At 41.5% G+C, this 144,179-nt stretch overlaps 8 protein-coding genes across 9 annotated transcripts; all 8 read left to right on the top strand.

The window, feature by feature from the left end:
• Window positions 1-2,712: 2,712 nt before the first annotated feature.
• LOC123390774 (protocadherin alpha-7-like) lies at window positions 2,713-6,061 on the top strand. Its single transcript, XM_045075394.1, is given in 2 exon segments — window positions 2,713-5,941; window positions 5,943-6,061. Coding segments are annotated over 2 exon segments (2,352 nt in total). The 5' UTR covers window positions 2,713-3,667; the 3' UTR covers window positions 6,021-6,061.
• Window positions 6,062-9,713: 3,652 nt separating this feature from the next.
• LOC123390773 (protocadherin alpha-10-like) lies at window positions 9,714-12,507 on the top strand. Its single transcript, XM_045075393.1, has one exon. The coding sequence runs from the start codon at window positions 9,996-9,998 to the stop codon at window positions 12,495-12,497; it is 2,502 nt and encodes an 833-aa protein (XP_044931328.1). The 5' UTR covers window positions 9,714-9,995; the 3' UTR covers window positions 12,498-12,507.
• A 4,247-nt stretch (window positions 12,508-16,754) lies between these two features.
• On the top strand, window positions 16,755-20,484 carry LOC123390772 (protocadherin alpha-10-like). Its single transcript, XM_045075392.1, is given in 2 exon segments — window positions 16,755-19,288; window positions 19,291-20,484. Coding segments are annotated over 2 exon segments (2,424 nt in total). The 5' UTR covers window positions 16,755-17,572; the 3' UTR covers window positions 19,999-20,484.
• Window positions 20,485-25,261: 4,777 nt separating this feature from the next.
• On the top strand, window positions 25,262-29,170 carry LOC123390771 (protocadherin alpha-11-like). The gene is given in 3 exon segments (XM_045075390.1): window positions 25,262-27,378; window positions 27,381-27,506; window positions 27,508-29,170. Coding segments are annotated over 3 exon segments (2,448 nt in total). The 5' UTR covers window positions 25,262-25,608; the 3' UTR covers window positions 28,060-29,170.
• Window positions 29,171-31,275: 2,105 nt separating this feature from the next.
• Window positions 31,276-33,913, top strand: LOC123390770 (protocadherin alpha-12-like). Its single transcript, XM_045075389.1, is given in 3 exon segments — window positions 31,276-33,133; window positions 33,135-33,377; window positions 33,380-33,913. Coding segments are annotated over 3 exon segments (2,382 nt in total). The 5' UTR covers window positions 31,276-31,513; the 3' UTR covers window positions 33,899-33,913.
• Window positions 33,914-39,602: 5,689 nt separating this feature from the next.
• Window positions 39,603-142,267, top strand: LOC101678316 (protocadherin alpha-13). Its single transcript, XM_045075387.1, is given in 6 exon segments — window positions 39,603-41,618; window positions 41,621-41,806; window positions 41,809-42,297; window positions 107,082-107,140; window positions 110,319-110,407; window positions 139,545-142,267. Coding segments are annotated over 6 exon segments (2,856 nt in total). The 5' UTR covers window positions 39,603-39,896; the 3' UTR covers window positions 139,856-142,267.
• On the top strand, window positions 59,187-63,156 carry PCDHAC1 (protocadherin alpha subfamily C, 1). The gene has a single exon (XM_013052407.2). The coding sequence runs from the start codon at window positions 59,984-59,986 to the stop codon at window positions 62,489-62,491; it is 2,508 nt and encodes an 835-aa protein (XP_012907861.1). The 5' UTR covers window positions 59,187-59,983; the 3' UTR covers window positions 62,492-63,156.
• On the top strand, window positions 92,982-102,012 carry PCDHAC2 (protocadherin alpha subfamily C, 2). Of its 2 annotated transcripts, XM_013052405.2 has the most exons (2): window positions 92,982-96,234; window positions 100,532-102,012. In XM_013052405.2, the coding sequence occupies exons 1-2, from the start codon at window positions 93,673-93,675 to the stop codon at window positions 100,664-100,666; spliced, it is 2,697 nt and encodes an 898-aa protein (XP_012907859.1). In that variant the 5' UTR covers window positions 92,982-93,672; the 3' UTR covers window positions 100,667-102,012. The 2 variants fall into 2 exon arrangements, with proteins under 2 accessions (XP_012907859.1, XP_044931323.1); XM_045075388.1 differs by lacking the exon at window positions 100,532-102,012 and having other exon boundaries at window positions 92,984-96,243.
• Window positions 142,268-144,179: the final 1,912 nt, after the last annotated feature.

Raw genomic sequence — 144,179 nt, 5'->3', positions numbered from 1 at the left:
GTTTCTCCTGACTTTGGACTTCATTTGTTGTTCTTTTCTAGCTCTTTAAGGTATAAGTTTAGGCTATTTATTTGAGATTTTTCTTGCTTCTTGAGTAAGGCCTGTATTACTATATACTTGCCTCTTAAGACAGCTTTTGCTGCATCCCAAAGGTTTTGGACCATCATATTTTAATTTTCACTTGTTTCCATGTACTTTTAAAAAAAATATTTTCTTTGATTTCCTAGTTGAGTCATCCATTGTTTAGTAACATATTGTTTAACCTCCATGTATTTGTGGTCTTTCCAAATATTTTCTTATGGCTGACTTGTAGTTCCATAGCATTGTGGTTAGGAAAGGTACGTGGTATGATTTCAGTATTTCTGTGTTTGTTAGGGACTGGTTTGTGACCCACTATGTGACCTATTCTGGAGAATGTCAAGCCCCACATCAGGCTCCACGCTCAATGTGGAGTCTGCTTGAGATTTTCTTTCTCCCTAAATAAATAAATAAAATCTTTTTTTTTTTTTAATGGAGAAGTTTTCTCTGAGAGAATATGGAACATGATGGGCATTCCTGGGAACAGACAAACTTAAGTAAATATGTACACAGAAAATCCCAATGTGTCTAGAAACAGAATAGTCTGCTTTGGTCAAAACATATGGTTCTTACAGGAAAGAGTATGAGATAAGGCAGGAAAAGTAATATGTGAAAAAGGGTTTGGATAAGTTAGAGTACTAGACTAAGATTTTTTAAAAGATTTTATTTATTTATTTGACAGACAAGTGGGCATAGAGGCAGGCAGAGAGAGAGAGAGAGAGAGAGAGAGAGGAGGAAGCAGGCTCCCCGCTGAGCAGAGAGCCTGATGCGGGGCTTGATCCCAGGACCCCAGGATCATGACCTAAGCCAAACACAGAGGCTTTTAAGCTAACCCACTGAGCCACCCAGGCGCCCCTAGACTAAGAAATTTTGACCCACCTCTGAAGTCATCTGAAAACTAAAAGTGTGAAGCAACAGGAATAAAAGGTGTATTTCAGGAAGATTTAGTGATGGATAAATGGGGTTGTGGCAAAATAACACAATAAGAAGCTCTTGAAGTAATCCAGGGTAGCAGCAATATTTAGACCTCATTTAGGCAGAATCAGGAGGCAGAAGCACTATGGAGGGCCAAAAGGTTGTGGAGCCTCATGCTGGGCTCTGTTTGGTGGCCTCTAAGTAGTGCACCCTTTGAGAACGCCATCCCGCAACAAGGAAGTCTCAGATGTTCTTGTGGCTCTGGTGACTAGTACCACTTATTGCCACTGAACATAGTTGGAACAGAAAATTGGAACATGGCAACAAACCCTTCAGGACAAGATTTCAAAACAAAAACAGAGCTTCAATCTTGGCAGAAATGGGCAATGAAGAAAGAAAGTTACTAGTGTAACCAATCTTCAACCAGATCATCCTGGAGCTAGTAATGCCCTCTCTTAATAAGGACTTTCAGGGGCACCTAGGTGGCTCAGTCAGTTAAGCATCTGACTCTTGATTTCAGCTGAGGTCATGATCACAGGGTCATGAGATGGAGCCCAGTGTGGGGCTTGCTTAAGATTCCCTCTCTCCCTCTCCCTTTGTCCTTCTCCCACCCATGCTTGTGTGTGCACATGCTCTTCCTCTGGAAAAAAAAAAAAAGACTTCCAGGTCATGTGAGCAGTAGCATATAACATTCCAGCAAAAAGTGAGTTTGCAGCATGCATGCACACATTCATCTGGATGCTTCATAACTCAGGATTCTGCATTTGGGAATCATGTTCTTCCGCTTTTACCTCTCCCTGACCTAGAATTAAGGAAATATTTGTAATGAAAGTGATTTCAATATCAAATGCACAAACTACTGTCATCCAGATACTATCATTCAGAACTGAATTCAGTGACTTCCAGAATTTTATTGAACATTTATACTTTTTGCTTATTTAATAGAAGGGTATGTGTAAGTCAAAACAGAAAAGGAGGGTCGCCAGGATGATGTAAGCTTTGGAAGTGGTATTATCTGAGTGACTGATTATGTTACTTATGGCTATAAATTTTTTGTAATATAGCTTGATTTTTTTTTACTCTAAATCAGCGTCTGATTTGGATGGTCACATAATTCACTCCTGCACCCCCCAACTAGTTGGGCTAATATGTCCACAATAGACTTTCAAGAACCATTTATAGTACTTAAATCTAAACAAATGAGGATTTTTAAAAAATGTGAACCAGTAGGCTTAAGTAAGTTATATTCATATTTATTGTTTATAGAACAGGTATCAATGTACCTTTTGAGTTTATAGTCAACATGCCATCTTGAAATACTGTTTAACTCACAACTAGCTCCCCTCTACTCCATTTTAAAAGGAAATCTAAGTTAAGACTAAGACTACCAATCAGTCTTAAATATTTTTATAAAGCTACACCACTATAAGTTATATGACTAAATGGTATTAATGACAATTAGTTTTGAGAAATGTAGTTTTGAAAATTCGACATGCTTTTATTTAGTGTTACTACATAAATGGTATGCTTCTGTGTTTTTATTGTCAATTTTTTGCTAATTGAAAACATATACAAGTTAGATAAAACTCATTTAGGCAGGTATCAAAACTGGAAAACAATATGGGTGTAATTATTTAATTTGCACTTGGAAAGAAAAGAATGAAACATTCAAGAAAATTTGCTCTGTGAAGTAAAATTAAAAAGGATAAAACACCTCAAACTTGATTAAAGGACTGCTCTAAGTCTAACAAATGAGCACCAACATTTATCTAATGAAATAAATTTGTTATGAAATAAGGATCCAAGTTAAATTGGAGGTTGTAAAAACAGGTAGATATCCATAAAATGTGGAGCTTAGAAAGGATGGAAAGAATAAAGAGATAAGAATGACAAACTTTTGGAACAGAGTTTATAAATTCTGATGAAAAGAGAAATTCAGAATACTTCCTCCATGCAAAATTCATTTAATACAAATGATTCTTCTTCAAAGATTCCCTAAACCTTCTATTATTGTATTTTTTCAGAAGTATATGAATTAGTTGCTTATATCCCTTGATTCCTAAAAACAAACAAATAATGCTTCTAAGTTTTTCTTCCGCTAGTAAATACTTGAGATCTTGGATTCCTAAGAGGGACCAAGAGTTCTCTTAACAGAAACCTAAGAAAATGGAGTAACCTGAACTCTGAGCAAATATTTTAAAATATTTTAGTGTTCCTGCCGTGATTCACTTTATTGTCAGATTTTTATTTTAAAACTGTAAGAAAATGTGTTTTCAAGGCATAAGGAGACCACAGTAATGGTCACACTAAAGATTTAGAAGTTAAGTTTCTTACTGCTTTCAGTAAGCATGAGAATTGTGGTCCTGTGCTTTAACGAAACTGAAGGGAAAAAAATCAGAGGTTAAAATAAACAACACTTATTAATAGAAAGTTAGTATTTGTAGTCCGTACTTACTATTTGGCCACATGATGTCGCTCTTTACCGCGAAATTTTCTCATTCAAGACAAGACTAAGTCATCCGTTTTCATACTGGAAAGACGACTCATTCTGTTTCTCTAAGCCGACGAACAATGGCGAGCGCTTCAGGATAGTAAGGAAGAGATGAGAAGATTCCTCCAGATTTTGAGACACGTTACGATTTGAATGAAAAAAAAAAAAACCAATTAATTTGAAATGGTGTACTCGAATCGAGGCGACCGGGAGCACCGGCATCGACTGCTGTTTTTTATAATTCTCACAGTCTGGGAGACTGGAAGCAGCCAGGTCCACTACTCGGTCCTGGAGGAGGCTAAACACGGCACCTTCGTGGGTCGCATCGCCCAGGACTTGGGGCTGGAGCTGACGGAGCTCATACCACGCCTGTTCCGGGTGGCGTCCAAAGGCCACGGGGACCTTCTGGAGGTAAATCTGCAGAATGGCATTTTGTTTGTGAATTCTCGGATCGATCGGGAGGAGCTGTGCGGGCGGAGCGCGGAGTGTAGCATCCACCTGGAGGTGATCGTGGACAGGCCGCTGCAGGTCTTCCATGTGGAGGTGGAGGTGAAGGACATTAACGACAACGCGCCTGTGTTCCCCCAGACACAAAAGAATCTGTTTATAGCAGAATCCAGGATGCTAGACTCTCGGTTTCCACTAGAGGACGCTTCGGATGCAGATATCGAGGAGAACGCTCTGTTGACTTACAGACTGAGCCCGAACGAGTTTTTCTCTCTGGACGTACCAACAAATGACGCACAGGTAAAACCTCTTGGACTTGTATTACGGAAACCTTTAGACAGGGAACAATCTCCGGAACTTCATTTATTGCTCACGGCCACTGATAGAGGCAAACCTGAGCTGACTGGCTCCGTTCAGTTACTCATCAAAGTGCTGGACGCCAATGACAACGCCCCCGCTTTCGATAAAACACTCTATGCCGTGAAATTACCAGAAAATATTCCCAATGGAACTTTGGTAATTAAACTTAACGCCTCAGATTTGGATGAAGGCTCGAATGCTGATATTATTTACTCATTCTCTAGTGATGTTTCCCCAGATATAAAATCTAAGTTCTACATTGATGCCATAAACGGAGAAATTGTAGCAATAGGACATATCGATTTTGAAGAAAGTAAAACCTACAAACTTCGAATAGAAGCGATCGATAAAGGCTCCCTACCACTAGCTGGTCACTGTACAGTTCATGTGCAAGTTTTGGACGCTAATGATAATGCTCCTGAGTTGACTGTTACTTCCCTGTCTCTCCCTATCTCAGAGAATGCTCAGCCGGGCACAGTCATCACCTTGATTAATGTGTCTGACCGAGATTCTGGAGCTAATGGGGAGGTGACCTGCTCACTAACACCCCACGTCCCCTTCAAGCTGGTGTCCACCTTCAAGAACTACTATTCGCTGGTGCTGGACAGCGCCTTGGACCGCGAGAGCGTGTCCAACTATGAGCTGGTGGTGACAGCACGGGACGGAGGATCGCCTCAGCTCTCCGCCACCGCCAGCGTGTCCGTGGAAGTGGCGGACGTGAACGACAACGCGCCGGCGTTCGCGCAGCCCGAGTACACGGTGTTCGTGAAGGAGAACAACCCGCCCGGCTGCCACATCTTCACGGTGTCGGCGCGGGACGCGGACGCGCAGGAGAACGCGCGGGTGTCCTACTCGCTGGTGGAGCGGCGCGTGGGCGAGCGCGCGCTGTCGAGCTACGTGTCGGTGCACGCGGAGAGCGGCAAGGTGTACGCGCTGCAGCCGCTGGACCACGAGGAGCTGGAGCTGCTGCAGTTCCAAGTGAGCGCGCGCGACGCGGGCGTGCCTCCGCTGGGCAGCAACGTGACGCTGCAGGTGTTCGTGCTGGACGAGAACGACAACGCGCCGGCGCTGCTGCCGCGGCCCGGCGCGGGCGGCGGGGGCGGCGCGCTGAGCGAGCTGGTGTCGCGGTCGGTGGGCGCGGGCCACGTGGTGGCGAAGGTGCGCGCGGTGGACGCGGATTCCGGCTACAACGCGTGGCTGTCGTTCGAGCTGCAGCCGGCGGCGGGGGGCGCGCGCAGCCCGTTCCGCGTGGCGCTGTACACGGGCGAGATCAGCACGACGCGCCCCCTGGACGAGGCGGACCCGCCGCGCCAGCGCCTGCTGGTGCTGGTCAAGGACCACGGCGAGCCGGCGCTGACGGCCACGGCCACCGTGCTGCTGTCGCTGGTGGAGAGCGGCCAGGCGCCAAAGGCGTCGTCGCGGGTGTTGGCGGGCGCCGCTGGCGCCGAGACGGCGCTGGTGGACGTCAACGTGTACCTGATCGTCGCCATCTGCGCGGTGTCCAGCCTGCTGGTGCTCACGCTGCTGCTGTACACGGCGCTGCGGTGCTCGGCTCCGCCCAGGGAGGGCGCGTGCGGGCCTGGGAAGCCCACGCTCGTGTGCTCCAGCGCGGTGGGGAGCTGGTCGTACTCGCAGCAGAGGCGGCAGAGGGTGTGCTCTGGGGAGGGCGCTCCCAAGACCGACCTCATGGCCTTTAGTCCCAGTCTTCCTCCGTGTCCTGGGTCTCTAAATGCAACGGAAGATTCAGAAGCTTCTTTGGAGTCCTCTGGAAAGGTGGGTTACTCAAATATTTTATTCACTATATATTTATTTTCGAAGTGTGAAAAACATTCTTATTTGCAGACGGGTCTCTTGAATAGTTTTTACTCATTCTAGAGATCTGCGAATATTTTATTTATTATTCAGAAGTTGAATACTTTAAGTTTATACCTGCCTTTTGTATTTTGACTTCCAAATACGAATCATTAAAAACCATTCATTGATTACTATTTAGTGGGTGCTGGAATCAATTTCATTTAAAACCTGTCATGGGAATCATATTGAATTCCTAAAGCGGTGCTGCCACTGCACCTGAAAATTATTCGGTGAAAAGTAACTTAATTGCTACACATTAAGTATACTTCAACACCAGTCCATCATTTATTCATTTCTTTAAAAAGAAAATCTTATATGTTTATTTGAAAGAGACCGCGTGCGCGAACACGAGAGAGAGGAGGGCAGAGGGAGATGGAGGATTAGACTCTGTGCCGAGCTGGGATGTGGTGGCTGGATCCCAGGAATCTGGGATCCTGACTGGAGCAGAAGGCATAGCCTTAAATGCTTAACTGACAGAGTCATCCAGATGCCTCTCATTTCTAAAGTTTGCATGATACTTTAGTATATAATCTATTGTTTAAAAGAAACCCAAAGTGGCAATATATAACTGTACTTTTCTACCTTTCTCTGGATGGATACTAAAGGCATGGTTGGCCAGCACTACTCAGTGTTTATTATTTCAATGAATAAATTTCAGTATACCCTAGAAAACACTTACTTTACCTTAGGAATCTAATTCTGACAACAAATGCTAGAAATATAACTTTCATTTCAACTTTTGTAAAATATGTTTCTATATACTTGGTTGAGAATATTGTGGTATATTGATTGAGAATCTCGTTTACATTTAGAACATTTCTTGAAATTCATCTTTTATCTGATATTGGAGAAAATACTTCCTTGAGGTACTTTCTTTTTTCAAAAGACTTTTTACTTTTTACTGAAATTTTTGTTAGTATACATACATGTTTGTGCATTACAGATATATGTATATTCTAAACTTTGAATTCTCTTGAAATTTAGTCTATAACTTTAAAAAGTTACTCCTATCAGGGGAGATGATGATTTACTTTTTCTCTCAATATTCTGAAAGACAGAAATCTGGAGATGGTAAACTGCACCTTTAAACTCATTACATATTAAATTTATATTTCCTGAATTGTGGCATGTGACTTTCAGATTGGTGGTTCTTCATACTGTGTTTAGTCCAAGTTTTTGTTTTCTAATTTATATTTTAGAAACTTCATTTGTACTTATGTTGAGTTTTGTTACATGACTTATTTTTCTATTCCAGTATTTTTTTATTGTGTTAGATTTTTAACAAGATATTCCTAATTGAAAACTCAGGAGAGCAAAATCAGTAGCTTTGAGAATAGAGTTACAATAAAACCATGAAAGTGCAAGTAAAAATCACTTAAATAATATGTTTCAATATTTCTTTTCCCTTTTAGAGGACATGTTTGGCATATGTTACAAAGCAGTTTATTTTCTCTTCATTATACATATACATATATATGATTTATTTATTTGTTTATTTAAAAGATTTATTTATTTGTCAGAGAGAGAGCACACACACACACACAAGCAGGAGGAGCGGCAGGCAGAGGGAGAGGCAGACTCCCTATGAAGCAGGGAGCAGGATGCCGGACTCCATCCAAGGATCCTAGGATCATGACCTGAGCGGAAGGCAGAAGGCAGACACCTAACAACTGAGCCACCCAGGCGCCCCTTTTGCACTGTATTTCTTTCATAACTTGAGTATTCTCTGAGCTCCTGTAATCAATCCTGTCCATGTCTGTCAGCATAATTCACCTTAAATCAAATATATTTGTCCTTGTACTTTTCATGTGCAAGAGCAACTGAATCAGAATTTGAATGGACTTTAACTTAAGATCAGTCTAAAGAAGTAGAAAAGTATAAAAACAATTTATTAGAATAGATGAATCAATTAATTAAATGAATTGGGCCCAGGTATTTGATTATATGTTATGTGGATTATGTGGATTGAGGAGTGCTAGAAATTTAACCACCCTGCCCCACTCCTTTAGTCTCTTAGAGCTAGTATGATTTATTATTTACTATGTCTTCTATAATTATACATTTTATTCTTTATTATTGATGGCTGTATTGATATAATTGGTAATTTTGTCCTTAATATTTGTTTTCTCCTGATTATGGGCGATCGTCATATGCAAATTTTCAGAAGATCAGTGAACATCTAGCAAGGAATTTATTTACCTTTTACATCATCAGGAAGCATGAGCACACTGTAATCTCTTTTATAAGTCACAACATCATTAAAGTAAATAAATTAACCTTTGGATAAGACCAAAGTTCCTATTATTAAGTTTTCCCTTCTTGGGAAAAGAGAATTTTCTCTTTTTTTTCAGTAGTGTAGATATATTAAAAGAGAATTTCAGTTGCTGAATATTAGGTTCCAAGAACTTTGAGAAACAAAATATTTTTACTTCAGGTAGTGATGAAGAGCTTTATTGACACTGATAAAACTATTAGATAATTCCAAAATTGTAATGGGGTCCTTGAAAAGATTAAATATAACAAAGATGAAAGCACTTGTCTCTGCAAGTGGAAATCACACACTTTTGAATTATTTTATTTAGAATCACAATTAAGGTTATTTTTGCCCATGTAAGATGCATATCAGAAAGTGAAACTTCTCCCTGTGTAACTGATTTCTCACTAAAAGTACTTTTCTGTTTTCCTAAAGACCGGAACCACCAATCAGCCTGTGCAGTAGTAACTGTGAAGGCCTTGCACAGTTATAATATTCTACAGGTAATAATTTTTTTTTTAACCAAAAAGCTTATTGTGGTCTTAACACAATGTGAAAATAAATGTGGCTAAATTGAGGCCTGAGAATATTGCCATTTATGAACCACTCACTCCCCTTAAGGTACAATCCTAGGCATATAATATATCATAATTCATACAACCACCATATTATTATTGTATGAATGTTATAAAACTGAAAAGAGGCAGAGAGGTAAAATTATTTTCCCCAGGTCACACAACTAGTAAGTTTAAGAATAGGAATCAGAATGGAGGCATTTCTGATGTTAAAGCCAGTGATCTCTCAACGGACTAGTGATGACTGAAATTTAGGGGTTTTAAACAACTTAGAGAATTGATTCTTCAGATTAGTGTCTACTAAGTTTTATTTAATCTCAGATAATGACAAAGAGAAGTGAATTGAGTATCAAAACTTGAAAATATTTGGGGCTCCTGTCTTCAGCTCAGGTCATGATCTTAGTGTTCTGGGATCAAGTCCCTCATGAGGTTCCTGGCTCAATGGGGAGTCAGCTTCTCCCTCTCCCTCTGCTCCTCCCCGCCACTCGTTCTGTCTCTCAAATAAATCAGATCTTAAAAAAACTGGAATTGGTCTAAAATTGTCATCCAGTAAAATACTAATACACTCAGTATATACAAATATTAAGACTATTTTCCAAAATAGCTAATGATAATCATTGCTGGGGAAGAAATTGCTTCTCTGAGGTTCTCCACTCAGGAAACCCTGCATACTCAGGAGTATGCAGTAATTATTGTTATATACAAAGGAGACATCATGTGAACTTTTGGAGATCTGTAGAGATACAAATCCATCAAAATACAATGAAAAGCGATGACTGAAAGACAGGTTAAAAGCACGGAATTGTACTTACACATTCAGCCACCGGATGTCGCTGTCTTCCACGAAATGTTTTTTAGAACAAAGGCATAATCTTGTTTCTCAAGGATAGAAAGGAGCTACGTTCTCAGATCTCAGCCATTTATGATAAAATTAGATGTAAGAAGTCGAATAGGATAATTTAGAGAACATGTTTCTTCTAGACCGCTGGTTCATCAATTTGTAAATCGGCAGAGAGATAGGATGTTGGTCTACACACCCAGCAACCAAAGAGCTTTGCGCCTCCTCTTGCTTCTGCTTCCCGCAGCCTGGAAGGCGGGGAGCGGCCAGCTCCACTATTCCGTCCCGGAGGAGGCCAAACACGGCACCTTCGTGGGCCGCATCGCTCAGGATTTGGGGCTGGAGCTGACGGAGCTCGTACCGCGCCTTTTCCGCGTGGCGTCCACGGGTCACGGGGACCTTCTAGAGGTAAATCTGCAGAATGGCGTTTTGTTTGTGAATTCTCGGATTGACCGGGAGGAGCTGTGCGGGCGGAGCGCGGAGTGCAGCATCCACCTGGAGGTGATCGTGGACAGGCCGCTGCAGGTTTTCCATGTGGAGGTGGAGGTGAAGGACATTAACGACAATGCGCCGGTCTTCTCCGTCTCAGAACAAAAGCTTTTAATACCCGAATCTCGACTGCTTGACTCTCGATTTCCGCTAGAAGGCGCATCTGATGCGGATGTTGGAGAGAATGCAGTGCTTACCTATAGACTTAGTCCAAATGAGTTTTTCATTCTTGATATTATAAACAAAAAAGACAAAGGCAAATCCCCAGTGCTTGTTCTAGAAAAAATGCTGGATCGTGAAGAAAATCCTCAGCTTCAGTTGTTATTAACCGCAACGGATGGAGGTAAACCGGAGTATACTGGATCTGTTACTTTGCTGATCTTGGTGTTGGATGCCAATGATAATGCGCCTGTATTTGACCGATCCGTTTATGAAGTTAAGATGTATGAAAATTCAGCGAACCAAACGTTAGTAATATGGCTAAATGCGTCTGATGCAGATGAAGGAATAAACAAGGAAATGATATATTCATTTAGCACTTTGGTTCCACCCAGCGTAAGGAGGAAATTTCTAATGAACGAAAAAACGGGAGAAATAAGAGTAAATGATGCAATTGACTTTGAGGACAGTAACACTTATGAAATTCATGTAGATGTTACAGATAAAGGAAACCCACCTATGGTTGGTCACTGCACCGTACTAGTGGAAGTTCTGGATGAAAATGATAATTCACCTACGGTAATTATCACTTCTCTGTCACTCCCGGTGCGAGAAGATGCTCAGGTGGGAACTGTCATCGCCCTTATCAGCGTGTCCGATCGTGACTCTGGTGCCAATGGGCAGGTGACCTGCTCATTAACACCCCGTGTCCCCTTCAAGCTGGTGTCCACCTTCAAGAACTACTATTCGCTGGTGCTGGACAGCGCCTTGGACCGCGAGAGCGTGTCCAACTATGAGCTGGTGGTGACCGCAAGGGACGGAGGATCGCCTCCGCTCTCCGCCACCGCCAGCGTGTCCGTGGAAGTGGCGGACGTGAACGACAACGCGCCGGCGTTCGCGCAGCCCGAGTACACGGTGTTCGTGAAGGAGAACAACCCGCCCGGCTGCCACATCTTCACGGTGTCGGCGCGGGACGCGGACGCGCAGGAGAACGCGCGGGTGTCCTACTCGCTGGTGGAGCGGCGCGTGGGCGAGCGCGCGCTGTCGAGCTACGTGTCGGTGCACGCGGAGAGCGGCAAGGTGTACGCGCTGCAGCCGCTGGACCACGAGGAGCTGGAGCTGCTGCAGTTCCAAGTGAGCGCGCGCGACGCGGGGGTGCCGCCGCTGGGCAGCAACGTGACGCTGCAGGTGTTCGTGCTGGACGAGAACGACAACGCGCCGGCGCTGCTGCCGCGGCCCGGCGCGGGCGGCGGGGGCGGCGCGCTGAGCGAGCTGGTGTCGCGGTCGGTGGGCGCGGGCCACGTGGTGGCGAAGGTGCGCGCGGTGGACGCGGATTCCGGCTACAACGCGTGGCTGTCGTTCGAGCTGCAGCCGGCGGCGGGGGGCGCGCGCAGCCCGTTCCGCGTGGCGCTGTACACGGGCGAGATCAGCACGACGCGCCCCCTGGACGAGGCGGACCCGCCGCGCCAGCGCCTGCTGGTGCTGGTCAAGGACCACGGCGAGCCGGCGCTGACGGCCACGGCCACCGTGCTGCTGTCGCTGGTGGAGAGCGGCCAGGCGCCAAAGGCGTCGTCGCGGGTGTTGGCGGGCGCCGCGGGCGCCGAGACGGCGCTGGTGGACGTCAACGTGTACCTGATCGTCGCCATCTGCGCGGTGTCCAGCCTGCTGGTGCTCACGCTGCTGCTGTACACGGCGCTGCGGTGCTCGGCTCCGCCCAGGGAGGGCGCGTGCGGGCCTGGGAAGCCCACGCTCGTGTGCTCCAGCGCGGTGGGGAGCTGGTCGTACTCGCAGCAGAGGCGGCAGAGGGTGTGCTCTGGGGAGGGCGCTCCCAAGACCGACCTCATGGCCTTCAGCCCCAGCCTTCCTCCTTGTCCAGTACAAGACAGAGAAATGGAAGAGCAGTCTATTGAAGGGGACTATTCTAGGAAGGTGGGTTATTACTTTTTTATTTCAATATGTTGTTTTGTGAATAATATTTTACTAACCGCTTTCCACCCTCATATATGTCTCAGAATATCTCCATCCTTTCTGATATAGCATATTTCCGTAAACCTCAAATATTTCTAGTAATATCTAATCTAACATAATTTATTTTAAAAGCTCATTGGGGGGGGGCATCTGCTGGCTCAGTGGTAGAGCATGTGACTCTTAAACTCGGGTTGTGAGTTCAAGACCCACGTTGGGCATGCAGCTTACTGTAGAAAATAAAGAAAGAAAAGTGAATTTTGTAATTTGTCTAGTGTATCCTGTGCAGCAAGTTTTTCTTGATACTTCAATTTTTAATTATTCAGCTTATTTTTAAGTATTTATATTTCCAATACAAATATTTGATGTAGTTTGTAGCTTTGGGGTTTTTTTTTCATAAACTAGTGTCTTTTTTATTTTACAGGTATTTATGAGATTAGTACTTTATTTAACTAGTAATTTAATTTACTAGTAGCTTAACTTTCAAATCTGAATTTTGAATCACCCTCTTACCTTTAAGACTGCTCTGATTGTTTGTCTTTAGGGTGGATATGTACGTTTTCCCTCTTATTAAAGTCCCCTGCACTTATAAAGAGTGCAGGGAGTGGGGCTCAGGTCATGATCCCAGGATCCTGGGATGGAACCCCATGGGGGGTGTCCCTACTCAGCGGGGAGCTGACCTCTCCCTCTCCAGTTCCCACTATTTGTGCACACACACATACTCTCTCTCTCTCAAATACATAAGTAAGTAAAATCTTAAAAAAATATCTGAGGGTGTCTGGGTTGCTCAATTGGTTAAGTGTTGGACTCTCCATTAGGGTCAGGTCATGATCTTGGGGTCCTGGTATGGAGACTTGCTCAGACCTCCACACCTGTCAGGGGAGTCGGCTTGGGGACTTTCGTCCCTTTCTCTCTGCCTCTTCCCCCTTCTTGCTTGGGGTGTGCGCGAGAACACACAGGTGCTGTCTCAAATAAATCTTAAATATCTGTAGTGCAATATAGCTTATAATGCATACCATATCCTCAGTATTCAGTGTTCATATTTTATTTTTAATGGTACTCTATGTAGACTTGAAGTTCATTTATAAATATCCTAATCTATAAAATTTAGGGTTTTGAGCTTTTAAAATGTTTTTTCATTTTTATTTTGGTAGTGATGATATCTCTGCTGTGTGTACTATTCACTTCTTTGAGCGGAAGAAAATTTTTATAGTTCTGTTGTAAAATGAAAGAGTTTAATGAGCTGGTTATAATCTACACTCTTATCAGCATGAAATATTGCTTATTATGTTCAAGTCTAAGATTTTGCACTGTGACGAAAAAGTCATGATTATGTTTAATAATGGAGAACATTTGAAAATCCCTTCTAATTTTAAGGAGGTTGAAAATAATTACTTTAGTCCAAATTAATATGAGAAATTTGAAAAGAATGCTGAATTGTTCTATTAGAACGTTCTCTATTGATTTGAGATTGTAGGGTGCATTTAGTTTATAGTTTCTCTAGTCATCTTAAACAGAGTTGTGTTGGATGAGGTAGACTGTGAAATGCAAGACAATTAAAGTGCAGGGTGCCAACACTATCCTATTCAATATTCCTTTCTGAGACTAGTTGTTACCCGACACCTATGATTTCATTTTTGTTTATTTTACTAAATCATATTTTATGAAAAAATAGTAGTGCTAACTAGTTTATCATCTCAACTCTGGTCCTTAACAATACTTTTTCCTTTCTGTATGCAGGCTGAGTTTTTATTCTGTATGTGCTTCACAAATAGCTTCTAATAAAATGTGAAATCTCCTTTCAAGTTTAGGAACACCAAAAAGACAGTTGTGGCAGGAATTTAAGCACAGCATTGCCTATTTATGTTAATACTTCCCATGGCCAGTCTCCTATTCTCAGAGATTACAGATGGTAAATTAATGCAGAGTATTTCAACTTGCATATAGAATTCCTTTCCCTTGTATCTGCCTTCTCTTTCCTCCCCCTTTTAAAATTTTATTTATTTATTTATTTGACATTGAGATTGAGAGAGAGAGAGAGATCACAAATAGGCAGAGAGGCAGGCAGAGAGAGGTGGGGGAAGCAGACTCCCTGCTGACCAGAGAGCCGGATTCGGGCCTCCATTCCAGGACCCCAGGATCATGACCGGAGCCAAAGGCAGAGGCTTAACCCACTGAGCCACCCAGGTGCTTTTTCTGCCCTTTATAATGTCACTTTGTCCCTCTTGCAGAAAAGTCTTATCCAAAGGTATCTCTTCATCTGAGCAATTAATGAAACATAGAATTGTGTGTTTACCAATTTATTCCTATTTATTTTACTTCACTTTTTGGGGGGACATGTTTAAAATACAAGCATTCACTGAAAGTTTAACACAACCAGTTACCATTTTATCCAGCAACCTAATAATTTTAAAGTCTTTGGAGGAGGAAATGCAGATAGGGGAAGAAATGAGGTGAGATTTCAGGAGTAGTTGAGAGATAGCAAAGACACATTTTACTGTTTTTAGTTTGCCATTGTCTTCCTCTATCTGTTTTTATTTTTAAAGATTTTATTTATTTATTTGAGAGAGAGAGAGAGTACAAGCGGTGGGAGTGGCAGAGGAAGAGGGAGAAGCAGGCTTCCTGCTCATCCCAGGGACTCCATTCCAGGATCTTACAATCAAGACCGGAGTGGAAGGTGATGGGTAACTGACTGAGCCACCTAGGTGCCCTGTCTCTGTTTTATGATAAATATTTTTAAACAATTCATGGATAGTTTCGTTCATTTAACTCAGAATTATGGAAACTTCAGGATGAAATAAAAATATTTCAAGTTAAGGATTTAACATTCTTTCCAAAAAAGAAACTAGTCAATTTCTTTTAAAACGACGACATCTTGAGGTGCCTGGGTGGCTCAATGGTTAGCGCCTCTGCCTTCAGGTCAGGTCATGATTCTGGGGTCCTGGGATTGAGCCCCACATCAGGCTCCCTGCTCAGTCGAAGCCTGCTTCTCCCTCTCCCACTCCCCCTGCTTGTGTTCCCTCTCTCACTGTCTGTCTCTCTCTCTGTCAAGTAAATAAATAAAATATATATATTTTAAAAAACCTGTGACATCTTAGGAGTGCCTGGGTAGCACAGTTAGTTAAATGGCCTGCTCTTGGTTTTGGCTTGGGTTGTGATCTCAGGACTTCCTGAGATTTAGCGCCCCCATCAGGCTCTAGTCAGCATAGAGTTCGGTTGAGTTTCTCTGCCTCTGCCCCTCCTCCCAGTGCTTACACTCTCTCTCTCTGAAATAAATAAATAAATATTAAAAACCTCTAACATTTTAATTTTATAATCATGTTTAATATAATCTTTATTAAATGGCATTAAAATGAGGCTAATTCTGAGTACTCTATGGCTGTTGATGGCATAATATTTGTTATAGTCCATTTTAAGATGAGTAACCAACCCATTTGGCTTTATTGGTATACTACAATTATTGAGCTATATGATAGCCTTGGTATTCTGAGGGGTTTAAAAACTATCTTTGATGTGTACTTAACTAATGAAACAATTCCTTAAAGCAAAAATGGAATGGACCTCCAGCCTGGCATATTCCCAAAGGGACTAGATTATTTATATCAGCAAAAACAAGGAGTCATGTCTTAGTCATGTCTTTTTCTGAATTTAGTAACCCAAATGTCCTAAAATTTTTTTTGCTCCTCTTTATGCAATGTCTTCAGCTTATGGTTTCCACAATTTAAAAAGGAATTACAAGTAGTGAGAACTATAAATCTTTTGCATAGATTTATGATCATTGAATCCCTATTTTTAGATGTATTCCAAATGAAGACCGCAGCTCACTTTCTCAAAAAAACCTAAGATTGCCTTGGGTGTCCATTTACAATTTTTTTCAGTAGAGAAATTTGGAATTTTCCCAGTGGCTGCCATCTTATCAGAAGGATTTCAGATATTGGATAGTTGGGTTCTTAACAATCTTGAGAATGGTTAAAATATTTCTCTTTTACTATAAGACTGATCAGCTTTATTGTAATTGGTAGTTGTGATGCAAATTTCCACATGGTTTTTGCATTGGAGATAAGAACAGGAAAATAAAAATTGAGTAAATGAATTAGATTTAGAATGCTTTTGTACTCTAGACTCTGTAAATCAATTCTGGAATAAAATGGGTATAAACAAACAGAAAATATAACTTGAATTTCTGATTCAGTGGGTTTTCCTTGGGAGGGTTAGAAAGTATTTGGCAGATAGCAATGGATATAATGTAAATTTAAGTTGTCCATCAGGATGGAAACTACAACATTCATCCTGAGCAGATAAAATAATTGAAAAAGCTTTAAAATGAGCCAACATAAAAGTACTTTGTATTTCTTGGAGTCAGTACTTGGTAAATTCATTAATATCAAAGAAAATAAATCTTTGGATAAACTGGTAAGTAGCTTGAGTATCAATATTGATTTGAAACACCATTATGTTGAGGTGGTAACTTAAGAGAACTTGTATCTTGAGATATTCTCCTCACAGCTGAATGAAATGTTTAGAATAATTTAACATGGTATAAGGATTAAGCAATAGAAATTGTAGGAGTAGCAATGGAGTAAGCTCAACAAGAGGCCATTCCGAAATGACCACTTTCTAAAAATCTAAAAAACACACCATCTCTAGTAATCTTCAAATATGGACTTCTTTTAGTGTTTATATACATGATAATATAGTTCAGTAGTCGGTTCTCTTAGATGTCTATATCCAAGGTAAAACTGATAGGATTCTAATTTGTAAGGCAAAAACTACCTTTAAAGAACCAGTGTCCAGACACAAGGAATGTATAAAGAAAGAACTAAAGATCTACAAATTAAAAATGGACCAATATATGAAGGAATTATGAGAGAAGCAATAGAAGTGAAAGAAATAGTATAAACACGTACTTCCATTTTGAGCCACAGGATGTCGTTGTTCTCCAAGGAGCGTATTCTTTAAACAGAAGAAAATTACGGTAATTCACAGACCAGAAAGAATCTCCACGGTTCCGGTGTTTTAAAGACTGTACACACCCATATTGTTAAGATCAGTTGGGATCTCAGGAACAAGGACTCAAAAGAAAGATCTAAAAGGACTACATCTTTACTTTGATGAAATGTTGATTTACTAACAAGAAGCAAAGCAGGATGTTAGCTTCAGGACGAGGTGGCCAGGAAACCAAGCGCTTGCTGCTCTGCGTTTTGCTCTTTGCAGTCTGGGAGGCCGGCAGTGGCCAGGTCCACTACTCGGTCCTGGAGGAGACCAAACACGGCACCTTCGTGGGCCGCATCGCCCAGGACTTGGGACTGGAGCTGGCGGAGCTGGTGCCGCGCCTTTTCCGAGTGGCATCCAAGGGTCACGCAGACCTTCTGGAGGTAAATCTGCAGAATGGCATTTTGTTTGTGAATTCTCGGATCGACCGGGAGGAGCTGTGCGGGCGGAGTCTGGAGTGCAGCATCCACCTGGAGGTGATCGTGGACAAGCCGCTGCAGGTTTTCCATGTGGAGGTGGAGGTGAAGGACATTAACGACAATCCGCCTGTGTTCCCAGCAACACACAAAAAATTGTTTATTTCCGAAACCAGGGCTCTTGACTCGCATTTTTCACTAGAGGGCGCCTCTGATGCAGATATCGGGGCCAACGCTCTGCTGACTTACAAACTGAGCCCCAATGAGTATTTCTCTCTGGAAGTTCCCACCAACGACGATCAGGTAAAACCGCTCCAATTAGTACTAAAAAAACCCTTAGACAGAGAGGTCGCTTCAGAGCTTATGTTGGTGCTCCAAGCAACTGATAGGGGCAAACCGGAGCTGACAGGTAGCATAGAGTTGCACATCACAGTGCTGGATGCAAATGACAACGCCCCAGTGTTTGACAAAGCAGTCCATCGTGTAAAATTACTGGAGAATTCGAGAAACGGTACACTGGTTATTAGACTTAACGCCTCGGATTTGGATGAAGGTTCAAATAGCCACATTCTTTATTCCTTTGCAAATGATATCTCCTCTAATACAGACACCTTTTTCCTCATTGATTCAGCCAGTGGAGAAATAAAAGTAAACGGAAAAATAGATTTTGAAGAAACTAAATTATGGAAACTTCAAATAGAAGCAGTTGACAAAGGACATCCCCCGATGTTTGGTCACTGCACAATCTTGGTAGAAATCTTGGATATTAATGATAATGCTCCGGAGTTACTGGTGACGTCGCTGTTATTGTCTGTTCCAGAGGATGCTACAATGGGAACTGTCATCGCCCTTATCAGTGTAACTGACCGTGATGCTGGTGACAACGCGCAGGTGACCTGCTCACTAACACCCCACGTTCCCTTCAAGCTGGTGTCCACCTTCAAGAACTACTATTCGCTGGTGCTGGACAGCGCCTTGGATCGCGAGAGCGTGTCGAACTACGAGCTGGTGGTGACAGCACGGGACGGAGGATCGCCTCCGCTCTCCGCCACCGCCAGCGTGTCCGTGGAAGTGGCGGACGTGAACGACAACGCGCCGGCGTTCGCGCAGCCCGAGTACACGGTGTTCGTGAAGGAGAACAACCCGCCCGGCTGCCACATCTTCACGGTGTCGGCGCGGGACGCGGACGCGCAGGAGAACGCGCGGGTGTCCTACTCGCTGGTGGAGCGGCGCGTGGGCGAGCGCGCGCTGTCGAGCTACGTGTCGGTGCACGCGGAGAGCGGCAAGGTGTACGCGCTGCAGCCGCTGGACCACGAGGAGCTGGAGCTGCTGCAGTTCCAAGTGAGCGCGCGCGACGCGGGGGTGCCGCCGCTGGGCAGCAACGTGACGCTGCAGGTGTTCGTGCTGGACGAGAACGACAACGCGCCGGCGCTGCTGCCGCGGCCCGGCGCGGGCGGGCGGGGGGCGGCGCGCTGAGCGAGCTGGTGTCGCGGTCGGTGGGCGCGGGCCACGTGGTGGCGAAGGTGCGCGCGGTGGACGCGGATTCCGGCTACAACGCGTGGCTGTCGTTCGAGCTGCAGCCGGCGGCGGGGGGCGCGCGCAGCCCGTTCCGCGTGGCGCTGTACACGGGCGAGATCAGCACGACGCGCCCCCTGGACGAGGCGGACCCGCCGCGCCAGCGCCTGCTGGTGCTGGTCAAGGACCACGGCGAGCCGGCGCTGACGGCCACGGCCACCGTGCTGCTGTCGCTGGTGGAGAGCGGCCAGGCGCCAAAGGCGTCGTCGCGGGTGTTGGCGGGCGCCGCTGGCGCCGAGACGGCGCTGGTGGACGTCAACGTGTACCTGATCGTCGCCATCTGCGCGGTGTCCAGCCTGCTGGTGCTCACGCTGCTGCTGTACACGGCGCTGCGGTGCTCGGCTCCGCCCAGGGAGGGCGCGTGCGGGCCTGGGAAGCCCACGCTCGTGTGCTCCAGCGCGGTGGGGAGCTGGTCGTACTCGCAGCAGAGGCGGCAGAGGGTGTGCTCTGGGGAGGGCGCTCCCAAGACCGACCTCATGGCCTTCAGCCCTAGTGTTCCTCCTTGTTCAAATTCTGGAGATAGTGGAGATCAACAGATATTCGGGAATGATGTAAGTACAGTAATTCTGAATGTATTTAATGCCTGTTGATGTCAATCGCATAATATGTTTAGCGACATTTGTGTAAGTTTATTGCTTCATTTATTTGTTTTTATTTTCTTGGGATGGTTTATTTTTAAACACACTGGAAGTCTAGCCTTTTTTATTACTTTTCACCAAAGTCTTCATGAACACAGCAGAACATTATTTAGTTGTTGGAAATAATAATAGTGGTAGTAACAGCAGTAATGAAGTAGATGGCTAGAGCTGTCTGTAAATGAAGGAGGCTAAGTTATCCAGGCGAGAATCACTGATGGGGAATGGAGGATGTAGGCAAACCTTAAATATTCTAGTTCGCAATTTTGCAACAAGTTCACTCTTTCTGTTGAATTCCGTATTCTAATTGGTGTCCTCCATTCATTGTGTTCATGTATTAAAAATCACCATAATAATGCATAACTTCATAATTTAGTTGTTTTGAGTTTTAAATGTGTTTGAATTCTTACCTTCCTATAAACGATAAGTTTATTTATTTCTAATGAGCATGGGCTGTTGAGATGGCTTCCTTTAATAAATAATTTTGTTTCTTTATAATCAGGGGCATGCTTCTGAGATACTGAGTGAAGTTTCAGTCTTACCTTTGGGGAGGACTTTACTTTTTTGTCTTTAATCCTTTAATGACTTCCTGCCTATTTTCTTCATCATCTTTGGCTGCTTCAGATAAACTATACTTTTTCTTTATTTCCTAGTGTAATTTCAGTTTTGCTAATTGCCTACCTAATCTATTGCTGCTCTTCTCCAGATTAATTCATTGATTTCCTTTTTTATTTGGAAGATTTATTTGATATTTGATCATATTCATGTTTCTTCCATTCATGGTACCCATTGTAGATCTGTATGGAAACATTTTAGGGTAGGGTAGGAAAATTCACATTTCCTTGTGCTTTGAGTTTAAGGGAGTCTTCCCATATATGGGGAAAGGTGGTACTTCTGTCTGTGTCCACAGAGCCACTAGATCTTTGAAATGACATTGATTTAAGTAGCTTAAGCATAACAACAACCAGGATAAAGTCACTTGCATATGACAGTGATGGTGTTGGTCACATTTCACAATTTGATGTTGTATACTTTAGATACATTTGATTTAAACTCATGATGTGAATTGTCTTCTTTAAAGAGATCACAGAGAACTTGTATTTAGACCTATAAGCATCTAAATCAATTGATGTGAATTTTTATTTTGTTCTTTATCTTTTTTTTGCTCCAGTGTACAAGTTAGAAGACTTTATTTTTATTTTTTAAAGATTTTATTTATTTATTTGACAGACAGAGATCACAAGTAGGCAGAGAGGCAGGTGGTGGGGGGAGGGGAACAGGCTCCTCACTGAGCAGAGAGCCCTATATGGGGCTCAATCCCAGGACCCTGGTATCATGACCTGAGCTGAAGACAGATGCTTAACTGACTGAACCACCCAGGTGTCTCTCCCATGAAAATCTTTGAATGTGTGTGGGTATTTGAGAATTCAGTCTTCTTCAGTTTTATTGTTGTCTGTGAGATTTGTGCTGACTGAACAAATGATCTGTGATCATATAAGTGTGTATACTTCAATGAGCCATGAGAGCAAAGAGTGAACATCAATGAGTATATCCTATAATTTTGTTAATATGGTGTTGGGTAGTATTTTTAATCTATTGTTTTTGAAGACTCTCCTGAGTTTCCAAGAATGGTTTCAAGATTTGTTTCTCTGGGATGCCTGTGTGGCTCAGTTGGTTAAGCAGCTGCCTTCGGCTCAGGTCATGATCCCAGCGTCCTGGGATCGAGTCCCATATCGGGCTCCTTGCTTGGCAGCGAGCCTGCCTCTCCCTCTGCCTCTGCCTGCCATTCTGTCTGCCTGTGCTCGCTCGCTCTCCCTCTCTCTCTCTCTGATAAATAAATAAAATCTTTTAAAAAAAAGATTTGTTTCTCTGTTATGTTTTCAATAAAATATTACTAGACCTGTTATGCTGTATTAGTGAATGATGAGGACTAATAGAATATTAAACCATGTACTCTAATACATGACTAGCAGGAAATACAGTAGAAACTTAAGACTGGTGGAAGCTGGGTGCCACTCAGTCATTAAGCATCTGCCTTCAGCTCAGGTCATGATCCTAGGGTCCTGGGATCAAGCCCCATATAGGACTCCCACCTGGGTGAGAAGCCACTTCTCCCTCTTCCACTCACCCTGTTCATGTTCCCCATCCCGCTGTGTGTCTCTCTCTGTCAAATAATTAGACAAAATATTAAAAGAAAAATAAATTTAAGACTAAACAGATTGGGATGCCTGGGTGGCTGAGTCAGTTACGCATCTGACTCTTGGTTTCCTCTGGGATCGTTATCCCATGGGATTCAATCCCTCATGGTCCCCTCATGGAGACCCTGGTGTGGAGCCCCAGCTTGGGCTTCATGTTCATTGGGGAGTCTGCTTGAGATTGTCTGCCTCTGCCCCTCCCCCTATATGCTTTCTTTCTCTCTCTAAAATAAATAAATAAATCTTAAAGAAAGGTTTGGGTTAGTAAAACTCTGGCACAAAGTTCTTCAGTTTTTCAATCGATTTTACAAAATCAGTGTTAATAACAATATTGATGTGAACTTCTTGGCATTAGCTTATTATCAGATCTCAAGCTTATCCCTAAAGATGAGTTCAAAGATAGCATAATCTCTTTTGTATGAATTAGTTGAGATGGTGCTATCTGAAATATCACAGCTAAAATGCAAAAGATGGGTCATTGCTTCATACAATAATCAAACTCTATTATGACTTGGTGTTCATCCAGGGTCTTTTCATATACTAAAAAATACCATATTACTGGAAAGTAATTGCTAAATTAACATCTGGTTTTAGTTCAGACATGTAATATTATCTACTTGGGTATACTTTCTGTTGTTCATCTCTCTGTTTACCTTTGAGGATTCCATATTGTATGTACTATCTCAATCCCCAAAGTCCATAATGAAGAGGTTGGAGATCTCTTGCTTCCTTTTTCTCTAAGATAAATCTAACAGTCTTCTGATAGTATGTTAAGTCTACTGTTAATGTAGTCTGATGTTATATTTTGATTAGAGGCCCTTATAACTGATTGTTTCAGGGATGCATAAGATAATTTTGTGTTGTAAAATGTGACAAGTATGCTTGCTTTATTAGTTTTTTTAAGAAAGATTTTTCTATTTACTAAGAGTGCTAGCAGGATGACAATATGGGGAAAAGAATAAATTCGAGGGATGCCTGGGTGACTCAGTGGGTTAAGCCACTGCCTTTGGCTCGGGTCATGATTCAAGTGTCCTGGGATGGAGTCCCACATTGGGCTCCTTGCTATGCAGGGAGTCTGCTTCTCCCCCTGCCTCTGCCTGCTACTCTGTCTGCCTGTGCTCACTCTCTCTCTCTCTTTCTGACAAATAAATAAATAAAATCTTTTTTTAAAAAAGAATAAAGTTGAAAAAAGAAACAAAATCTGAAATTAGCAATAGTGTCTGTGTGCATTCAAGACAAGGAAAAATACTAAAATGCAAACAAATATACTAGTAATTTTTTCTTGTGCCATTTCAATATTTTTAAAGTGGGGAGGAATCATCAATCATACAACAAAATATTCAAACTAGAGTGATATTTACTCTAAATCACTTTCTACTTTTAACTTCCATTGGATTCTCTTTTGACACCATTAAATCCAATGCTACATAAAAAGACAAAGACACATAACTGAGTTACATCTTCAGGCAATGATAACTCATATCAACAATACTTATGTTCTACTTGGTATTTTATGAAACTGAATTTACACAAACATTAAAATCACTTGGAATTTGGTTGAATTGTTTGATCATTTTAAGTGTGTGTGTGTGTGTGTGTGTGTGTGTTTAGCACAGTAATACATATTTAGAGGAGGTCTAATTAAAAATCCTTTCCCTTGTTTTGGATGAACTTATGATCTCAAACCCAGAATTCCTTCGACAAGAAACAGGTCATTCAGCAATTTATTGAGTGCCCACTGTGTGCTGGGAACTTTGCTATGTGCTAGCCTACCTCATGTCACACCCACAATGCTACAACAGCTCCCTGCTGTTCTCCTGGGTTCTAGTCTTATTCCCTTCAGTCCACCTTGCATACCTCACCAGTCTCAGCTCTCTTAAGTCTTTTTTTTTTAAGACTTTATTTATTTATTTGACAGACAGAGATCACAAGTAGGCAGAGAGGCAGGCAGAGAGAGGGGGAAGCAGGTTCCCTGCTGAGCAGAGAGTTCCCTGGGATCATGACCTGAGCCCAAGACAGAGGCTTTAACCCACTAAGCCACCCAGGCACCCCAGCTCTCTTAAATCTTACCTTACTCTTTTGGTCCAGCACATCCATTGGCTCCCCAATACCCCCAAGGTCAAGTCCAGTTCTTTAATCTGATGGTTAAGTCTTCCATGCTCAGGCTATGCCCTCTCTAACAGAATTTCCCATCAACTGTATTGTCTCTTTGGTCCTCTCCTGTGCCTGGCACTCAGAGGTGCTATTTAATAAGCACTTGTTAAGAGATAGGGAAAAAAAGCCAGCTATTTTCATGAATATATCCTGACAGATAAACAAAAACCAATGTAAGTGACTTGGAAATACCAGTATGACCCACAGATTTTCATGGTGACTTTTATTTATTTCGCTGAATTACAAAAAAAATTATTTTATAATTGAAAGACATCTTCTTCCATATCATTGACACCATCACATAAAGTGTCACTTGATACCTCATGTTATACAGTTAGCAAAGTAACCTCCCTAATAAATCATGTATGTCAAATATAAATTTCATCTATATAAATAAATTTTTCCATTGTGAATTCTGTTTTATACACTAAATTTGAAAACATATTTTTGTTTTTCAATGGATATAAGATTGCTTGCAACAAAATGCAATTAAATGTAAATAACAAAAAAGAATTGCAACTAAAGAAAATAGGTATGAATAGAAGGCGCAAGTGCACAGAGATGAGAACACAACATACAGAAATTAAAGACTAAAGAGTTGTTACTAATACCTCAAGTTTGTCTTTGAGTTTCCTAGCAGCCAAAATAACAAAAAGAGATTAGAAGTAAAACGATTCAAATTTGATAATATTCTAATATGAGAAACAATATCTTTAGGAAATGTTTAACCATAGTTTTTCATAAGGCTACCTGTAGAACTAAACTTAGTGTGTATTATGTAGCTAAGTAAAACCACAATTATATAACTCTACTTTTTGTTAAGAAAAAAATATCATTTTCCACATACCATCACTTTCAATGGGACTTATACTACGAATGTTACCTCAATAGGCACTTTGGAAATATTATTTTGAGGATAAAGATGAAGCACATCAAGTGAATTATATTTTTCTCTTGAAAATTCTAGTGTACGATATAGTGCACAGTACTCACAATTCAGGCGCAAGGTGTCGCTCTTTACTTGGTTGAAATAGCTGTTTCAAGGGTTGTTCTGAACTGCTAGGAACGCCCCACACACACACAAAAAAACGACTCCATCATGCCGAACGCTACTGTTAAAGGATACTTTGAAACTTCTCAAAAATTCAGCTAGATTTTTAATCCCAAACCGGAGTCTCTGCTGCTGTAAGTTTAAAGAACCTTATTTTGGAAGTTAATGTCGTATGCGATGTTCGGCTCTCAAAGAAGGGGATTGGGCACTCAGCGTCTGCTGCTGTCGCTTCTCCTCCTTTCAGTCTGGGAGGCCGGCAGTGGCCAGGTCCACTACTCGGTCCTGGAGGAGGCCAAACACGGCACCTTCGTGGGCCGCATCGCTCAGGATTTGGGGCTGGAGCTGGCGGCGCTGGTGCCGCGCCTTTTCCGAGTGGCGTCCAAGGGTCACGGGGATCTTCTGGAGGTAAATCTACAGAATGGCATTTTGTTTGTGAATTCTCGGATCGACCGGGAGGAGCTGTGCGGGCGGAGCACAGAGTGTAGCATCCACCTGGAGGTGATCGTGGACAGGCCGCTGCAGGTTTTCCATGTGGAGGTGGAGGTGAAGGATATTAATGACAACCCACCGGTCTTCTCTCTCAAAGAACAAAAGCTGCTGATTTCTGAATCTAAGCAACCCGGCTCTCATTTTCCTCTAGAGGGAGCTTCCGATGCGGATATAGGAGAGAATGCTCTATTGACTTACAGACTAAGTCAAAATGAGTATTTTTCTTTAGAAGTACCAACACATAGTAAGCAGACTAAAAGACTGTCGCTTACATTAAAACAATATCTGGATCGAGAGAAAACTCCAGAACTTAATTTGCTATTGACAGCTGCAGACGGGGGGAAACCAGAGCTCACTGGCACCGTTCAGCTTTTCATCCAAGTCTTGGATATTAACGACAATGATCCGGAATTTGAGCAATCAGAATACAAGGTGAGATTGATGGAAAACGCTGCTAAAGAAACATTTGTGATAAAGCTAAACGCCACAGATCGAGACGAAGGAGTCAATGGGGAGATAGCCTACTCTTTGATGTCAGTGAAGCCCAAAGGAAAACTCTTGTTTATACTAGATGAAAATAACGGAGAATTGAGGGTCAATGGAACTTTAGATTATGAGGAAAACAAGTTTTATGAAATTGAAGTACAGGCCACAGATAAAGGGAATCCCCCAATGGCAGGTCACTGTACAGTCTGGGTAGAAATATTAGACGCCAATGATAATGCCCCTGAAGTCACCGTGACTTCCCTGTCTCTCCCAGTACGAGAGGACACTCACCCTAGTACTGTCATTGCGCTGATCAGTGTATCTGACCGTGACTCTGGTGCCAACGGGCAGGTGATCTGTTCTCTAACGCCAAACGTCCCTTTCAAGCTCATGTCCACGTTCAAAAATTACTATTCATTGGTGCTGGATGGCGCTTTGGACCGCGAGAGCGTGTCGAGCTATGCTCTAGTAGTGATCGCACGGGACGAGGGATCGCCTCCGCTCTCCGCCACCGCCAGCGTGCCCGTGGAAGTGGCGGACGTGAACGACAACGCGCCGGCGTTCGCGCAGCCCGAGTACACGGTGTTCGTGAAGGAGAACAACCCGCCCGGCTGCCACATCTTCACGGTGTCGGCGCGGGACGCGGACGCGCAGGAGAACGCGCGGGTGTCCTACTCGCTGGTGGAGCGGCGCGTGGGCGAGCGCGCGCTGTCGAGCTACGTGTCGGTGCACGCGGAGAGCGGCAAGGTGTACGCGCTGCAGCCGCTGGACCACGAGGAGCTGGAGCTGCTGCAGTTCCAAGTGAGCGCGCGCGACGCGGGGGTGCCGCCGCTGGGCAGCAACGTGACGCTGCAGGTGTTCGTGCTGGACGAGAACGACAACGCGCCGGCGCTGCTGCCGCGGCCCGGCGCGGGCGGCGGGGGCGGCGCGCTGAGCGAGCTGGTGTCGCGGTCGGTGGGCGCGCGGGCCACGTGGTGGCGAAGGTGCGCGCGGTGGACGCGGATTCCGGCTACAACGCGTGGCTGTCGTTCGAGCTGCAGCCGGCGGCGGGGGGCGCGCGCAGCCCGTTCCGCGTGGCGCTGTACACGGGGCGAGATCAGCACGACGCGCCCCCTGGACGAGGCGGACCCGCCGCGCCAGCGCCTGCTGGTGCTGGTCAAGGACCACGGCGAGCCGGCGCTGACGGCCACGGCCACCGTGCTGCTGTCGCTGGTGGAGAGCGGCCAGGCGCCAAAGGCGTCGTCGCGGGTGTTGGCGGGCGCCGCTGGCGCCGAGACGGCGCTGGTGGACGTCAACGTGTACCTGATCGTCGCCATCTGCGCGGTGTCCAGCCTGCTGGTGCTCACGCTGCTGCTGTACACGGCGCTGCGGTGCTCGGCTCCGCCCAGGGAGGGCGCGTGCGGGCCTGGGAAGCCCACGCTCGTGTGCTCCAGCGCGGTGGGGAGCTGGTCGTACTCGCAGCAGAGGCGGCAGAGGGTGTGCTCTGGGGAGGGCGCTCCCAAGACCGACCTCATGGCCTTCAGTCCCAGTCTTCCACCTGGTCTGGATAAAGAAGTTGGAGAGGAAAGGCAGGAGGCAGGATCAAATCACCTTGGGCAGGTGAGTTCTATAGATTTCCTCTTATTTTGTAGTCTGTGTTAAATTTTTAAAAATCCACTTCATTTCACAGAAAAACGTAATGAATATTCTGTATTTTGAGTATTAACGTTTTAGACGACTGTAAATGTTTTAGAAAACAATTTCTGTTAGTCAAATGCCAACTGATAAAAATCTACTTTTAATTATGCGATACCAGGTTTTTTAGCCAATAAATGCCCCATGTCTCCAAATGTTTTGGTAGAAAATGGTAAAGGAAGATGCAAAAATGACTCTCCTGTCAGCACTTTATTAGATATAATGTATAATTTTCAGTTATGTACTTGGACCACTTATTTCATCTCTAAACCTCGTTACTCTAGATAATTCCTGTGGCTATTTACATTTGCTTGTCCTCTTTGTCTTTTAACACTACCTTATGCTTTAACATTTTCACATTATTAGATAGCTTGACTTTTCTCACTTCCAGCTTGTATCAAAGATTGAACACTCTTTTCTTTAAGTCTGAAAACATTTACCTTTTTCTGTAGAGTTAAACATGGGTCATACATTTGTTTTCCATTAAATAATCTTTAGTTTTGCCTCAATTGATAAGATAAAACCTGTTTTCATATTATTTGCAGTTAAAAATTCAGTCTTGCAGTATTGTTTGGTGGTTTCATTGAAATAATGGAACTTAAAAGTTCTGCCGATTAATTTTATCGCATGTAATGGGTACAGATTTATCGACAACATAGTCAAACAGAGCTCCCAGATTTATGCTTACAAAGTTTACTAGGCAAATAAAGTTATTCATATCACTCCACCACATCTTGGAACTTTCTGAAGAGATGCATCTAGAAGATGCATTTAGAAGACATGCATTATAATATGTGCAATATATGCTGGTTGACAGTCTGACCCAAATTTTGTGGATTCATCTAGAAAGGAAAATGTTAAGTCTATTAAAGTGAAATGTAGGTTATCATTTTCGCTTATCTGGCAATTTAAATTTCCTGTCTTTAAATGCTTTATCTCCGATGTTTGTGAAATTTTCTTTTAATGTGCTATAATCTTTTCTGATGATTCTAACCAAAGATCATTTACCTTAGGTCATTCTTCTAATTCAGTGATCCCTAGCTATATGTAGAGTGGTAGAGTAACAGATTTCTTTGAGAATTTGTTTTTAAAAAATATTTTATTTTTTTATTTGACAGACAGAGATCACAAGTAGGCAGAGAGGAAGGCAGAGAGAGAGGGGGAAGCAGGCTCCCTCTGAGCAGACAACCCAATTCAGGGGCCGGATCCCAGGACCCTGGGATCATGACCTGAGCTGAAGGCAGAGGCTTCACCCAATGAGCCCCTCAGGCACCCTTTCTTTGAGAATTTGATGAAATTCATATGTGGCTATTGCTCCTCTTTAGCTTTAGGGGCTAAAATTTCTTTATTCTATAGTAGGCAACCAAATTAAAACACAAAATGTTTCCAAAAACTTCATCTGGAGATGGATAATAATGTGTGCCCTACCTAACATTCACATTTATACATTTACAGTTTCATAAGTGATAAAGATTAAAAGATTAAGCTATCATATCACTTATGAAACTGTAAATGTATAAATGTGAATGTTAGGTAGGGCACACATTATTATCCATCTCCAGATGAAGTTTTTGGAATGGCTCAATGTCATATAAATTAATAAAGATATTGGAATATTTTAAGTACATGCTAAATTTGTGCAAATTCTTATTTTTACAGTATACAAGTAGTCAATGTACAGTTTTAGATAATTCCAAATTATATGAGCTATTTTCTACAAATTTTGTGTCTTTCATACTTATTTTTAGTTTCAGGATTACAATTCAATGGTGTAAAATTATAATTTTAATATAATTTCCATCTTCTAGTTCAATAGTTTAAGTATTAAGCTAATTTTAGATGTTCTTTATCTCTTTAGTAATTTAATTATGTCTAACAGTGTGTGAGGACTACATAACTAACACACTACTTTTTCAATAAAGTTTCTAAACAATCATTGTACATTGACTTTTTTTGAAAATAGAAGATAGAAAATGAAGAATCAGGGTAGTGGTGTTAGACAATTTAAATAGCCCAAAAGCATAAAAATTCAAAATTTTTAGATTACTTTAGAACCAGTTTTATAGTTGATTTAAGTTATCTTTTACTTGTGGGATGATTATTATTACTTCCTGGTTTTATAAAGATTTCTTATCTCACTTCCCTTCATTATTATATGTAAAAGGATTGGTGACAAATTGTTGGCTTAAAGATTTTGACTTGAATTTTAATGAGCTTATAAACTCTGTATTTGTTTACAGTTAGCTGTGGAATCTTTTCTGTGTTTTGTTTTCCCTTAAAGCTGATCTTGAATTAATTAATAAAATTATGAAAAGTCCTTTGATTCTCTCTTGCATCATAGTCATCATTCTGATTTAGTTTTCTTTCTTTTTTTTTTTTTTTCCATTCTGATTTTCTGAAGAGAAGCAGATTTTGAGGGACTACTAACTGGCCTGAAGGGCACATTTAAAGGGAGACCAAAAGTTCATTTTGAAATTTATATTCATTAGTTAGAGAGACTGGGCTCCAAAGCATCTCACAGACGTTTTTCATATTAGGGATCCACAGCCACTTTAGAATACTGTGAAATCTGGAGGTTTTGATTCAACATTTTACATGAAAATGCTTTCCTCCTGCTAGAGTGAAACCTTACAGGATCTGTACCCAAGCTTCATTTTAATATGTTATGGGAATAAGAGCATTGTATGAAAAGTCATTGCATTTGAGCATCAAGGAACCAAAAACGACATATTCCACATTTATGATGAATTTTTATATCCAACGGAAGTATGAATAAAATAATTTATATGAATGAAATATTTAGTTAGTAGAAATACTTTAGTTTCTTTTGGGGGGGGGTTCTCCTAAAGTCCTACAGTGAAGTGCTTGTGAAGGATAAAAGTCGTTACAAGTGAGAATTGTAAGCAAAATAAGGCCAAGCGTGATGTATATTATTCTTTATTTTATTCTCCATGATAGGCAAAGAGTTGCTTCTGACATTCTGTATTTCAATGATTATGATAGACTTTGAAGCAGAATATTTTAAAAACTGCAGTATAATAGAAATGAATGTGCTTTGTTACTAATATTTTATACATTAAAAAAATAAGCATTTACAAAAAAATCCATGAAAACATCCAAAGGTCAAAAAATTTAATGTGTCCCGAGAAGTGGCTAAACTAGAAAGAACCTCACCATCCGTCTTGTACTTACATAATCAGTCACATGATGTCGCTGTACACTCAGAAGGTGAAAAGGAAAAATTTTGTCTGCGCGCCCAGATTCCAACCTTTGACAGAATAGGATCGACTCCATATTGACCGGAATGCTGGGTAAATTTTACTATATCTACACCTACAGGAAGGGAGACTGCTCACAAAGGTTCGCAGGTGAGTGATCCCTTAAAACCAACAGTCCCACCTCGGAGATCTTGTTAACTACAATGGTGTTTTCCTGGAGAGGAGGCCCAGGAGCCCCGCGATTGCTGCTGTCGCTTCTGCTCCTTGCAGCGGGGGAACCCGGGAGCTGCCAGGTCCACTACTCGGTCCCAGAAGAGGCCAAACACGGCACCTTCGTGGGCCGCATCGCGCAAGACCTAGGGCTGGAGCTGGCAGAGCTGGTCCCACGCCTGTTCCGGGTGGCGTCCAAAGGACGCCGGGACCTTCTGGAAGTAAATCTGCAGAATGGCATTTTGTTTGTGAATTCTCGGATCGACCGGGAGGAGCTGTGCGGGCGGAGCGCGGAGTGTAGCATTCACCTGGAGGTGATCGTGGACAGGCCGCTGCAGGTTTTCCATGTGGAGGTGGAGGTGAAGGACATTAACGATAACCCACCAGTGTTCAGAGAAGAAGAGCAAAAGGTACTGATTTCTGAATCTGCCCCGTTAGATTCTCATTTTCCTCTAGAGGGCGCTTCGGATGCGGATATCGGTGTAAACTCTCTTCTGACCTATAGGTTAGGTCTAAATGAGTATTTTACTCTTAAAATAATAACGAAAAACGACAAAAGTATATTGCCTGAACTAGTTCTACGGAAGTCTTTGGATAGAGAGGAAACTCCAGAACTTAATATATTGCTGACCTCCCAGGATGGAGGTAAGCCCGAGCTAACAGGATCTGTTCAGATTAAAATAAGCATTTTGGATGTGAATGATAACGCTCCAGAGTTTGATAAGCCTGGCTATAAAGTAGTGCTGTTTGAAAATGTCCCAAACGGCACGAGAGTGATTCACCTCAACGCTTCTGATCCAGACGAAGGGGTGAATAGAGAAATTTTCTATGGAATCAGACTGATTTTGCCAGTGAGTGAGAAATGCATGTTTTCAATAAATCCAGAAACAGGTGAAATCAGAATTTACGGGAAATTGGATTTCGAAGAGAATAATGAGTATGAAATTCAAGTTAACGCCATTGATAAAGGAATTCCTTCCATGTCAGGTCATTGTACAGTCCTAGTGGAAGTTCTGGATCTGAATGACAATACCCCTGAGGTAATGATAACTTCGCTGTCGCTCCCGGTGCTAGAGGATGCTCAGGTGGGCACCGTCATCGCCCTGATCAGCGTGTCTGACTGTGACTCTGGCGCCAACGGCCAAGTGACCTGCTCACTAACACCCCATGTCCCCTTCAAGCTGGTGTCCACCTTCAAGAACTACTATTCGCTGGTGCTGGACAGCGCCTTGGATCGCGAGAGCGTGTCCAACTACGAGCTGGTGGTGACAGCACGGGACGGAGGATCGCCTCCGCTCTCCGCCACCGCCAGCGTGTCCGTGGAAGTGGCGGACGTGAACGACAACGCGCCGGCGTTCGCGCAGCCCGAGTACACGGTGTTCGTGAAGGAGAACAACCCGCCCGGCTGCCACATCTTCACGGTGTCGGCGCGGGACGCGGACGCGCAGGAGAACGCGCGGGTGTCCTACTCGCTGGTGGAGCGGCGCGTGGGCGAGCGCGCGCTGTCGAGCTACGTGTCGGTGCACGCGGAGAGCGGCAAGGTGTACGCGCTGCAGCCGCTGGACCACGAGGAGCTGGAGCTGCTGCAGTTCCAAGTGAGCGCGCGCGACGCGGGGGGTGCCGCCGCTGGGCAGCAACGTGACGCTGCAGGTGTTCGTGCTGGACGAGAACGACAACGCGCCGGCGCTGCTGCCGCGGCCCGGCGCGGGCGGCGGGGGCGGCGCGCTGAGCGAGCTGGTGTCGCGGTCGGTGGGCGCGGGCCACGTGGTGGCGAAGGTGCGCGCGGTGGACGCGGATTCCGGCTACAACGCGTGGCTGTCGTTCGAGCTGCAGCCGGCGGCGGGGGGCGCGCGCGCAGCCCGTTCCGCGTGGCGCTGTACACGGGCGAGATCAGCACGACGCGCCCCCTGGACGAGGCGGACCCGCCGCGCCAGCGCCTGCTGGTGCTGGTCAAGGACCACGGCGAGCCGGCGCTGACGGCCACGGCCACCGTGCTGCTGTCGCTGGTGGAGAGCGGCCAGGCGCCAAAGGCGTCGTCGCGGGTGTTGGCGGGCGCCGCTGGCGCCGAGACGGCGCTGGTGGACGTCAACGTGTACCTGATCGTCGCCATCTGCGCGGTGTCCAGCCTGCTGGTGCTCACGCTGCTGCTGTACACGGCGCTGCGGTGCTCGGCTCCGCCCAGGGAGGGCGCGTGCGGGCCTGGGAAGCCCACGCTCGTGTGCTCCAGCGCGGTGGGGAGCTGGTCGTACTCGCAGCAGAGGCGGCAGAGGGTGTGCTCTGGGGAGGGCGCTCCCAAGACCGACCTAATGGCCTTCAGCCCCAACCTTCCACAGTCAGGAGAAGATTGTTTAAATCCTTCCAGTGAAGTAAGTCATTAATATAATTTAAGTATATTTGTTTCCTTTAATAATTCTTTGTTAGGATGTAAATACATCCTCTCTTTTTACTTCGTGTTATCTTTTAACCAGGGAACATCTTCCGTGGTATGATCATTCTCTCATTTTGAAATTTTTGTGTGTTTCATGTTCATTGGAAACTTGCATTTGAAAACTCACTTGAAGTTTCATGTATTAGTGAGATACATAGGTGAAATACTGGCTTTGGATCACCACATTTTAAACTTCCTAATTCTATCATTTTTCCTGTATTATTGGCCTTGAGAAACATTAGTACATAAGAGTAAAAACTGCATAGGTGTTTGAAAACTCAAGTTTATTTTTTATGATATTTTATAATTTCATGATCAGAGAATATTTGCAAGAGAAGTACAAATAATTTTCAGATACCATTAACTGGATTCTTTTGCCATTCCTTATATACATAAGCTTCTAAAATATCCTCCTGAATACCATTTTAATTTCAGCACAACGTCCTTCAGATATTATAATAATAATAATTTTGTTGTTAATTCTAAGGAATAATTTTGTTATTGTTCACACAGAGTGCCTTCTTTCTTTTAAGTGAGATTGGCTACTTACTGTACTATTCTTCTTTACATAAAATATAATAAAGTAATTGCATATTTAATATATTATAATATGCACCTGAATCAGGGTGCATCTTGTAATTGATGGTTTATAATAACTTTATTGACTGTTTTTCTTTCTTGGTAGCACATAAGTAACGGTGCATCTTAGAATTAATGACTACTTTTGAATTCAGTAAAATACAGTAATACTTACTGATCCCCTGTTATTTTGTAGAGCCTATGCTATGATCTCTAACTGTATCATTTCATCTAGTTCTCTAATCAGTCCTGGGGCACTTAACTGGCTCAGTGGGTGGAGTACTCGACTCTTGATCTCAGGATCCTGAGTTTGGAGCCCCACCTTGGTTGTAGAGATTACTTGATAATAAAACCTTTTAAAAAAGAAACCAGCCTTATGGTGCGAGTACATATTTATCATAGTCACTTTGCTGATGAGGAACCTGAAGCTTAAGCCACAAATAGAGAGTGAGAAGTAGCCCAAACTCAGTTTCAGAGGATCCCAAACCCATTATGGTGCACTACTGCTCTGAGACTATTATCAGTTAAATCTTTTTTTTTTTAAAGATTTTATTTATTTATTTTGTCAGAGAGAGAGCGAGCGAGAGCGAGCACAGGCAGACAGAGTGGAAGGCAGAGTCACAGGGAGAAGCAGGCTCCCTGCTGAGCAAGGAGCCCAGTGTGGGAATCGATCCCAGGACGCTGGGATCATGACCTGAGCCGAAGGCAGCTGCTTAACCAACTGAGCCACCCAGGCGTCCCTATCAGTTAAATCTTTTATTTATTTTTTGAGATTTATTTGAGTGAGAGAGGGAGAGTGCATGTGCACAAGTGTGGGGGAGGGGCAGCGGTAGAGAATCTCAAGGAGATTCTCCACTGAGTCCAGAGCCTGTGAGACCATGACTGGAGTCGAAACCAAGACTCAGACACTTAACTGGCTGAACCACCTTGGTACCCCCCAGTTGAGTCTTCTAAAATGTATTTAGCTTACTTCACATCTTGTAGTTTTTTCCACAAAAATATCCAGAGGCTTCTATGACTAGAGACTAAAGGCTTAAATCCTTCAAGCTAGTAGTGAAGGAATTAAACTTTCCTGCCTTTGCTTACTACTGTCTCAAATATCTTTAGTTTTTGAATATGAAATATAACATATGTTCAATCAGTAATTTTAAAAAGATTTTATTTATTTATTTATTTATTTGAGAGAGAGAGAGAGAGAGAGAGAGAGAAAGAACAAGCATGAGTGAGGGGGCAGACACAAATGGAGAGGGAGAAGCAGACTCTCCGCTGAGCAGGGAGCCCGATGCGGGGCTTGATCCCAGACTCTGAGATCATGACCTGAGCTGAAGGCATATGCTTAACTGACTGAGCCACCCAGGCACCCCCCAATCAATAATTTTTTAATACATATACAGTATTAAAATATACCACCTAGGTTATTCCCTGCAAGGTAGAAGTAGGGGTGGGTTCCAGAGATTAGGCATGTTTTATCGAAGAGTGCCTTGAAAGACAGATAACTTTTTCACTGGAAAGTTTTACTGATGGAGAGATTAGTATGAATAAATGAGCAGAGTTTGCTTTAGTGACTGTGTACTTGAAGTATGTAACAGGGGAGATTCTTCAGGTAAGAAATCTAGTAAGGAATTTTTCAGAATTTTCTAGTTATCAGGTAATGGAGACAAATCATGACAGTCAAAATAGATTGAAAGAAACATGTACAAAAGGCATTAGCATATTTAGAAGCAACCTAATAATGAATGATTCATTACAAATGATAAGAGAAAGACAGAAATTGGGATGACACCAACTTTTTTGTTTGGTCATTTAGGATGATGAGATTGCCATTAACCAATATGTAGAATACAGTTGAAGAAATACTTTGTGTATGTTTGTCCAGCTAGCAAATAGAAACATTTAAGAAAATGTTATTCTTTCGATGCTAAGAGAATGTCATTGTGATTAGAAATACAGGTCAGGAGCTCAGGGACAGATTATAGATCTAGATTTGGGAGTAAGTCCCTTATGGGAAAAAAATCTATGAAAGTATAAAATCAGAAAAGACAGATTAAAAAATGAGAACAACGTGTCCAAGTAAAGAATTAAAGTGAATATGTATGTTCATTCTTGCGATTGCTGTAGCAAAGTACTAAAACCTGGGTGGCTTAAGATAACAAAATTTGGTTCTCTCACAATTTTGGTGGATCAGAAATCCAAAATCTAAGTGTTGCCAGGGCTGTACCCTCTGAACCTCGAAGGGAAAATCTGTTGTCTCCTGCACCTTCTGATGGCTATCAGCAGTTCTTGGCTTGTGGCTACATCATTCCAATCTCTATCTCCCTGGTCATATTGCCTCCTTTTCTGCATATCTTCTTATCCATATGTTTTTTTAATAAGGATACATGTGATAGTACTTTAGGGCTCACCTGGGTAGTCCAGGCTAAACTCCTTCAATCAATAATTTTTTGAATACATATACAGGACCCTAAACTTAATCATGTCATTTGCCAAGAAAGTAATACTAATGGGTTCCAGGGATTAAGACTTGAGCATATCTTTTAGGGGAGTCACTATTCAATCTACTATAATAGGCTTAAAATCATAAGTAGGCTATACAACAGACAGCAGAAATAAAACTCCAAGTACAATATATCAAGTAACTGTTAGAAGTTTAAGGTAGAGAGAAGGGTTAAACAGAACTTGCTTTTCCCACAAGAAGTAGCAAATTTAAATGTGTATGTATACTGTGTGTACATATGTATGGGCATGTGTATATGTAAAATATATATGTGTGTATATACATACATATGGACACATGAGTGTGTTTGTAGTATGAGGAAAAGAAGCAAGTATAAAAAGATACTGAAGATGCAACAGGTAGATTAAGAACGAAGATGAAAAAAGGGGAAAAGAAGAAAGAATGAAGATGAAAATGAGGGGTGCCTGGGTGGCTTAGTCCTTAAGATGCTCCCTTCCGCTCAGGTCATGATCCCAGGGTCTTGGGATCAACTTTTGCGGTTGTTGTCATTGTCATTGTTGGGCTCCCTGCTCCGCTGGATGCCTGCTTCTTCTCCATCAGCCTCTCTTTCTGCTCGTGCTCTGTCAAATAAATCAATAAAATCTTTTGAAAAAGTATGCAGGTGAAGATGAAAAATATGGGGGCATCTGGATGGCTCAGTCAGTTAAACGTCTGACTGGATCTCAGTTTGGGTCTTGATCTCAGAGTCTTGATCTTAGGGTCGTGAGTTCTGGCATGGAGCCTACTTAAAAAGAAAACAGAAAAAAAGATGAAAAATATGGAAGAGGATAGAAGAGAGAATAATATTTTAAGAGCATAAGGTTGACTTTAAAAGTAAGGATAATTTTCCTTAATAGAGAAAGAAAAATGTTGATACAAAAAAAGAGACTCTGAATTCATATGTGATTACTTATCTCTTTGTGTAAGTTATCTGAGAATGACATGGTGGGAATGAGGTTGGGAATTTGAGAAGGAAATATGGAAGTATCTCTGTATGCAGGCGAAAAGAGTTAATTAGGAATTCATTTGCAAGCCCACATCAAATGTGAGAGTAAACTTGTAGAGAATATCGTGATCATGGTGAAGTAACATCCCTAAGTGGAGAAGCTAAGTAAGAGGAGAAAATGGTTAGGCTGTGTGTTGGAAGCTAAAGAAAATGTTAGAGGAGTAATAGAAGTAGGTGAGTGCTTTCGGGGTATCTGACATATTTCACATAGTAGACTCTGAAGTCTAGGTTAGGTGGAGTGGAAAGGAAAACAAGGTAGAGCTTGATAGACAAGAACAACTACAAATAATACAGGGACTGTTCGGGGATAGGAGTAAAGTGTTAATGAAAGTAATGTAACAGGAGAGAAGGATGGGGGTAAGAGAATATCAGATACTCTACTCAAATTTTCAGAGATGAGCAAAGACACAGAAATGAACTAAACTATTGTTTCATGGAGCATTGTGCACAGGACAAGCAAGATAATTATTGGAGCTGTACTCTATTTTGCCTGGAACTTTGTGGCTTGGTAAAGATAGTTGTAGCAATAGGTAGAAGTAATATTCCCTTCCTTTCTTTTTTGCTAAAGATATGTTAACATTTTTGCCTACCTGTTGATGTTTGGAAAATCAGAGTCAATTGAAATGATAGTAAAGTTTTTCCCAGGGATGGGGAAGAGAAGAGTGAAGCTTAACTATTGGTATTAATTAAAATTCCATCAGATTTGTAGGATGCTAGTTCTTGGCATCTTTTATGCAAAGAAAATTTTAAAATGTTGTTATATCTTAATGATCTAAATTATTGTGTTTATGCACATGCTCACATACAAACTCATACACATTGATAAGACACTTCGTTTAGATACAAATATTTTATCCACATTTCATAATTGGGAGAATTTATATGAATGGTTTATTTACACAGCTGGTATACCACTTAATATTTTCCACGATAATCCGTTTTATTCTTATAATTGATTATATTTCCATTTGGACTTAATGGCCATTGTGTGAACAGTTCTAAATAAATATTACAGGAGAAAGACATTCCCAACTGAAACCACCAAAGTTAGGCAGAACTGGAGACTTGTTTCCAAAAGTGAATACCAAATACTCCTCCTTCAAAATTCTGCATGGGAGATCCTGGCTGGCTCCTTCAGCAGAGCATGTGACTCTTGATCTCAGGGTTGTGAGTTCAAGCCCCACATTGGGTGGAGAGATTACTTAAAGATAAAGTCTTTTTAAAAAAATTCTACATAGGGGCACCTGGGTGGCTCAGTGGGTTAAGCCGCTGCCTTTGGCTCAGGTCATGATCTCAGGGTCATGGGATCGAGTCCCGCATCGGGCTCTCTGCTCAGCAGGGAGCCTGCTTCCCTTCCTCTCTCTCTGCCTGCCTCTCCATCTACTTGTGATTTCTCTCTGTCAAATAAATAAATAAAATCTTTTTAAAAAATTCTGCATGAAAGTTTTACACTTGCAAAATATATTTGTGGAAAAACTGAATTCAAACAATTCTCAACTAGCACCGTATACAGGGCAGAATATAGCGACTTACTATTTCTGGAAAGAAAGACATTTAATCTTCGATTACGTATTTGCAGTGAAAAATCTCATGAAATGAAAACAAAACAAAACAAAACAAAACCCTCTGCATCAATGGAAAATGTGAAGACCTAATCATTTCTACAGTTACACCTTCATGCACATGGTGTCGCTCTTTACTGAGAACATTTCCGAGAAGAACGTGCCTCTGCTTCCTCCTTCCTGCAGAAAATTGGGCAGATAGTGGAAAACCTCTGTTGAATCCTCCCCTTCAGAAGCCCGCGAGAGTCAGTTTGCGGTAAGGTATAACTTATACTTCAGATTACCTTTGAATCCTTTTGAGTGTACCATGCTGTTCTGGCGAGGAGGCCCAGGAATCCCGAGTCTGCTGCTGTTGCTTCTGCTCCTCGCAGCCTGGAAGACTGGGAGCGGCCAGGTCCACTACTCAGTCCTGGAAGAGGCCAAACACGGCACCTTTGTGGGCCGCATCGCCCAGGATTTGGGACTGGAGCTGGCGGAGCTGGTGCCACGCCTGTTCCGGGTGGCGTCCAAAGGCCCCGGGGACCTTCTGGAGGTAAATCTGCAGAATGGCATTTTGTTTGTGAATTCTCGGATCGATCGCGAGGAGCTGTGCGGGCGGAGCGCGGAGTGCAGCATCCACCTGGAGGTGATCGTGAACAAGCCATTGCAGGTTTTCCATGTGGAGGTGGAGGTGAAGGATATTAATGACAATCCGCCTGTGTTCCCTGAAAGTAAAAAAAGAATAATCATTGCAGAATCTAGACCCCCAGAAACTCGGTTTCCACTAGATGGCGCATCCGATGCAGATATTGGAGTAAACTCGGCCTTGACCTACCGAGTGGATCCCAACGAGTACTTCGCTTTGGACACACAGAACGATCGTGAACAGACGTCTTCGTTGTCACTTGTATTGAGGAAATCATTGGACAGAGAGCAAATTCAGGAGCATAACTTAGTATTGACAGCCACTGATGGGGGTAAACCGGAGCTGACCGGCACAGTTCAGTTGCTGATTACAATTCTGGATGTGAACGACAATGCCCCAGAATTTGAACAGTATATTTATAAAGTGACAGTATTAGAGAACGCATTTAATGGAACATTGGTGATCAAGCTGAATGCCACAGATCTTGATGATGGTACGAATGGAGACATAATCTACTCATTTAGAAGGCCTATATCGCCTGCGGTGTTATATGCATTTATCATAAACCCCAACAGTGGGGAAATTAGAACAAGAGGTAAACTAGATTTCGAAGAAAAGAAGTTGTATGAAATATCGGTGGAAGCAACAGACAAGGGGAATATTCCAATGGCAGGTCACTGTACCATTTTCGTGGAAATACTAGATATAAATGATAATGCCCCAGAAATTACCATAACTTCTCTGTCACTTCCGGTGCGAGAGGATGCTCAGGTGGGCACCGTCATCGCCCTGATCAGCGTGTCTGACCGTGACTCTGGTGCCAACGGGCAGGTGACCTGCTTACTAACACCCCACGTTCCCTTCAAGCTGGTGTCCACCTTCAAGAACTACTATTCGCTGGTGCTGGACAGCGCCTTGGATCGCGAGAGCGTGTCCAACTATGAGCTGGTGGTGACAGCACGGGACGGAGGATCGCCTCCGCTCTCCGCCACCGCCAGCGTGTCCGTGGAAGTGGCGGACGTAAACGACAATGCGCCGGCGTTCGCGCAGCCCGAGTACACGGTGTTCGTGAAGGAGAACAACCCGCCCGGCTGCCACATCTTCACGGTGTCGGCGCGGGACGCGGACGCGCAGGAGAACGCGCGGGTGTCCTACTCGCTGGTGGAGCGGCGCGTGGGCGAGCGCGCGCTGTCGAGCTACGTGTCGGTGCACGCGGAGAGCGGCAAGGTGTACGCGCTGCAGCCGCTGGACCACGAGGAGCTGGAGCTGCTGCAGTTCCAAGTGAGCGCGCGCGACGCGGGGGTGCCGCCGCTGGGCAGCAACGTGACGCTGCAGGTGTTCGTGCTGGACGAGAACGACAACGCGCCGGCGCTGCTGCCGCGGCCCGGCGCGGGCGGCGGGGGCGGGGCGCGCTGAGCGAGCTGGTGTCGCGGTCGGTGGGCGCGGGCCACGTGGTGGCGAAGGTGCGCGCGGTGGACGCGGATTCCGGCTACAACGCGTGGCTGTCGTTCGAGCTGCAGCCGGCGGCGGGGGGGGGCGCGCGCAGCCCGTTCCGCGTGGCGCTGTACACGGGCGAGATCAGCACGACGCGCCCCCCCTGGACGAGGCGGACCCGCCGCGCCAGCGCCTGCTGGTGCTGGTCAAGGACCACGGCGAGCCGGCGCTGACGGCCACGGCCACCGTGCTGCTGTCGCTGGTGGAGAGCGGCCAGGCGCCAAAGGCGTCGTCGCGGGTGTTGGCGGGCGCCGCTGGCGCCGAGACGGCGCTGGTGGACGTCAACGTGTACCTGATCGTCGCCATCTGCGCGGTGTCCAGCCTGCTGGTGCTCACGCTGCTGCTGTACACGGCGCTGCGGTGCTCGGCTCCGCCCAGGGAGGGCGCGTGCGGGCCTGGGAAGCCCACGCTCGTGTGCTCCAGCGCGGTGGGGAGCTGGTCGTACTCGCAGCAGAGGCGGCAGAGGGTGTGCTCTGGGGAGGGCGCTCCCAAGACCGACCTCATGGCCTTCAGTCCCAGTCTTCCGCCTGGTCTGAGTTCTACGGAGGGAACCGGTGAAAGAGAACCAGACATAGAACATTTGAAAGAGGTGAGTTCGTATTAAAAACTGCCTTACTCTTTTAGCCTAACTCACAGCTTTATTGTTTAAGGTTCTTCATTCTCAGTTGTAACATTATTCTTTAATTTTGCTTGTCGTCATGGTATTTAATAGTATTATTGACATTATGGATTGAGTTATTGTTCAGACTGGGGCTCCTGGGTGGCTCAGTTGGTTAAGCTTCGAACTCTATTTCCGCTCAGGTTCCGATCTCAGGGTCGGGAGATTGAGCCTCAGGTTTTTCATTTTCTTTCTTCCTTTTTAAAAAAATTTTTCATTTATTTACTTGAGAGAGAAAGAGAGAGAGCATGCATAAGCGGGGGAGGAGGGACAAAGGGAGAGGGAGAAGCAGACTCCCACTGGTCAGGTTGCCCAATGTGGGGGTCCATTCCAGAACCTTGGGGTCACAACCTGAGCGAAATACAGACACTTAACTGACTGAACTACCCAGGTGCCCCCTTTTATTTTTCTTTTTTAAGATTTATTTATTTTAGAGCAAGAGAAGGAGAGTAGGGGAGAGCTGGGGGGAAGGGCAGCAAGAATCTTAAACAGACTCTGCTTAGCACAGAGCCTTTTCCATCTCACGACCCTGAGATCATGACCTGAGTGGAAATCAAGAATCTGATACAACGGACTGTGTCACCAGGTGCCCCAAAATAATTTCTTTTAATGTAGTTATTTATTGCTGTAAATTTCCCTCTTAGCCCTGCTTTTGCAGCATCCTATAAGTTTTGGTACATTGTGCTTTCATTTTCATTTGTTTCAAAATATTATTTCCCTTCGATTTCATCTTTGGCCCACAGTTTTTTAGGAGTGTGTTATTTTATTTTTAAGGAGTGTGTTATTTAATTTCCACATATTTGTAAATTGTCTAGTTTTCCTCCAGTTATCAACTTCTAGTTTCATATGATTATGGTCAGAAAATCTACTCTATATGATTTGAGTCTTTTAAAGTTTGCTGAGACTTATTTTGTGACCTAGCACATGATATATCCTGGATAATGTTCCATATGTGCTTGAGAAGAATGTGTTTTCTGCTGAAGTTGGTGGGTATGTTCTGTACATGTCTGCTAGGTCCATTTGGTCTAAAGTAGAGATAAAGTTCAGTGTTTTCTTATTTATTATCTGTCTGGGTGATATATCCACTGATGAAACTGGGGTTTGAAGTCCCCTGTTATTCCTGTAATGTCTATTACTCCCTTCAGATACGCTATTATTTGCTTTATATATTTCTGTGTTCTGATGTTGGGTAGATGCATAAAAATTGTTACATCCTCTTGATGACTTTGACCTCTTTCTCACCATATGATGACCTTCTTTGTTTCCTGTTACAGTTTTTTACTTAAAGTCAGTTTTATCCAATACAAGTATAGCTATTCCCACTCTCTCTTTTTATTTCCATTTGCATGGAATATCTTTTTCCTTCTCTTCATTTTAAACCTGTGTATGTCCCTTGAAAGTGCTGGAGGCGGCATATAGTTGGATCTTGTTTTTAATCCATTCAGCTATGCCTTTGATTGGAGAATTTAATCCATTTTCATTTAAAATAATAATAGGTAAAGGGGCGCTTGGGTGGCTCAGTGGGTTAAAGCCTCTGCCTTGGGCTGAGGTCGTGATCCCAGTATGCTCAGCAGGGAGCTTGCTTCCCCCTCTCTCTCTGCCTGCCTCTCCGCCTACTTGTGATCTCTATCTGATAAATAAATAAAATCTTTAAAAAAAATTTCTAAAAAAATAATAATAGGTAAGAATTTACTATGTCCATTGTTTTCTGGCTGTTTTATAGTATCTCTGTTCCTTTTTTCCCCCGTCTTGCTATCTTCCTTTGCGAATTGATTTCCTTATCTTTATCTTGTGTGTATCTTTGATTTCCTTTTCTTTATTTTGTATCTACTATAGTTTTTTTTATGGTTACCTGTACTTTAATTGAAGCATTTTATAGACATAGGCCTATTTTAAGCTGACAACAACTAGGCTTTTTTATAAAGATTTTATTTACTTATTTGAGAGAAAGTGAGCATAAGCGGTGTGAGGGGCAGAGGGAGAGTGAGAAACAGATTCCTTGTCGAGCTGGGGGCCCGATATGGGACACGATCCCAGGACACTGAGATCATGACCTGAGCTGAACGCAGACACTTAACCAACTAAGCCACCTAGGCACCCCAGTAAGTTGGCTTTCATCACATGCAAAACTCTACTCTTTTACTCCTACCCATTTTATGTTTCTATTGTCATAATTTATGTCTTTTTATAGGGTGTATCCATTAACAAAATTATAACTATTTCTATTTTAAATATATTTGTTCTTTAACCCTGAGAGTATGGTGGTTATCACACCACTATATTACAGTATTGGGTATTGTTAATCTGACTCTATACTTACTTTTACCAGCATATGGTATGTTTTCATATGTTTTTATGTTACTAGTTATCATCGTTTGATTTCAGTTTGAAGAACTCCTTTCAGCATTTCTTGTAAGGCAGGTCTAATGGTGATGAACTCCCCAAGCTTTTGCTTATTTGGGAAAGTCTTTATCTCACTTTCATTTCTGAAGGATAACTTTGCTGCATAATGTTTTCTTGGTCAGTGGTTTATTTTTATTTCAGGACTTTGAATAACATCACCCCATTCTCTCCTGGTGTGCAGTGTTTCTGGTGATAGCCTACTGGGGGTTCACTTATAAGAGAGAAATTGTTCTCTCTTTTTGCTCTTAAAATTCTCTTTGCCTTTAATTTTATGTAGTTTTATTATAATTTGTCATAGAGAAGATTGTTTTGGAGTGACATTTTGGGGTGAACCTATTAGCTTCATGAACTTGGATTTCCAAATCTTTCCCCATGTCCGAGAAGTTCTCTCTCATTATTTCCTTAAATAAGCTTTCTACCCCTTTCTCTCTTCTTCTGAGATTCCAGTGATGATTTCTTTTAAAGGTGTCTCCAGGGCCCATGAGTGGTTCAGTAAGTTAAGCATCTGTCTTCAGCTCAGCTCATGATCCCAGGATCCTGGGATCAAGCCCCATATCAGGCTCCATGCTCAGTGGAGACCCTGCTTCTCCCTGCTTGTGCTCTCTCTCTCTGTCAAATAAACACGTAGAATTTTTTTAAAAAAATTTTAAAATAAAGTTGTCCCATAAGTCCTGTATACCCCATAGGTTTTCCTCATTACTTTTCACATATTTTTCTTTTAGCTCCTTGAAAAAAATTTTTAAAATTTAAATTCAGGGGCGCCTGGGTGGCTCAGTGGGTTAAACCTCTGCGTTTGGCTCAGGTGATGTTCTCAGTGTCCTGGGATCGAGCCCCGCATCCCCCTCATCGGGCTCTCTGCTCATCAGGGAGCCTGCTTTCCCCTCTCTCTCTGCCTGCCTCTCTGCCTACTTGTGATCCCTGTCTGTTAAATAAATAAATGAAATCTTTAAAAAATTCTAAATTCAATTTAGTTAACATATAGTGCATTATTACACGAATAGAATTTAGTGATTCCTCAGTTGCATAAAATACCCAGTACTCATTACATCACGTGTCCTCCTTAAGGCCCATTATCCAGTTACCCCATCCCCCCACCCTCTCCCCTCCAGCAACCCCCAGTTTCTTTCCTATAGCGCTCCTTTTGACTGGAGATTTTTATTTTATTTTATTTTATTTTGGAACCTGGTAATTTAAAATGCTCTTTGTTGCTCCCTCTAGTGTCTATCTGCAGCATTTTAATTTTCTATGTTCTATGGCAATAGTTGTCCCTTGTTTTCAGTGATCACTAGGCATCCAGGGTATGCTGGTTTCCTGTCAGCAACCCGAGTCAGATAAAACAGATACCAGTTTCTTAGGCAGCTTTCCAAAATCCCAAAAGTCTGGACACATCCTCACTTTTCTCCCTCCTTCGTCCCCTTGGTATTTTCTTTTGTTCTCCATAGCCTTCAGGCATCCAAACTATGCCAGTTCGATCAGTTCTCTGATTGGGGCAATATAGAAATTAGTCCTTTAAGGCAGCCTTCTGAGAAGTTGTTACATTGGACACATGCTGTGCTCTTTTCTTTCCTCTGGAAGGGCCAGTAGCAAGCCAGGGTATTCTTTCTTGGTGGGTCAACGTGGGTGCAGGGCTGATGTGAGCCAAGTAAAATTTATTCTTTGTACTTGTTTCAGCATAGCTATTTCAGCCTTGTGTTCACCTGGGAGTACTCCAGCTTTGTAACTGGACTCTGGAATCCTCATAAAGGAATTTTGGTCTGTATATTGTTGCTAATTGTATTTTTGTGGGAGAATAAGGGCTAGGAATTCTTACTCTGTTATTTTGCTGGCATCATTTTGATACACTCTGAGTTAATTTTTGTAGGTGGTGTGAGGTAGTGGTCTACCTTAACACTTTTGCAAGTGGATATACAGTTATCCTGGCACTGTTTATTGAAAAGAACTATTCTTTCCCTGTTGAAATGTTGGGGAACCGTTGTTGGAATTCAGTTGATCAAGGAATGAATTCCTGTCAGTAGGGCACAAGACTCTTGATCTCTAGGTTGTGAGTTCGAGCCCCATGTTGGGTGTAGAAATTACTTAAAAATGAAATCTTTAAAAAAAGAAAGAAAAGAAAATCAGTTGATCAATAAATGTGGGAGTTAATTTCTGGATTCCCATTTCTATTCCATTGATTTATATGTCTGTCCTTATCCCAGTACCACACTCTCTTCGTTATTATACTTTTGAGGCAAGTTTTAGAAATTGTTTTCCAACTTTGTTCTTTTTCTCAAGATTTTCTTGGCTCTTCTGGGTGACCTGCATTTCCATATGAATTTTAGGATCGGTTTGTCAGTTTCTGCAAGGAAACCAGCTTACTTTTGATAGGGAGTATGTTGTAGATCCATTTGGACAGTATTTCCATTTTAACAGTGTAAAGTTTTCTGATCCATGAACATGGGATTTTCCCCATTTAGATGTTTTTTAATTCCCTTCTTTTTAGTTTAATTAATTAATTACTTATTTTTAAAGATTTTACTTGTTTATTTGACCACAGAGAGAGAATAAGCAGGGAATGCAGCAGAGGGAGAGGGAATAGCAGACTTCTTACAGAGCAGGGAGCCCAAAGGGCTTGGATCCCAGGACCCTGGGATCATGATCTGAACTGAAGATAGATGCTTAACCAACTGAGCCACTCAGGTGCCCCTTCTTTAATTCCTTTCAACATTGTTTTGGAGTTTCCAGAGTACACATTTTATATTTCTTTTGCTAAATTTATTCCTTAATATTTTCTTTTTTTAAAAGATTTTATTTGTTTATTTGACGAGATCACAAGTAGGCTGAGAGTCAGGCAGAGTGAGAGGAAGGGAAGCAGGCTCCCAGCTGAGCAGAGAGCCCTACATGGGGCTCAATTCCAGGACCCTGGAATCATGACCTGAGCTGAAGGCAGAGACTTTAACCCACTGAGCCATCCAGGCGCCCCCTTTTTAAAAAACATTTTTAAATAGATTTTTCATTGCATTTTTTTATTGGTTCATTTTTACAATAGTTAGTCTATAAAATATAATTGATGGGTTTTTATATTAATCTTTTATCCTATAACCTTTCTGATGTCATTTATTTGTTTTACAGTTTTTAGTGGATTCTTTAGGATTTTCAATATACAAGGACTGGTCATCTCTAAATGGAGATAGTTTTAATCTTCCCATCCATTGCATCTGAATGTCTTTGATCTTGTATTCTTCCCTAATTGGGCTAGCTAGAGCCTCTAGCACAATGTCGAATAGAAGTGGTTAGAGAAAACTTTCCTGACTTGTCGCTGACCTTAGGCAAAAGCACACTGGTTTTTACCTGTAACTATAATATTACCTTTCAGTAGGTCTTTGAAAATGACCCCTCTTTCATTTCTGGTTTTACTAATTTTAGTCTTGTGGCTTTTTCTCTTCGTCAATATAGCTAAGGTTTTGTCAGTTTTCTTGATCTTTTCAAAGAACCAACTTTGGCTTCATTGTCTTCCTCTTCAGTTTTCCACTCTATCTCATGAATGCCCTTATCAGGATAAGGAAATTCCCTTCTCTTCCTAGTTTGATGGCTGATTTTATTATAAAATGGTGTTGGATTTTGCCAAATGATTTTTCTGCATGTATTCAGATGATCATATGGTGTTTGTATTTTAATCAATTGATATATCACTATGAGCTGAATTGTGTCCCCCCAAAATTCATGTGTTGATGCCTGAACTGAAGTACCTCAGAATATATTTGGAATTATATTTGAAGATACATATTTTTAAAATTTATTCCATTTTTTCAGTGTTCCAAGATTCATTGTTTTTGTACCACAGTGAGTGTTCCATGCAATACATGCCCTCCTTAATACCCACCACCAGGCTCACCTATCCCCCCATCTCCCTCCCCTCTAAAACCCTCAGTTTGTTTCTCAGAGTCCCAGTCTGTCATGGTTCGTCTTCCCCTCTAATTTCCCCCAATTCACTTTTCCTTTTCTTCTCCTAATGTCCTCCACGTTATTCTTTATGCTCCCCAAGTAAGTGAAACCCTATGATAACTGACTCTCTCTGCTTGACTTATTTCACTCGGCATAGTTTCTTCCAGTCCCGTCCATGTTGATAAAAAAGTTGGGTATTCATCCTTTCTGATGGAGTTATAATACTACATAGTATATATGGACCACATCTTCTTTATCCATTCATCTGTTGAAGGGCATCTTGGCTCTTTCCACAGTTCGGCAATTGTGGCCATTTTTAAAGAAGTAATTGATGTAGGCTTGCCTGGGTGGCTCAGTTGTTGGGCATCTGCCTTTGGCTCAAGTCACCATCCCAGGGTCCTGGGATCAAGCCCCACATCAGGTTCCCTGCTCAGCAGGAAGCCTGCTTCTGCCTCTCCCACTCCGTCTGCTTGTGTTCCCTCTCTTACTGTGTCTTCCTCTGTCAAATAAATAAATAAATAATTTTAAAAAGAAATAACTGAGTTAACATGAAGTCATTGAGGTGAATCTTAATGCAATATGACTGATGTCCTTTTAAGAAGAAGAAATTCGACCTCTGCCTCTGCTCACACCCTCTGTCTCTAAAATAAATAAATCTTTAAAAAGAAAAAGAAATTAGTTCATCAACACACACAGAGGGAAGACCATGTGAAGTCACAGTGAGGAGATGGCCATTTACAAGCCAAGGAGAGAAGCCTTAAAAGATATTAACACTGGTGATACATTGATCTTGGAATTCTAGCCTTCAGAATTACAAGAAAGTAAATTTCTGTTGTTTAGCTCACCCAGTCTGTGATACTTTGTTATGGCAACTTGTACAACCTAATATATATTACATTTATTGATTTTCAGATGTTAAACCAACTTGATGATGGTGTATAATTCCTTTTATATATTGCTGAATTTGGTTTTCTGGTATTCCATTGAGTATTTTTGTGTTTATATTCATAAAAGATAGTGGTCTGTAGTTTTCTTTTCTGGTCATGTCTTTTGTTTTGGATATCAGAGTAATACTGCCCTCAGAAGGGGCACCTGGATGGCTCAGTGGGTTAAGCCTCTGCCTTAGGCTCAGGTCATGATCTTGGGGTCCTGGGATTGAGCTCTGCATTGGGCTCTTTGCTCAGCAGGGAGCCTCCTTCCTCGTCTCTCTCTGCCTACCTCTCTGCCTACTTCTGTCTACTTGTGATTACTCTCTCTGTCAAATAAATAAAAAATCTTCTAAAAAAAAAAAGAGTGAGCCAGGAAGTATTTGTTCTTCTTTTTTAAGAAAAGATTTTATTTGTTTATTTATGAGAAAGCAGGGGAGAGGAGGAGCAGAGGGAGAGGGACAACAAGATTCCATGTTGAGCTCTGAGCCCTACGTGGGACTCAATCTCAGGACCCTAGGATCATGACCTGAGCCAAAACCAAGAGTAAGGTGCTTAACCAACTAGCCATCCAGGTGTCCCTTGCTCCTCTTCTATTCTTTGGAAGAGTTTGTAAAGAACTGCTATTAATATTTATGAGAATGTTTGGTAGAATTCATTCATGATGTCTTTTGTGTTTTTTTCCTGTGTAGTTCTAATTCAATCTATTTACTAATTCAATCTAGTTAGTAATTCAATCTATTTACTTTTCATATGTCCACTCAGATTTTCTATTTTTCTTTTTACCCAATTTTGGTATTTGTGTATTCTAAGAATTTTTTCATCTAAACTACTCATTTATTGGTACACAGCTGTTCATAATATTCTATTATCTTTTTTATTTCTTTAAGGTTTGTAGTAATGTCTTCTTTCATTGCTGGTTTTAGTAATCTTCATTTTCTTGACTTTTCTCTTGGTCAATCTAGGTAAAGTTTTGTCAATTATGTTGATCTTTTCAAAGAACCAACTTGTGCCTTTGTCATCTTTCTCTACTGTTTTTCCTCTTTTTATTTATTTTTTCTTTAATCCTTTAAATTTGGCTTGTTTTTATTTTTCCAGTATCTTAAAGTAGGAGGTTAGGTAATTGATTTGAGGTATATCTTCCTCTTCAGTGTCAACACTACAGCTATACATCTTCCTTTGAGCATTGTTTTAGTTGCATTCCATAAGTTTTCATATATTGTGTCTTTCATTTCATTTATCTCAGCATTTCATTTATCTCAGAGTGTTTCCTAATTTCCCTTGTTCTTCTTTGACCCATGGTTATTTTAGCACATGTGATTTAATTTCTACATATATCTGAATTCCCTAAATTTCAGTTTGTTATTGATTTCTAATTTTATTCCATTATGGTCAGATAACACATTTTGTATGGTATCAGTCCCTATAAACTTACTGAAGTTTATTTTATGGCATAGTGTTGGGAAGGGCATTCTAATGTGCAACATTTTTTTAAATGATTTTTTAAAGTTTTTTTTTTAAATTTATTTGACACAGAGATAGAGAGTACAAGTAGGCAGAGCAGCAGGCAGAGGGAGAGGGAGAATTAGGCTCTCCGTTGAGCAGAGAGCCTTATGTGGGGTTTGATCCGGAACCCTGGGATCATTTAACCGACTTGCCACCCAGGCAACCCTCATGCGCAGTCTTTCAGATTTCACTTAGTCATGTAAGAATGGGTCTTGGGCTTGGAACACTTCCTTACCAAGAAATGGAGTCTATACAGCCTGTGATAGTCTTATTATCTTGTGTGGGAATATCTTTCCCTCTTTCAGACTCACTGAAGCTCTAGTCTCTGCTTGGAGCATGTGAATCATGTGGTATCTGACCAAGCCCACTGTTACATCTGTCCTCTGTGAAGAAGAGAAAAGGTCTTTCTACTGTGGTACAGGAGGGGTGCACAGAGAAACCCACTGGCCATGGGATACTGATGCCCAGTACTGAAGCTGATCTTGGTCTGTCTTTTCTCTATGTAAATACAATGTTGTTCCATCCTGCTTGACTGTATTGTGTTCTTCTTGGCAACTCTGATGCCAAGATGCAATGGGCAGAAGTATTTAGAGTCCTCCCTTGGGGTTGATACCTGGTGCACAGTAATTTGCTTGACACTTAGCATGTGGTCTGTTATGGAGAATGTTCTTGTGCAGTTGAGAAGAATAGATATTGTGCTGTCAGTGGGTGAGTATTCTGTAAATGTCTTTTTTGGTCTAGTTGGTTTACAATGTTTTTAAAGCCTTCCATTTACTTACTGATCATCTGTCTAGGTGTTATCTATTGCCAGAAGTAAGGTATTAAAATCTCCAGCTTTTAGTATTGAATTGTCTATTTCTTCTTTCATTTCTGTTAGCTCTTGCTTTATGTATTTGGGGGCTCTTTTGTTAGCTGTCTATATTCTTATAATTGTTATACTTTCCTAATCAACTCTTGTCATGATGAAATATCTCTCTTTATTTCCAGTAATATTTTTGTCTGATATTAGCATAGCCACTGCAGCTCTCTTGTGGTTGCTATTTTTATAATATATGTTTTTCCATCCTTTACTTTCAATTTATCTGTATCTTTGAGTCTAAAGTTGCCTTCTGTTGATGACATATAGTTGGACCTTGTTATTTTAATATCTAGTCTGATAATTCTGCCCAAGAGTGAACCTGGTGATGTAATAGCGGATCTCACAGTGAAAGATCCCCTTGTGATTCTGGCAGTGAGCATATGTACATGTCTATTTTCTAATCTTTCTTGTAGTATTTATGGAGATCCCATTTTGGCTTAGTTTGGATTACTACTCATTATTGAAAGTAGTTCCTTTAAGACTAGCTGTCTGCAGGTGAAGAATGTAAATGGATGGGCCAGCAGAGCTCTGGACTAACATGAAGGTATCTTTATTAACGTTTGGTAGAGTAGTTTGTGTGTACCTTAGTTTCTGCATATCTCCAACTGGTGAGAATTGGCAGCTGCAGAGCAATTTGTTATCCAGAATTTTTTCTTCTCCTTACTACATACATCCTTAGCTTCACTCTTGAAATAATAGTGCTTCTGCTCTCTGTCACATTTAGTCCTGCTTTCTCTTATATTTTGTGCTGACAAATAGGATGAAAGGAGAATCCTGCCTGATTCAGCCTATGTACCTAGATCTTTTTGTTCAGTCTGGGGAGGTAAATTTTCCCTTCACCCTTCAGTCTTGTGGCTGCTCTAAGAATTAAATTAACATGAGACAGATTAACAGGAGAAAATAAAATTTAATTAAATACATGCAGGGGAATCCACATAAACGTTAGAGATTCCAAAGACAGTTAACAAAATGAAGTACATATATGACTTTCTGAACTAAAGAGAAAAGGGTAGGATCTAAGGCTTCAAAGGGGCAGAAGGCAATTCGTAGGAAGGTGGAAAGAGTAAATGTCTGGTAAACAAATGTGTGCTGGGTCATTAAAAAAAAATATGACATTGGGAAAACTTTGATCAAACAGGCCTTGCTAGCTTCTTCCCTGTCTACCATATCATATTATGCTGCAGTTATCTATGGTGATAGCTCCCTTCCTGGAACACATCCTGTAAATTATTTTAGGCAGAGAGAGGGGAGGTTTTTTTTTTTTTTTTTTTAAAGCCCTCTGTTTCTTAAAAATAACCAGCCTATGAGGAGCACCGGTTGTCGTATATAACTTTGAAGCATTTAATTTTACAACTGAAACTAATATTGGACTGTATGTTAATTAACTGGAATTTAAATGAAAACTTGGGAAAAAATAATCAGCCTAAAATAATACACCAGCCAAACAGACACATTTTGGGATGGCAAATTATGCATCCCTGTCATTCCAAACAAAGAATCATTTGTTTTGTTTTTCAGTATGAACCACTACTCTGGAAAACTCCAGTCTATCAGCTCTTCCCAAGTCTCCAGTGGGACGAATTCACTCTTAGCATTTTCTCACATCTTGGTCCAATTTTCATGGTACTTGGTAATTTCTCTTCATATATATTATGCTAGAAGTTCATTTGTTTTATAGAGTTTCATCAAAGATGAAAGCTGATCATGTCACTGAACCTCTTTAGTTTTAATTTTTTTTATTTGATTTTATGAGTAGAAAATTATATTGCCTATAAATTTATCATCTAACAACATATGTTATTCTCCTTTCTAACACATATACACATTTCTTTATTTTATATTGATTAGCCTAGCATATCCAAGTCAGTATTGAATAATAACTATGAGATGAAGTATCTGGTTATGCTCATGATTTTTCATGGAAATTATTCTGATGTTTTATTGTTTAAATTGAAGATTGGGGATGCCTGGGTGGCTCAGTCAGTTAAGCATCTGCCTTCGGCCCAGGTCATGATACCAGGGTCCTGGAATTGAGTCCTACATTGGGTTCCCTGCTCAGCAAGGAGCTTGCTTCTCCCTTTGCCTGCTGCTCCCCATGCTTGTACTCTCTCTCTCTGACAAATAAATGAATAATATCTTTAAAAATATATATATAAAATGAAGGTGGTCATTTTTTTGTGACAGCTGTCAAATTTTTATCAAATTGCTTTTAAGCATCTATCATAAGGATGCTCTAGTAATATTTTGTTTAGCATGTTTTGAAACTATAATGTGAGATTTGTGTAGAGTCTTTTTTAGAGAATGTTGATAGAATCTTTGTCAGATTTTTATTTCAGGTTAAGCACTATCTAATAAACTGATGTCAGTTGGGTTAGTTGGTAATGATTGCAGGCCTTCCTTTTAAGCTACACTTGATGAAAATTTTCATCCACAGCTCAGAGGAAGATCTAGTGTGACTGCTTACCAAATATGTGCAATACAAAATTTGAATGTAGATAAAATATATTATATAATTGAACAAGATAGGTTAGCTTTTAACCCAGTAATATTCAGCAAATTGGAGTAAAAAAGAAAAAGTACAAAAGTCTAGGACTTTTTGATCTGTGGCTTAAGACCATCTAGAAAAAAATAGGTATTAATTTTAGTTTTCAATCCATCATGAAAAAAAGTATTTGATTGTGTTTTAAAGAGATAGATGTAATTTTAGACTCTATTCCTTGATTTGTAATATTTAGAATGAAAGTAATGCAGCTGGCTGGGTCCAACGATGCAGAGGGATGTCCCACAGGACCAGCCAAGAGGGTCCTTTGGCTTCATGCAGGATGGAAATCAAATGTGAGCCCTGAGAAGTGAGAGCAGAATTTATTGAAGATATGTGGAGAGAGCCGATACAGACAGTCTGGGAGACTCAGAAAGAAACAGGGAGACTGTCTCATCTTTGCTTGGCATTTGGGGTTTAGATCGAAGACAGTGGTCTGGTGTATGTGTCCCCTCATACATTTCAGGAATTAGTCAAAACAAGGATGAATTCTTAGACATCTTCTGTAAGTTATTGAAGCTCTGGAGTCAGTGGTCTTGGAAAACATTCATGATAACCTCTCTTGGGTACTCCTTGGATGTTATCTGTTGTGCTGGAAGACTCTGAAGAAATCATTAACTCTTTGACTGTTACAAGGAGGACATTAGGCATGTGTAAGAATAGATCTAGACAGGGAGACTGAAGGGACTGCATGAAAAAAGTGCTTTTTTTTATTCCTTTTCCTTCTTCTATTCTTGCTAGGACCTATACCCTCACCTTACACATGCCTTAATGTATGTTCTCCTTATCAAGGAGAAAAGATCTCTTTTTGCTTCAGATGTGACCAACCTGGAGTATGACTTTAAGTTCTGAGGGCTACACTTTGAAGAGGAAATAGAAAAAGATTTTTAGAAAAAGGTAGGTAATTTTGGGGGGTACCTGGGTGGCTCAGTAGGTTAAGCCTCTGCCTTGAGCTTGGGTCATGACCTCAGGGTCCTGGAATTGAGCCCCACATCAGACTTTCTGCTCAGCTGGAAGCCTGCTTCCCCCTTTCTCTCTGCTTGCCTCTGCCTACTTGTGATCTCTTTCTGTCAAATAAATAAAATTTTAAAAAAATCTTTAAAAAAGATAATTTTTGGAAAATTGGCAAATAATTGTAAAAGGTAGTGCATAAACACAATATAGAGTCAGAGTGAAGATTCATGAAGAAAGGTTTGAGATACTTTATATGGTATTATGTCATGGAGAAAAACAAGTTACTTGGGATTAGAAATTTGAGAAAGAAATTCTGTAGTAATATGTTAGATGCAAGTAAAAAAAAAAAAAGTAACATAGGATGTTGTATATTGAGAGTGCGTTAGCCACTTAATTTGTGTGCCCAGAGCGTAGCTAGATACTTAAGAAACAAAATTTGAGTGATGTAGATCTCTACCCCCAAAGAACTATTCTGTGAGACTTGATTTGGGATAAAAACAAGAAAAAAAGACTTGATTTGGACACTTGATCAGCTTTTACAGGATGAAAATTTGCTTAATGTGACACTGATATCTTGTCTTTAAATTTACTTTAAGTATGTAATATGTTCCCAAGGAGTAATCTTAAGCACTAAGAAAATCTGGTTTAGGGACACTTGGGTGGCTCAGTTGGTTCTCTCTCGCAAATAAATAAAACCTTTAAAAAATAAAATGTGTTTTAAAATCTTAATTTTGCAGATATCTGTGTGGTTCTGCCTGTTAAGTGTCTGCCTTCAGCTCAGGTCATAATTCTGGGGTCCTGGCTTCAAGTTCTGCATTGGGCTTCTTGCTCAGCAAGGAGCCTGCTTCTTCCTTTGCCTGCCTTTGTCCCTGCTTGTGCTCTCTCTCTGATAAATAAATAAATCTTAATTTTGTTTTAAAAGCAATATCCTTTTGTTGCAGGTCATTGAGCACAATGGCCAAGAAATTCTTAAGACACAATATGGTGTAACTTAGTAATTTATTTAAGTAAAACAGGACCCATGGGCAGAAAGAGTTGCACTTTTTGCTATATGAAGCTGGTGGCTAAATGCTTAGTGCTCAATGGGGAGGGGACATGCAGGGAGTATTAAATCATAAATGTTTCTTTGAATTTCTACTCATAACACTACTTTTGTAAGATTTCTCTTGTGCTTATCATTCAGTTTAGTGTTAACTAACAGATATACAGGCAGTAATGAGACCCTTTAAGGATGTATTTGATCCTTATTAATACTATGCAGGCTAGTGGTCAGTCTTCTGGGTTAAATGTGAACATTTTTCTGCTTCTATCCCTCATCACTTTTGTGGCATGTGTTAGATTTACTATTTTCTCATTTGGCTGCAAGATCTCTGGTAGGAGCTTACGCGTTATGGCTAGAAATCTCTTGAATTTATAATTTAAGGCTAAGCTTGGTTGGGAGAGACTTATAATAATGTCTTGGCAATAGAACCCAAGCAGAAATCAAAACTGTTTTTGTATTGAGTCCACTTAAAGTTGTACTTGTACCTGAGTAAAGCTCAAAAATGTCTGAATAAGGGGAAACTACGGCAAATGGCATAAAATGGCAAAAGAGAAGTTCGCTAAAGAGAAGTTCGCTAAAGAGAAATTTTACGAGATCGTGGATTTAGTGTTCACCTTGTTATCTTATACAAAAGGAAAGACTCTTGAGATATTCTCATCTTCGGGATATCTAAATATCCCAAATATCTCCTGAATATTGCTTTCCTACAAATCCCATTTATGCCTACAGATAGTAGATAGGGAGATAGATAGGGAGGCAGGTGACAGAACAAATCCCACTAGGTGAGTGCTATTCACTTATTCTTGACAGAAATTAAATCCTTTAAAAATAATCATCAGTGGCAGGTTAGACAGAGAAATGGGAAGAGAGGGGAAGCCAGAAGTCTGAGAGGTATGTGTAGGGGTAAGAATTTTTGTCAAGATTTTTCATTCGATTCTCAGTATGTTTTTCCTTTTCCCCACTTACTAATCCACACCCACACATATTGTCCTAGACAGAGCTCGGAAATTCTAAACCCAGTATAACTGGAAACCTGATTGCAGGTCTTAAAATCAGGGGCCTTCCAAAAGTTGAGTGCGTCTCTCCAGATATATTTCAGGGGCTGCTAATGGAAAAGTGAAAAGTACAGCTTCGCACCCCAAAGCTGTTAGCATTAAATGAAAATGAGGAAATGCAAATCCTAATCTCTGACACTGAAGTAGATAATTAATTCTGATTCTGAAATTTGGTGAATAAATTTAATTTTTATGGGTTGTTTCACATCCTAATGAGCATTCCGCAAGATGGCTATACTTACAGCTCTACCTAACACTTCAACGGGGCTGAATATTTTCTGCTTTGATTTTATCCAAGACTTGGCGTCAATGATTTTCTTGGTTCCTTAACTCAGAAAGACAAATTAGTCTAGGACATTTACTACTTAAATTGCCTTATGTTGCTGCTTGCCCTGCTTCCCTGGAAGAGATAAGTGGTTGGGTTTGTATTGTTCCCAGGGAGGTGATTGGTTCCCAGTGGCATAATGAATTTACCAATCCCACTTTCAGTCTTAAAGCCAGAATGCTGAAACAGCCTGCCTCCCCACCCCTCATTTTAATCAGCAATTTAAGAAACTATTGTAACAGTGTTCAAACATATACCCAAGTTAAGAGAATTGTGTAATTAGCTCCCTAGTATCCAGCTTCAGCTTCAATAATTATCAACACTTCTAGGCAGTTTTCTGACCAGAAAATACATTGCCCTGGTAAGGCTGGGTGGCTCAGTCAGTTAAGCATCTGCCTTCCGCTCAGGTCATGATCCTGGGTCCTAGAATCCATTCCCACATGGGGCTCCTTACCCAGCAGGGAACCTGATTCTGCCTTTGCCTGCTACTCCCTCTGCTTGTGTCCTCTCTCTCTCTCTCTCTCTCTTTCTCTCTCACAAATAAATGGGTAAAATCTTAAAAAGAAAGAGAAAGAAAAAAAGAACATCACAGTGAAAGCTTCAATTCTTGATCAGTATTCAGCTTTTGTCTTTCAAATTTTGGTTCCTGGGGCTTTGGACCCTGCAACTGTATTAAAAGAAGTTTAAGAAATTTAGTACTTAATAGTCATTTGAGGGCACTCTCTTTTTTCAGCTCTCCTCCTCTTCAGGGAAATCGCCTTCCCCCTCAGGGAGATCCTCTGGTTGTAGGGTGCAAGAAGAAATTTGGAGATATTTCTTATAGCTCAGAGATGTTTTTCATAGAACTGATCAATATTACGATTTCCCTCCAGGAGACCGACCTAAAAAGGAAGTTGGAGAATGTATGGACAGCTAGTCAGTTCCTACCCTGCCTCAATGCTATTTTCCAAATATCTACAGAGAGTAAATTTACAGACTAGTTCCGTGGTCACACAATGGAGAGTATCTCAGTGACTTTCTTCCCACTCCACTTGTCACGTCCTGCTGGGGATGAGTGTCAGTCTGAGTTTCAGGAGCTTGTATTGACTGGTTTCTAACCTCTCTCAACCAGAGCGTCAAGGGCGCCTGGTAAGGCACTCCGCCCCAGGACCTCCTGGGGAAAGAGAAACCGCTGACCCGCAGAAAGCCAAACTGTGAGCTTTGCGCTCACCCACCTGGGTGCCTTGAAAAGCCAGAGTCCCAGGGAAGCTTGAGGAGGCATCTATTTCCCAATTTGCCCCTCGCTGATCGCCTCTATTGAAAATTTGGCTCCTGGTATAAAAGAAGGTGCAGGAGAGGCTTTAACCCGCCGCGGAGAGTCTGGGAATCCAGCATGCGATGCCCCTCAGTCCTTAGTTTGGGGGCTCCTGTTTCCTTAAGCTTCGAAGGCGTGGTCATTCGTGGCTCGGATCCCGCCTCTCTCCGCCTCCGCCCCGTGGTTTTTCTGGCAGTTCCGCTCTCTTCGCCCGCACCGTAGGGGTTCTGGGGGGTTCGAGAGCCCTGGACTAGCCCCGGACTGGACGTTCCGCCGTCACACCGTGGCGAGAGAAGCCCAGCCCAGCTCAGTCCTAGTTACGCGCGGTCTTTAGGCGTTGGCTGTGGAGGTTACGCGGAGGCCGGCCTTAGGGCGTTGTCCTTCTGTTCGAGGGAAGATGGGTTAGCTTCTCCCAGCGTCTTCCGTGCCCCGCCCGGCGCCGGCCGCCAGGACTTCGGAGAGATCCCTGCCAGCGGCGAGTGGAGACGGTGCCTCCCTAGCCCGAGCTGTTTACCTCGTCTCTGCACCCCTAGGCGGCGCTGCGCTCCTCCTCACCCGCCAGCTCCGCTTTCCCAGACGGCTGCCGCACTTCCAATCCAGCGAGCAGATCTTCCAGCGGGCCAGCCCTGGGCAACTCCAGTGCGTCCAGGCTGCCGAACGTCGGCGCTCTGGGCATCTCTAGCCCGCGGCAGCGGGCAGCCGGCCCTTGCTCTTTCTAGCGGTTCATGCTCTCCGGGAGTCCGGAGCATGGTCCTGGGTCGCAGTTGGTGGAGCGAGGACGCCGAGAGGGAGGATGGTGGGCTGGAGGGTGGCGGTTCTGTGTCTGTGGGTCTCCTGCGGCTCTGCCGCCGGACAGCTGGAATATTCAGTGCTGGAGGAGACCGTGCGGGGCGTAGCCGTAGGCAATGTTTCCGCGGACTTGGGGCTGTCGGCGGCCGCCCTGTCCTTGAGGAACTTTCGCTTCCTTTCCAGACACCGAGAGCCCTACTTCGGGGTGGATCCGGCCAGCGGTAGTTTGGTGGTCCTAGAGCCGGCGGACCGTGAACGGCTGTGTGAGACCAAAGCTGTCTGCGTCTTGACCTATGAGCTGGTGCTTGAGGACCCGCTGGAGCTCCACACGATGAGAGTTCACATCGTGGACACCAACGACAACTCGCCTCTCTTCCCTGCTGGCGACGTGCAGCTGCACATCCCCGAGTTCCTGATGCCCGGAGCCCGCTTTACTCTCCCCAATGCTCAAGATGCTGACGAGGGAAGCAACGGGGTCCTAAACTACAGTCTGAGCCTCAGCCAGCACTTTCGCCTGATCATGGGATCGCGGGTGGACGGCAGTGAATACCCGGAGTTGGTATTAGAGAAAGCGCTGGATCGGGAGCAGCGCGCCACCCACCAGCTGGTGCTCACTGCCAGGGACGGCGGGCAGCCGGCGCGCTCGGGAGACGCACACGTTACGGTCCTAGTGGTGGACACAAACGACAACGCGCCTGTATTTGAGCACACAGTCTACCGCGCCAAGGTACCAGAGACTGCCCCCAACGGGACTGTGTTATTACGAGTTCAGGCCTCGGACCCGGATGAAGGCTCCAACGGGGAAATCCGGTACTTCTTAAGCAACAGCACTCGAGCAGCGCTGAGACACCACTTCCACGTGCACCCTAGAAATGGGGAGGTGCGGGTGGCTGCTTCTCTAGGTCCGCCTGAAACGTTGTTGGAGGCTTACATTGAGGCGAGGGATGAGGGCACCTTCGGGTTAGCTAGTACTGTCAAATTGCTGGTGGAAGTGACTGATGTGAACGATCACGCCCCTGAGGTCAATTTCCTGACTCTCTCCAGTTCGATTTCTGAGGACGCTCCCCCTGGCACAGTGATTGCTCTCCTTAGTCTCAGGGATGAGGATCTCGGTCCCAATGGTAAGGCCATCTGTAGCGTGTCCAGCGGAGGCCCTTTCAAGCTGAAGGCTTCCTTTGACAACTACTATAGCTTGCTGACTGATGGGCCGCTGGACCGGGAGCAGGTCAGCGAATACCAGGTCCTGATCACTGCCTCAGATGGTGGCTCGCCCCCCTTGAGCACCCGCAGGAAACTGACTGTGTTTGTTGCTGATGTGAATGACAATTCACCAAGCTTTGCTCAACCACAACAGGAACTTTTTGTGGCTGAAAACAATGGTCCTGGGGCGTCTCTAGGCCGGGTGTTTGCCCAGGATCCAGACCTGGGGAAGAACGGCCTTGTCTTCTATGAGTTGTTGGATATTATCTCTGAAAGGCAGAAAGTCTCTAGCTTGGTGGCAGTAGAATCACCCAGCGGGGCTATCACTGCCAAAATTTCCTTTGACTTTGAGCAGCTCAGGGGGTTTCACTTCCAAGTAGAAGCCCGGGATGGTGGTATTCCTCCCAGAAGTGCAACAGTGATCGTGAACTTGTTTGTGATAGATAGGAACGACAATGCTCCAGTCATCTTGTTTCCTGTGCCCAGGAATGGCTCTGTTCCAGTAGAAATTGTGCCCCGCTCTGCCAGGAGTGGACACTTGGTCACAAAAGTAGTAGCGGAGGATGCAGACAGTGGCTCTAATGCTTGGCTTTCCTACCATATTTCTCAGGCTTCTGACTCCAGGCTTTTCAGAATTTCAGCCAGTATGGGAGAACTCCGAACTGCCCGCTTAATTCTTCCCACTGATGCGGTTAAGCAGAGGGTGGTGGTGGAGGTTCGGGACCATGGAGACCCACCACTTTCCTCTTCCGTCACATTGGGTATACTCTTGAGCAACTCTGCTCCTCAGGTCCTCCCAAACTTTGAAGATACTTGGGAAACAGGAGGCCACCTTTCTACCCAGAACCTGTATTTAGTGATTGCTCTGGCCTGTATTTCCTTTTTATTTCTGGGGTGCTTACTTTTCTTTGTGTGTATCAAGGTGAACCAGAGCCCAGTTTGTTGTTCTCAAAGGTGCTGTGGCTCTCCAGAGGAACTGAGGTATGGGAGGAAGATGGCTTCAAATCCTCTGACATCAGCCACAATAGATGTCACTACAGTTGAGAGACTTTCTCAGACCTATCTCTATCGGGCCTCTTTAGGACCTGGTTCTGATAATAACAGTTTGCTGTTGCGTGGGGAATACAGTGCTGCTGACCTGAGAAATCTGGCTACTGGGGTAGGACTGAATTTGCCAATCGCCTGCATTCACATTCGGAATAGGAAGGGGGATCAGTTAAATGTCAATGCCATGGTAAGCAAATTTGGAGGGATTTTATTCCATTGGCCAGGAGGTGACTGTTTGCTATGTTCTGAAATGCTTCTTAGGTGAGTCTTTGGCAACACTTAATCCATTGAATTGAACACTTCTGCTTAGCACCCCCTGTGCTAAGAATTCTGGGAGTATATGAGTAATAAAAGACTGTCCTTGACCTCAGGGAACTTATAGTTTATTTTTGAGAAAAAAGGGTAAGAAATTCAAACCCATTAAAGAACAATAAAAGTAACATAATGTAAAGGTCTAAAATTAGAAAGAAAGTACCAGTTTTGGGTACAGGTAATAAATGACCTGGAAAGTCTTTAATTCCTTTTGGGAATTGGTTTAAGGATTATTTAAAGCATAAATCCGTCATTCAAAAAAATATTTTGAGCAACAGATATGTGTAAGGCATTCTGATACCAAAAGTGGGAATGAAAAATGTGCAATACTCTTTGCATAACATAAGCATAATATCATGGAAGATGAGATATTTCCTCAAACTATAATAATACACGATTTAATGATGATAACCTAAAAAAATGTAAAAATAAATTGCAACGGATGTTCAAAGAAGGGAGAGAGACTGTGAGAGAACATTTGGGAATGGAAGAGGGAATCAGAGAAGGCATGGTGGTAGAGATGGCATTTGAATTAAATCTTGAGTGATACACCATTTAATAAAATGCTACATATTTTCTAGGTCAGACTTTAAATAAATGCCATTTTGGCAAACTAGTCTTTTTTGACAATGACACTCTAAAACATTAGATAATAGCTAATTATCTAATTATTAATATCTAAAATATCTAAAATTAGATATAGCTAATAGCTCCACACAGTGTTTCTAAGTATATGGAAGTTATAAGCATGCCTCAGAACACATATTTGTATTGGTGGAATATAAAACTATTGGGTATAGGACTTGACAACCTTTAATTTTGTGTTTTTATTGATATATTCCACAAAAATAAAAGATGAGTTAATTGTTTTTTTAATTGTAATTCCAGTACAGTTAAAATACAATGTTAGATTCAATTCAGGTATACAATATAATGATTCAAAATTCCATATATTACTCAGTGCTTTAAAGAGAACTGTTACATCAGAAGCAGTTGTGTGTTCAAATTTGCCATTCAAAATCCATTTAACTTAGAATTAATTTTCGTATTATTTTAGAGGGCAGTATACTTTGAAATAAGTAAATACCATATTTGAGAATAGTACACCTAATGAAAGGTAAATTATTCAAATACTTAAATGTATCCATAGTGGCCCTTTACATTTCAGAAACTTTCTGAATAGCGTGAGGACAATCTTCAGCAATGTTACAGGATGACTTTCTGACTTCTCATAGAGATCATGGATACAAGGGAAGGAGATGCGCAGAGATTAGGAAAGGAAATGGAAGATTCCTTGTTTTACTATTCCAGGTAATAGGGGAAAAGTTATAAGTTATTCTTCTCCAAATAATGATGTTAACTGCAAATAGATTAACATGCCTTATAATTTTGCATATTTAATATTCTCACATGACAGAATGCAGTATATGAGATATGATTAGTAAATGCTTGTTGAATGAAAGAATAAATACATTTGATAGTGTATGAATTGGGTGTAACATAGAACAGTTCAACATAAGGGCAAAGATTTAACTCACTTTTCCAATTTACATGTATATATTTAACATTTTAAAGATCACTTTCAAATATATTATTTTAATGGTTATTTTCTTCCTCATATATAATAGAACAAAATAATGGGATTTTCTGGTCCTAGAGCTAGCTTGAAAGACCTCAGTGCTGTGTTTTGGCACTAAATATGATTGCAGTTCCTACTGATGACAAAGTGATTAGTAGGAATGCACGTCTTTGCATTGTGAAAGTCACAGTGGATGCAAATTAAAATGCAGTTGATTTAAAGGGAGAATATTGGTGTGCTATAATGTTAATATTTCAGGTATCAGAACACTTAGTGTATAAACTCTCTTCCTATCAAGAAAATTCATAACTTATTTCTTTTATTTCATTGCTTTCTCTAACCAAGAGAGATGAGAATACCAGTAATGTCTGAAGTTTGGGATTTGGATATTGTTTGAAAAACACATTTTGAGTAGACTTGAGAGGAAATGGGTCTGGAAGTTGGAAAATTCTTTAAAAGGAAAAATGTAGGGATACCTGGGTGGCTCAGTTGGTTAAGTGACCAACTCTTGACCTCAGCTCAGGTCTTGATCTCAGGGTTGTGGGTTTAAGCCCTACCTTGGGCTCCCTGTTGGGCATGGAGCCTACTTAAAAAAAAATAAATAAGGGGCGCCTGGGTGACTCAGTGGGTTAAGCCTCTGCCTTCAGCTCAGCTCATGATCTCAGGGTCCTGGGATCCCTCCCTCTCTCTCTCTCTGTCTGCCGCTCTGCCTACTTGTGATCTCTCTTTCTGTCAAATAAATAAATAATATCTTTTAAAAAATATATAAATGAAAGGATAAATATAGCTAATAACACAGAAAAATATCTCCAGCCACCAAATATTTAAACTTAAATGAGTGACAGTAACAAAGACGAACTGTTGATACATGCAGGAATACTGCACCATTCCAGTCATCCACTTGAGCAGTCTTTTTCTGTCAATGTTGATATTTTACTTTTTAGGTAGTCCACTGTCTGCCAATAACTTTGTGGACTGGATAATTCCTTACATATAAAGTGTGATGTATAAGAGCATGAATAAAATAACTTCTAGAGAGCTGGAATATTTGTAATTCACCCAGGCACTTTGTTACTTTCTTCTTCCTCTCCAACTGCGTATTGATCCAATCATGATTCTTTAGAAAAGAATGCTTGTCATAGTGTTCACTGAGTGCCTTAATAATGACTACATAATTCTAGAAAGGAAATATTTATTGCTTGAATTTTATAAAACAAAAATCCTTTGGAAAGAGTGCAATTTCCTAACAATTTTAACTGTGTGCCTGAGTTATACAGAATCATGTTGATGTATATGTGTTTCTATTTTGTTCAAATAGTAAGTCCTTCTTTTTTTTAGTTAAGTTCAAAATTTTTAATTCCAGTGTAGTTAACATACAGTATTATGTTATGTTATGATGTCCTGTGTTAGTTTCGGGTGGACAATATAGTGATTCAGCAATTCAGTACATCACCTGGTTCTCATCAGGACAAGTGCACACCTTAATCCCCACCACCTGTTTCACCCCCACCCCACCCCCACCTCCTCGCTGGTAACCTTCAGTGTGTTCTCTATAGTTGAGAGTCCATATCTTGGTTTGTTTCTCTCTCCTTTCCCACCACCCCCCTCCCCCGCTTTGCTCATTTGTTTTGTTTCTTAAATTATACATGTGAAGGAAACCATATAGTATCTGTCTTTCTCTGACTGTTGTGAATGTTATTTCACTTAACATTATACTGTCTAGACACTAATCCCTTCTGTTAGTTTACAGTGTATATCAACATATTTTACAATACTGGGGCACTTGGATGGCTCAGTTGGATAAGTGTTCTAGCTGTTGATCTCAGCTCAGTTCTTGATCTCAGGGTTGTGAGTTCAAGCCCAGTGTGGAGCTTACTTATAAAAACAAGCATATTTTATAAAAGTAAAATCTATCAGTTTAGGAAATTCAGGAAAGCAGTTTTATCTGTACTTCTCCTATTGATAATATTTTACAGATCGAAACAAAATTGATGTCCTGTGCAACAGTAGACAACATGTGTCTCGTATTAATTCTTTCTAAGATTTTTGATGGGCAATTTAATTTTGTTTAGATTGGTATCTAAGATGTTACCTCTGAGATGTAAATTTCTGCTTACCATTTAAAATTAATTATGTTAAAATTAATTACAAATTTTTTAGAATAAATATATTAATGTGGCAAAAATGCTCAACAGCAAACAACTGACTTAAGTATTCCATGTGAAAATTATAGTTTGGACACATCAATGTTATGTTAGTGTATTGTTCTTTTGGAGTTGAAGCAGTTTGCCCTTTGCCAGGATAGGTAGGGTATAGAATGTTTCCCCTTTGCGGTATTATTAGTTAACAGTGGTAGAATGTTTTTGACATTTCCAGGTGTTTTTATTTGTTAAAATATATGCCATTAGTAGGCTTTCCCATAGGTTAATTAGATATTTTCTCACATCTGTTTTGACTTTGAAACTGATAACTGTACTTTGAAAACCCTTAGAGTGCTGTAATTAAGAAAGCTTGCAGAGCATATGAAATACATTTGGGGGGCACCTGGGTGGATCAGTGAGTTAAGCTTCTGCCTTCAGTTCAAGTCATGATCTCAGGGTCCTGGGATCGAGCCCCACATCGGGCTCTTTGCTCAGTGAAGAGCCTGCTTCCCCTTCTCCCTCTGCCTGCCTCTCTGCCTGCTTGTGATCTCTCTGTCAAATAAATAAATAAAATATTTTTTAAAAAAGGAATACATTGGATTAAAAAAACTAGACAGTACAATAGAATTCATTGTATAATAGAGAAACCTCAAACTGGTAAGAGGGAAGGAAAAAGATCTTAATAATTGAGTAAACAGAAGGAAAAAACAATGCCTGGAAAATATATGAATGATAAAATTTTAACAACATGACTGATAACGAAGTCTTGGTGTTTGTTGCCTTCAATATTTACAGTTAGAGGAAAACAATAATATCCCAGAGACTAAATACATTTTGCAGGGTTAGGGTGAAGATGGATTAAATTGCGAAGAGGCTTTTACATTGGATATAATGGATATAATATGAATATCAGAAAGAATTAACATTTGGAAGAATGTCAAGTGAATGTGGATCATAGCCTAGGGTTCTGACTGAAGTATTATGGGAAGTAAGGAGTTTGTGGGTAAAGATTTTTTTAAAAAACAAAAACTAAACCATAAAAGTGGTTACTCACTTTGTTCCCAGTTTTAGTAGACAAGATGAGAATGGTTCAGGATACAAATAAATTGTATGTCTCTTCTATACTGCATTTATGAAAAAGAAAAGAATTAGGATAACAATTTCCTCCTCAAGCTAAAAACACAGAAGATCATTATATATTCATCTGGAACTTGTCTTTGAATCTAGGAATGAATATGCAATCACATATGCTCTCTCCTGTGCTGCAGAGAAAAAGGAAAAAATTTTTTGTTTCATCCTAAATTCTTGGCTGTTCTAGAACCATCTGTTTGCCATCTACATACATACTGTTTTCATAGAAGAGCTGTAATAATGACATACCCTCAAAAATGTTCTCTGAATTCATGCACATTATGCTTATTCTTTAGAATCTCTAAGCAAAAATTACAGCTGTTTTATTTAGTCTAAAAATGATGTTCATACAAAACAAAAACAACCAGTTAAGACATCATCATAGTGCGGTTTTGCCTTTATACTTAACCCTTAAGATAAGTTTGTCATTTTCTTTTCTTACAAGGGTTTGGGGTCAAGGTTATTAAACAAATTCAAAGGTTTTTTTCTCTCTTTTCTATTCTTTGAACATGTTTATTTAGATTGGTGATATTTCTTTCTTAATTATTTAGTGGAATCACTAGTGATGGTCTCTGTGCTTTAGTTTTCTTTGTGGGAAAGTTTTAAGTCATGAAATTATATTTCTTTATCAGTAATAGAATTGTTTATATTTATATTTTTATTGATTTATAAATTATATTTCCCAAAATTATGTTAATTTCATCTAAGCTGTTTTTTGTTATGATGTTGTTATAATGTCTTGTTGTGATCTTTTTAACATCTGTAGGATCTGTAGTGCTATTCCCCTTTTCAAACCTGATGTTAGTTATTGTCACTTCTTATTTTTCCTGACTAGACTGGGAAGTAGTTTATTAATTACATTGGCTCTTCCAAAAACTAACTTTTGACTTTGGGGATTCCATTTCTTGTATATTTGCTTTCTATTTTATTAATTTCTGCTCTTAACTTTATTTACTTCCTCATATTTTCTTTGTATTCATTTATTGAGATTAAAGTTTTTTCAAATTAAAGTTTTTTTTTCAGTGTTCCAAGATTCATTGTTGATGCACCACACCCAGTGCTCCACTCAATCTGTGCCCTCTTTAATACCCACCACCAGGCTCACCCATGCCCCTAAACCCTCTCCCCTCCAAAACCCTCAGTTTGTTTCTCATAGTTCACAGTCTCTTATGCTTCATCTCCCCCACCAATTTACCCCACTTCACTTTCCTTCTCCTAATGTCCTCCATGTTATTCCTTATGCTCCACAAGTAAGTGAAACCATATGATAATTGACTTTCTCTGCTTGACTTATTTCACCCAGCATAATCTCTTCCAGTCCCGTCCATGTTGATACAAAAGTTCAGTATTCATCCTTTCTGATGGCTGTGTAATATTCCACTATATATATGGACCATATCTTCTTTATCCATTCATCTATTGAAGGGCATGTTGGCCCTTTCCACAGTTTAGTGATTGTGGCCATTGCTGCTATGAACATTGGGGTACATATGGCCCTTCTTTTCACTACATCTGTATCTTTGGGGTAAATACCCAGTAGTGCCATTGCATGGTCATAGGGTAGCTCTATTTTTAACTTCTTGAGGAATCACCACACTGTTTTCCAAAGTGGCTACACCAACTTGCATTCCCACCAATAGTGTAAGAAGGTTCCCCTTTCTCCACATCCTCTCCAACTCTTATTGTTTCCTATCTTGTTAATTTTGGCCATTCTAACTGGTGTAAGGTGGTATCTCAATGTGGTTTTGATTTGAATCTACCTGATGACTAATGATGATGAACATTTTTTCATGTGTATGTTAGGCATTTGTATGTCTTCTTTGGAGAAGTGTCTGTTCATGTCTTCTGCCCATTTTTTGACATGATTATCTGTTTTGTGTGTGTTGAGTTTGAGGAGTTCTTTATAGATCTTGGATATCAGCCCTTTGGTTGTAGTGTCATTTGTGAGTATCTTCTCCCATTCCATGGGTTGTCTCTCTGTTTTGTTGACTGTTTCCTTTGCTGTTCAGAAGCTTTTGATCTTGATGAAATCCCAAAAGGTCATTTTTGCTTTTGTTTCCTTTTCCTTTGGAGACATGGCTTGAAAGAAGTTGCTATGGCTGATGTTGAAGAAGTTACTGCCTATGTTCTCCTCTAGGATTTCGATAGATTCCTGCCCAACATTGAAGTGTTTTATCCATTTCAAGTTTATCCTTGTGTATGGTGTAAGAAAATGGTCATGTTTCATTCTTCTATACATAGCTGTCCAGTTTTCCCAGCACCATTTATTGAATAGACTGCCTTTATTCCACTGGATATTTTTTCCTGCCCATAGAGTTGGAGGTCCATCTGGACTCTCTACTCTGTTCCACTGGTCTATGTGTCTGTTTTTGTGTGAGTACCATGCTGTCTTTGTAATTAAAGCTTTGTATTAAAGCTTGAAATAAGGCAATGTGATGGCCGACCTTTGTTTTTCTTTTTCAACACTTCCTTCATGATTCAAGGTCTTTCCTGCTCGTGGTTTCTTACCTTTTCTCTCTCTATTGAATAAATAGAATATTTAAAAACAAATAAATAAAAAGCTCTAAATTTCCACTAAACTTGGTTTTAGCTGCTTCACACAAATCTCACTTTAACTGAAGCACAACATTCATAAAAGTTCATGTAACGTAAGTGTACAGCTTAATGAATAATCCAAAGCCAACCCAATCATGTAACCACCACAGAGGTAAGGAAGTAGAGAAATACCAGCAACCCACCCCACCCCATCCATCTATCATTATTCTCTTCTGATTTAACCATTATCATGAGTTCCAACACCATAAAAATTAAATCATATAGTATCATTATGTTTTTGTGTCTGGTTAATTTCATTCAGTATTATATATGTCTCCTTTCTCCCACAGCAAAAATCCCAGTTTTCATTTATATCAACCTAATTACTCATTTGTTACCTTATACTAAAACAACAGACTCAGAAAACAATACCAGCACTACACCAACAATATGATTATAGTATCAATTTAGTATTTTTGTCATTATTTTCATTTGTAGGGTGTATCCCACTAGGTATGAACAAATTATTGTGTATTAAAGTATCTTGGAATAGTTCATCTCTGTGTAGTTAAGCTTCCAAGTACATACAGAGTTAGGTTCATTTATTTTAAGTTGCTTTCAAATTGAGGCCTGAAACTAATACTACACTGTATTTTAGCTAACTGGAATTTAAATAAAAACTTGTAAAAAATAGGGGTTACTGGGGCACCTGGGTGGCTCAGTGGGTGAAGCCTCTGCCTTTGGCTCAGGTCATGATCCCAGGGTCCTGGGATGGAGCCCCGCATCGGGCCCTCTGCTCAGCAGGGAGCCTGCTTCCCCCTCTCTCTCTGCCTGCCTCTCTGCCTACTTGTGATCTCTCTGTCAAATAAAGAAATAAAATCTTTTAAAAAATAGGACTTGCTTTTTAAAATTTAATTTTTTTATAGTTTGTAAAATATTACAATGGTTCTGAACTAAATTTATAAAAGAAAGTATATTTAGAAAAGTCTCGTATTTGCTATGCTTGTTCCTCTACTTTAGTCCTTCTTTCCTCTTATAAGTAATCAAATTTTTATCCTTTTACTATTTCTTTTTGTATGTATATATATGTGTGCATGTGTATATATATATGTGTGTGTGTATATATATATATAAGCAAATATATATGTGTGTCAGTCTTCAGCTTTTTCAGGTAAATTATAAACTACAAAACATATTCTTCTCCGCTTTGGTTTTTCACTTTAGAATATAAACCTGTGATCATTCCATAGTAGTGTATAGAGATACTCTTTGTCTTTTAACCAACTGAGCCACCTGAGCGCCCCATTTACTCTTGGTCTCTTAATGATGTCTTTTGATTAACAGGAACTCCTAATTTTAATGAGATCCAATTTTTTGTATTTTCTTTTTACTTAGTACTCTTTCCTTCCTTTTAATGAAACGTAGCCTACTTCAAGGTAATGACAACATGCTTCTATATTATCTCCTAGAACATTGCTGTCTAATGGAACTTTCCATATGTTGGAAATTTTCTATATCTTCATATATAGGGCATACGGCTACTGAGCACTTGAAATGTGGCTAGTGAAACTGCGGGACTGAATATTTAATGTTACTAAATTTAATTCAAGCTTACGTTTAAATAGCTGTATCTTCTTAGTGGTTGCCATAGTTCCAGCAGCTTTCTTGTTTTAACATGCACTTAAGAATCTTAATCCATCTGAAATTGTATTTTTGAGTATTGTGTGTTGTCAGAGCTGAGATTGTTTCCATGTGTAAATCCAGTTGGATTGTCTGCATATACCGCACCATTTAATAAAAAAAGACCACCCTTTCTTACTGTTCTGCAGTGCTATCTTTGTCATTAACCAAGTGACTGTATATTTCTGCCAGTTTCTAGACTTTGATTCTGTTTCATTGGTCTAGTCCTCTATTCTTGTCCCAATACTGTCCTATATTAATATGTATCAATATATTATTGTGTAAGTTCTCCTGCTTTGTTCTTCTGCCTCCACATTAATTTAGCTCTTTTTGGTCCTTTGCATTTCTATAGAAATTATAGAATCAACTTGTCAATTCCTACAAAAAAACTCTGCTCTTCTTTCAATTGGAATTACACTGAATGGGCAGAAAATATGAGGCATATTGACTTTTTGACAAAATTTTAATTGGATTTTTATTTGCTGTGTAAAAAAATATGGGATTTATTAATATAATGATAATATATCCATAAATAGCTGGTCTGCTAACATTATATGTCCTTTTACTTATTTTATTTTTTCCTCTCAGTGTTTATGTGTGATTAATGTGTGTGGAGGGATATTTTGTGCAAGTTCATTAGATATTTGGTATTTTGAGGCTATTGTAAATGGCATTTAAAAATTTCATTTTATAATTGTTTTTGTTGCCGGTATATAGATATAAACCTAACTTTTATATTAAGTTTGTATCATGGTCCTTGCTAAATTTTGAAATCTCACATTTTATGTTATTTTATATTTTCTAAACACACTGTTATGCCATTTCCAATATTCTTAGCTTTATTTATTTATTTTTTAAATTTATAATCATATAGTTTCTGTATATGGTTTTGTGGCATTGCTGAAGTGATGATAGCCTTGTTTTATTTCTGATCTCAGAGTGAAAGTTTCTTGCATTTAATATGAGATAGACTTTTTCCCCAGAGGTCCTTTGTCAGGTTAAGGAAGCTTCCTTCCTTTTCTAATTTACTAAGAGATCTTTAAAAAATTATGAAAGGATATTAAATTTATCATATATTTCTCTGCTTATTGAAGTGATTGTATGATTTTATTCTTTTATTCAAATCATGAATCACATTGGTTGATTTATTAATAAACAAATATTGCTTTCTTGGAATAAACCTTGGTTGGTTTTAATGTATTACCCTTCTTTATATGACTGGATTTAGTTTCCCAACATTTTGTTTGGAATTTTAAAAAGATCTGTGTGTCTATGATAGAAAATCTGTGTCTATGATAGAAATTAGCTTGTAATTTTCCACTCTTGTAAGGTTTCTGTAAGAGTTTGTTATCAAAGCTATCCTGGCCTCATCTAATAAGTTAAGAAGTTTTACTTCCTTTTCAATTCTTTGGAAAGTTTGTGTAAATCAGTGTTTTCTTCTCCCAGAAATATGTGGAGAATTCAGAAGTAAGCTTTCTTGGATTAAAATTCTTTTCATGAAAATGTTTTCAATTATAAATTCAGTATCTGCAATAGGTATAGAGCTATATAAATTTTATATTTCTAGTTCTGTCAGTTTGGCAAGTTGTTTTTTTTTTTCAACAATAACATTAAGCCTATATATTACATTATAAAATTTAGGCTTAATGTTATTGTATTTCTCATTATTTTAGTGTAGTAGGAACCATAATGGTGTTTCTTTTTCTTTTTCTTTTTTTAAAAGATTTTATTTGTCAGAGAGAGAGAGAGCACAAGAAGGGGGAGCAACAGGCAGAGGGAGAAGCAGGCTCCCTGCTAAGCAAGGAGCCTGATACAGGACTGGATCCTAGGAATCTGGGATCATGTCCTAGTTCAAGACAGATGCTTAACCGAGGCATCCCAATGGTGGTTTTTGTTTTGTTTTTGTTTTTTTTACATTCTTCATATTTGTATTTTTGCTTTCTTTTTTTTAGAATAAGTTATGCCAAAGATTTATTGACTTCAATAGCCTTTTTAATGATCTTCTTTTGATGGCCAGAAAATAAAAGACCTATATTTATTTATTTAGAGAGGGAGAGAGAGAGAGAGAGCAAGTAAGCAGGGGCTGAGAGAGCGTGAAAGAGAATATATATATATATAAAGATTTATTTATTTATTTATATTTTTAGAATGAGAGAGTGAGAGCATGCACGTGCACATGCACTCAACTTGGTGGAGGGGCAGAGGTAGAGAGAATCCCAAGTAGACTCCCAGCTTAGGCAGGGCTCGATTTCACCACCCTGAGATCATGAACCTGAGATGAAATCAAGAGTCAACTGCTTAATCAACTGCCCCACACTAGTACTGCAGACCTATCACCCTTAAATGAGCAATAGCAATACTGACAACTGACTCTTCGAGGAAAAAAAATGGAAGCCAGAAAGCAATGAAATGACATATTCAAAGGACTTAAAGCAGACAACTGCAAGCCTAGAATTTTATGCCCAGCAAAAATATCCTTCAGAAAGGAAAATAAATAAAAATATTTTCAACCAAAACTGAGGAAATATATCCTAAGCAAATTTTTGCTGAGGTAAACAGTGATTTCTTTAGGTATATGGAAAATATTTTCAGATAGAAGCTTAAAAAATATGGAAAAAAGGAAGGAGGGGGGAAGGAGGAAAGGAGGAAGAGGAGAAAGAATGAAGTAGTGGAGGTAAATAGTGACTGAATAAAACAACAATAATACATAGTAGGATTTAAAATATAAAAAGAGGGGCACCCGGGTGGCTCAGTTGGTTAAGTGGCTGCCTTCAGCTCGGGTCATGGTTCCAGGGTCCTGGGATCGAGCCCCACATCGGGCTCCCTGCTCAAAAGAGAGCCTGCTTCTCTCTCTCCCCGTCTCCCTGACGCTCTGCTTACTTGTGCTCTCTCTCTAGCTCTGTCAGATAAACAAACAAATTATATATATATAAATAAAATAAAATATAAAAAGAACTGAAATATATGAGAATGATAATGTTCTCATATTTGAAGAAAGGTAAATAGAATTAATGAATTTAATAGAATTAAAATTTAATACAATTAAAAGATTCTAAGGCCATTGTGTCATCCTAGAAGTGGTAAAAGTAAAAATTTACATTAGACTTTAATAAGTCAAGGATGCATGTTATATATTCTAGGGTAATCCATTTAAAATATTAAAAGAATATGTGGGGGTGTCTGGGTGGCTCAGTCAGTTAAGTATCTTCCTTAGGCTCAGGTCATAATGGAGCCCCAGGTCGGGCTCTCTGCTCAGCGGGGAGCCTGCTTGGCCCTCTCCTTCTGCCCCACCCCTCCTGCTCATGCTTGTGTGTGAGGGCATGCAATACATACTCTCTTTCTCTCTCAAATGAATAAATAAAAGATATTTTTAAAAAAGAGTATGAGACTGGACGCCTGGGTGGCTCAGTCAGGCCACTGCCTTTGACTCACGTCATGATCCCAGGGTCCTGGGATCGAGTTCCGCATCCAGCTCCTTGCTCATCAGGGAGCCTGCCTTTCTCTCTGCCTCTGCCTGCCACTCTGCCAGCTTGTGTGCATGCACTCTCTCTATGTCTCTGAAAAATAAACAAATAAATAAAATCTTTTAAAAAAGAGTATGAGACAAATAAGTTATTAATGGGGAGACAATAGGATAAAAATATACTAAATTAATTTATATAAAGGCAGGAAAGGGGGGGAAGACAAATTAGAACAGCTAGAATAAAAAAATAAGTAGTAAGATGATAGCTTTCAATTGAAGTGCATCAGTAGTTACATTAAATGTTAACAGGATAAACATTCCAATTGATGAAGGTAGACTGGTTAGAAATTAAACAACCATATGTCGCTTATTGGAGACATACCTTTATTAGAAGGATAAAGAAGTTGAAAGTAAAAGGATGGAAAGAGATTATTTCATGCAAACATTTATCAAAAGGAAACTATATACAGTATTTGCTATACAAACATGACATAGTACACCTTAAGGCAGGAAACTTAATAGTTATAAATTAACTATTACATATGATAAGATGGTCAGGAAGATATAATAATTGTAAATTGCATCCTACACATTTTAATAATAATTATTAGGTTATCTTACTTTAGGACACCTGAGCAACTTGAGTGTTTACACTCAAAGGGAAAAATGCTGGGTTTCCCCCCTAAAATTCCTTTTGTAGTTTATATGCCTTTTGAAGCTCTATAGTGATCTTTACCCATTTCTTCCTAGTTGTAAAATGAGAGTTTAGAACTGTCTCTGTTTCTTTTAATTATCTATTCCACTGTATAGTTCCTATCACTCCAAAAACATCTGTTCATGCTCTCAGCTTCTAATATTGGCTAATTCTTTCTGTTGATGATTGTGATTAAGAATATTGTCTTAACTTCTCTGCTGGATCTGCTTCTGTAATTGTTGTAGGTCATGAATTATTCTCTGAGACATAATTCTCTTTGGTTCCTATTTCTAGCCAGAGTTGGGACTATTTTGGAAAATATTAAAAATAGTCCATTAGGTCCAATAATTAATCGCAAGTTGTCTCTAGTCCCCAATTCGGTACCCAGAAATAACATAGACACTGAGGAAGTTAATAAGAGAGCTTGTTTTTCATTCCTGTTCTTTTGATTTGGAAAATGTCATGTAATAGGAAAAAAAAAGATTTTATATTTGTCTTCTTCTCTGAAAAAGAAGGACATATTCTCCATCTCCTTCAAAGTTTTTACAGGATACCTTCCTAAGCTTAACAACAGCCTGAGCAAGGTAGTTCATTATTAAGGTGTTTGAGATGAAACGCATCTCCCAAGCACCCATTCTCCACCACCAAAGATTAGAGTATTGGGAAGATTATAGCTGTGCTGTCTGCATTCTGGTGTGTGGTGAATCACACCTGGTGACCTCTGATGCTTCTCAACTTTTGTTGAACTAAAAATCAGATTGGCCTGAGTTATAATGATACTCCTTGGAGAGCAAAGGGCTTTGGTTCTTATGTATTGTGCTTCGTCATCTGTGACCCTTGGGTTCATAGTTTGTTCATACTGATTTTTGCCACCGAACAAGAAGATTTACTCTCTGGGGGCACCTGGGTGGCTCAGTCATTAAGCATATGCCTTTAGCTCAGGTCATAATCCCAGGGTCCTGGGATGGAGCCCTGTATTGGGCTCCTTGCTCAGTGGGGAGCCTGCTTCTCCCTCTCCCACTCCCTCTGCTTGTGTTCCCTTTCTCACTGTGTCTCTATCAAATGAATAAATAAAATCTTTAAAAAAAAAAAAAAGAAGACTTACTCTCTGGGTAGTGAGGAGTTGAAAGTAGTTCCTGTTCATATTTGCAGTTACGATATTCTGTATTCAACCTATTTAAATGAGCAGAGGGATAAGCTGTGAAAACTTATCTGTATTTTAGGCATATTTCAGCTGCCATCTGCCTCATTCACTTTTGCCTCTCCTCTGAAGTACAATGTCCATTTTCATTCTATAAATCATTTACAAATTAATTTTATCTATATAAACTATTTTATCTACTTATCTATTGTTCTCATGCAATGTTCTGCCGAAGGTTGTATCCTAGAGTGGTTTGATTAAACTTATGTTGAGGTTTTTTCTCTTTTTTGTCTATACGATGGCTGCATAGTCTCCTATTCAAAAGCTTACTTAGGGGCTTTTAGAAATCCAAGAAGAGGAGAAACTCAAATCAATTTTTGTGCTTGAAGATTTCATTTGTGGGTTATAACATCAATAGAGTTTGTTTTACATCTAAAATAATACACAAATGTTGCACAGAAACTGTAAATCCCAAGAATCCCCCAAGGTATTAAGTAACCTAAATTTAGATTCATAACTCTATGCAGTTAAAGGAGTGGAATAACTTTCTTTTTTCCCCCATCACTTCTTTTTTTTTTTTTTTTTTAAGATTTTAATTATTGGACAGAGACACAGGGAGAAAGGGAACACAGACCGGGGGAGTGAGAGAGGGAGAAGCAGGCTTCCTGCTGAGCAGGGAGAACAATGTGGGGCTCCAGGATGCTTGAATCATGACCTGAGCCAAAGGCAGACGCTTAACAACTGAGCCACCCAGGCATCCCTCCCATTGTCTTTTTTTTCTTTAATTTATTTTTTTTTTAATTTCTTTTCGGTGTTCCAGAATTCTTCAGCTCGGGTCATGATCTCAGGGTCCTGGGATTGAGCCCTGCATTGGGCTCTCCACTCAGCAGGGAGCCTGCTTCCCCCTCTCTCTCTGTCTGCCTCTTGCCTACTTGTGATCTCTCTCTTTCAAATAAATAAATAATATCTTTAAAAATATATAGAAACTTTGCAACTGTGGAAGACCATTTAGTTCTTCCTATGCTATTGCTTATGTTATTATTTCTGTATTAAATGCCGAACAATATTAGTCCCACAAGACAAAATTACAATTTCTTTTTTTTAAAAGATTTTATTTATTGATTTGACAGACAGAGATCACAAATAGGCAGAGAGGCAGGCAGAGAGAGAGAGAGAGAGGAGGAAGCAGGCTCCCTGCTGAGCAGAGAACCAGATGTGGGGCTCTATCCCAGAACCCTGGGATCATGACCTGAGTCAAAAGCAGAGGCTTTAACCCACTGAGTCACCCAGGTGCCCCCAAAATTATAATTTCTGATTAAGCAGTCAAAAGGCCATTTGTTCCTTTAGAGTTGATTTTCCTTATAGTATCTTTTCATTTTGACCCAAAAGAACTTCATTTAGAATTTTTTTGTAATGCATGTGTGCTGCAACAATTTCTCTTCCTTTTCCTCTATGTGAAAATGTATTTATTTCTCAAGTATTTTGGATGATATAGAATTCTGGGTTGATAGAGTCTGTTCTTACAGCATTTCAGAGATTTTATTCCACTATCTTCCCACCTCTATGATTTCTGATTAGAAGTCTATAGATATTTGAGTCATTGTTCCCTTTTTGTAATATTGTTGTTTTTGTTTCTCCCTCTGGGGGTTGAGGGCACCAATTTCAAGGTGGCTTTTTTTTTTTTATACTTATCTTTGTTTCAGAAGTTTGACTGTGATATGTTCATTTGTGCTTTTCTTCATATTCACCCTGTTTGGAATTGACAGAGTTTATTGAATCTACAAATTTATGTTTTTCACCAAATTTGGAAAATTTTTAATTTTAATTTCTTCAAATATTGTTTGGTTCTCTTCTCTCTCTCCACTCTGGATTCCAATTATTTACATATGATACATCTTGATATTGGTTTTATCATAGTAGGGTTAAGGTTTGGTCTTTAATAATATTCATTCCTTATATTCCTTTCTTGTCCAATAGGTGTCTGAGACTTTGTTTATTTTATTTCATTTCTTTTTCTCTCTCAATTCATATTTGATCATTTGTATTGCTCTGTTTTCAGGTTCACTGCATTTTGCCTTTGTTATTTCCATTCTTCTACTAAGCTCACCCAGTGAATTTTTATTTCAGATATTCTGCTTTTTAGTACTAAATTTCCATTTGGCTCTTTTTTATATTTTCTATTTCTCTGTTAAGATTTACTTTCTTTCCATTCATACTAGCACATTTCCCTTTATTTTATTAAATATAGTAGCTACTTTTAAGTCATTGTCTGCATTATCTCAGGTTTGATGATGAACTTCTAAACGGTCTTTACCCTTGAGAATACATCACATTTTCCTGGTTCCTTATATGCTAAGAAATTTTGAATTGTGTCCTGGATATTACATATATTTTGTGGAGACTGCATTCTATTTTATTCCTTTGAAGGATGTTAATATTTTCTAGTAGAGGAAGAACTTGATTGAATTAGAAATATAAATTCTCTCTTGTTTGTGATGGGCAATAGTTCAAATTTTAGTTTAGTTCTTTTAGCTTTAGCATTGTTTTCTATATGTATGGTTTGGGGCTCTCTAAAGACATGGGAAGAATTCAGGTACAGACTTTAAAGATCCCTTTTTTGGTTCTCTCTAGCTCAAGTCTCCTCCCCTACTCCCCTCCCTGCTTGCTTGTTGCCACTGGCTCCTTCCTCTTGTTCCTTATGGAAGAGAAACTGAGGGCTATCTGTGCTTCAGTTTCCTCAAGCTTTGCCACAATCATGACTGTCTTCATTCCAAAGCAATGGAAACTCCATGCTAATCCCTTTTTCCAAATTTTGACTCCATCCCACTTCCCCTCAAATCTCCCTGCTTATTTTCAGGAGCTCTCAAAGAGTTGCTTTATAAATTTGTCCAGAGGCTACATTTGTTTTCTGTGAAAGGCCTGTTGTGACCTTACTTAGATATACTGGATTCAGCTTCAGATCTTATGTTTTTAAGTTTTTGTTAAATGTCATATTTGTCCAATAATTAAATATCATAATTTCTTTATTTTTGGCTAAAGCATTTGGAGAGTGAGATATCAAGAAATATATGTTCTTAAAGGAATAAACTTTAACCCTGTTGGATATAGGGTAAAGATGATATAAAACACTATGATAAAACCAGTCCATTTAAGTAAAATAAATTCAAAGAAGTAAGCAGACTTTTTCAGTGAACATTTAGGATTCATGCAAGTCATATGAAATACATTATAATGTGAGATCTTTTTATTAAGGAAAACAAAATACTGCTGTGAATGTGATTCTGTGTTTTTTTTACTACATCATGAACTCAGAATTTTGGAGACAAATCTGAAGTCAATGAATTGGCTTGTTTACTATTGATTGAGAGTATAAATTGGCACAAAAAATGTAGGGCAGCATTTTGGCCTAATTAAAAATTAAATGTGCATACTTTTAACTAAGTACCTTTCAGAATAAACACACAGGCATATGCATGCACATACTTTCAGAAATGTACCTAAATATTCAATCATGGAATAAAAATAAATTATGAAATATCCATACATAACTGAATATCCATCCTTAGCTATTAGTAGGAATGAAACAGAATTTTAGGCACTGTCATGGAAGGATGTCCATCATATATCTTTTGTTTGGTTTTTGTTTTCTTTTAAAGATTTTATTTATTTGAGAGAGAGGGAGAGAAAGCAGGAGTGGGGGAGGGGCAGAGGGAGTAGCAGGCTCCCCGCTGAGCGGAGAAAGTGAGTGGGGCTCCATCTCTGATCTGTCTGGACCCTGGGATCATGACCTGAGCCAAAGGCAGACACTTAACTGACTGAGCCACTCAGGCATCCCTGTCCATCATATATGTTAAGCAAAACTAAAAAACCTAAGTTTCATGATAGTGTATAGCATATGGTTACATTTTGTAACCATATATATATGTATATATATACATATATATGTACATATTTATATGTGTATAAATAAAAAGTCTGTAGGGATGTACAATTATCTGTTAAAGGTGTAGTCTATAGAAGAATGGGATTTGAAAGGACTTTCACTTTTTTATTTTTTTTACAATTCTGGGTGAATTGAATTTTTTTTTTGAATTGAATTTTGTATAAGAACCTCTTATTGAACCTAAATCAAGTAAATACAAGACCAATAAAAAATAAAAATAAATTACATAGTATAACTAAAGTTATGTCCTTTAAAAACCTTAAATATATGGATATGTTGTATTTACTTGTTCAGAAAGCACATGTGTATAATAGAGGCTCTTTTTTACAGCAATAAAAGCTATATTTTGGTGGCTAGTGGTCCCCAGATATTTTTTCCTTTATTAGTTGCTTCTAAGAATATCCAGAACACAAGTACACTTTGCTTTGGGTAGGTCTTCTGTACAATTTTGTAAGTATTTCAGAAAGGGAGCTATATATAAGAAATAAGGAGTATTGCTATGGCAGAAAAGGAGAGTCAGGCCAGTACAGGAAGCAACTATCAAAGGATAGGGGATAACTCTGCCCCTTTACCACAGTGTCCACATTCATTCAGAAGATATTTATTCAATTGTAATTTTATTTTTAAAAAAGATTTTATTTATTTATTCAGCAGAGAGAGAGAAAGAGAAAGCACAAGCAGGGACAGAGGAGAGGGAGAAGCAGACTCCCCACTGAGCAGAGAGCCCCAAATTTGGGGCTCAATCCAAGAACCCTAGGATCATGACCTGAGCCGAAGGCGGACGCTCTGCTAAGCTTGACTGAACCACCCAGGCGCTCCTATAATTTTAAATCTTCAGCCCAGACCCTTCTGCTGAGTTCTAAACTCTATCTGATTGCCTAACATCTCTGCTTGGCTTTTTTCAGGCAGTTCACACGGGTCTAAAATAGAATCCTTGATTTCCAGACCTGCTCAAACCATCTCTTCCCATAGTCCTTAGAAACTGGTTCCATTGTCCACCCAGTTCCTCATGGCGGAAGTTGGGGGGTCATTCTTGACAGCTACCTCTCTAAAGGGTATCTTGTCATTGCTCTTTAATTAATCAGTCCTATAAATTCCACCTCTGAAACTTAGTTGACAGGTGTCCATCTTCGACCAACAACTGCTACCTTGGTCCACATCACCATCTTATCTCCCCTGAATGGATGCAATAGCCTTGTGACTAGTTTTCCTGCACCTTATCTCATTCTCCATATAGCAATTATGGTAATATATATATATGTATATATATATATATATATATATACATATACAATGTATATACATATACATATCCAATGAATCATCTCATGTACTGCTTAAAACCTACAATGGCTTTTTACCTTGGAATAAATGGAATAAAATCCAAACTCTTTATGGTAATGTACAAGACTGTAAGATCCCTCCCCTGGTTGTTTCCCATCCATCTTAGGCCCATTGCTCCCTATGCTTTAGCCACACTATCTGTCTTTCTAATCTTCAAGTCTGGCTGACTTTTTCTACTTTAGTACCTTCACACTTGATGTTCTCCCAGCAGGGAATGCTCTCCTCACTAGTCTTTGCTTGGCTAGCCTCTTCTTATCCTTCAGGTCACAATTTTTAAACGTCACCTCCTCCTGAAGGCCTTTGCTGATAGCTATTTCTAAATATATTTCCTTCAGGGATCCTTTATCATAATTTCTTGGTTGTTTCTGACATTTTTACATTTTGCCTACTTATTTGTTCACTTGTTTATCATCTACCTCCCTTACTGCACTACTCCATGATCAATATCATGTCTGTTTCTTTTGCCATTGTTCCTCCAGTAGCCAGCAGATTGTCTGATAGGTAATGGTTTTTCATTCAATATTTGTAGCATGAATGAGTAAACTCTGTGTCTTAAGCATGTTGAACAGGGAAAATATCTACATGTATTACCTCAATTTGACATATAAATTAAAACTGTACATAAAAAGTACCAAGAAAGTGTTATAGTTATAACACTTTAGTTATAGATATATATCTATAACTAAATACAGATTTAATTATATATATATAGTTAACTATATATAGTTATATAGTTATTTAGTTCAGTCCTTGCCACAAAGTTAATGTTCAATAAATGTCAAATGAATGAAAAGTTCCCCAGCATCTGAGGGTGGACATGATTTTTGTGTGTGTGTGTGTATCTAAACAAGTATTTAATGCATATATTCCAAACATCGGGAGAATAAACTATTGTTTAGAATGATGTTTGTTCTATGTAAGAAAATAAAGAATATCACCTGTGTGTGCTCATAGAATAAAAGCATTCCTATTCTACTTTAACAGTTCATTCCAATTCATTATTCTATCAGATATCAAGTAAGTTCTTTTCTTTAAATAATCTCTACCCTCAATGTGGGACTCAAACTCACAACCCCAGGATCAAGAGTCACGTCCTTTGTGGACTGAGCCCGTTGGACACCCCAAGTAAGTTCTTCGATGGAAGATCTGCATTGGAGAGACAGCTGGGACATGTTTTATTTTAATAAAAATATAGTGAGATTGTTTTGTTCAGACTTATCTCTGCCATTAAGATTCTTATACCCTAGGGGAACCTGGGTGGCTCAGTGGGTTAAGCCGCTGCCTTCGGCTCAGGTCATGATCTCAGGGTCCTGGGATCGAGTCCCGCATCGGGCTCTCTGCTCAGCAGGGAGCCTGCTTCCCCCTCTCTCTCTCTGCCTCTCTGCCTACTTGTGATCTCTCTCTGTCAAATAAATAAATAAAAATCTTAAAATAAACAAATAAATAAATAAATAAATAATAGTAAGCTTGAAAATCACATAAATTTTTCAAGTATAATGTTCCTACTTGTATTGGTACCACCTTGAGAAATTGTCATGGATGCTAAAAATTGAGAGCCACTAAACTTACCTAAATCAAGGAAGAAAAGAAATGTCTCCATCTAGACATTCAAAGTTTTCTGCCTTTAAGATTAGTGATGAGTGAGGGTTTGTTGGAGAATTATGAAATGTCTGCTTGCCTACAGGATTTATGCCATATACTTAATGTTGACTCAATAATCTTCATGCATATTAAAATATTTCTTTAATGAGATTGGCACATACTAGATTATGAATCCTTGATGAATTTGAATTTAAATCTAGCTTCATTAGACCAACATACAAGAGTTTTTGAAAAAGTTTTATGGAAATAAATGTGATTTCCTACTTCCTGTATTTCCAAGTTAGCACTTCTTGTTTAACACCACTGAATCCCTTCTTTTTTTTTTTTTTTTTTTTTTTCAAAATATATTGGCCCTGGGGGAAGTAAGATTAGGGAATAATTAATGATAATTTTGTGTTTGTCTGCAACCTACAATTGCCAGGTTCTCAGAATTATAAACTGCGTTTTCAACCAGAGATGCAATATTCATTCTTGTACCCAGGAAATCACAGCCTGACTTTATCGAGGTGATTGCTACTTTCTTAACACATCAATATTGACCTGTGGAAAAAATTACTTTTTGTAATTTGAAAATCCTCTTTATTCCTCAACTCTTTGTAGCTTAAGGAGCACTAAATCCACATATTCTAAGAGACAGAGCTGTCCAGTATATACTATGTATACATTGATTTATGAACCCATGAATGTTTCATATACAGTTGAGATTTTAAATGAGCTTATAATAATTGGATCACAGGAATACTAGTCTTGCTTAAGGGTACTATAGACAACTAATCATGGGAGGTTATGATGAAATTTTAATTGTAAAGGATATTGAAAATCCTAGGGTGACAACTCTGTTATAATAGATGTAACATTGAATTGGAAAGAGAGAAAGTGCAATTTTTACCCATGTCTTCTTGAAATCAACTCCGTATTTCTAGTAAATTATTGAGCTATTCTCTGCCTCAATTTTATATCTTTGTTAAAGTTACCACTCCATTGTCTTTGGTTCACTGGATTTATTGGAGAATTCTCCAATAGATTTAGATCTAAAAAAAAAAAGTCACAGGTTAAAGTGTTGATTGATTGGGGAATTTTATGTATATTTTTTTCCTGTTCATTGCTGAAAACCTGAAGTTGGTATCAGCCAATTATAGATGCCTCAACTTAAATGATTTTAAGATCTTTTGAGACCATTAATTCAGAGATGCTGTATAAATAGAACCAGTACTAGATTTTCTTCCACTCTACCTTATTCTGTCAGTTAGGTAGATTAAGCATTTTTTTGCTTGTAATATAAAAAAAGAGAGAGAATGCAGAAGGTTGGATTCCCCCCCCTTTTTTACTCCCTTCTTCTCAGGTTATTTGGATAATTTCATGAGACTTCTATCCCTATGCTACCTCTTCTTTTTTCTGGCTAATAATCACTGAGAATTTATATACTGAAATTTTTACATGCTTTATCTCAATAAACATTTATAGTAAGTACTATGTGTTTCTTATTTTACTAAGCTGAGTATTAGGGAAATTAAACAACTTTTTTAAGGACACGTAATTAGTAAACAGTAGAGCTAGATCTTGAATCATAGAATTTGATTTTACTTTAAGCAGGAGTACTAGAAGAGGGCCCTACCTAGATGCATGATTTTAGCATTCAGTGTGATTTAAAACCTTGAAGGAGCTGTTGGAGGGGGGTCTATAATTGCTAGTGGAATTTATAATTTTTATAATTTATAATTTTATAATTGCTAGTGGAATCTTAGATCTTACTATCTTAAAGATGCTTTGTAAGAAATTCTGAGGTTACTACAAATTTAAGAATCTATATGTCTTTCCTGAATCACTTTTAAAAAAAAGAGCTTTTTTTTAAAAGTTATTTATTTATTTATTTGTGAGAGAGAGAGAGAGAGAGAGATAGCAAAAGAGAGTACAAGGGAGGCTTCCCACTGAGCAGGGAGCCTAACTTGGTGCTAGATCCCAGGACCTTGGGATCATGACTTGAGCCAAACACAGATCCTTAACTGGCTGAGCCACCCAGGTGCCCCAAAAAGACCTTTGATGAAGAAAGTTTTTTAGATAACCTTAATGATCTCATCAAAATACCTTAAAAGATCTTTTTTTTTAAGATTTTATTTATTTGTTTGACAGACAGAGATCACAAGTAGGCAGAGAGACAGGCAGAGAGAGAGGAGGAAGCAGGCTCCCCGCCGAGCAGAGAGCCCGATGCGGAACTCGATCCCAGGACCCTGAGACCATGACCCGAGCTGAAGGCAGAGGCTTTAACCCACTGAGCCACCCAGGCGCCCCCCTTAAAAGATCTTTTAATATTCATTGAAAACACACTACATATTAACTTAGCTAATTTAAAGGATTTATATTTTACCCAACTTACAATGTATTGTATACATAACCGCTGAAGGAATTATGTAACAACATCTCAAGGAATACATGAGTGGGATTTATATCAGAAAAGTCAGAATCATTTGTAAAACTTCATTTGGAAATTTAAGCAAAATATCATGGGTGGGAAGATGATAAAGAAAAGCTTGGGGTAGGAAATAAAAATTTATTTTGTATCATAATTTTATCAAGTCTAATCATTAAAAAAATCAGAAGATCCAATCAAAGTCTCAAAAAGAAAAAGAAATTTGTAATTATGGAAACAATTGAATAGAATCCCATTTGAAATACTTGGAAATTAATAGCTCTCGAGTCCAAATAATACAATTTTTTTTTTAAGATTTTATTTATTTATCAGAGAGAGAGGGGGGTAGAGAGCAAGCACAGGCAGACAGAATGGTAGGCAGTGGCAGAGGAGAAGCAGACTCCCTGCTGAGCAAGGAGCCTGATGTGGGACTCGATCCCAGAACGCTGGGATCATGACCTGAGCTGAAGGCAGTTGCTTAACCAACCGAGCCACCCAGGCGTCCCCCAAATAATACAATTTTTTAAACAATTTTATTGATTTATTTGACAGAGAAAGGGAAAGAGACAGACAGCAAAAGCAGGAGAAGCAGGTTTCCCTCTGAGCAGGGAGCCCAATGTGGGCTCCCTGAACCCTGGGATCCCAGAACCCTGGGATCATGACCCAAGTTGAAGGCAGACACTTAACTGACTGATCTACTTGGGTGTCCCAAATAATACAATTCTTAATCAGGAATACATGTGTAATGGTCAGATATTATAGCAGAATCTCAAGAAACAGAGGCATGGAAAAAAATTTCCTGGAGATTCTGATCCAGTATTTATATCAATACCAACCTCACTGTGCTCTTGTGAGGATTAAATGAGATAATACGTATAGAAATAATAACTGTTAAGTGCTAAGGCATCAGGGTGAAAAAGGGATCCCCAAAGCCAACAATTACCTCATACTTTGAATATATGAACAGATACTTCTGAGAAATATCTGAGAGGTACAATTTTGTTTGGTTTTTTTTCTAAGCAGCAAGCAAATTATGGCCTTCACTTAGAATGAGCTCAAGTCATATCTTGGAAAACAGTTTAAATTCAAAGAACCACAATAATATGTATGGTGGGTTTTTTTTTTTTTTTTTTTTTGAGAGAAAGAAAAAAAAAAAGCATCCAAATCAATGAATGCTTTGGCTAAAATGCACTTGGGAACAAAGATGTTCGTTAGTGCCAGATTCCTGTCTTAGTTCATTCTATGGCTAAAATCCCAAGAATTACAAGGAGAAACAAGGCCAGACAAGGATTTCTATTAAAATAAGAGGCCTCAAGTGATGAATGGAAACTTGGAACAAGTTTTAATGGCAATGCTAGAAGCCAGAAATTAGTTTAAATACAAACTTAGTAATTTCTGGCAGGTATTGAATCTCAAATGGAATATTGGTGCTATTTTCAGTGAGTTACAAACATGGCTAACCTAGGCAGTTGTTTTCATTCCAGAGAACTCAGTTTGTTCCTGGATTGGCTTGGACACTTGATGCTTCCTTGTCCTGAGTCGTTGATAAAATGTTAAATAGGCTAAGACCAGTCAGTTGGATTGCTGTATTCACCCAATGAGATTTAACGTTCTAAAGCATTCCATTAATAAACACTCTTTGGCAGTGTTTTTCACACAGTTAAGCAATCACCTAATTATACTGTTTTGCAGCTTTTCTTTCTTCATTTTGTCTGCAAGGTTATATTGGGAGATTTGGTTTAACTGTCTCTGTGAACTTCAGAGAAGTTGTGCCTGTAGAATTTCCCTTATCAAAGACTCTGGTAACTGAAAATCTAGAATGCCAATGTGAAATATTTTTTTAAGTCTATGCAGTTGGCTTGATGTTACCAGTTTGGTTTAGTAGTCCCTAGCATGAATGCCGTCATTTCTAATGCTCATAAACAATCACTTTATTAATATCAGAGTTTTGAAGGAATTTATATCAAATTCAAAGGCACTCTTTAAAAAAAAAGTAGGAAATTTAGTTCCCTGGTCACATCTGTAAATTCTTCCATTACCCTGGAAGATCATATATCTTGTTAAAGACACTTGACTTACTTCTGGCACCGATCTTGAGGTTTAAGTTCTGCTTAAGCATTTCCTTTGATGAAAAACAAAGAATCTGGGCAATACATTTTCTAAATATCTTTCAACCTTTAACATTCTATAATTTTTGTTAGGCTATCTCCATTGAGAATACTGATAGAGAAGCAGAGCCAGAAACTAAATGAACAGTTTGGTTTTATCTGTTAATATTGCACTGTCTGCCCCAATCCTTTAACCTAGTCTCTCCTTTTACTGTTACTCATCCAAAGATAGTCTGAGTCCCTTTGTTTATTCTAAGCAATTTTTATATGCCTCAGTTCAGAATCAATAGTATATTAGTTTCTCAGAACTAAAAATGTAGAGGTTTCTCCCTGAAAGCTAATGCCTTCTGGAGGGAAGGGAATGTGAAAAAAATTTAGCTGTCATGTTACATGAAAAATCTTTTTTATGTCCCCACCCACTGGGTGGTGTATCTATAGAGAATGCTGTATCCATATAGGGAAGTATTTGACTTCTGGAGATGCATAAAGACAGAAGTCCTGGTCCTTTATAACAAAGTGAAAATTTTTAACAACTTTGGGGCTGCACTAATGAAGATCCTTCCTGATTTGGCAGATATTCTCATCATGGTCCACCCAAAAAGCCCGATCAAACTAATGGAGTATGTCCCCTTGCCCCACAGCCAAAAAACTCCAGATGGTTTGGTTCTGATCATCTCAAAGTGAGATTATTTGTAATGATGCAATAACAAAGGAAAAATTTATGTGAATTGGGAGAGTTCACTGAGTGCTGGTATTTTTCTTATAGCCTTAATTCAGTTGTGTTGTGATTGGTTTTGCTCTTGTGTCCAGTGACTTCATGATAGACTCATTTTACAAATATAATGAAGGGATATAATTGAGGAATACTATCTCAAAATTATTGTCTACCATGGGGATAAACAAAACTGTGTCTACCGTGACACAAAACCTTGCCTATCATGGAACTTCTCTTAACCTGTCACTTTTTTTGTTAGTTACAAGCATCAAGTACTTGTACTTTATGATTACAATATAAAGTAGAAAGAATGATCACTTAATACTTTTGGGCAGAGTCTTTTTAGAGTTCAGCAACTTTATTAGTGGGATTCAGTTCTCCAGGGGTATATACAAATATGAAATACAAAGTATATCAAATTTTAAAGGAAAAAAATCCACAGTAAATTCATTTCAGACTCTTGAGCCCCTTCTCCATTAGACATAGTCTGTCCATATACAACGAAGAGGACAAGCCCAAACTGTAGCAGCTCTTGAATTTGCCAAAAAGGATCTGAAGAAAATGACACAATTATCATTTATTGAAAGTTTATAGGGTTTCCCACACTGTGAAGAATACACAGAAGTGGGGCGCCTGGGTGGCTCAGTGGGTTAAGTCTCTGCCTTTGGCTCAGGTCATGATCTCAGGGTCCAGGGATCGAGCCCCACATCAGGCTCTCTGCTCAGCAGGGAGCCTGCTTCCTCCTCTCTCTCTGCCTGCCCCTGTGCCTGCTTGTGATCTCTCTCTCTCTGTCAAATAAATAAATAAAATCTTTAAAAAAAAAAAAGAATACACAGAAAAAGACTTCTTTTGCAGGTTGCTTATAATTCAAGTGAAGAGATACTATTAAAGCATTTGGATGAATGAAGAATGACACATGTCAGCATTCAGAAATATATGGTAGACTGCGGAAGAGGGGGGAAAAGGCCATTATGAGACTAGACGTTTCTTGGATTAGATGAGTTTTAAGATGGATTTTGGAATGTATGTAAGACTTGGGGAGAGCAAAAAGAAGAAGCTGTTTCTATTTCAGAGAATTGCAGAAGTTGTATATTTAGTTCTGTTCAAAAAACATTAATTAAGTGCCTAGCACTGTGCTGTGTGCTGGAGATTACAGCATGTTTGGGAACTCTGCTGTGCTCTGTTGCTCAAGTATTTTCACGTATCCTAAAAAGTTGAATCTCTGGAGACATGTGGGTGGCTCAGTTGTTAAGCATCTGACTTTGGCTCATGTCATGACCTCAGGTCCTGGGAACGAACCGCCACATGAAGCCCTGTATCAAGCCCCACATTGGGCTCTGCACTTAGGGGGGTCTGTTTACCCCCCTCCCTCTGCCTCTCATCCCCGCTTGCGCATGCTGTGTCTCAAATTAATACATGAAATCTTAAAAAAAAAAAAAAAAAAAAGGTGAATCTCTTGTGAGGAAGCAAATCCCTTGAAGGAATTCTCATGACAGAAGTCCCTTTTCCTTAGTGATACAAAAAGGGACTGGTTTTCGTTTTCAAAATATAGGCTAAGCTCTAGAAGTAATTGGGAAAGCTTAACTTTGGTGCACACTCAGCTTCCCATCATCACTGACTTCCGCCATGCTATATAGATACTGTCAAGTATTATGTGATAATAAATTGTTGCATTTTAATAATAATAATAGTTATAACATACTTGTCAGTCACTATGTAAATTGCTTTAAATACAACATCTTGTATAATCATAACTACCCTTACTTAATATTGTCTGTCTTCCCTGATTAAAATGAGTAAACTGAAACTTACATTTCAGTGCATGTCCAAGGCCATATGGTTAGTCACTGGCAAGTGGATGACCAACTCCAAAGTCTGTGTTCCTAAATACTGTGCTACTCTGCTTTTTAATAGGGGTTCTTGAAGGTCCAAGGGAAGGAATACAAAGTAAGGGAAGCAGTGGTCAAGGCATTAACATTCATATTGTCGACAGGACACTTGCCAGCAATCTGAGCAATCTCATTCCACCAACTAGGAAGGTTGGCAAGAGGCTTAGTACAGTAGAGTGTGGAACAAAATCATTGTAGTGCCAAATATAGTACAATCTCTCTAGGACAATGTCTTTGAAAAGATGACTGATTTGTGTTGGCTTTCTGTTTGCCTTCTCAATCACTGAGGGTGTAAATACTAGTTGAAACTTATGATCCTGACACATCAAAATGGATTACCTGGCAGGTGTCCTTCCTGAAAGATGACAAAATTGCTAAAAGACAAGCCTTGTTTTTTCTCTAGAGATGTGACACTTGGGGGCTTCCATTAAAGACTTTACAAAGCCTCTGTCACTTTAAGTGTCACTCTTCCTTAAGTGCCTATGATCTTTTCAGGGGCACAGATCCATGCATGGTCAATACCCAGTGGCCAGGTTTCTGAGCTGTGGGCAGAGGTGGCAGTGACTGTCAGGCCCTGGGAGGAGATGAAAAAAGAAAAGGTCACTCTTCCTGACAACTTATAACTTGATTCCACTTATAAGCCATTTATTTTCAGAAATAAGTAATGGGTGAAGACACAGGCCAGGCCTACAATTCATGCACTTGAGAGTTTAAGGCTTTCTGAGATCAAATTACCACAGCAAACAGAGACAGAGTTATTGTAGGGACATTTGGGGAGGAAGCAGACAGAGAAGGAGAAGCCAGAGACCTAAGAAAAGAGACAGGAATAGTATGTGATGGAAATTGCTTCCCACTCTGCACCCTTGAAGGAATGAAGAGGACAAATAAGAAGCAGCAGTGATAGGAGGAATCTGGGAGCATCTCTGGAATCAAATTGGTTGGGTTGTGGAGTGTTGTCAGCAAGTGCACTTAGTGGGTGGGAAGGAAGGGAGGTCCTAGTTCAGGTCTTTGAAATCTGGGTGTTAGGATCATTGCCTTGGCCCCTTCAGCCATCCCCTCAAGGAGGGAAGAATGCCAAATGTCAGCTCTCATTCTGGCGTTATTCCAGCCCATAGCTAGAAAATGACCCACAGAGGGAGATGGAGGAGTGAGAGGATGCTGGGAGATGAGAAAGGGACAGGACTTTTTGGTGAGTGCTTTTTGCACGTGGGGCAATGGATTTTAAATTCCTGTGGAAGAGGAGAGGAGATGGCCTGGGAAGAGTGGGTGTCTGGAACAGAGAAGAAGAGGCAGTGACACAGCACAGAGACACTTCCTCTGATCCTTTAGCCTTCTCATTCACTGAAGAGAAACTGGTTGTCTCTGTAGCAATACAAGGTTGAGTCTTAGGAGAAAGGAGGGCCAGAGGTGGAAAGGAACCTCATATTTATGGGAGGGGAGCTGCAGCCATCGAAACTGCTGACTGTTGTAAGATAAATCCCAATGTCCCCCATTTTGCTTAATAACAGCAGATTTTTCACTGCAAAGCATTCATGGAGTCCAAATTCTAGCCTGGCTTGGCAGATCAAGAATCACCCTCTTGATGTAATGGTTTTGCAGGCTCTTGAAGACATTGTCATCTGTTCAAGAAAAATTTTTAAATCACTCTTGAAAGAACAAAGAAAATGTCTTGGAGGATAAATTAAAAAGATTTGGAGTAAAAGAAGGAAAAACTTGAGGGAAGAATTTCTTTAAAATTTTACCAGATTTCCCCACTAAGATACAAAGGGGTCAAATAAGACCTTCGCCTGCAGTTTTATGGAGCCAGTTTTTAAAATAAAATTTTGGATGTTTTCTTGGTTATTTGCCAAGGTACACGCTGAAAGCTAGCGCCACTTGGCTACTAGCAGAACTGAGTATTGGGATCCCAGGATGTTTAGGACTTGCGCCGCAGAAGAGAACCGCACTTGCCATCCTCCTCCCTTTGCCCCAGGAGTTGAATACTTTCTGCACTATTCAGGAGTATTGTAGGGAAAACGTTGGGGTCAGGTGAATAATCCCCATGGTCAGCAACCCCAGAGCGCCTCCCTTGCGCTTGTTTCTCTTGAATGTGGAGCCGCCGCCCAGATGCCCCTACTAAGCTAAGGCCCCGAGTTTATTTTCCTGAGTCGCGCTTGGAAATCTTTTCCTGGGAAGGTGATAGCCCAAGTCCTAGAAACAGAACTGCTTGTCCTAGAATAATCTCTTTACGAGACGCGTTAGCCGGCGGAGGGACCGTGGAGACTGGCTGAGCAGGGAGCGGGGGGCAGGGAGAAAGGGAGTGGCCGCGTGCCCGCGGTCTGCCGGGATCCCGCGGGGCCAGGCTGAGGGAGCCGGGGCTGGAGTGGCTGGAGCGACCGATCGCTCCCGGTCGCCGTCTGCCACCTTGGTGCGGAATCCGAGCCGGACTTGCGGAGCGCTCCTCCCCCTCCCCTTCTGCTTCCTTTTCCCTCCCCCAGGAGCGGCGGCGGCGGCAGGCAGGCAGCGGAGCCAGGCTGAGCGGCTCTGAGGCAAGCGGAGGAGCTGGGATATGGGGCGTCGGCGGGGGCGGAGGGGCCAGGAGCCCTCCGGAGGGCCTACGATCGGAGCGGCCCCCGGCGTTTGCTAACGCGTGAGCCGTGGGGGAGCGGGCGCAGGGTGGCACGAGCGGAGGCGGAGGCGGGGCCCGGGCGTGGAGCACGGCTGGGAAAACTGCTGCCTCCGGCCCTGCCCCGCGGCTCCCACCTCCGCCGCGGCCGGTGGCTATGGAGCTGGGGGGTACCCGACCTGGGGCGACAGAGCATCCCCGACTCCGGCCGCCCATGTCCTGGCTGCTGCCGCCGCCGCCTCTCCTGCTGCTACTGCTGCTGCCGGGCCCAGCGGCCTCCCAGCTGCGATACTCGGTGCCGGAGGAGCAGGCGCCCGGCGCGCTGGTGGGCAACGTGGCTAACGCGCTGGGGCTGGAACTGCGGCGCTTGGGGCCCGGCTGCCTGCGCATCAACCATCTGGGTGCGCCCAGTCCGCGCTACCTGGAGCTGGACCTGACGAGCGGAGCGCTCTTCGTCAACGAGCGCATTGACCGGGAGGCGCTGTGTGAGCAGCGGCCTCGCTGCCTGCTCAGCTTGGAGGTGCTGGCGCACAGCCCCGTAGCGGTGAGTGCCGTGGAGGTGGAGGTGCTGGACATCAACGACAACTCGCCGCGCTTCCCGCGGCCCGACTACCGGCTTCAGGTGAGCGAGTCGGTGGCCCCTGGAGCGCGCTTTCACATAGAGAGCGCGCAGGACCCCGACGTGGGCGCCAACTCGGTGCAGACCTACGAGCTCAGCCCCAGCGAGCACTTTGAGCTGGACCTGAAACCCCTGCAGGAGAACAGTAAGGTGCTGGAGCTGGTGCTGCGGAAGGGCCTGGACCGAGAGCAGGCCGTCTTGCACCACCTGATTCTCACAGCTGTGGACGGTGGCAGTCCAGCCCGCTCGGGCACGGCACAGATCTCCGTGCGTGTCCTGGACACTAATGACAACTCTCCCACCTTCGACCAGTCCACTTACCGCGTCCAGCTTCGGGAGGACGCCCCGCCAGGCACGCTGGTGGTGAAGCTGAATGCCTCGGACCCGGATGAGGGTTCCAATGGCGAGCTCAGGTACTCCTTGAGCAGCTACACGTCGGACCGGGAGAGGCAGCTCTTCAGCATCGATGCCAGCACTGGGGAAGTGCGGGTAAGTGGAGCGCTGGATTATGAGGAGGCCTCTTCCTACCAGATCTATGTGCAGGCGACTGACCAGGGTCCAGTGCCCATGGTGGGTCACTGCAAAGTGTTGGTGGACATTGTGGATGTGAATGACAATGCACCAGAGGTAGTGCTCACGGACCTGTACAGCCCAGTGCCAGAGGACGCTGCATCCAACACCGTTGTGGCCCTCCTCAGTGTCAATGACCAAGACTCGGGCCTCAACCGGAAGGTGAGTCTGGGCCTGGAGGCCTCTCTGCCTTTCCGACTGAACGGCTTTGGAAACTCCTACACACTGGTGGTGAGCGGTCCGCTGGATCGGGAGCGTGTGGCCGCCTACAACATCACAGTGACGGCCACCGATGGGGGAGTACCCCAGCTCACATCCCAGCGGACGCTGCGGGTTGAGATCTCTGACATCAATGACAACCCACCAAGCTTCCTCCAGGACTCCTACTCCATCTACATCGAGGAGAACAACTTGCCAGGGGTGTTGCTCTGCACTGTGCAAGCCACAGACCCAGATGAGAAGGAGAATGCGGAGGTGACCTACTCCCTCCTGGAGAGGGAGATTCAAGGGCTGCCAGTCACCTCCTATGTCTCCGTTAACAGTGCCAGTGGCAGCCTTTATGCTGTCAACTCCTTTGACTATGAGAAGTTTCGGGAGTTCTTTGTGACTGTGGAGGCCCAGGACAAGGGGAGTCCACCACTGAGCAGCACTGTGACCGCCAATGTGTATGTGGTGGACATGAATGACCATGCCCCCCACATCCTGTACCCTACCTCAACTAACTCTTCAGCAGCCATTGAGATGGTGCCTCGGACTGCCCCTGCTGGCTATCTGGTCACCAAAGTCATAGCCATGGACTCAGACTCTGGCCAAAATGCTTGGCTCTTTTACCATCTGGCCCAGACTTCTGACGTGGACCTCTTCAAAGTCGAGCTACACACAGGAGAGATTAGGACTACCAGGAAGATGGGAGATGAGAGTGGAACTACTTTCAACCTAACGGTGGTGGTCCGAGACAATGGAGAGCCATCACTGTCATCCTCCGTGGCCATTACAGTGGCTGTGGTGGACAGAGTCTCCAGAATCCTCCCGGATACTCAGAGACATGTTAAGAGTCCGCGGACATATTCTGAAATTACGCTCTACCTGATAATAGCATTAAGCACAGTGTCTTTTATATTTCTTTTGACAATCATTGTTTTGAGCATCATCAAGTGCTACCGCTACACGGCATACGGCACCGCGTGCTGTGGGGGCTTCTGTGGAGTGAGGGAGCGCTGCCCCGCCGAACTCAACAAACAGGCCAATAACAATATCGATGCCAGGTTACCCCATGGCCTCAAAGTGCAGCCTCACTTCATTGAAGTGCGAGGGAATGGCTCCCTCACCAAGACCTACTGCTACAAGGCCTGTCTGACAGCAGGCTCAGGGAGTGACACTTTCATGTTTTATAACACAGGGGCGCAGACAGGACTGGGGCCTGGGGGAGCCCAAGCAGCCACGAGTGACAGCAGGCACCTCACAGGCCAAAGTGGGCAGAGTGCCGGGAACCTGATTATTCTCAAAAATGATGCTGTTTCTCAAAATGAGGTGAGATAGCAGTCAAGGGGTCATGCGTTTTCACACATCCCCTCCCCACGCCCCAAGTGTCATTGGCTTCATTGAGTTACTAACAGTGACGGGGTTACCTGGTAAACTGAATATATATAGTACGTGTGACTTGATTATAATCTGTGTTGTTCCCACGCTAGAAAAGTAACATCAGAGAATTGTTTTACTTTGTTTTCTTTCCAGACGTATGAAGCCTTGACCATAACAATGTTGGAGAAATAAGGATTGGTCTTAAATATTTGATGTTAAAACAGAGCTCTGCAGAGGGCTGGAACAGGCTTGAGAATAAGATGATGCCATACTGGGTAATGTTTTGAGATTCAAGGAGAAATGGCCTCTGCTGTATCATCTAGAGGGAAAGTTCTCTTCGGAAGTACTCTAGGAGTGTTGGTTTTCAAAAAGCTCTGAGACCTCTACAGGTTGTGGTGGTCGACTCTGCATGCTGTCCTTGTTTATACCTTGAAAATTATCCAGTTACTATTTCTGGTAATTGCGCCGAACTGATGTGATAGGATCTTCTGGCAATTCATGTCAGAGGTCCTGTAGACCATGGATCTCACCTTGCAGCCCAAGTGTGCTTTGGCTCATTGATATGGTAATTCTACTGTAGGGGGTACCTGAGGAAATGAAGGATGGTAAGGCGAAGAGACCAAGAACGGATTTGTCTGATTGGGCTACGGAGGTATTAGAACAAGTGGACTGAGGAAGTGGGGATGTGGTGGATACCAGGACAAGCTGGAATTGGGGAGAAGGAGAAAAGAACTCTCCTGTTTGTCACCTTTCTTGGCATAGGGCACGTTCATTGTAATATGATGTCCCTGCAGTAGATTAAATGTAATCTGTAATCTCCTGACTTCCTGTGGACAGTTTCAAAGGTTTTAATGGTGAAGTAGCCTCTCAAGTCCTTTCTATCTTTGTTAAATGACAGAACTTCAAGGAATAGTCCAACATATTCCAAAGCACATGTTCATTTTCTGGATCTAAGATTTAGTTTGCAATGGCTAGAAAAGCCTTGGAAAGTGGATGGCTTGCTGTACATCAAAGACAGGTGTTGATAAATGCACAGGTTTTAAGTTTTGTGTTTTAAAGATTTATTTATTTATTTGAGAGCGACAGAGAGGATGAAGGTGGGGGGTTGGGGAGGAACAGAGGGAGAGAGAGTCCCAAGCTGACTCCATGCTAAGCACTGAGCCTGACTCAGAACTCGATCTCACAACCCTGAGATCATGACCTGAGCTGAAACCAAGAGTCGGACACTTAACTGAGTGTGCCACCTAGCCGCCCCTTAAGTTTTAAGTAGGCAAAGGTCACTTGCTCATTATTATGAAGAAGGTATGTAAATTACTGGATGGTGCATGAATGTGTGGATGCGTTTGGGTAGTATGTCTCCTTACGCATGCTTGAAAATAGAAAATAGAGGTCTGCTTTGTGATACTTTGAAGTTGTATTTCAGAAACCAGAATTTTGTTCCATCCATAGTGATAAATTGTTATCATCCCAAGCAACTACTTTGTAGCTAGGACTTTCAGAGGTACTACAAAAGGAATTAATAATATTTGTTCCTCCTATATTTTTGTGATGTATTTTCATACAGTTTCATATTCTAAATCCTCCTAATCTTGAGGAAAGTAATGCATACAATACAGAATAAAGCCCAGATGGATAGAGTATTTCCCACGTACATTGTAAGTGGATGTATCAGAGAAGCCTGCTAGTCAATATTGAGCAACCACTGGAGGCCGATTGCAGATTAAGAACAGGGGGACAAAATCAAGGAGTTTCCAGAATTCTTTAGATCATCGCTTTTGGAGGCATGTAAAAAGGCTCAGCTTTCAATAAGGATGCTGTAGACATTTGCTTAACATATTCTTGTGAAGCCCCTCTGGGCCTGGGTGGGCTGCAGGTGGTGAAAAGGCTGGGAGAGCATTGCCGCCAGCTGTGAGTTGGAAGCTCAGCTGAAGGACACTCTTCCCCTCCTCCAGGCTCAAAGCTTGGGGCAGTTTGATACATGAACTATTTCTGTCTTACACTGACCTGTGTGTTAATACGGACTTTGATACACAAACCTTTAACTGAGGAGAAAAGTATGTCAGAAAAGTGCTTGTTCCTGTGGGATTTTGGCAGGAGAATGAATGCATGATTTTAATAAAGGCAGATTTCTGCCAGCCACGTTCAAAAGTCCGGTGAAGAGCCCTAAGATCTCTAGCTCCTGAAATTATTACAGTTAGGAGGAGGGAGTGAGTCAGGTCAACATGGCAGAATGGAAGCAGAAGTCACTCAGCTCTGAAAGTCATGACTGCTAGATCAACCTGTTAAACTCCCAGGGTAGGCTTTCTCTTTTCCCTACCCAGTTATTGCAGATGACGGGGAAACTTCATGCCGTGTGCTCACGTTAAATGAGATGAAGATGATAAAGGATGAGTAAGGGAATCTGCACTCAGTGACCACTATGCTATATAAAAATGTTCTGCTCTGTGATATATGTGTGATTTCATTCCCTGTAAATCATACATGAAAGAAACACTTACCAGCATCTAGCATATAAGGAAATAAGCTCAGAGAGGTTAAGTAACACACACAGTCATTCTGTTAGTCTATTTTCGGTCCTGCCTGTCTGATCTCAAACATTATGCTGTTTCAAATAGTATGCGTAGACAGAAATCCCAATGTTTATACTCCTTTTGTTATGTGATTATCTGGCATTTTGGCTACTACATATGGGTTCACCTAGTAGGGTAAATTGACTGCTTTAGGAGAAAGAGTAATTCCTTGCATAAAAGTAGATCACAGTCGGGAGGATCAATATGTAAAAATGTTACTATCAAGCTGATATCTTTTTGTTTATCTGCTTCACTTTGGCATAGACTGTGGCGATCTTTCATCTCTGTTCTTTTTCTGATTTCTCTTTTTTGCTTATTAAACAGCATTTAACATCAGATTCTAATCTTTTGATAGATTTTACCCCCAGTGAGCTGATTTCATGAGCCATTTGTGCAATGAGCTCTCTGAACTAACTTTTTGGCAATGGGGCAGAATTTCTCTTTGGAGATTTCTGAAAACCTGATATTGAATGTGGTTGGCGCCCCTTTCAGAGCCTCCAAGAAAAGGAAACCAAATCTTAAAGTAGATTCTGTGCCTTTGTGGTCCTGTGGCTCCTCATGAGTCACTCTGAGTGCTCTGGGCAGATATGTCCAACTGTGCTTCTGTGGGAGCGGGTGGCATAAGATGTGGAAATCACAAAACACTAGCAGAAATCAGTTTGCTGCCATTTATTTTCAAGCGATTTGTAGCCATCGGATCTTCTGTATTTCTGTCACTGTTTATACACTTGTACCCCTAACTGGATGCAGTGATTTGAAAGAGCTAATTCTTCTTCTAGTGGCACCTAATTTTTTCCCCTAGGACCAACCTTTCTATCTGGTGACTCTGTCCTGTATCAGAATTTACACTTAGTGCAAAGGGACATGGTGGTGAATTCATGAAACCTGTGTGATGGTCAGAATAGGCAAAGAAATTCTATCTGTGAATTTCTATTCCAGTGTTCCATCCTCTCACGGCTGCTTTTGAGTGGTGGGCTACTTTGTTTTGCCATTTCCATATTGGTTATAGGACTGTTCTGAGAAAAGGTTCTCTTTGGTCTGGTAATGTAATAATTTCTTCAAATTACCTCCTTCCTTGCTTTTTCTGCAGATCTGCTGAGCCAGATGGAATTATGGCTGAGCTCTTCTCTGTCTCCTTATCTTGCAAATATTCTGATTGATGATGAAACCTATTTATTGTAGCTTGAATGTCATTGGCTTACCCTTTCCTCTGACCCAGGGGTGAGCTGTCACATGGGCATCTGGTCTACCTCCAACCACTGCAGGGACACAGCCTGGCATATTATAAATTGCCCATTGGCATGCTGTCTGCTTGACAGAAAAGCAGAGTCAGTTCTGGATACTTGCCTTGGTTTGCCACCAATTTCTGCTCTCAATGAGAGGTTAGGATGATGTCATTTCACAGATATTTGAGGAAAACTTGCCATTACTGAGTCCAGAGGTTTCGATGAATTTAATGGAGATTTACAGGTGTCTTTGAACGTGACTTTTGTTAGGAATTCACCTGGTTCGAACTTTCTGTGTATAGTAAGTATGAATATAAATTTAGTTTGTCCATATGATCATATTTTTAGCATTATAACCTATAATCATGATTTCAAAAATCAAAGGGCAAGAGGATTCCTTAGCAAAATTTCAAATCTGCTCACCTAAAAATTACAATTTTTTTCTTTCAGGAATTTGAACTTGACAAATGCAAAGAAATATCTGACATTGCAAAGGTGAAGAAAAATGTTAGTTCCTTGGCACACAAACAACATCAGTTCCTTTCTGGCCTTGCAGGGTCAGGACTTTGGGCTCCAGGGAAGTGAAACTGTGAGTGAGGAAGTAACTGCTGTGCTAGCAGGCTGTGCCTCCAGAATTAAGCAAACCTAGCCTTTTCTGTTGTACTAGAACCCATTAGTATGTTTCAGTACTATATTTTTTTACTTTCCTGCTTCACGGATTAGCAAGTGACTTCAGAGGAAAGTAGTTCAATTGAATTCTTGTATTTCTCATCTTTTCAATTGCTTTACTAGAAGACTAGTATGTAATATAACAGTGATTATTTTAAATGTTATACTCCTTCTTGCCTTATTGACCCAACAGTTTATATATTCATTTTCTATTGCTTTGTAAGAAATTGCCACAAATCAGTGGTTTAAAACAACTCCCATTTACTATCTCAGAGTCCTACAGGATGTGAGTGGGTTCTCTGCTTAGGTTTTCACACAGCTGAAGTCAATATGGCACCTTGGCTGAGCTGTCTTCTAGAGGCTTTGGGGAAGAATATGCTTTCAAGTTCATTCAGGCTGTTGGCAGATAATACTTCTTTGTGGACTCCATACTTACCTAGGGGTTGTGCTCAGGTCCTTGCCTCATGATACCCTCCATCTTTGGAGCTAACAGTGGAGAATCTTCTCTCCTGTGGAATCCCTCCCATGCTTCAAATCTCTCCAACTCTGTCTCTGACCTCTATACCCAGATTTAAAGGGCTTATGTGCTCAGATCAGTCTGGCCCAGATGATTTCCCTGTTGTAAAGCCAAGTGTGTCATATGATATAATCCAAGCAAAGTAAGAGCCATCATATTTATTCTTGGAGATTATGCAAGGCACATACATCAAGGTGTGAGGATCTTGCGGGGGGGGGGGGATTTTAGGATTCTGCCTCTCATAGTTTATACTAATGATCACAGAGTATCAGTGTGAAAAATCTGCAGGATACATCCTTAATAGAGTCCCTATAGGAAGAAAAGGAGACATTGCATGTAGTTTCATGTCTCAGAGGACGGTTTACCAATAGCATCAGCATGGATTTCCATGACAAGGAGTGTCGTTTCCTGAGTGGTCCTATGATTTTTTTTTTCTTTTTGAAGGAGATAAAGTATTTTAAACCTATTTTATTTTAAAATTTATTTATTTTAAAATTTAATTTTAAATTTGTCTTGAAAGAGGTGGTTCACCCTTCTATAGCTCAGATATTCTATGGTGTAAATAATAAATAATATCATTACAGGATAAATTAAATCTTTGTTATAATTTTGGTAGAAACTTAAATGGCTTCTTGCTCTTTATTAATGCTACGTCACCTGTATGGACTACCTAAATCAGTTTTTCCACATCTGGAGTTTTGTGGCTATTAGTCTCCTGAAGGACTAAGCTTTGAAACAACAGAATGTAGTGGGGCTTTCCACCAATAGGAATTAAGCATAGTTCTGGAATTTATGATCAAGTGTTAGAAAACTAAACAATCACACTTCATTCATATACTAAGGAGTATATGTCCCCAATGTGTCTGGTATATCAGTAGTCAACTTTTTTTTTTAATATAATTTTTTATTTTTTATAAACATATATTTTTATCCCCAGGGGTACAGGTCTGTGAATCACCAGGTCTACACACTTCACAGCACTCACCAAAGCACATACCCTCCCCAATGTCCATAATACCACCCCCTTCTCCCAAACCCCCTCCCCCCAGCAACCCTCAGTTTGTTTTGTGAGATTAAGAGTCACTTATGGTTTGTCTCCCTCCCAATCCCATCTTCTTTCATTTATTCTTCTCGTACCCACTTAAGCCCCCATGTTGCAACACCACTTCCTCATATCAGGGAGATCATATGATAGTTGTCTTTCTCCGCCTGACTTATTTTGCTCCTACACTGTTGGTGGGAATGCAAGCTGGTGCAACCTCTCTGGAAAACAGCATGGAGGTTCCTCAAAATGTTGAAAATAGAACTGCCCTATGACCCAGCAACTGCACTATTGGGTATTTACCCTAAAGATACAAACGTAGTGATCCAAAGGGGCACGTGTACTCGAATGTTTATAGCAGCAATGTCCACAATAGCCAAACTATGGAAAGAACCTAGATGTCCATCAACAGATGAATGGATCAAGAAGATGTGGTATATATACACAATGGAATACTATGCAGCCATCAAAAGAAATGAAATCTTGCCATTTGCGACAACATGGATGGAACTAGAGCGTATCATGCTTAGTAGTCAACTTTTAAACTTGAGTTTTTCTGATTTTAATCAAGCTTGGGTGAAACACACATGTATTTATTTATTACTTGAAATTTTGTGTCATTTAAAAATAAACCAGTATCTGGGAAACTCAGATATAACAAAGAGAAAAAAAAAGTATAGTTGGCCTTTGAACAATACAAGGTTAGGGGTGCTAGACCCAAGCACAGTTGAAAATCCAAGTATAAATTTTGATTCTTCAAAAATTTAACTACTGGGATGCCTGGGTGGCTCAGTTGGTTAAGCAGCTGCCTTCGGCTCAGGTCATGATCCCAGCGTCCTGGGATCGAGTCCCACATCGGGCTCCTTGCTCCGCAGGGAGCCTGCTTCTCCCTCTGACTCTGCCTTCCACTCTGTCTGCCTGTGCTCGATCTCGCTTGCTTTCTCTCTGACAAATAAATAAATAAAATCTTTATTAAAAAAAAAAAAAAATTTAACTACTAATAGGCTACTGTTGCCCAGCAGACTTACCAAGAATATAAAGAGTTGGTTAATGCATATTTTGTATGTTATGTAAATATTTTATATGGTGTATTTTTATATATTTTATATGCTTTATATTATATATAGCATAAATATATTTTTATATTTATATATATTTATATTTATATAATATATAATATATTTAATAATAATATATAAATATATAAATATTTATATATTATAAATATATAAAAATATATTTTTATATAAATATATAAAAATATAATATATAAATATATATTATATATAATATATTATATATTTATAAAAATTTATATTTATATTTATATAAAAATATAAATATATTTTTGTATTTATACTATATATATAGTATATATATTGTATGTTATTTATATTGTATATACTTTATTTTACAATAAAGTCAGCTAGAGGGAAGAAAATGTTATTAAGAGAACCATAAGGAAGAGAAAATACATTTACAGTACTATATACGGTATTTACTGAAAAAAATCGATATGTAAGTGGACCAGTACAGTTCACACCTATGTCGTTCAAGAGTCAACAATATATGTATTCCATGTAAATTAGTCTAAAACACAAACTTTTGTGGGACACCTGAGTGACTCATTCGGGTTAAGTGGCTGTTGGTTTCAGCTCAGGCCATGATCTTAGAGTCCTGGGATGGGCTCCATCCTCCGTGAAGAGTCTGCGAAAGTTTCTCTCTCTTTGTCCCTCTGTCCCTGTTACCCCACTCCCCCGCAGTCCCCTGCCTGGCTCACATTTTCTCTCTCTCTCTCTCTCTCCCCCAAATAAATAAATAAATCTTTTTTTTTTTTTATGCACAAACTTTTGTGTTAGGGAGACCTAAATGTAACAATCAGCCAAACCCACCAATCAGGCAAGTGATTTAATCTTTCTAAAGCTCAGATTTCTTATTTCTATAAATTTAAGTACATTAATGTTACTCTTGCATAATAGTTTATTTGTTCAGAAACATTTTTAAAACCTACCCAATACCTGAACCATGTGAAGCTCTGAGGACATAGCTCTGTATTATGAATATCTGAGGATCTTCATATGTTTTATGGATGAAACAGATACACTTTACATAGAATTAATGATCTAAAAAAAGTGTTAGGGTAAATGCAACAGTATGTTTAGAGTGCTTATCCTATTGCCTAATATCGTGTGGAAACTTAAAACACTGTATATTCTTCCTTTCCTTTTCCCTGCCCAGTCTTACTACCATAAGATATGTCATAACTACAATTCTGATAAATGAATCTGAGAAGCACCTTGTTGCTGATGAACTATTACAGAAAATAGCATGACAAGTTATAGTTGAGGAAGTGAGGTTGTGTAGTGAACTGAGTTCCTTTTTTTTTCCCCAAGATTTTTATTTATTTATTTACTTATTTGAGTGGGAGAGAATGAGAAAGAGAGAGAAAACACAAGATGGGGAAGGGGCAGAGGGAGAACAGACTCCCCGCCAAACAGGGAGCCCGATGCGGGACTTGATCCCAAGACTCCAGGATCATGACCTAAGCCGAAGGCAGTCGTCCAACCAACTGAGCCACCCAGGCACTCCGGGAACTGAGTTTCTCAGTCAGTCCTACTAGAACTGTGCTTTTAAGCAAAACAAGGTTGGTACTTTCAGTCCAAAGATGAAGTCACTGCAGTTTTCATCACAAATGTTACCCAATCACAGAAAAAATGGCAACATTTACCTAATGGATATCCAAGTCTTTACTAAAGGAAGGTTCTCACCGTTGACACTAGTGCTGCTGATGGTAAGGGGAGAGATGGTGATAATTGGATTAATAGGAAATATTTTAGTTGTTTTTCCAGCTTTACAGAATGAGTTGCAAATCGTTTCTCTTTTGGTCACTGCAACACCACTAGTAGAAAATGAGAACCCTTTCGTTTCATCTGTAGAGTTTTATGCTACTTTAGATGGAACATCCATAGAATGCTGTGGATTTGACCACCAAGAATGATATTCCTATCTTGCCAGCAGAGTGGAAGGGACCGAAGAGGGCAGTTAATGTATGGGGACATTTGCAGTGAAGTATCTTAGAGTTGTAGCTTTTTCTGGGCCTTGACTTCAGCTAAGTTTCCAGTCACCGGCAAGTTTGTCAGGGAGTTGAGATGCTGATCACTCCTTTCCTAGGTGTTGTGGGAAAGTGTGGCTATGAAATACTCTGCATCCTTTGAATAACAATAAAAAGGATAAGAACTGGGGCACCTGGGTGGCTCAGTGGGTTAAGCCGCTGCCTTCGGCTCAGGTCATGATCTCAGGGTCCTGGGATCGAGTCCCACATCGGGCTCTCTGCTCAGCAGGGAGCCTGCTTCCCTCTCTCTCTCTCTCTGCCTGCTCTCCATCTACTTGTGATCTCTCTCTGTCAAATTAAATAAAATCTTTAAAAAAAAAAAAAAGGATAAGAACTAGAATTACTGACATTTTGAAGTAGTTTATTGGTATTTCTGTGGCTTTGTATCTACAAAAATGATCATTATAATCCAGAGGAATTTTTAGAATACAATCTCCATCTGTTCATCTTTCCACTCAAATAGACTTCAGTATTCAGTGACAGAGCCCACTTTAATCTCTGCCCATGAAAACATGTTGCGGGGAACATCCATCAGAGGTTTTTTTGGTAAAGATTTCATTTATTTTTGAGAGAGAGAGAGAGCACGCATGCACAGAGGGAGGGGCAGAAGGAGAAGCAGACTCCCCACTGAGCAGGGCCCTGTGGACCCCGCCCGGGATCGTGACCTGAGCTGAAGGCAGATGCTTACCTGACTGAGCCACCCAGGCGCCCCTCACAGGATTCTTTGATAACAAAATTTTTGCTAATACATACCAGATAGTGATGGTGGTTCGTTTTGTCCCCAGTGATTCCTGAGTACCTTCTACGCAACCTCTAACTCCTCCAACAGTCTTCAGGGGCCTATATTTTCCTTTTTCGTCCTCTCCACTTGGAATTGACAGTTTGTGGACAAAGGGTGACAGATCCTTCCCGTACACAGGTGCTGCAGACTGAGCCAGACCGTTTTTGCATTTCAGGCACTCCCTGTTAAGCAGTAAGAGCTGAGCAGCAGTAATTGAGGGAGGAGGCCAAACACTCTGCAAAGCAGGGAGCGGGTGGGATTTTATGAAAAGGACTGTGTAGCAAAACAAGTTCAGACTCCCGTCGTGGTTTGTTTTCCTCTCCCTGGGATTCCTCTCCAAGCAGCAGCAGAGGCAGTTTTCAGTCGCTGGCGTGCGACTGGGCCCCATCCATCCTGGGTGGGACATGCTGCAGTCTGCAAAGCCGGCGGCAGATTGCAGTCCTCTGCGGTGTGGCCGGCCAGCAGAACTCATGGAGTCTGAGCCCTGTTCTAGCTAGAATACCAAATGGGAGAACTTCCTTTAGTGAAGCATTTGAAGGCAAAACAATGAAAGCTTTCCCCATCTCAAAATAGCCTGCCCTTCCTCTAGGGCTGCTTTAGGAACATGGACCTGTTTTGAGCAAGGCGAAGACACAGCTGGTCCTCACAGCATCATTAAATCTGGTTTTTCCATGATATGGAGTCTGTGGAAGGACTCCGATGAGCTCATTTTCTCCTGAAGTGCTATATATATATGGATAGCATCTTAGAGTTGCCCATAAAATGGCTCCTTCGATACTTTTTTCAGATATGAGAAATATTTCAGAAATAGGCTAATCAGTCACAGGGCAATCACCACTCTGCCTTATTAACAAAACCTCCCTTTGTGATTTTTTGCAGCCTCGACAGCCCAACCCTGACTGGCGTTACTCTGCCTCCCTCCGAGCAGGAATGCACAGGTATGTAGTTCCTTCCTTTTTCTTTCTGTCGGGAGAACTTTAACTTTGTACGGCTCGGACACATTCTGTGTCCAGGGGCTGGAAACTGCTGTCAAACTGAGAAGTTTTAGATACTTTTCCAGGAGAAAATAGTTCCTTTTGTCTCCACATCTCTAATTGAAACATTGGAAGTAGTGCCAAATGCTTATCAAGGGCTGGCAAATCAGAGTTCCCTGTTAAGTTACAGAGACAGGCTTCTGGGTACTTTCTCCCATTGAAAGTTCTGTAGGGAAATAATTACAACTTCCTCTATCCCTTCCCCACCTGTACTTTCTGTCCCTCCCCTAGAAATTCTTTAAATTATTTAAATTAATCCTGATGATTTTGGATCCGAATATAAGTATGTGTTTTCTACCTTAGTTTTCTGTCACACGTCGACTCTTATATCCTATTAACCGCAATAACTGGCTGTCATTCTTGTTCATGTTCATCCATTTTAGAATCTCCGTATCTTTCCCATCTTGTTACTCTCTTGTTCCTATCGATGGCGTGGGCTCTTTAGTGGATGAGCCATGTGAAAGGCCTTTATTGAATATCTGGAGACCAAATCTATCTTATTTTAAATGAAAGTAGAGTAATAGTATGACTCTAAGACTCAGATTAAATATAATTTTGGTTTCTCTACTTTGTCTCTTTGACAGTAATTGATTAACTACCATTATCCCCAGAGCTGATTTAGTGCCATAGGGCCAAATAAAAGATTCTTTACTTTTGAGTGTCTTTGGAAACCAGGAAACTAATGATCACGACCCGCAAAAGGATTTTGTTTCAAGGGAGGAATGAACTCTAAACTTAAGCCCCTCAAAATGTCTGGGCAACAGTTCAGTAGATCTTTAACAAACCTACATCAGTCTCTTAAGGGAGAGCTTACAAAGTATGTGTTAAGTTAATGAAAAATTAGAGCGCCTGGGTGGCTCAGATGGTTAAACGTCTGCCTTTGGCTCAGGTCATGATTCCAGGGTCCTGGGATCGAGCTCTAGGTCGGGCTGCTTCTCCCTCTCCTTCTGCCTGCTGCTCCTCCTGCTTGTACTCTCTCTGTCCAGTAAATAAAATCTAAAAAAAAAAAAAAAAAAAAAAAGTCAATGAAAAATTAGTTTTAAGTCCATTTAGAAATGCATTAAAGTGAAATAAATTAACATAGTCTCAAGCATTACATTATAAGTCAAGCAGAGATCATTATAATGGGTGCTATTTCTCACCAAGAACCAATCAGTGAAGGCCTGAAGATCAGTAGTGGGCATATCGAGATGTCACATTGGAACCTGGGTCATAATTTTAGCCCAGAAAAACTTGTGCGGATGTTTGAATACTAGTGGCAGGAGGGCTCTTCCTGTTTGTTAGTGACCAGCTTATGCTTTTGCCTGCATCTGAGCTACTGCTGCAAACCATGCAGTAGGGAAAAGCATGGTTTATAATACCAGCTTTTTCTCTCCTGGCTGAACTAACTAGTGCTTTACTTGAAAAGTGTCAAAGCCACGAGATGTGCCTTTAAAGCTACATTTGAAATAAAATGCTAAAACATATCACTTCCTTACTCCATTTTCAAAGCGGGGGGGCAAGTGTGTTCCTATTCAGGTTTCAACTAAGATATAAGTAGGATGAGGAATGAACTAAAAAGTGCAGTTAAATGTAACTTATTCCTCATAGTACAGTATACTGAACATATATTAGAGTTGTAAACTCAAAGAATACTCTTCTCTTTTTACACATGTGCTTGGCTTCTTGGCTGTTCTGGCCTCAGACCTCATGTAACTGTTTTTTTGAAAATTCTGCTTTGAGTTGAGCTGGTTCCAGGGTGGTTACATCTCCAGAATGAATCTGACTGAACCCATAGAATTTACTGGAAGAATCTGGGAACACATGAAGGATATTAATATTTGGGGGGAAAGATTCTAGAATGTAGGTGAAGGGAAGAATTGCAGTAGGGCAGAGCTTAATGAGTGAATTTTGATTAGATATATTATTCAGAGTCAAGAGTGAAAGAATATTCAATTGATAGATGAGCTTCCCCCACAATAGTTCATCTGCTTCGCCGCCTCTCATAACCTTTCAAATAGTAGTGTAAATTTTGAGTAACTTAATTTGCAAGATGAACCAATGTCTTTTTGAAAAGAATCCTCTAGGGGCGCCTGGGTGGCTCAGTGGGTTAAGCCTCTGCCTTCCTATCAGGTCATGATCTCAGGGTCCTGGGATGGAGCCTGAATCAGGCTCTCTGCTCAGCAGAGAGCTTCCCTCTGTCTCTCTCTGCCTGCCTCTCTGCCTATTTGTGGTCTCTGTCAAATAAATAAATAAAATATTAAAAAAAGAAAAGAAAAGAATCCTCTAATTCTGATGAGGATTCTTTGGGTTGATGTTTACTCTTACGGTCCTGTTTGTTCCTTCCTTCCTTCATCCATCCCACAAGTATATGAGGGTCTCCTATGTGTGAGCATTGAACATATATAAATGAATATGATGTTTGCCCCATTCCTGAAGCGTTTATGTTCTATCTCTGCTTGCCTCCAAGGGAGTCCCAGTTCATGCCTCACTCCCTACAATATTTCATGCTGAGTTAATCTCTTCTGAATTGGGATCCATGAGTGATGGTGATAGGCTTCCTCAAGTCCCAGGAAATATAGGGTGTGTGGTCTATAAGTAAAAAATACAGAAAGAGTAGAACATGAAATACGTTAAGAAGTAATTGGGTAACTAATTTGGAATAATGCTACAGTCAACAAATAATTTTCAAGTATTTTCGTCTTTGCTATAGAGGACTCAGAAACAAGAGAATCAGCAAGAGAGGCCTGGGGCTTCTGAGAACAAGTTCTCCTCATCTGGTTCAGCAATAAGGTGTTAAAATGGCATTAGCCCTCTGATGGGCTTCCCATTAGATTTACTGAACACCATGTGGCATTAATGACAACCAGAATTGCCACAAAGATAAAACATGTTTATTGCCCAAATAGTATAACAAGCAGGAAGTCAATGATGCTTTTGCAGTTTATGTAAGGTAACTGCTCAGTAGTCATTGCTTCAAGTATGAGTACAGTGTGTTAGCCGTAGTGCTGCCTTCAGAGAGCCATGTGCTTTCTCAGGGTGGAAGAAGATCTGGAAAGTCATTTATGGTCTAACCATTATTTGGGTCTCTGTGTTTACTCAGCTCTGTGCACCTGGAGGAGGCTGGCATTCTGCGGGCTGGTCCAGGAGGGCCTGATCAGCAGTGGCCAACAGTATCCAGTGCAACACCAGGTAAAGACCCAAGGTCTCTCTTCTTGCTGGGTTCTAGAAGACAATTAGATGACTTGTTTGTTTGTTTTTTAAGATCAGGAATGCTAATGGTTTTCTTTTTAGTTTTCTTCTTTTCCATCCATGTATGACTTCCTTATACTCTTGCATGATTATTTTGATTTTCTACTTAATGTCCTTCAAGAATTAAAAACAGAGAAGAGTACACATGTATATAAAGTTCTACTGTAAAGTAACTAGGGGTCTTTCATGTGCTTAGGCTATCTGAGCCACACAGAGAAGATCTGGTGGCCTCGTGTGCAGAGGTGACACTGTTAGCAAAGATCTTTTGATTGAAGATGTTGCAAACCCGTTCAGAGTGGTAAGCAAAAGGGAGACACATAGATCTACGGATAGATACATGCAGTGGAGTTTCTCATGGAAGTGGAAAGTATAAAAACCAAGGTACTACTCTCTTTGACTCCAGGTCAAAGTCAGACCTGCTTCTTTCTGCATACCTACATCATTCTGCAGACTGACTTTTACTGCCTTGACATGTACATTTGCACACGTGACTGTCTCACAGTTTCTTAGTTTAGAGGACCAGTGAGGGCTGATTCTAATCCATACTTTCAGGAAATAGAATCTGCTAGATTGGATCAAGAACCCAGTGGCTGGGAGAGCATAGAAAAATTCCTTAAGCTCATAATTCCTTAGTTTCCTTATTCTCCTCTAATCATACAGTGTCATACAATAAAAATATGGCTTTGTAGGCCCATCCCTGTGACAGTTTTCAGAAAGGAAGGATTTCAGAGACTGCAAATGGTGTCTATCATAATCCTCTATTAATAGAACATGATGATGATGATGATAGTTCCTGATTATTGAGCCATAATCTACCCAAACATTGTGCCGAGCACATTAAACATGTGATCTCATTTATCCCCCATGACAGCCTTGCAAGGGATTTATTATGACTATTTTACATATGGGAAACTGGAGACACAGAGAGGATAAGAAACATACCCAGGTTCATGTAGTTTGTTAGTGGCAGAGTAGGATTCACACCCAAGTATGTCTAGCTCCAAATCCAAGTGTGTGTAGCACTTATATTCCTAGCATGGCTGGCCTGCAAGAACCCATCCAAATTCAAATATATACACAGATACATTATAGATGACACAAGTGTGCGTGTGAAACATTCTTTCCAAAAATAATCAGGTGCCTTTCAATGATTAGGCTATCCGAGTAACATGTGCAGCTAAGGGCCCATTTTTGCTGGCAACTCTAAGGGCTTTCATCGATTCTAATCAGCCAGCAATTGCTATTTATGAATGTGGCATGATTCAACTAAAAGTCACATTTGTCAAAAAAAAAAAAAAAACACACACACACACACAACAGAAAATGCACAAGTTAAAGCAATTCATTAGAGAGTAATATTGCCAGATGGCAAGAAGAGGAACATAAAATAGTTCATTGACAAATCTGCATCCCCAGTGCCAGGGATGGAGTGAAGAAGTGATGGAGGAGGAAGGGCTGTTGGGCTGCCCAGTACTGCAGCATGGGAGGCACCTAGAATGTTAAGATCTTTTCTGAAAGCAGCTACACCCACGCCCTGCTCACCTGCCTTCATTTTAGGGCTTTTCCTGTTCTCGCGGGGCTTTGTAGGTCACTCTGGTGAGCCAGGAACTAAGTCGGAATACATTCTGCCTTTCATTGATGATGCTGGTGGCTGCACATTCCTAGGCAAATGCGCAGTAGGAACCGTCCGCCAGTATTTTCATTTGCATCTGGCCCAGATCTCTTTACTTCAGATCTGAAAGAATGTTAGGAACCCCTTTTCTTGACAGAAGATAAGGAAGGAGTATGGGACTCCTGGGTGGCTCAGTTGGTTAAGGAAGGAGTCGCCATTGCTCCCCTTCAGTATTGTCTAATCCCTTCTGTCCAGGACTGTGCCTGGCTCAAGACGCACGAGTCACCATCCTCATGGACTGAGCTGGACACAGCTTCCATCTTCCACCACGTAGTCCACGGGTGACCTCACCATATTTTTCCACACACCTCCTCACCAGTGACTTGAAGTTAAAGGAATGCCCCTCTGCTTTCTGCACTGTCCTTTCAACATTTTTAGGTTTTAGGACTCAAAAATATGTTCTGCTGAGTCAGTAAGGAATATGGCATAAGGATTAAGATCATGATTTGGAATCAGATCTGAATCAAATTGCAATTCCAGACTTCCTTGCTGGGTGAGCAAAAGCAAATTGCTTAAATTCATGTTTTCCAATTACTGTTATTTATCTGTAAACTGGGTGTGGTGATAACCCCATGAATTGCCGTGATTACTAAAGAGGAAAGAACTGAATATAGTGCTTGACAAACGGTGTTAATAAATGCCTAATTTTATTTTATTTTATTTTATTTTATTTTTTCTGGAATGGTTTTGCATGACCCATGACATGGCCTAGGCTGATGACCTGGTGGCCAGAATTCAGTAATTCTCATTTCTGGACCCAGAGACACACCCTCTAAGGTTGTCTGGATCATCCTGACATCTGTACAGTCCAGGCACTCTCCCTACATCCCTACCCCAGCTGCCCTTCCGGAGATGGAATGAGGAGGCTTCCTTAGCTCTCCACAGAGAAAAGGAAAATGCTTCAAAAACTTGTTTATTTCCGACCCCAAGAAGAGCCTGCCTTTCATTGATTCTGTTGCCCTTAGTGCCTCATGATGAAGGTGCATTTGCTTCCAGAAGGTTTCCTCTTGTTGCCTGGGTCTTCTTACACGTGTGTCTGAGACCCCCTCATGAACCACTACCTTTTTACACCTAAAAGAGCTGCAGCCTGCGGCTGTGAAGAGGAGGCGGCCGTCTGTGCCTCAATCCTCATTTACATGTCTTCCTTGTTTCTCCTCCATTGATGCATTCTTTTGCTTTATCACTGAACCGTTCATTTATCTTCATAGTCCACAAAAACCTAGGATAAGATGTCACGCTCCGAAAGGATCCATGGGGACATCACCAGGTGATGTCTCTTGCAGGATAAACAAGTCAGGGATCAAATTGGTTAATCCTGATTCCTGGCCCCCTTCTCCAGCCTCACCTCTATGTGAGCAGACCAGGACAAGGGCTTCTTTAGCAGCTTCCCGGGAGACTGAGCAGAGGAAAGAAAATGGGCTGAGGAGGGAGAGCATCCAGTTACAGCTTCTTGGCGGGGGGTGGGGGGGTGGGGGGGTGGGGGGGTGGCGTTAAAGGGCCAGTCATTCCCGTTTACAACTCTCACTTTTTCAATGTGAATGTTCTGAAGAGGTTTTAATGGGTGCCCTCTTGTGATCAGTTCCAAGAGGGAAGCCTGAGAGGTTGTAAAAAGACTGCCCCTGCCTTTGAGAGAGCCTGTCTGGCTTCAGCGCACCAGGCTGCTTTGCTATCCCCTAGTGCTTCTTCCGGGCCCCCTTTTCTACTTTTCATTACCTCAGGCAACAGATTATTTTTGGAGTGGGAGATCCTATTTTCAAAAGCGCTCAGGGACTTCCAAAAACACACCGCACTGCCAAAGATAACACTATACCTTGTCAAGGAAGACCCCAGGGGATCGGGACTAGGCAGTGGAAGGTTAATTAGGCAGACCGGATGGCTAAGGCAGGGAGGCCTAGGGGACCTTAGTTTAGAGTGACCGGACAGTGGTTCTCAAAGTACAGTACTTGGAGCAGCCACACTAATTCCTTCTGAGTCAGAAATTCTCAGATTGGGGCCTAGAAGTCTGTGTTTTAAAAAGCTCCCCATGTTCTCCCAATGTACCCCAAAGTTTAAGAACTGGTGTAGAATTGAGAGGAAATATTCCTGAGGTTGTGTGGTATCTTTGGAGGCTCAGAAACCGTGCAAGGAAGGCATCTACTCATGATTCTTGCAGGAAGCAGAAGCCCTTTCCCTACATTAGAGAGAGAATCACTAAGAGTTCAGGCTCCAGGTCAGAGTAACCCTTCTTTGAATTCTAGCTCGGCTGCTGTGCTGTTCTAAGTCCCTTATTTAGGGTTTCTGATTCCTCCCCTGTAAGATGGAGATAATAGTGGCGCCCACCTAATAAGGTTGTAACAAGAATTAAATGAGATAATACATGCATGCTCCAGAACCTGGAGAATAACATTTGGTAGATGGTAGCACTTTTTGTGATTTTCCAAGGTATGAGTCTATCTTTCACATTGACAATTTAGGTCTGAGTTGTTCTGAGTTGTCTGTCTCTGTGGGAAGGCTCTATTCTGAAGATTTTTCTTAATGCACCTGTTTTTGGTTTTGTTTTTTTCTTTTCCCTGGGGGATTATTTTTGCCCTGGTTTGCCAGATGTCTTTACTCTGTGGATGATGGACACAGTTTATGTGCCCTAGTTTTATGCAGGGTGGGGGTGCGGAGTGAGATTTGTGCTTTTATTTGTCTTAGGGTTTCCTACCTCTCTGGCAAAATCACCTTTCCATGAAGGGGCTTCATGTAGAATCCATCTCTGACTCTTCTCCTGAAAGAAGTCATGATTCTTGAGTTTTTTCGGAATCCGTTCAGGAGCGCTGCCAACACGAATTTTCCCACTTCATGAGTGAGTGTGCAGCCTTAGGCCTCATTTGAGGATTTAGAAAGCCTGCTGTTCCACTAACCTGCTCACCCTCAACTTCTGCTGTTGTCATGGCAATCACGGTCCTGGGAGGTGTGTACAGATCCTTATTAGGAAACAAAATGAGATCAGCAATCTGTGTGTGTGAGGCGGCTCCCTCATTCACATCCTCCACTGCCACTGGAGGCTCAGGGCCAGGCTGAGAGGCCTCTAGCTGAGGAATGTGAGTCCTTGGAAGGTGCACTTTTACTTTTTGGGGGTTCGGGGCTCATCAGTTCTGCTGTAGTTCTCTCTGTAGCTCGTGTTTTGTGTTCTGACCTGGCCTGGAGGGAAGGAGCAAGACAGTGTGTGGGAATGGGGAATTAGAAACCATGAAACTTAAGTCTTTACTTGCTTTATTCATTCACCTTTGCCTCCTCCTTTAGAAGAACACCCTGCACCTTCCATTTTTAAGGATCATGTAAATGAAAAACTAGCATGAAAATTTCCTGGTTTTCCCACAATTGAACATTTCTGTTTACTGGTTTGTTTTTTTTTTTTTTTTTAAGATTTTATTTCTTTATTTGAGAGAGAGAGCACGAGCACAGAAGGAGGGGGAGAAGCAGACTCCCTGCTGAGCCCAGAGCCCAACGCAAGGCTCTATCCCAGGACCCTGAGATCATGACCTGAGCCAAAGGCAGACACTTAACCAACTGAGCCACCCTGGTGCCCCTCAACATTTCTGTTTAATAAATGGATTCTGAGATAGTTCTTTCCCTCAACCCTGTGTTTCCTCCACCTCCCTCATGTTTTTCTACACCATTTTTTCCAGGATTGATTAGCTCAGGGCAGAATACAGTGAGGGTTGGGACCATGATACAAAATAAATAAATTTCTTCCTTAAAAGTGACCCACCAACAGAGTTTATATGCCTCCTGAAAATCCAGTCCCATCTGCACTCCAGCTTACGCTTCTGGGCATACATTTTAGAGGGTATAGTGAGGAAAGAAGAGTAGCAAGAACTATTACCTTGGGCTCCACTTTCCTTCAAATCCCCCAGAGGCAGAGAAGCAGCTAAGGCAGGTCAGGCAATGGATACTCATTATAGTTCCTTAGGTTATCATTGATCCGTTTAATGTGTCACTAGAGCATACAGACTGGCCCCTGAAAACTTCATCATGAGAAACAACTTTTGAATCGTGTCTTTGGAAAATAATACCCTTTTATCCTTCTTTTGTTGAAGAGTGTTGCATGGAACAGTAGAGTTTCCTAATTATCTTCTCTCCTAGTTGTATATGTACACCATGGTTGGTAGCTAAATTTTTAAACCCCTTATCAAAAGGGAAATTCAGGTTTCTACTGGGAAGATTCTGATGTCTCAAAGGACCAAGGGAAGGCAGCAATCACCAAGTCTGCCACCTGACTTGGCTCAAAGATGACAGGCTCCCCGTGTAGCCTGAGAGCGCTATGGCAAAGTGGTCATGAGTCTATACTTCATTCTGGAGGAAAGCTGGCTTGGATTTTTTGGAATTGGTGGGCTTAGAGCTCCTCTCTGAGAGATGCTTAGACAAAAAGGACCTACCTATAACCTGGTTTGAAGGCAGAGGAGAGGTAATAGCTTGTAATTACTTTAAGCTTTGCAGCCCTAGCAAGCATTGCCTAAAGCCTCACTGATTCTAGTAAAATAGAAATGAAAGCGTATCCCCAGCAATAGCAAGGCTCTTTAATGATAAATATTTTCAGAGAAACTCAGCCCAGATTCCAAAAGTACTTGAAATGTTCATTTCCACAGAGGCAGTCAACTTTAAGTTGAAAAGGTCATTGCCTAATTTGGAGAAACATATTCAGGTCAAGCACTGGTTAGAGCCCAGGGGCCCTTAGGGAAGGTCCACAAGAGAGTTCATTGCTAGGAGACCTGGACTTGAGTATGTGGACTGGAGAGATGCCTCTTCTGCCTCTGCACATAGAGCTTGCTACCCACAGTCAGAAAAGGAGAGGGGAGGCGCCTTGATGGCTCATTCACTTAAGCATCTGCCTTTGATTCAGGTCATGATCCCGTAGTCCTGGGATCGAGCCCCACCTTGGACTCCTTGCTCAGAGAGCTGTCTGCTTCTTCCTCCCCCTCATGCTGTCTCTCTTGCTCACTCTCTCTCAAATAAATAAATAAAATCTTTTAAAAAAGAAAAAGGAGGGGTGCCTGGGTGGCTCAGTTGGTTAGGCAACTGCCTTTGACTTGGGTCATGATCCCAGAGTCCTGGGATCAAGCCCCAGGTCGGGCTCCTTGCTCAGCAGGGAGCCTGCTTCTCCCTCTGCCAGCTGCTCCACCAGCGTGTGCTCTCTCTGTCATAAGACAGAGAGTAACTAAATAAATAACTAAATTAAATAAGTAACTAAATTTTTAAAAATTAAAAAAGAAAAAGAAGAGGGAGCAAAAATCAATGGCATTCCACTCTAATCTCAATGAGACCAAGAGTTTCCTCAGCAGTGGCCCTGCCTTGAATGGTTTATCTCCAAGGGAGTGGGCAGGTGAAAGATGGGAGAAGGCAGTCCTGAGGATGGCAGTACCAAAAGAAATAAAGTGGGGCACCTGGATGGCTCAGTGGGTTAAGCCTCTACCTTGGCTCAGGTCATGATCTCAGGGTCCTGGGACCAAGCCCCGCATTGGGCTCTCTGCTTGGCAGGGAGCCTGCTTCCCCGTCTGTCTCTGCCTGCCTACTTGTGATCTCTGTCTGTCAAATAAGTAAATAAAATCTTAAAAAAAAAAAAAAGAAAGAAAGAAAGTGAAAAAGTACACCTGGAACTAATATAACACTGAATGTTAACTACACTCGAACTAAAATAAAAACGTAATAAAAAATTTTTAAAAGATTTTATTTATTCACCCGACAGAGATAGAGATCATAAGAAGGCAGAGAGGCAGGCGGGGGGGGGGGCAGGAGGGGGGAGGAAAGCAGGCTCCCCACTGAGCAGAGAGCCCAATTTGGGGCTTGATCCTAGGACCCTGAGACCAGGGCCTAAGCTGAAGGCAGAGGCTTAACCCACTGAGCCACCCAGGGTGGGCCTTGATCCCAGAACCCTGAGACTGAAGGCAATCTGAGCTGAAGACAGAGGCTTAAACCACTGAGCTACCCAGGTGCCCCAAAACTTAATAAATTTTTAAAAAGGATGTTTGTGGGCACCAAGGTGGCTTAGTCGGTTGGGTGCTGCCTTTGGCTCGGGTCATGATCTTGGAATCCTGAGTTCAAGCTCCACGTCGGGCTCCCTATTCATTGGAGAGCGTGCTTCTGCCCCTCACCCTGCTCATGCTCTCTCTCTCTCTCTCTCCCCCCCCCCACCCCCCGTCTCGGTCTCTAGCTCTCTATCTCTCAAATAAATAAAATCTAAAAAAAAAAAATTTTTTTTTTAAATGATGTTTGTACCAGGATGGAAACACAAAATTGAGAGCTTTATAGAAGTCAAACTTTGGGTGTCTGGGTTGCTCAGTTGGTTAAGCAACTGTCTTCAACTTGGGTCAGGGTCCCAGGATCCTGTGATCAGGCCCTGCACTGGGCTCCCTGCTCAGCGGGGAGCCTGCTTCCCCATCTCCTTCTGCCACTCATGCCTGTACTCTCCTGCTCTCTCTCTGTTAAATAAATAGATCGAGCCTTTAAAAAGAAAAAAAGAAGAAGTTAGACTCACAGGTGTAACTCTAGAAGGTTAGAGTATAAAAAGGTAACTTTTAGGAAACAAATTTGTATCTACAAGAAAACAGGGATGATGAGAAGCTTATTGTTACTAGAGTTACTAGAGAAGCTCTTAACTGTCGAATCCCAACAGTGTACCTGGCCTCTGGATTATAGCTGCCAGTGAATGTAATAAACAACCAAACAAACTTAAAAAATGTAGGAAGTCTGAATAAACATGTTTGTTGTTGATGGTCTAAGAATGCTTACTTCCAACATTGGACCAATCCTGTGCCCAGAGCTGTTGCTCTAGCTAACATCATGGGCCAACCTGAGCAGTGAGGTGGCATTTCCCAAGTCTTCTCTTTTATGTTTTTTGACTCTGCACTATAGATACTGTCTTGCCCAAAACACATGTGTCACATCTCTTTTCCTATAATCATCTAGGGTCAACCAAAAGTCTGTAGCAAGGCTCAAAGCCTCAGCCTGTGTGAATTAATGATTTACTTTACATGATGCAAACCAAACTACATGTCAGAGAGTTTTGGGGGGAAAAGAGTATCACCAGGTATGTAGACAGCCCTGAGGTGGACACCTTTGAGCCTGTGAGATTGGATCTGTGTTTAATGATAAATCATGGGATACAGATAACCTATTAGGAAGGAAGTATGTATGTTGATGAGGGGTCTTTGTTGAAGTTTCAGAATCTTTAAATCCTGTGTTGTTGCCCCCTGTTGTTATAAAATAATCTTTTAAAACAAGAGAGAAGAAGACTTAATGAATTATTATTTATTGAAACTGTGACAAGCACTTTATATGGATTGGATACTTAAACAAGAGAGAAACACATTGTCATTCCCATGTTTTAGATAAGGAAATTGAGACTCATAGAAATTAAGTGATTTTCATACATTTACACATTTAGTGTTTTTTGCTCACTGTTATAGTCCCAGTGTCAAGCAAGGTGTCTAGCACATAATGGTGTTTAATATTTGCTCACCCATATCTGCCCATATATGCAGATATCCCCCATGTCTGCCTGCTAGTGAACCCTGTGCACCTAACTAACACATTACTGATACTTTGTCCCACATGGGAATAGTTTGGTAACTTGGACAACACTATCCATTGTCTGAGTTCCAGGCTGACTGTGAGTTCTGTATTAGTTTCTCATTACTATTTTTTTTTTTTTTGACAGAGAGAGATCACAAGTAGATAGAGAGGCAGGCAGAGAGAGAGAGAGAGAGAGAGAGGGAAGCAGGCTCCATGCTGAGCAGAGAGCCTGATGTGGGACTCGATCCCAGGACCCCGAGATCATGACCTGAGCTGAAGGCAGCTGCTTAACCCACTGAGCCACCCAGGCGCCCACATTACTATTTTTTTTAAAGATTTTATTTATTTATCTGAGTTAGAGAATGAGAGAGAGAGCATGAGCAGGGGGTAGGAAGTGGGGAGTGGGGATTGAAGGTGGGGGGGTGGAGAGGGAGAGGAGGAACTGGCTGTCTGCTGAGCAGGAAGCATAATGTGGGGCCTGATCCCAAGATTTCTGGGATCATGACCTGAGCTGAAGGCAGACACTTAACCGACTGAGCCACCCAGGTGCCCCTTCTCATTACTATTATAACAAGTTACCACAAACTTCATGGCTTAAAGCAATGCAGATTCACTGTTGTACAGTTGTGGAGGTGAGAAGTTTTACTTGGCTTAAATCAAGGTGGATTCCTGTTATTATATAACAAGTATCCACTTTCCTTCAGTTTCTAATAACCTGTTTCTCATTTGCATTAGAGCTGTATTAGAACTGACAGCCTCTTTAATTGTCCATATTTCTACTACCATCTTGTTCATGACCATTTAGGTATTCCCTAAGATGATGATATGTTTTCTCTAACTTTTCTCACTTCTTCCTGAATCCTCTCTAGCAGTGTCTTAGTAACTACATTTCTACTAAGAGTCTGTTCAAAGTATGCTAGGCACTTTATCTCATACTTCTCAGAATTCTTCCAATCTCCAACCATTGCTCAATTCCAAAACCAAATCAACATTTTTAGTTATTTCTAATAGCAAGACTCCACTTATAGGTACCAAAATCTGTGTTAGTTTCCCAGGACTGCTGTACCAAATTACCACACATTAGGTGGCTTACACCAATACAACTTTATTATCTCATAGTTCTGGAAATCAAAAATCTAAAATAGATTTCCCTGCATTTAAATCAAGATATCAGCAGGGCTCCATTCCTTCTGGATGCTGTAGAGGAGGGGCTCTTTCCTTGCTTTTTCCAGCTTCTAGAGGTTGCCTGCATATCCTGGTTTCTGGATCCTTTATCTTCCAGGCCAAGAGGATAGCATCTGCAGAACTCTCTTTGACTCTGACTTTCCTGCCTCCCTCTTTCCCTTAGAAGGACTCTTGTGATTACATTGGGCCTACTTGGATAATCCAGAATACTCTGTCTTAACATCCTGAGTTTAATCACATCTGCAAATTCCCTTTTGCCATATAACATCACATTCACAGGTTTCAGGAATTAGGATTTCAGCATTTTGAAGGGGACCATTAGCTCAGGGTCTTTCATGTTCAAGCAACTGTGGCTGTGTGAGTCTGTGTGTTGTAAACTTCAGTAGAGATAAAGGTAAAATAAAGTGCGTATCAGGACCATGAAGAAGTGTGGCGAGAGTCCGTGAGGATTAGACTTTACACAGCTTTGGAGGCTATTATTAATTGTCTGAACTTTGGTGGAAACTAATTAATCACCTCCCTTTCCCTCTAAGTCTTAATTAATTAAGAGTAGATTCAAAGAGCCAACTGAGGAATCAAAGTTCAGAATCAGATTTATTATTGGTAAAGATGGTGTGGGGAATATGGTAGAGCCTCCACCTCCCAAACACAAGGGAGGAAAATCAAGAATGGCAGACCCCTCTCTTGGTGAGGAGGAGGAGGAACCATCCTGATTCGATTACCAAATGGAGCTAGAGCAGAGAGTAGCAAAGAGTCAGAGGAGAGGTATACTGTGAAAAAACAGTGACTGTTAGTGCTCACTTTCCCCAACCAAAAAGCATGATCCATTTGAAATATGACTTATGTAAATCTCCCCAATTGGACAGATAACTTTTTCTTCCTGGGAAGAATAAGTATGGAAATGGAGCTAAAGGTGAGAACCCATTTCCTAGCCCATTCCCCATGAATGGAAGTATTGGTTGCTGGGTGTTTCTCTATGGGCAGAGGTGAAAATGGAGAGAGAGGAGGAAGATGGTACATTGTTATGTTAGAGGCTAAGAGATATTGTTCTGTCTCAGGCCTAAGTATTTTCCCAAGAGTTAGAGCAGTCAGGAGAAGACAGGAACTCTTTGGATCACCCACAGCCTGATCTGGAAGGAGTCAATTAAAGGGCACAATAGCTAGTAGGAAAGTCACTGTCCCCAGGGTGATGCCAGGAGATAAGGAACAGTGAATATTGCCTGCCCTGTGTATGTATCTAGCACCTGTGTCTAGGTGAAAGCAGATGAAAGCAGGTCTTCAGGACTTCCCTGAAGAAGAAAGTGGGGAGCCTGATTGGTGTGCACGTGTGCATTGGGAGTTGTGGGCAGTTCGGGGGAGGAGATACTTCAGCCGGCATTCATCTGCTTTTCCTGAGTGTGACGTCCTGTGTCAGGGGCAAACGTTAGGATGGTTACAGGACAAGTCTGTGGATACACAGGACACAGGATTTGTTTGTGGGTTTTCTAGGAGCATTTTGTATTACAGACCTATTCTCATACTAGCTGCCTCCTTGAGATTGGAGCAGACCAGGCACCTCCAAAGCCTAGAGCCTCTCAGCCCCCTCAGCAGCTCTGTCTGGAGACCAGATCCCTCCCAGTGCCTCTGACAGTGATTAGGCCTGAGACCCATGACAGAGCCTCCCTAGAGGCCAGCATCCCCTCTACAGGGGATTGCATCACCAAGAAGTTAATCCAGTTGTCCTCCCTGAGTTCTGCAGTGAGTGGGGTTGCGTTTAATCAATCATCAGTGCCACGTCTGTTTCCTTCTGTTGGACCAAGTATAAATTGATTCTAAATATTTGCTTTGGGGAAATTTCTTTCGTAAGAGTGAGCTCTCTCTAAATTGAGGGATTTTGAGATATAAATGAGCTTCTTTTGTCTTCTCTCCCTCAGGGTTGCAACCCTGCATTTAGGATACTAACTGTTTAAATGGTTGTAAATTTTTTTGGTTAAGATTTTATTTATTTGTTTGAGAGTGAGAGACTCAGTGATCACAAACAGGGGCGAAGGTCGTGCTAATACCATACTGTTTTGATTACTATGTCTTTGTGTAGTGTATCTTGAAATCTGGGATTATGGTATCTCCAGTTTTGTTCTTTTTTTTTTTTTTTTTTCCAAGATTGCTTTGGCTATTCAGGGTCCTTTGTGGTTCCATACAAATTTTAAGATTACTCTAGTTCTGTGAAGAATGCTGCTGGTAAGGGCACCTGAGTGATGACTCAGTTAAGTGTCTGCCTTAGGCTCAGGTCATGATCTCAGGGTCCTGCTCAGCGGGAAGTCTGCTTCTCCCTTTCCCTCTGCCTGCTGCTCCCCCTGTTTGTGCTCTCTCTCTCTGTCAAATAAATACATAACATTAAAAAAAAAAAAAAAAAGAATGCTGCTGGTATTTTGATAGGGATTGCATTAAATCTGTAGATAGCTGTGAGTAGTATGGACGTTTAACAATATCTGTTCTTCCATTCCATATGCATGAAATATCTTTGCATTTGTTGTGTCATCTACAATTTCATTCATCAGTGTCTTCCAGGTTTTCAGAGTACAGGTCTTTCAACTCCTTGTTTAAGTTTATTCCTAGGGATTTGTGGGGGGGGGGGTTGTTTTTGTTTTTGGTGCAATCATGAATGGAACCGGACTGTTTTCTTTATTTCTCTTTCTGCTACTTCATTATTAGTGTACAGAAATGCAACAGATTTCTGTATATTGATTTTGTATTTTTAAAATTTCTTTTTCATTTCTAGTAGGATTGGAAACTTTTTAGAAATGTGGAACCAAAAGGGAGGTGATTACAGCATTTTTGTAAAATGGACTGGCCTTGGAAATGTTTTGAGCTAATGCTGGTGCACTTGATCCGATTTTGTCGGTGAAAATGGGGAGAGGGAGGCCAAGTATGTTTAAATTTTGCCTTGGTTTGCTTCTTAAGGGAGGCAGCACAGCCTTGCACAATGCCTCAGGTCCCTGTTCTGCTCAGTCATTGTGCCTCAAATTTATTGGGGTGTAGAAGGGGAGAGACTGTTGCTGTAAGGATTAAATGAGCTAGTGCAGGCAGAATGCTTAGTGCCGTGCTTAGCTCATGGTTAACATTCAAAAAATGTTATCATTTATGCAATTTAATATTCCTGGCACTTAGCACAATGCCTGGCACACAGTAAAAACAGGATTCAAAATGGTTTTGCTAAATTAAATGAAATGGTATAGGAAGTGCAGGAAGGTGTGGAGTAATGGTGGTGCAGAGGGTTTTCCCCTGATGACACTCCTTCTCTTGTCCTCCTTCTCCTATAGTGTTCTGATGGCACCTCCATTTTATACCCTCTGTGCAGGGAGATCACTGCTTGTCTAGAAATGGTTGCTCAAGGCTGAGAAGTGACACAGCAACACAGGGCCTGGGATTGCTGCCAAATTTTAAGAAGCGCAGACTGCAACCAAGTGAGGGGGAAGGGGAGAGAAGAAAAGTTTGAAAAGCCAGCTAGACCCACCCAGAAGCAGTTTTTTTGTTGGGTGAAAGGACTGTGGTTCCCAATTTCTGGTGGGGCTGGCAGCAGGAAAGATGGAGGAAGGGTCCCTGTCTAGTTGTGGTGCTGAAGAAGGGACCCGGCAGGGGGTTCTTTGGTCCAGCCAGGGCTGCTTCATGGGGCCTTGTGCCTAGAAAGGCCTCTTTGGTTTAATATTATGCTGTTGCCATCTTTGAGTACTTAGGGGAATTTTTTATGGGCCCTGCAAGTTATGTAGCTGGTGCTGGGTCCAGACTGTCTAGGGCAGCGATGTTTTGTTTCAGCTAATTTTTGAGCCAGTTTTTGAAATTTGCAGTGGATTAAGTAGGGGCTGGGCTAGTCATCTTTTTCATCTCTCCCTGATTTAATTATAAGGCCAAAAATTGGGATGAATGAAATCCATACAAAACTACAGTAAAATGACTAGTACCTTACCTCCCATCTCCAGTCATGCTCCCAGGAAGTCACCACTATCAATAGTTTAGTGTGTACCCCCAGCTTTTTGATAAACATGAAGTTCAAAGTGCTGTAGAATAAAATAACATGTAAATTGTATTATTGGTATGAATATTAAACAGTACAGCATCATTTGCATGAAAATATTCGTTTCCCTCAATCCCGCTTCCCTTCAGTGAGACAACCACTGTTAACAGTTTTGTGTGTATCCTCAAAATATTTTTTTAAGTTAACACTATTTATTTGTTTATTTATTAATATTTATTTATTTGTCAGAGAGAGAGCGAGCATAAGCACAGGGAATGGCAGACAGAGGGAGAAGCAGGTTCCCTGCTGAGTAGGGAGTCTAATGTTTCCATCCCAGGACCCAGAGATCATGACCCGAGCCGAAGACAGACGCTCAACCCACTGAGCCCCCAAGCGCCCCAAAAGACTTTATTTTTTTGAGCTGTTTTAGGTTCACAGGAAAATTGAGTGGAGAGGACAGAGAGTTCCCATATGGCCCCATCCCTGCAGGTGCACAGCATTCCCGGCTCCTGATATCCAGGACCACAGTGTCCATTTGGCACATTCGAGGAACCCACGATGACAGGCATGATCACCCAGAGTCCATCGTTCACACTAGGATTGCCTCTTCCAAATATTTTTCAAAGTAATTTTTAATTACTTAATTCAACTAAGCCAGCCTGGCACTCCTGAATGTTTTTTTGCTTGTTAAAAACAAACAGCTTTTTAAAAAGCAAAATGAGATGTTATGCATAGTAATATACAGCTCTGTTTTTTAATAAACACCTTTTCAAGTCAGTGCATATAGACCCACTTCATTTTTTTAAAATAAGGATATACTGTGTTGTATGCCTGTATTATTATTCATTTATCCAGTTTCTTATTGGTATCTCTGTTTTTTAAATAATGCAATGTACATTCCTATACATTTATCTTGTGCACTTCCTTGTGCATTTCCTTGCAAATAATATTAGTAATAGCTTGCCAGTATTAAGTACTTAAGCCGTTTGTTTACTTAAGCCAAGCACTGTCTTAAGCACCTTACATGTAGTATCTCCTTTACTCAGTATAGCCTCTCCCAGAGATGAGTCTATTATTACACCCATTTTAATGCCTAGGAAGTTGAGGTACGTAGGGTTAAGTAAGATCCCATATCTGCCTAGTTAAGTGGTGGGGACAAGATCCGAAACAGGGCTCTTTAATTTCTCGACCAGTGCTCGGCACACACTGTCTCTAGAAAGTTTAATGCCATCTCTTTGCCAAAGTTTCTCTACCTTGTTTATTCTTTATTTTGCGTTTGAAAACCTATTTATTATTTTTTTAAATAAGCAAAAAACATTCGGGGGTGCCTGGCTGGCTTAGTCGGAAGAGCATGCAAAACTTGATCTTGGGTGTAGAGATTACTCTACACCCCATTACTCTATGCCCCATGTTGGGTATAAAGATTACTTAAAAATAAAATCTTAAAAAAAAAAAAGTCATGTATCAACTGGGGTCCAAGGGTGCAGGGGCACCTGGCTCCGGGGATCCCAAACAGACCAGGTGTGGTTCCTCGCTGCCGACAGAATCCAAAGGCAGAAAGACGAAGGGTGGGGAAAAAGAAAGGAATTTATTTCAGGGAGGCCAGCACTGTGAAGACAAGACAGTGGATTGGTGTCTCAAAGACCATCTCCAAGATGTTGCTGTCTCCAGTGTGGGGTCAAGGTCGGGGAGTGTGTGTGCTGGGCAGTAAGGGTTAGGCTGCTCACTGTGTTGGGGGTCAAGGACTCAGGGTCTTACTGGAGTCAGGGCCTTAGTTAGTGCTTGAGGGGGCAGTTTCAGTTCCTATCAGGGGCCACTTTGCCCGCTGGGAAAGATAAGCTGGAAAGAAGAACCTAATAGGTTAGAAAGTACAGTCTGAGGTCACAGCAGAGGCAGTGAAGTCCCCTTTCACTTAAAACAACATTGTGTTTATTCATTTGCCTTTTCCTGCACTTTAGCTCTTTGAGAGCAGGGCTCAGTGTCCTAATATTATTCATATCCCTGCCCTTATTCCTAGTGCAATGTCTCATTTATTGTCCATGATAAATATGTTTAATGGCTTAACAGTGCCTCTTGGAGGTAGCTGCTGTGTCCAGCCTGTGGGTGAAGAAAACCCAAGTCAGTGTAGTGGAAAAAAGAGTGGAAGGCGGAATGGTAGGGCTGCAATTTGAACCCAAGGCTTTTGATGCCCCATCTGTTGGGCGGTCCACTGTGTCCAAACTGCCTCCTCCCCGCCAGCCTCCAAAGGCTCTGGAGAATGGCTCCCTACCTAGTAACCCTTCCCAGAAGCTGGGAAACTTCACAGCTACGGTTCTTTAATGATCTCTGGGAGGGGCAGAGCCAGATGGGAAGAGGGCCCCTGGAAAAGAGAGTTCCTGGCAGTACTGCATCCAAGAATCAATGGGGGGGGGGGGGCGGGGTCCGTGGGGAGTCAGGTTCCTCAGAGGGATGCTATGTTGTAATAATACCTATCCTCTATTATGGCTTCTGCACGCCGGGCATTGTTCTGCGTGATTTATGAGCATTGTGTCTTCTTAATGCTCACAGTTCCATTAGGTGGATATTGTTATCTCTATTTTACATATGAAAGAATGCAGGCTGGGAGGAGGAGTGACTTGCTCAAGGTTGCACAACAAGTAAGTGATAAAGCTGGGATTCCAACTCCAAGCTGTGTGTGTGTCCCCCAAACCTCCATTTTAAGCCTACTGCTATCCCTAGGTTATAAGAGCCTGTTGAGGCTGGGGACAGTTTAAAAAGAAAGCTATAAAGGGAAATTGCCCTCTGGACTGTGGGGGACTCTAGCAACCAGGAATAAGGTTTAGAGAACCTTGTAGCTTGAGCCCTGCCAGGTTAGGGGGTCATGGAAAGAAATATATATATTTATTTTCTAGCTGACTTTGGAGAGCTTAGACGATTTGAAACCAGCCATTCCAATTTTTGAATCTAGGTTCACAGCACATGATGCCTTTCTACTCTTAACCTAGAAATGGTAAAGTTATTTCGGGCACAAAGCAAGAGCTGTGGCTTTAAAAATACGCTGCTGGATTTATCTCTTCCGCTCCAAGATTACTGAAAATTAGCCCAGCTGTGGCTCGAGGCAACAAAGAGCCACAAAATCTCCTTCCAGATCCTGCAGACCCTCACTCCCAACCCCACCCCCGAAGGACGAGAGACAACCAGGAGTGGCAGCCTGGGCTGGGGGTGGGGGAGGCTGGATTCAGATCATCCCTTCTCCCATCACACTCACACCACCGCCTCCCGGCTACTCCAAGGATCAGGATGCTAGGTCTGTGAATGAGCTCTACTCTCCTCCCTCATCCCCAAGGCTTCACAGAAGTAAAATAATATAACAAATTGATTACTAAGCTGGGGAATCCGTGTGAGAAGAATTTTTCAGCTTTATTATCAAATCCCTGTGTGATTTAGAGCAAATCACCTTGTTGCAAATTAAGCTTTCAGTTTCCTTACCTTTAATATGGAAACTCTTTTCTATATATGTTATATATATATATATATAACATATATATATGTTATATACGTGTGTGTATAGAAAAGGGCTATATGTATATATGATTTATGTATATATAAGGGTTTCCATATATAAGTATAGAGATAAACATATAAATATGCAGATATATATTTAAATATATAAAGATATATTATCTCCTTTTCCCATGAAAACTGAGATATTAAGTGATTTGCTAAACATCACATTATCTATATGGTATAGCCTTATTTTTTTTTAAAAGATTTTATTTATTTATTTGAGAGAGAGACAGTGAGAGAGCATGAGCAAGGAGAAAGTCAGAGAGAGAAGCAGACTCCCCGTGGAGCTGGGATCCCGATGCGGGACTCGATCCCGGGACTCCGGGATCATGACCTGAGCCGAAGGCAGTCATCCAACCAACTGAGCCACCCAGGGGTCCCTATGGTATAACCTTATTAAACTTACTATTCTGATCATAGAGCCTAATGTCTTAGAGGACAGGCATTATATTTTTACGTTGTCTTGTTTCCATGGAAAAGTCTTTCCACCATCATTTGAAGATCTAAGAAGCAGTGCAGAAATGGTGGAAATGCTAGCCCAGGGTGGCTTGAGATTTCTAGCCCCCTCTCTCTCTAACCCTGGACAGGATTTGGGTTGCAGACCATAGTTCTCCTGTGATTTGTGGGCTGTAATTACTCAGATTAACGTTGCCCAATTCATAAAGGCTGAGCGAGGAAGAGGAGGCGGAGCTTGTTCAAGCAGCCCACAAGCCCCACCGATGGGAGGTGGGGGTGGGGACGCAGCTCGGGACGCTGTACCGCGTAGTCTTTCCACAGGTTTGGTGGTGGTTTTTGCCTTTTGGTTAGGCTGAGCATGTATGATTCTACAGTCTCCCAAGTTCTGCTATACACACACACACACACACACACACACACACACACGAGAGACATACAGGACATACAGACACATGAACTGGTTGCTCAAAGCCAGGAGGGTACAAACAAATTCAAAGCTGTTTGAGCTGCAGTGGCCAGCTTGGGTAGGGAGAGGAGTCAAGGAATGGCGAGAAGGGGGTGTCCTTACACAAAAAGCCTGGACGTTCACCTGCAAACCCAGAATGGGCAGAATCATCCGTGCTTTGACTTTCCCCTGGGCAGCCAGAGGCAGCAGCAGCAGCCCCAGGCAGATAACAAGCGAGCAATCCAGGGGAGCTGTCTGGCTGGGCCGGAAATGGCTGTAATCATTTAATAGCCTTTGCTGGCTGCATGGACGTAGTAGAGTAGGCGGGAGGCAGGCTCCAGAGTGCTGTCTGGCAAGATTGCCCCGGCTTTCATCAAAATGATGGGTTTTCTGGAAGCTCTTTATTAACCTTAGGACCAAAATCCCAAGGATGGCAACAAAGGGATGAATGGGGAGGAGATGGGAGGGCTGAAACCTGCAGAATGGGCTGGGATTTTCCTGAGCTTGTCACTCCTGCATTCGTGCCCCTCCCCCAGCCTCCACCCCTTTCTGCTGATTCTAGCTTTTAGGTTTCTGCCTGCATCTCTGTCTCCCAGATGGTGGCAAAACAAATAGGATCAAAATAATTGCAAGGGTCTTCATAGACAGCTTAGAATGTGGTGCAGTGAGACCACCTAGAGTCCATCCAGCCCTAGGCTCTACCTGTTCCTAACTGCAAGACTGTTGGTCCTTAGTCTCTTCATCTGTAAAACAGACATATCTATAAAACAGACATGGACATTGACAATATTTACTTCATATGGTTCTTGTAAGGAGCAAAAATTATATTGCGTGTAGATCTGCGTAGCCCAGTGCCACACACATAGGAAGATCCCAGTAAACATAAAATACAACTATAATCCTGTGGTGTAGACAGGAAGGTGATCATCTCCATTTTATGGATGAAGAAACTGTAGTTCAGAAATATTTATGTAAGTTGCCCAGGACTGCGTGCTATTAGATGAGAGAGTCAGGGCAAGCTTTCAAGTTCAGAAGCAAGATGAATGGAAGAGAAAAGAATTCAGCCACCCTCCCGCATTCTCTAGCCTATGCCCCTCCAAGATCTTTCCTGAAAACCCTATCCTTGGTCAGAATGACTTGGTTTTGTTCTTTTGGGGAGAATCAAGGTCAATCAGAAAAACCGCTGTGCTAGTCTGGAGCCATTCAGAATAGGGGTTGGGGGTGAGTTTACAAGTCTGACATTTGCTTCACAGTTTTCAGGACCTTCCCCAGTATCTGCATTGGCCAAGCCTCCAGCCCTCTCATTCCCATTCCCTGAGGCCAAATTCCTGCCAGAGTTCCTTTAGCAGAAAAAAGGAGTGGAGGGATGTTGCCAAAAAGAAGCGGGGCAGTGCCTAAGGGAGGAGGTGTCTAAAGTGGCTTATAGGGTTAAATGTTGTGGGCAGTTACCTCCAGAAGGCAGTTTTTAAAATAACAGATCTATACACATTTTTAAAAACATGTATGTTGTTCTGATTTTTAAATGTATTCCTTCCTATGGTGGAGAAATCAGCCAATACTGGGTGGGGGGGCAAAGCCATTTACTGTAATTATGCTTATATGCTATTAAAGCCTTTTTAAATCCCATTGGGTTGTAATCTGAAATGTCAGGGAAGGGCTCTGTCTAAGAATTCAGACCCCTGCCGGCTTGGTGTGTATCTGAAGTTCTCTTCTGGGCTCTAACAGTCTTAACTGCCTGTTAGTCTTGTCCTTACCGGTGAGCTAGATCCCCTGGGACCAGAGAACAGGGACTTGTGGGAAGTCACGGGAGGGGGAAGGGAAGCAGCACCAAATGAGGAAACATTCCCTTAATTGACTATTTGCTGGTGCTGGCCTTGGTCTCTCTTCCTCTCTCATCTTCTTGAAAGAGGAGTCTCTCCTTGATTTGGCCAGGAAAGTCCCAGCATTTTACGGGCAAAGCCCGCCAATGGTCTCTAGTCCAAGATTAGGAGGTCAGTAAATGTTGTCTGTCAGATCCTGAAGCTATTATTTTGCCTGAATGAGACCCTGGAGATGTTTGCTTACACTTTAACTAGAACAGGTCAGTCACAATGGTCTGTGAGAGACTTGAGAAACCAGATTTCGCTCTGCTCCGCAGAATCTGGATCTGAAGGGGATGCACGGGAATGGATCTCTGATTGCTTCTTGGAGTTTAAGGCTGAGTCAGACCAACCAAGGCTCCTAGCAAACGCCCAGAAGCTCACTGACATGTAAAAGCTTCTCATTAACTCTTAGCAGTCCTGCTGTGAGGGGCTTGCTTGGCCAACCCGCAGAGCCATTCACGTCCTTTAATTCTGCAAGATAAAGTTATCTCTGAGCTCTGCATCTCCAGATGACATTCCTGAGGTCTCCTGCGGGGTTCTGGCTGTGGTTGAAGAGAGTTTCTATCCTGGTTTAGGTCAAGTCCAGGACTATGGAGTGGTAGGAAACCCAGTTTTCCTGCTGTCAAATCCCAGGTTTTTTTTTGTTTGTTTGTTTGTTTTTAAGATTTTATTTTATTTTTTTTTTTTGACAGAGAAAGAGAGAGAGAGATCACAAGTAGGCAGAGAGGTGGGCAGAGGGAGAGGGGGAAGCAGGCTCCCCGCTGAGCAGAGAGCCCGATGGGGGGCTCAATGTGGGGCTCCATCCCAGGACCCTGAGATCATGATCTGATCTGAAGGCAAAGGCTTAACCCACTGAGCCACCCAGGTGCCCCAAATCCCAGTCTTGCTTTTGTTTCCATCTCTCAGGGACAAGGCCTGCATTTGGAAGGTAAGCAGGTAGGTTCTGGCTGAGCTCAAATGCAGATTTATCTCAGCTGGGTCAAAGAAATTAATCTCAGTCTTGGAGAAAAGGCATCCATGGCCCTATGTCCAGAGAGCTAGCAAGGAAGCTCCACCAGGGGAAGGAGGTTTGGGGGAGAGAAGAAAGGTTCTTGCTTCATTTCCCTACTGCTTGCTGGTACTTGGACTAAATTTGCAATATTTTTAACCTACGTTCCTCGCCCCGAGAGCTGTGCCATATATAGTTGCCATATGTGATTAGGTTTACTGGGCTCTCACATCAAGCTGGTGATCAGGCTTAGCGCTTTCCACATGTAACTTCACTGTCTTTAGGGACAGGAGAAGTGCAGTGAGCTGAGAGCTGCTGGAGTGGCTGCCGCTTCTCATACAGTCTTTTCATTCACCTACTTCGCAAGTATTTATTAAACACCTATTTGAGGCCAGGAACTGTGCTAGATGTTGGCTGTGTAGTGGTGAATAAAACAACTATGTTTTCTGCCGCAGTGACAGATGGAGGTGAAGGGGCTGCTTGGCTAGGAGGGTCATAAAACGCCTCGGCCATGGGGTTACATTTAAGCACAGACTTGAAGAATGAGAAGTCACGCTAAGAATGGAGGGTAGATCATTCTAGACAAAAGGAAACTGTGTGTATACAGTTGTACTGTGTGTGTACAAACTGTGTGTGGCTGTGAAGCAAAAACAGTCCCAAAGGGTGTTTGATGAACTGAAAGAAGGCCTGTGTGATAAGAGGGAGACTTGTAGATGAATTGGAGAATAAAAAAATAATAGATTTTTGATATACTTTATATACTATGTTAAGGCGTTTGCCTTTTTTGTTGTTGTTAAGGCAATAGAAGGCTTCTGAATAATTTTAGGCAGGGAAGTGATGTAATCTGGTTTCTATTTTGAAGGATCTTACTATATGTACCCTATATGTCAGTTGTTTTTTTTTTTTTTTTTAATTTATTTGGCAGAGAGAGACACAGTGAGAGAGGGAACACAAGCAGGGGGAGTGGGAGAGAGAGAAGCAGGCTTCCCACTGAGCAGCGAGCCCGATGCAGGACTCAATCCTGGGACCACGGGATCATGGCCTGAGCTAAAGACAGATGCTTAACCAAATGAGCCACCTAGGCACCCCCTTTTTTTTTAAAAAGGGGACAGACTTAAGGAATGAAGAGAATTCTGGCTCCTGGGGGGAGGGCTGGAGAGAAGGCTGAAGGGGAAGAGGCTATTGCTGTAATTCACATTCAGGATAATGGTGCGCTGAAAAAAAAAAAGGGTAGTGACAGCTCAGATGCGGAGAAGAGGACAAAGTCAAGGTACACTGAGGAGGCAGGAACGACAGATATTGATGGATGATGAATGCAGAATGGCTCTGAAGTTTCTGGCTTGAGCACTAAGGTGAGCGGAGAGATGCAGAAAGGACTAGATGGGAGGGCTCAGGAGTTCTTTCAGCTTGAGATGCTCAGTGAGGCTTTCAGAGGAGATATGGGATAGGCTTTTGGAGACATGAGACTGAAACACAGAGGGCTAAGAGCTCTACATGGAAATCTGTGTCTCATCAGCATCTTTGGACACTGTGGATACCCATGGACTTGGCTGAGATCCCAACAGGAGTGAAGAGATGAAGGTCTAGGGCCAAAAGAGAAAGGTCAGGACAGGGAACTCATAAAAACCAGTGTCTCCAGAAGGGACTGACAAATGCCACTGAGGGGTTCACGACAGTGCAGACTAAATTGTGACTACTGGCTTTAGCAATAATGTGATTAGTGGGCTTGATATGGGCACTGTTACAAAAGTAGTGCTACGGATGCCAGATGAGAAGAGACAGGGAAGTGATAGGTCAGGAGATGGAGAGAGCAGATGTAGAGAATCCCAAACTGCAATCAAACACAAATGCTTTCTTGGCAGAACTTTTCACGATTCCACCAAAGGAGCAGTGTCAGATACAAGAACACTACTGGGATGTCAAAGCATTTCAATGTCATGGCCTCTGGGATTACTTTGCCCAGACAGATCATTATTCTTTCTCTCTAGCTCTGACCCCTACTCTTCTAGAAGTCATTGTGTCTTCCAGCTGGGCTCTTGGGAAAGTCTTACATCAAAAACCCCTGTGGATGCATAATAATTTCCCCCAGTCTCATTATTCCAAATTTCATCTCTCCTCTGGAATCTCCTTTGACTTTCTCAGATGTTTCACATGTCCCTTGGTCATTGCATTTACCCAATTGCCTTATGATTGCTGGAGTGTCTGTCCCAGCTAGACTCTGAGCACACTGAGGTAGGAGACTGGGTTTGGAAAGCCAGTTGGCTCCCAGTGCTTTACCCTAGTAGACCCATGTTTACAACAGGATGCTCTCCTCCTGTGCTGGTCAGTATCCCCCTACACCCACACATCTTTCCATTGCTTCTCTGCTTCATCCAACCACCCATCAAGGACACGGTGAAAGAATAGGGATCAAATCATTGATTCAACTAATTTATCTTTTGTTCTGGACAGAGTAGGTGTCAAAATACATGTGTAGCCAAAATTCACATGCCAAGATTTTAGCATATTCTTCTTTTCCTTCTTTTCCCATCTGAAACTGCATCAGGTACCTCTAATCTAGGTTTTTTCCCCCATTACCTGAAGACCATTAAAGCATTTGGAGTATAATTGTAGACAAGTGTTCTGCAATTCCTTGGCAGTTCTTAGTTTGGTGACGTCGTTTGGTAGTACAGAATCTACTTTGTTAGGTGCCTCTTCTGTTACCAGCTCTATTGAAACCTCCATTTTAAAAATTATGACCGCAAACTCGAGACCCCAGAGACTGTTAGAAGTGGCTTGAGAAACAGTAGCCTTAGTTGTAGTTGGTGACACCAAATGAGATTCAGGTATTTCAGTGATGATTATAAGAACAAATGCACAGGGCATCTTTCATTGTAGAAAAGGCTAAAAAAAAGTTAACAGCACTAATTGCTCCAGGGAATGCACTGTTTACAACAGCTCTTAGAACTTCCGAGCTTTTGGGTTTTTTTGTTTCTTTTTCTGAAAGAGATTCTCTTTAATAATATTGCTTTTCTTTTTACTGAGATATAGAAATACAAAATTATATTAGTTTCAGGTGTATAGAATAATGATTTGATATTTGTACACATTGTAAAATGATCATCACATTAAGTGAAGTAGATGTCTGTCACTATATAGTTACAAAAGAATTTTTGTGTGTGTGATGAGAACTTGAAGATTTACTCTTTTAGCAGTTTTCAAAAATACAATACAGTATTATTAACTGTCATCACCATGCTATATGTTACATCCTCATGACTGCTTTATTTATAACTTCAAGTCTATACCTTTTACCTCCTTTATCCATGTCATCCACACCTGTCGCCCTCCTGCCTCTGGCCTCCATCAGTCTGTCCTTTATATCTGTGAGCTTGGCTTTTTGGTTTTGGTTTTGTTACCGTGCTTGTTTTTTCAGATATCACATGTAAGTGAGATCATATAGTGTTTGTCTTTTTCTTTCTGACTTACTTTGCTTAGAATAATGCCCTGAGAGTTCATCCATGTTGTTGCAAATAGCAAGATTTCAGTACTTTTTATGGCCGAATGATATCCCATTATATAAATTGTCAAACCTAAAAATAAAATAGCCAGTTATTTTACCAGTAAAATGAGTTTATTAGGGAATAGCAGAGGAATTGCAAATGGGACAAGAAAGTTATGGCAGACCACAGGCAAGTCCAAAGAGACAAAGGAAACATAACCTCTTAACAGGTTTCAGGAGGAAATTGGGGAGGGTTGTTTCAAACAAAAGTTCTTTGTCGGGGTGTGGGGATATGGGGGTGTGGGGGTGGGGGGGTGCCTGGGTCATTCAGTCAGTTAAGTGTCTGACTCTTGATTTCCGCTCAGGTCATGATCTCAAGGTTGTGGGATTAAGCTCAGCAGCCAGTTCCATGCTCTATGGGGAGTCTGCTTGAGATTCTCTCACTCCCTTTTCCTTTGCCCCTAAAAAAAGTTCTTTGGAAAAGAACAAGAGTCTGAGATTGTGGTGGTTTCACTTTGATTTCAGGTGGTGGTTAGGGTGTTGTTGCTGGGACAGGAAGAGGTTGTCTTTTTTTTTTTTTCCCCTTAAAAGCAGGAGATAAAATTCCTATGTGAAAAGTATCTCTTTTTGTCAAGGTAAGAATCACCTTTCTTCGTTCTTCTGGTAATGCAGGCTGCTAGGAGTGGTAGGTGTGAGATATCTCTCCTCTTAGGGCTTCCTGACTCCCATTTTTTATTTTTATTTATTTATTTATTTTTTAAAGTAAGCTCCATCTGCAACCTGGAGATAGAGATGTCTGCAACCAGGAGATGGAGAGTCTCATGCTCCAGGGACTGAGCGAGCCAGGCTCCCCTCCTGACCCCATTTTATTTTATTTTTATTTTTTAATTTATTTTATTTTTATTGACCCCATTTTAAATGAGATTTTCTTTACTCATTTTTACAATATACACCACATTTTCTTTATCCATTCATCTATATATGGACACTCTGGTTGTTTGCATATTTTGGCTATGTAAAATAACACTGCGGTGAACATAGGAATGCACCTTTAATTTCAAGCTAGTGTTTTCATTTTCTTTAATTATTATTATTATTTTAAATTATTTGACAGAGAGAGAGACAGTGAGAGCAGGAACATAAGCAGGGGGAGTGGGAGAGGGAAAGCAGGCCTCCTGCCATGCAGTGAGCCCGATGTGGGGCTCGATTCCAGGACCCGGGGATCACGACCTGAGCTGAAGGCAGATGCTTAACGACTGAGCCATCCAGGCGCCCCACCATTTTCTTTTACTTTTTTATGGTTTATGTATTAGAGAGAGAGAGAGAGAGAGAGAGCGCTGGGGGAGGAGCAGGGGGAGAGGGAGAGAGAGTTTTTTTTTTTTTTTAAGATTTTATTTATTTATTTATTTGTCAGAGAAAAAGAGAGAGAGAGAGAGAGTGTGTGTGTGCACACAAGCAGGCAGAGAGGCAGGCAGAGGCAGAGAGAGAAGCAGGCTCCCTGCCAAACAAGGAGCCCGATGCAGGACTCGACCCCAGGACCGTGGGATCATGACCTGAGCCAAAGGCAGCAGCTCAAGGTACTGAGCCACCCAGGCATCCTGGGAGAGAGACTCTTAAGCAGAATCCGTGCTGATTGCAGAGCCCAACATGGAGCTCAGTCTCAACCACCTGAGATCATGACCTAAACTGAAACCAAGAGTCAGAGGCTCAGCCGGCTGTAAACACTCAGACCTCCCAAGCTAGCATTTCCTTTGGATCAATACCCAGAAATACAGTCACTGGATTGATGGTATTTCCTTATTTATTTATTTATTTATTTTTAAATATTTTTATTTATTTATTTGACAAAGAGAGAGAGAGAGAGATCACAAGTAAGTAGAACAGCAGGCAAAGAGAGAGAGGGAAGCAGGCTCCCTGCTGAGCAGAGAGCCCGATGTGGGACTCAATCCCAGTACCCTGAGACCATGACCTCAGTCGAAGGCCGAGGTTTAATCCACTGAGCCACCCAGGTGCCCCAGTATTTCTATTTTTAATTGGGGGGGGGGACCTCCATACTGTTTTCCAGAGTGGCTGTACCAGTTTGATTCCCACTGACAATGTACAAGGGTTCCCTTTCTACATGTCCTCACCAACACTTGTCATTTCTTGTCTTTTCGATGATCTTCGTACCGACAAGTGGGAACCGATATCTCACTGTGGTTTTGATTTGCATTTCCCTGATGGTTAGGGATGTCGGGTACCTTTCCATGTACCTGTTGGCCATGTGTCTGTCTTCTTTGGAAAAAAAGTCTATTCAAATATTCTGCCTATTTTTCCATCGGATTGTATGCATTTTTGCTGTTGAGTTGTATGAATTCTTCATATATTTTGGATATTAACCCCTTATAAGATATACGATTTACAAATATTTTCTCCCATCCAGTAGCTTCCCTTTTCATTTTTTTGATGGTTTAGTTTGTTGGGTAGCAGCTTTTTATTTATTTATTTATTAAAAGATTTTATTTATTTATTAAAAGATTTTATTTATTTATTTGACAGAGAGAGATCACAAGTAGGCAGAGAGGCAGGCAGAGAGAGAGAGAGGGAAGCAGGCGCCCTGCCGAGCAGAGAGCCCAATGCAGGACTCAATCCCAGAACCCGGAAATCATGACCTGAGCCAAAGGCAGCAGCTTAACCCACTATAAGGCACCCAGGCACCCAAGGGCAGCAGCTTTTTAGATGTAGTATAGCTTCTTTTTGCTTTTTTCTCTTTGACTTTTAGTGTCAGATTCCAAAAGACACCTGGGTGGCGCTGTGGGTTAAGCGTCTGCCTTTGGCTCAGGTCATGACCTCAGAGTCCTGGTATCGAGCCCTGCATCAGGGAACCTGCTTCCCCTTCTCTCTCTGCCTGCCTCTCTGCCTACTTGTGATCTCTGTCTGTCAAATAAATAAATAAAACCTTAAAAAAAAAAAAAAAGACTAATGTGATTGAGCTTATTGCCCATATTTTCTTTTAAGAATTTCATGCTTTCAGGTCTCACGTTCAAGGCTTTAATCGGTTTTGAATTTATTTGTGTGTGTGGTGTAAAATGGGGGTCCAGTTTCATTCTTTTGCATGTAGCTGTCTGGTTTTCCCGCCACTTACTAAAGAAACTCTCCTCTCCCCACTGTATATCCTTGCCTCCTTTGTTGTAAACTAATTGACCATCTTTGTGTTGGTTTACTTCTGCGTTCTCTATTCTGTTTCATTGACCTAAGTGTCTGGTTTTATGCCAACACTATACTGTTCGATAATTATAGCTTTGTGATATAGCTTAAAATCAGGAAGCATGATGCCTCCAGCCTTATTCTTTTTTTCTCATGATTGCTTTGGCTCTATAGGGTCCTTTGTGGTTCTATACAAATTTTAAGATGTTTGTCCTATTTCTGTGAAAAATGCCATTGGAATTTTGATAAGGATTGCATTGACTCTGTAATAATATTAATTCTTCCAGTCCATGAGCACAGAATATCTTCTCATTTATTTGGGTCATTTCTTCAATTTCTTTCATAAACATCTTGAGTTTATAGAACAGGTCTTTCACCTCCTTGGTGAAATGGATTCCCACTCCTTTTATTGCCTAGTCTGCTTTAACCCAGTACATTTCCCATCTTATTCTCAGGCAAAAGAATCACAACCGTATTCTTTAGGAAATTCTTCACAAGGAACCAAAAGTATGTCACTAGAAAATTAGATTTTCAGACCTTCTGGTGAGAAAATCTGCCTTCCTGATTGTTTCCAAATACTGACCTTTCCCTCAGGCTTGAAGAAAGAACTCTTAATTTCTCAGGGTGGGGGTCAGGCTCATCTGTGCAGCCTCCCCTGTCTCCCCCAGACTCGTGTGGCCTGGAGGGTGTGTGTTGACTCCTACTGACTTGTGACCTTCTGTTTTTCAGAACCAGAGGCAGGAGAGGTGTCCCCTCCAGTTGGGGCTGGTGTCAACAGCAACAGCTGGACCTTTAAATACGGACCAGGCAACCCCAAACAATCTGGTCCCGGTGAGTTGCCAGACAAATTCATTATCCCAGGATCTCCTGCAATCATCTCCATCCGGCAGGAGCCTACTAACAGCCAAATTGACAAAAGTGACTTCATAACCTTCGGCAAAAAGGAGGAGACCAAGAAAAAGAAGAAAAAGAAGAAGGGTAACAAGACCCAGGAAAAAAAAGAGAAAGGGAACAGCACGACTGACAACAGTGACCAGTGAGGTCACCTCATGGAAACAAGCCACTTAGCCAGTTTTTGTAATAATGGCAAATCTCTCCCATGTAGCAACTCCCCACTCCTTTCTCCTGTCTCCATGAGCCCTCTCCTATAGACCTCAGAAATCTGCAGAAAGTTCCCTGTGTCTATGTAGATCCCATTGAACAGGTTTTGTCTTGAAAGCTTTACTAAGTCTGGTGTTAACTCTTTCTCTCCACTCTGGCTTGTTTTCAGAACCTAAAAAGCAGACCCAAGTTTCCTTTCTCCTCCGCCGCAAAGGAGAGGCTTCCCAGTCCCGCCAGTGAGAGGTTGGAAACTCTCTGCCCTGTGCTCCGGGGATGCTGTCTTGATGACACTTGCAGGGCAGGCACAAAGGTTTTGAGATTGAGCAGCTGGGGTTCGGGGGGCCACTGGGTTGGTGTGATCGCCGGCGGTGCGGGAGGGGGCGCCAGACCTCGGCTGGGCGGGGCCAGGTGAGACTAGCCCGCATGAGGAGGGCTGGTGGGAAGAAAGGCAAAAGAATGGCAGGAGTTGCCAATCCAGGGAGGAAGCACGAAATGAAAAGGGACCAGACTTTCTAAACCTTGTGACTCAAGAGGCGGTGGCCACCCTCCCGCAGACAAAACTGCCCCCCACTGACCAGGCCCTAGGAGGCCTTAAGTTTGTTGCTGTGGTGTCATGATCCCTACAACTCACATCACACCGACAAACCAACAGCTCAGTGTTGCACGGGGCCAACCAGGGCAGATCTGATGTGTTTTCGGATATCCTTGTGCTCACTTTCTTACCCATTCTTTTGCACACAATGTTTATGAAAAGGCCTGGTCCTTTTCCAACACATATGCAAAAGCAAAGACAAAAGAAAACCCCAACACCTCACTTTATGCTGTTTGTTGTTTGATAGATTTATTTAAAAAAGAGAAAAATCTATAGCTATAAATCTCTAAAGAGAAATATGATGACTACAGTTCCCCTCAACTCTCCTCAAAAGAGAATCCAATCTACAGCCATTTAAATGACCATTGCTGCTACAGAAGTGCTTTAAGAGAATTGCCTGGAACATCTGTATTATACTGGCCACCTGCCAATCACAGCTTTACTCTTTCAGGTCACTCTGGGGCTGCCTCTTGCATGTATTAATTCCTGAATAAAAAGATCTTTCTCTCTCTTTTCTAAGAAACAATTCTGTGCACTTTGAATACACAACCTTCTCTAGCCAACTATATCAAGACCCTGAAATTGAAGAAAAATCATTGTTTTCTCAAACACACAGTGAGCCGACTTTTCAATCCTCGAATTCTGTGCTTTGTCTTGGTGTGCTAGCCCACACCTCCTCTTTGGTTTAGTTTGCCTTTTTTAGAACATTCTGAATTGCTAATCTTGCTAACACCTATGATGTTACCTGAAATCAATCTCCCATATGTATGCTGTATGCTATTATAAGACTCCTGAAATATACTTACTCTGTGCTTGTGTATGTGAATGTTAATGCAACTATTACCTAGAGTGAACTTTAAGCTTTATTGTTGAATGTAATTCCATCCTATTTCCTTTTGTACACCTGTGAAAAAGTGGAGTAGTGTTTTTTTAAACCATTGTTTAATCAGCTTTTGTGTATTAAAGACACAGTAAAATTTCTTTCTTAAATCAAGACACTGGTGATTCAAGGAATTTTATTTATGGTCAGCCAAGAGCTGTCTCTTGCCAAGACTCCTGCTGGCAAGAGAATGGATAAAGCTGTTTTTTTCTAGTAACAATTCTGGAATGAATACCACAGTTATTCCCTGAAGGTATGCAAGCACAAAATTTACCAATCTGACCTCGCTGAAGTCGCAGAATGCTTTGAAATTCTAATGACATCTGGAATATCAGCTCATAGAGAAGAATAAAATTTACTGTCACCTTAGATAAGAAATTTTAATTTTGTTAAAATGTACAATTTAGAAGTTTAATTATATTATCTTTTCAAAGTTATCATAAAAGAGGTAGGAGTCTGTTATTAAAACAAAAACATTAAATCTCAAAAAAAAAAGCCTGTTTTGTCTACTTTAGCTTCATTCTCCCATATTTTGAAGGGTGTGTAACTTCAGCTCTGCAGGATTGCATGGGGTAAAACTTGTTGCCAACACATGTGAACCATTGCTACATTGTAGGTTGTGATCATTTTGCCCCATCGAACCCATGTATCTGACCTTACGTGCCTTTTGAATACTAGGAGAATCGGGCTAATTTATTAATGATGATAATTATAATGTATCTGTACAGCACTTTTTACATTTGCAAAGTGCTTTCCAGTCCATGTTAGTTACTAGTTATTACAGCTGTAAGGATAAAACACGTCATGTGGATTCATTTTTAATTGGTGCTATTGGTATTTATTCTGTTATTGCTAATAAATGAAAATGGTGGTATGAAAGAAATGGTGGTCATTTCTAAGTATAAGAGTAGGAGAAAAACAGAACACTGATTATCATTAGCTGTTGTCTTTGAAGAGGTTTGCAGTATGAAACTTACACGGTATCACTCTCTGGCTACCTCCTGGGCTTTTGTGTTCAGCACTAAGGCCAAACACTCAGGGGAATCAAGACTCACACCCCACAATCTGATCAGAATGGGAAGCCAGGAGGCTTCTGGGTCACTTCCCAGTACACAGTTTCGGTGTTCTCTAGGAAAAATCGCACCAAACTGATTTTTATCTCTAGAGCCCTCCGGGCATCTTTATTCATTACTTGCTTAGCCTTTGCTCCCCTCCACAATTGGGCAGTCAGATAATGCCCCCAGGAAATAAACCTTTATTGAGTACAGGACACATGCTAGTCACAGTACAAGGTAGGTTCAGTTCACAGCCTATGTTCCATAACAAATAGATTATATTTTCCTTCTGTAGTTAAATTTTATGAGCAGTTGTTCTCAAATGGGCGCAGTTCTGCTCCTCAGGGGACTTTTGGCAACACCTGGGGATATTTTTTGGGTTTTTTTACTTGGATGGAATGCTACTGGCATCTAATGGGTAGAGGCCAAGGATGATGTTAAACACCCTGTAATACACAAGACAGACCCCACCACAAAGAATTTTCTAATCCCAAAGGTCAATAGTACCAAGGGGGAAAAACCTAGAGATAGAGTGACCATATATTTTGTTGTTGAATCCATTTTTGAGATGGAAATAATAATCAGGATACAAGATATAAGCTGGGACTATCCTGGGAAAACAGAGATGTATGGTGACTCTGCTTAAAGAAAGAGACACTAATGTTACACCATATGTTACTAACTGGAGTTTCTTTATTTCTTTATTTAAAGATTTTATTTATTTATTTGACAGAGATGATAAGTAGGCAGAGAGGCAGGCAGAGAGAGAGGGGGGAAGCAGGCTCCCTGCTGAGCAGAGACCCTGATGTGGGGCTCCATCCCAGGACCCTGAGATCATGACCTGAGCTGAAGGCAGAGGCTTAACCCGCTGAGTCACGCAGGTGTCTTAACTAACTGGAATTTAAATAATAACTTGAAAAAAAAAAAACCTGGAAAAGAAAGAAACAAACCAGTATCGCTCTGTCACTCACTAACTGGGGACCCTTGGGCAAACCATTGTGTCTCTCAGTAGTTCAGCCTCAGTATCATCATCTATCAGATAGGAATAATCATGATACAGACCTTACAGATTCGTGGGGCAGACATAGCAAGACAATCTCACAAAGGTTTTAGCACAATGTCTGGCACACCACAGTGCTCAATAAAGAGTTGTTATTCTTAATAATCCTTTTCTTCCATCTCTTCACCCCCCCTTTTTTAAAAAGATTATTTATTTTAGAGAGAGCACATATGCACATGAAAGGTGGGCAGTGGGATGAAGGGGGGTGGGGGAAGGGCCAGAAAGAGTGAGACAGCATGCATCACACCCAGAGCTAGCCAAATGAGAGATTTGATCTCACGATCCTGAGATCATGACCTGAGCCCAAATCAAGAGTCACACGCTCAACCGACTGAGCCACCCTGGTGCCCCATCCACTCACCCTTTTTCAGAAATGTAGCTGTTACATTCAGGACACTTTTCCTACTGATTAAAATGTGAGTGATGGATTACAAGTCAACTTAAACTGCAATAAAAAGAGTTTTACTCCTTTACATTTTGCTCACCCCCAAAGAAAAAGCAGTCAAGTCAGTTTCATAACACTTTACCTACCTCTATCATGAACAATAATCAGGTCTTTAAGTGGTCAACAGACCAGTTTGTTTACAGCTCTTCCACATTAATGATCAGGGATCTGAAAGCCAGACCAAAGGGCTTAGAAGTCACTTTTCGAGTTCCAGTGAATAAATTCCACGTG

Source organism: Mustela putorius, unplaced genomic scaffold (assembly GCF_011764305.1).
Source record: "Mustela putorius furo isolate JIRA1106 unplaced genomic scaffold, ASM1176430v1.1 tig00000145_pilon_pilon_pilon, whole genome shotgun sequence".
Taxonomy (NCBI): Eukaryota; Metazoa; Chordata; class Mammalia; order Carnivora; family Mustelidae; genus Mustela; species Mustela putorius.
Note: the sequence above shows the minus strand (reverse complement) of the source record. Positions and strands in the feature narration are given on the sequence as shown.

What these genes read in the sequence shown, in the direction of transcription:
- PCDHAC1 (XM_013052407.2), top strand. Translation starts at nt 59,984, where the DNA reads ATGGTGGGCTGGAGGGTGGCGGTTCTGTGTCTGTGGGTCTCCTGCGGC.
- PCDHAC2 (XM_013052405.2), top strand. Translation starts at nt 93,673, where the DNA reads ATGGAGCTGGGGGGTACCCGACCTGGGGCGACAGAGCATCCCCGACTC. An exon ending in ATGCTGTTTCTCAAAATGAG is followed by an intron (nt 96,235 to 100,531) that starts GTGAGATAGCAG and finishes TTTTTCTTTCAG; the next exon opens with GAATTTGAACTTGACAAATG.
- LOC123390773 (XM_045075393.1), top strand. Translation starts at nt 9,996, where the DNA reads ATGTTGGTCTACACACCCAGCAACCAAAGAGCTTTGCGCCTCCTCTTG.